The following is a 144,179-nucleotide window of genomic DNA, read 5'->3' as shown; positions in this document are numbered from 1 at the left end:
ACATTTGTTCACCATCATTGGAAGGTGTGTCGCAAGAAAAGAATTACGTCGATATCTTCAAGGTCAAGGTCACACTTTGAGTTCAAAGGTCAAAAATGGCTATAAATGAGCTTGTCCGGGCCATTACTATGTCATTCATTGTGAAAATATAAAATCATTTAGCACATTTGTTCACCATCATTGGACGGTGTGGCGGGCGAAAGAAGTATGTCGATATCTCCAAGGTCAAGGTCACACTTTGAGTTCGAAGGTAAAAAATTTCCATAAATGAGCTTGTCCGGGCCATAAGTTAACTATGTGGTTTATTTTAGATTTCAAAATGACTCTGTACATTAATTTTGTTCACAGTCATTGGACGACGTGTCATGTGAAAGAATTCAAGAGTTCAAAGTCAAAATGGCTTTAAATGATAATTGCATAATAATTCTTTCAAATTGCCATAAGTTAGATTCTCTTGTTTTGTGAAGACAGCATGCAAAATAGTCTGTGTCAATGCGGCACATGAGGGTATACGTCACGTCTGTGACAAAACTCTAGTTTTGTTTGCAGATTTCAGTCTGAAATCCAACTTTTGTTTTACAACATTTATGCTTGAAATTGTTCAATCTATAATATAAAAAACACACTTTTAGTTGGAAATTTTGTTATTGCCTCTTTCAAAAAGCACTTTTGATATTTAAACATTCAGACTGGCGGAGGATCTATGGTACATTGTTCTTAAGTGGTTCAATACAGAGTCAAGAAGGCACACTACAACCACTAGTTAATAACAATCAGTGTTCTCCATAACAAGGAAGATTTTAGGATGGCAAGTCTATTAATAATGACAAATTTTAAACTGAAACTGAAAGACACACTCAATTAACAATGCTTTCATTGTTAGTTCTTACTTGGAAAAGTATTTTTAGTATTACTAAGCATTGGTTAAAGAGGTTTGTATTTAGATGATTCAATCCGCACTCTAATTATGCAATTTCAAACAAGCCCCACAATAAACTTTGCAAACAAATTGTAATTGACGGACATGTATATGTTAACATAAAATATATCAATGTGCTATGTTTTCTCCTAGATCATCTACGACAGTATAGTACTTGCATATAGCTGCATATACAATTGTTATCATTTATGGCAATGGTTTTCATACCTAGATACAATAAATAATGTCCCTATTGCCTTATAATAATGTCTTTAGCAAACGTTTTGTTTCAAATTGAAGTCATAAGTGAATTTTAACGAGTTAAAAATTTCACTGCAATTAACATTATAATTTCACCATTGGTAATAGGGCCTATATAGGAGTCACATTGTCTGTCGGTCTGTCTGTCGGTCTGTCTGTCTGTCCAGAAATTTTGTCCAGACCATAACTATGTCATTTATTGTTAGATTTTAAAATGACTTGGTACATTTGTTCACCATCAAGGGACGGTGTGGTGCACGAAAGAATTACGTCAATATGTCCAAGGCCAAGGTCATACTTGGAGTTCAAAAGTCAAATGCTTGTCCTGGCCATTACTTTGTTGTTCATTGTGCGATTTTAAAATAATTTGCCATAGGTGTTCACCATCAGCGGACGGTGTGTCCGAGAAAGAATTACGTCGATATCTTAAATGTCAAGGTCACACAGTTTGAGCTCAAAGGTAAAAAATGGCCATAAATGAGCTTGTCCGGGCCATAACTATGTTGTTCATTGCGAGATTTTAAAATCATTTTGCACATTTGTTCACCATCATTGGATGGTGTGTTGCGCGAAAGAATTGTGTGGATATCTCCAAGGTCAAGGTCAGTATACTTTAATGCAAAAATGATCTTGTCCGAGCCATAACTATATCAATGTTTTTTTCAAAGTCATTGGACGGCGTGACATGGGAAAGAATTCAAGAATTAAAAGTTCAAAATGGCCATAAATGATAATGGCATAATAATTCTTAAAAATAGACAATTCCAGAATCGATAAATTGACTGCCGCCATATTGTCAGTCACGTGACTGTCCGCCATTACACTACTGCCAACTTCTGCGAGTCAGCGATTCCAAAAGCCAAAGACGTAGCAAATACCCGCTTCGCCGATGTCGGATAAATAAATTACTTAATGAATTATTTTCAGACGATTATCACATTTTTTGTCCTTAAATTGATTGTTTGAAGTTGAGATTGATTGTTAAAAATAAAAAAATTAAAATGCTCTTGTGTGTTTCTTTTGTGTGTGTGTGTGTGCAAACAAGTGATAATCATCGGCGAAAATTTGCCGGTTCAGTCGCTCATATTATTTTGATTAGACATTTCACTTATTACTTGTTACAAACAATTCACGCATGTATTGTTGTGTTGATTTTAATAGCCGCAACATCAAGCAGATTATACTTATTAAAGATTCTCGCGCAATTAATTAACGCTTATTGTTTGAAATGGGTAAAACTCTATACTCTAAAATCATAACATATTGTATTGAGTATGGTATTTTTGATACGCCTTCCATTATTTGTCTTGTTCTGACTGAAATCAGATATAAACAAATTGTTGTTTGGATTTAAATTTAATTTTGTGAGCTGGAATTATGTCTCGTACAAAACCCCGAACTTTTGGGAGAGTGATATTGATCTTGACGATCTTTTAGGAGATCATATGGAAGATGAAGAGAAAGTGAATATACAGTCAAACCTGAATTCAGCGGTCAGTCAAGGAAAATGATCAAAGTGACCGTTGTCCACAGGTGACCGGATCACAATTTTAAGAAGGTTGGTCAGTTGGTAGTATTACTACGTCGTTACCCCACCCAGTCGTTTGCATACAGTGTAAAACAAATGCACATTGCATTAACAAAGTATAATAACAGCATTAACTTACGCGTGTACATTGAATAATAGAGAATAATATCTTTAAGATTGATTTTATTTCATAATGTTAAATTAAACAATGACTTTATCAACGCTGGTATAATTGTTTTCTCATGCATCTCATTCATTCAGTAAATAAAGCTTGTCACGTTCCGTTGACGTAACGTCCGTAAAAGTCTAAAAAGCGGATTCGATGTCATAAACCGATAGTACGGTGTAATTGTACCGTTCTAATTCAAAGAAATAGCGGTCATTTAATTTAGCGATAATTACTTTCAACAAGTCATAAACTCTGATAAATTTTCTTTAGAAGATACACCCACAATTATCCCCGGAAAAAAAACTTCTCAACACCTTATAATTTGTTTACTCGCAGCGGGCCGCTTTTATAATATCATAGACAATTACCGCTTTCAGACGCTTTAAATGTTGCAAATCAGTCCATGTTTTGCCATTACAGCTGATCACTAATCCTCTTATCGCCTTCTTATAAAAACACTCGCCAGCTTAATATTGTTTTTAACACTTAATCAGCGATACAGATCAATAGACTTTCTCACGCGCTAATGCGTTATGCATGCAGACGATAATTGCTATTAATACACATTGTTATTGTTAATGTCACCTGTTTAAAGTGATATTATGGGCATCTAACAGTTTATAGCTGGCTATCGCAACCGTTGTTTATTTTTGGTATTTTCACTTCATTTACAATGTACACTTATATTTGTTAATTCAGCATCAACATACTAAAACACTATCCCGGAGAAAAAAAATGCATTTGAATATCAACCTTCTTTTCGTTAAACAACTGATCATGCATGTACGATGTGAACCTAAATTTAGTTTTAGTGCAGATTCGTTCATACGACACAAAGACACAATTTTGTTTTACGGATCATTTCGGCTTAGAGGAGTGGATTAGTCATGTAAAGTAACGAATATAAAATATATTTTTAATAAACAACTGGTAGCAAAATGAGTTGTAGACAATTGGTCTTTTAATGCAATCAAAATGAAAATTCAATAATAATGGTGAAACAATTTTACATACCGGTCATGGATGCACAAATTGTTTGTTTACTCGCAGCGGGCCGCTTTTATAATATCGAAGACAAGTACCACTATCAGACGCTTTTACCGCAAAATAGACGGACACATGATGTGCTGTGTTTTTAATTTTCGCGGCTCGAGACGACTGACGCGTGACCGTTGATTTCAGGTCAAACATGAATTTCGGAGTGGAATGTAGTGGCCGTTGGCCGTTATGGACAGGTGGCCATTGAATTCAAGTGTAATATAGAGTGTTTTTCGTCGGGGGGATTCCAGACTGACTGTTGTCTGCAGGTGACTGGTAAATTCAGGTGGCCGTTAGGTCAGTTTCGACTGTATCTAGTTGAGAAGATTTTCATCTTGGAATCATTTAACAGCTATAAAGCAAAAAATCTTAAAAAATGTTTTTTATAGGTTTTTGCAGTAACGCAAAACATATGGATAACAACGCTTGTTTAATCAATTAATCGAAACGAAACTCCGAAAAAAAACGCCTAAAAATATTTTCAAAAATATATTATTTAGTGCCAAAAGAATTTATTAATACATTTATTGGCATCTTAAAAAACGCGTTATAAGCATCAAAGTAAAGATTATCTGAAGACTTAAAGGCCGACAATTTGACACAACAAAGAGCTTTATGCATAAGCCGTATTTTTTTTTGCAGAAAAGCTTCAATAAATTACAATAGTAAAACATCTAATTATAAAAATATAATAATGAATGGCATGAGTAAGTTAGTGTGATAAACACGTGAGTGATAGAAAGTATAAGGGGGTGCTTTGAAAATAAACGTACTACAAAGCCCTATTTAAAGCGAAGTGCATGACAATATTTACATGTAATTTTAATTTGATGGGTTTTGTACAAAGAATGACGCTATTGAGGAATATTAATATAGAACTGAAAAACACAACTTTACATGATGCAAATTGAACTGTGTATTCATGTATATTGAAAACTCGTTACTAGTGAGTATGAGTGGCAAATATCTAACATTTTAACACACATATATCTATATACATAATTTTTTTTAAACATTACTCCCGTTGGTGTCAAATGTAGTTTCTGGTTTTTATGATGTCGTTCGTGCATTGCCGTAACATTAAATCTTCATACGAAATGACGTAGTTTTAATTAACCGATACCCGCTAAATACGTTAAATGTTATGTTTTTAGGTAAATTTTATAATTATTAAATACTTTTTTTCATAAATTAAACCAGGGATTAAATGGGCTAGTATCTTTACGGTGTACAATTTCTGATATTATATATTGGACTTTTAATTTGTACAATATGTAACATATCTAATGTACGCAACTGTTAAGTATGTCGGAGGTAAAATATTAAACCAAATGACTGCTTAATACTAGCAGAAAGAGAAGACATGGTGGCATCATCAATTGTGTTTAATGACCAGACTGTCATCTGCCACCTAGTGTGGTTTATGACACCCCGCGATGACACCATGTTGTTAGTCAAGTCTGGATTAGATCTGATCAAAACGAGATAATCGGATAATGCAGAACAAACGGGCACTTCAACACTGGAATGCAAAGGATTACGCGATTTAAAGATTGATGCAAATAATCAAATGATAAATATTGCGTTTAATTTAATTGAATGGTTTTTTTAATGTGTCAACGTGTTTATTTTCCTAGACAAATACCTAAAAAATTCACATTTTTCAAACATTTTTCTGTTATAACACTAGCTTAACATCTCCTCTAGCAGAAACACTTTATTTCATACAATTTGCATGACAAACAAAAAAGTTTTACAAAAAGAAAGAAATTCATCAGTTGAATAATCAGCGCTCTCTTATATATGTTACCGGTTGTATGTATTTATTTTGACCTTGCGGTCAAGGATAACCCATGAAAGTGCAAGCACTTATTTCCAATGGGGTCCTTTGGTTTTGCTGAAGAGACAGCAAGCAGAAGAGACAGTATTGGGATACAAGGAATCCGGGTGCGATACCCTAGCTCTTTGCGAATAGATACCTTGGTTCTTTTACGTGCTCAGTGTATAGCACCGATACACGCGAGAATTACCTGGGTATCATACCAGTACATCTCTAGTTGGGTGGGAAACACTTGAAGCATTTCTGAAATTTCCAGTGCCCCGGCCGGGATTTGAACCGGAGACATCTGGAATGGTAGACCAGAGTGTTACCACTCGACCACCGCACCACCCATTTATTAGGTTGTTAGGCAGTAGTGTAATGGCGGAGGCGGAGAGTATTCAGGGGAGATAATTGGGTAATTACTAAATTCTGGAACGTTCTATTGCCATAAATTAGGTTCTCTTGTTTTGTGAAGACAGCATGCAAATTAGTCTGTGTCAATGCAGCATGTGGAGGTATACGTCAGGTCTGTGACAAAGCTCTTGTTAATTTTGTTCTAATGAGTCCCCTACCGGTTTCACCGGAGGGGACTTATGGTTTTGTATTCATCCGTCCGTCAGTCTGTCACACTTTTCTGGATCCTGCGATAACTCTAAAAGTTCTTAGTATTTTTTCATGAAACTTGGAATATGGATAGATGGCAATATGGACATTATGCACGTCATGTCATTTTGTTCCTACATCAAAAATTGTGGTTGCTATGGCAACAAAGAGACAAGAAATACTGCTGAAAGTGGTGTTTTTTTCTGGATCCTGCGATAACTCTAAAAGTTCTTAATATTTTTTCATAAAACTTGGAATATGGATAGATGGTAAAATGGACATTATGCACGTCATTTCATTTTGTTCCTACGTCAAAAATTCTGGTTGCTATGGCAACAAAACAAAAAAAAATCTGACAATGGTGGAATTTCTGACAATGGTGGAGCCGGTAGGGGACTTTTATTGCTTGGCAATAGTCTTGTTAATTATCCTTCTACAAACACCCGCGACCTATTTTCTGTAGACATAGACTAAAATTCAAGGATGTTTTGCGATAAATCATGTGGTTTTACTGCAATAAATCATGGAGTTATTCTGCAATCAAAACCTATACATATTGATGGGCTTTTTTACTTCTTTGAGTGTGACCTGCATGGGTCAGCCATCTAACAATTTTGATGCAAGCGTTTTACAAATCGAATATATTCACAATATGTCACAAAAAACAGCCTTTCTAAACTGTTTGGCATGTACTTTTAAGCTTTACACTGTCAAAAGCATACATTTGACATTCAAAAGTACAATATGTGTTGCTGTTTTTTGTTTGCATTTCTGATTTTGCAAATTGTGTTTCCCACTCAGATAACGTGTTATGCTTATTTAAATGCAAAAGGCGCAGGGATATAGCTTTGTCATTGTCCGTGCGTCAGTTATCAGTCTGCCCATCAGTCTGTCCATCTGTCTGTCTGTCACTAACGATTAGGGCTATATCTCAGACACTATATAAGTTTCAACATGAAACTTCATAGGTGTATAGATATTAATTAGGATAAGGCGGGGGATATCAATTCAACGAAATTGCTTTTTGTAAAGAATTGAAAATTATAAAACTGGTGAAACCACTGTTGTAACATAAGATCGGCTTATAAACCATAGTTACCACATTATTGCATTTGGCCATAAGTAAATTGTATAGTCAAACTTGAGATCTCTTGTTTAAGTGCTTTTTCACAGATTTGTGAATGTATTGAAGTTTGTCACTAAATGCTTTATATTATTACATGTAAACATTGGATCTAAAAAGCTCCAGGAAAACAGCAAAAATTCAATTATAAACATTAAATAGTAACCCTCAACTCGAACCACTGGCCCCTGGAGTAAAAGTCTACCTCTTATACCACTCGGCCATCTGTGCTAATACATTGATGGATGTACATGTATTTTATACTTTATATAAGCTATCGTTATAGTTTCAAAAAATATAACCACAACAACAGAACACTCCAAATTATTGAACCGTTTTGCATTGCAACACTTTATAATTATCAGATTTTTAAATCCTCAAAAGATGCATATATAGTGGATATTTTAGATAATGATAAATGTTTAGTAGTACTGTTTCCTCACAAATATCATAACTGCAACGAAAATTTACGAATCTGAAACAACTTTGTTAAATTTAGTCAATTTACCAAAACATGAAAAGGCCCCTTTAAAAAAGTCAGTGTAGATTCACTTTTAAGAAATAACATAAGATTAAAGCATGCACTTTTACAACGGAAATAGCTTAAATAATAAAGATCATGTGACGAAAGTGAAACACATGAGTAATGTGGTGATGACCGATAGCCAGACAAGTGGAGCAATCTGGAGTTGATTTGTAGTTTTATCCATTTATAAGTTTAAATATTGTTTGAATCTTTCTTTACAAATTGATTTAATTGCATTTTCGTGAAATGCGTTAAAATTTCAGACATTGTAGGGAATCCTGCCAGCATGTGACATGGAACAATTATTATTGACAAAGGGTTTAAACTTGGAAAAAAATATATGGCTAGCATTTCTCACAAGAGAACAAAAATCAATGTATTACTAATGTGTCAAACCAAGCAATAGACATAACATAGACAACATTTTAGTGTTTGTCAAAAGTATTGACTATGGATCATTGACAATACAGTTAACCTGTCAGAATAATGTTGCTCATATGATATATGATTTTATTTTTTGAACGCACAAGTGCCCAGCCAAAGAAAGTATGATAATATTGTACTATATCTATGCATAGAAACATAATTTTACAATTTACTATTGTTTGTAACATTTTGAAGAGATTGTGACTAAATTTTTCACAATTTTGATATTGTTGGGACTTTGTTCATGATCTTGCATAAATAAATGTGTTTTCATGACAACTCCACACCCAAACTGCAACAAAAATTGTCAGAGATGACAGTAGCCAAATGCAGATTGACGACGAACATGACGAAGCTATTTGTACAAGTCCTATGATACTTGAGACTGTTGATTACAAAGTCTATGAACCGAGGACTAGTGCTCATGAAACACTGGAAACAGTGGGACAAGTTGAAGATGATGTAGGCAAATTCATTAAAATACCATTCTTCAATTGGTACAATTCACAACTTGATTTTTCCCAATTGGAAGATTTCGTGACTCGTTTTTTAGCTCCACTGGCCAGAGGCCAGCAGGGCTTATGTCATGGTCCTGTGTCGGTCGTGTGTGCGTGCGTCCGTGCGTGCGTGCGTTAACTTTTCCTTAAAACATCTTTTTCTCCTAAACTACTTTTCCAATTCTGATGAAATTTCTCAGTAATGTTCCTGGGGTGAACCTCTTTCAAATTTGTTTAAATTATGCCCCTGGGGTCAAATTTGACCCTGCCCCTGGGTCACAAAAATGAACATTTGCTTATATAAGGCCTATTTTGTGAAAATTTTAAAAATCTTCTCGTCCATAACCATTGGGCCTAGGGCTATCAAATTTGGTATGTAGAGACATCTAATAGTCCTCTACCAAATTTCTTCAAATTATGTGCCTGGCGTCAAATTTGACCTTGCCCCGGGGTCACAAAAATGAAAATTTGCTTATATAAGGCCTATTTTGTGCAAAACTTTCAAAACTTCTCGTCCATATCCATTGGGCCTAGGGCTATCAAATTTTATGTGTAGAGACATCTAATAGTCCTCTACCAAATTTCTTCAAATTATGCCCCTGGGGTCAAATTTGACTCTGCCCCGGGGGTCACAAAATTGAACATATGCTTAATATAAGGCCTATTTTGTGAAAACTTTCAAAATCTCCCGTCCATAACCATTGGACCTAGGGCTATCAAATTTGGTATGTAGAGACATCTAATAGTCCTCTACCAAATTTTTTCAAATTATGCCCCTGGGGTCAAATTTAACCCTGCCCCGGGGGTCACAAAATTGATCATATGCTTATAAAGGGTCTATTTTGTGAAAACTTTACAAATTCTTGTCCATAACCTTTGGGCTTAGGGCTACCAAATTTGGTATGTAGTGACATGTCATAGTTCTCTTCTTAGTTTGTTCAAATTATGCCCCTGGGGTCAAGTTTAACCCTGCCCCGAGGGTCACAAAATTGAACATATGCTTATATAAGGCCTATTGTGGGAAAACTTTAAAAATCTTTTTGTCCATAATTGTATGGCATAGGGCTACCAAATTTGGTATAGTGACATGTAATAGTTTTCTTCTTAGTTTGTTCAAATTATGCCCCTGGGGTCAAATTTGAAACTGCCCCGGGGGTCACAAAATTGAATATATGCTTATAAAGGGCTTATTTTGTGAAAACTTTAAAATCTACTTGTCCATAACCATTGGGTCTAGGGCTACCAAATTTGGTATGTAGTGACATCTTATAGTCCTCTACCAAGTTTGTTCAAATAATGCTCCTGGGGTCAAATTTGACATTGCCTTAGGGTCACAAAATTGAACATACATATAAGGCCTATTTTGTGAAGACTTTAACATCTCTTGTCAATAAACATAGGGCCTAGGGCTACCAAATTTGGTATGTAGTGAAATCTTATAGTTCTCTACCAAGTTTGTTCAAATTATGCCCCTGGGGTAAAATTGGACCCTGCCCCGAGGATCACAAAATTGAACATATGCTTATATAAGGCCTATTTTGTGAAAACTTAAACAATATCTTGCCCATAACCATCCAGCCTAGGGCTATCAAATTTGGTATGTAATGACATCTTATAGTCCTCTACCAAATTTGTTCAAATTTTATTCCTGGGGTCAAATTTGAACCTGCCCGGGTGTCACAAAATTGAACTTTTGCTTATATAATGCCTATTTTGTGAAAACTTTCAAGAATTTCTTGTCCATAACCATAAGGCCTAGGGCTACACAATTTGGTATGAAGTGACATTGTATAGTCCACCACTTAGTTTGTTCAAAATGTCAAATTTGACCCTGCCCTGGGGGCCACAAAATCGATTATATGCTTATATAGTGCCTATTTTGTGAAAACTTTAAAAATCTTTCTGTCCTTAACCATAAGGCATAGGGCTACCAAATTTGGTATGTTGTGACATCTAGTAGTTCTCAACCAAGTTTGTTCAAATTATGCCCGTTGGGTCAAATTTGACCCTGCCCGGGGGGGTCACAAAACTGAATGTACGCTTATATGGGGCCTATTTTGTGAAAATTTTCTTGTCCATAACCATTGGGCCTAGGGCTACCAAATTTGGTATGTAGTGACATCTAAGAAACCTCTACCATATTTGTTCTAATAATGCCTCTAGGGTCAACTTTGACCCTGCCCTGGGGGGTCACAAAATTTATTAAACGCTTATAAAGCTCCTTTTTTGTGAAATCTTTAAAAATCTTCTTGTGGAAAACCATTCAGAGAATGGCTACCAAATTTGGTATGCAGTAACGTCTTATAGTCCTCTACCAATTTTGTTCAGATTATGCCCTTTGGGTCAAATTTGACCCTGATCTGCGGGTCACAAAATTGAACATTATATACGCTTATATCTTGCTTATTTTGTGAAAACTTAAAAAATATTCTTGTCCTTAACTCTAGGACATAGGGCTACCATATTTTGTATGTACATGTTGTCAGGGGTTCTGAAATATGCTGTCTGAGTTGTCCGAGTCGTCAATTTCCCCTTCCGGGCAAGCAGCTTTTGAAAGCTGGCTTGTCCAGGGACAAGTAAAATTTCTGTGGTAAATTTTGTTTTGAGAACGAAACTTCAAAATTTTCCGAAAATACAAAACGAACTAGCACACTTTTTTAACTGGAGGTAGGTTATTTTCCGATAATAACTATTTAATGTAGTAAACAAGTCCACGCGTATATAGCAAAAGCCAATCACGCATAAGGTAACATTTATAGTAGAGAAACCAGCGCACGTGTACAGCAACAGCCAATCACGCATTAGATAACATTTTTCGTAAATTGCAAATGGCCGCAAACATGTTTTACCGACCTGCATTCCATTTTTTTTTTTAAAAACACTTTAACGTCAAGCCATGACGCTAATCAGACAAATGATAAAATCAGTTCGGCTTCGAAAGAGAAAAGCCAAGTATGAATATGATTAAGCATACGACGCCAAGCGGAAACGAGAATTTGTTGAGTCTTGGCTAATTGAATTTCCTTGGATTGACAAACGTTACAGGTGTGTGTGAATGTAATCATTGTAAGGAGTTGTCTTTATAAGCGGATAATTATATACTTATATTTAGGGGAGATTATTTTATTTCAAGTGAATTTTCTAGTCATGTTGAGATTATTAAATATCCGAGATGGTATCATGTGTGACTTAAACGTGTTCTTATTGTTTGCACATCTTGCTTGTATTTTCTAGTTAACTATGTATATAATCAAAAATAGAACTTAACAAAAGTGTAGATTTGTATTATTTGCTTAATTAGTAATGATGTTTTCCTTTATTTATCTTAAAAGTACGGACAAGTACTTTTTTGGTACGGACAAGTGAATTTGTGGGTCCAACTTGTCAGTGGACAAGTAGACTCATAAAATATTTCAGAACCCCTGGTTGTGAGATATAGTAGTCCTCTACAAAGTTTGCTCAAATTATGCCCCTGGGGTTAAATTTGACCAAGCCCAGGGGGTCACAAAAGTGTACATGTCCTTAAATAGGGCCTATATTTAAGTATTTGCACATGCAGAGAATATTTGTTTCAGCCTTTTTTCAGCAGTGGAGCGATACAGGGCCATCATGGCCCTCTTGTTTCCCAATTTGATAATTTCACGACGCAAAAAAATCCCAATGGCATGTGTACAGGACCCGTTCTCAAAAAATCACTGAAAGTAGATCACAGTTACAGTACAGATCTAGTAAAGCAAACTCTGACATTCAAATAAGGCCAAATAAAGCATATTCCAAGCGAATTCATGCACATAATTTCACTATAGAAATAAAGATGTTTATTTGAACAATATTTAGGTCATAGTAAAATTTGGGTCATGATATAAAAAGCATGGTTAACAGGTTAAAGGTTACACAAAAAATGCTGAAACTGTAAACTGTAGAAGCTACCTGTATGATTCAATGTAGATGAAATTCGGTCCGAATTTGTATTATCACAATATCACAACGGTCATTTCTAAGTGAAGTGTATTAAAAACTACCTTTTAAATTCTTAGAAAAAGCTTATAAACACTATAAATGCTATATTTTGTTTAACTTAGTCAAATGAAACATGGTCTGAATGGTTAAGGGTCACATGGTTTATGTAGATTCTATAAATATCAACGTACTATGCACCATCAGCGCCCTCAAAATACAAAGCCAATAGGATTATTATTTTCTATGTTGACTAACATCCTGAATGAAGTTATGATCCTGGAGTCTAGATTACATTCAGCACTGCATGGATCACATCCTTTTAAACACTTAGATAGACCAAAAACTACTTATAACTTGTTATATTCTAAACCCGCTTATCACTTATGTTTTGTAAATTTATTTATAATGTTGTAAATGCATAGTGATTCTCTACAACAGTGGTTTAAATTTGAATGCAGTGTATAAGCTGGTCACAAAAAAAAAGGTTGACACAATTTGTATAACAAAATGACTGTTAAATATTCTTTTCTTTAGTACAGGGCTCACGCAACTGGGCTACTCGGGCGATTATATCGCCGCGGCTTCCATGTAATCGCCCTGATCAAAAGCATGGGCGATAACCACTTCGCCCTAAAATCTGGCAATTATCATATCCGCGGCGCTATCAAAGTTGCTTCTGTTTATTACTGAATACACGCCAACGTCAATCAACTGACCGAATCGACAAAACTCCGCCCCCTGGCGTAGTAAATTACCTATTGAAAATTGATAAGCAACCATTCACAGCACTCGTCATACAGGTATTTGGCAGGGTTCTCTCCTGACTAATCTGAGCGTGGGTTACAAACTCCATTTCGGCTAATAGAAAACATGCCGACACCGGGCGAGACACTTTGTTAATTGATGACAATTATCGCATTCAATGTCACCAAAACAATGTGGATTGAAAGAATGTCGGTCTCTATGTATTAATTGGTATCTGTTCTTGGTAGACAGGTATGTATATTTTATGCTCCTCGCCTGTATTGTCCGTTTTTCAAACCGTGAAAACTTGCTTTTCGTGAGTAGTAGATGGCTTAAAATGGTCCAGGAAGGTAAAAGATGAGTTGATGCCGACGAAAAGTGCGAACAATTAACGTATGTCCTCAATTATGACGAATCTTTATACTCATTATCTTGGTCATGATCATTCTGAATCGAGAACTCGGACTGTTACCACAAAATTGAAATCTGAAATGTCTCTAACGAGTTGGTTACAGGGCGATTCGCCCAAACCAAGTACGATGAAACGTAAATTGTTTGAGATTGACTCTGAATCTAATTTGTGTGACACACCTAAAAGGAGTTTTTCTAAATCACTAAATCAGGCATCTTTTGACTGGTATGTTAAAGATAGTGAGGGACTTTGGCACTGTAAGTTGTGTGGAGATGCAAAATTTGACAATCAGTATGCTAAGGGTCATTAGACTCCTGCAAAAACCACATGATGTGAGTATATTTTACTATACTGTTTTGTTTCGCTTAAAGTGATATTATGCGCATATATCAAAAATAATACTTTAAGATACGCTGGCCGAAACGCTTGGAGTGATATTATGCGCATACAACATGTTTATAGGTGTCTATCGCAACCATAAATTTAGTTTTAGTGCAGATTCGTTCATACGACACGCAAACACATATCGAATATAATACTTTAAGATACTGGCCCAAACGAATAAAACCCATTTTCGCATGACACGGCTATGAAAGAGTGATTTAAATGTGTCGAAAAAAATTCTATGTAGATCAATTCCCGCGTCGTTGCGTAAATGTTTGTTAAAGTTGTTATTGTCATGCAAACTCGTTGATTTAATCCAATGTTTAATGTTAGCAAGTGTTTGTTTTATTATTGAATTGTAAACAAAGAGTCGGTTAAAGTCTTCGTAAAATTTGCACTCCGTGTGAATTGACAGTTTGACGTCATCAAAGGATAGCGGCTTCCTGTCTGAAGCAATAATGCAACAAATTTCTCGCTGACAAAATTGGCTTCCTTGTCTAGCAATCAACATGCCGAACTAATCGTGTGTTTGTTCCTCATTGGTAATCGTCCAATTAAATAATAGCACGTGCATAGCTCTGCCTTCAAATCTTTTGCAGAGAACAGAGGTGGAGTTTAACGGTTAATTGAGCAAGTGTTTTACGCAAGTTGAGTTCCGATGTGCCGAAATTATTATGGCAGACGCCCGTGTTTACAAAATTCCTAAACGCATATATCGTAAATAACGGCAGTGTTTTATTAGATTATTTATTCTATTTTATCTACTTTAATATCGGGTTTGTTTAATATAATTAACATGTTAAACAATATTAATGCGTCACAGACTCGGAAATAAATTTGATGGGGTCGCAATTTTACTGACGCTGATTTTCCTATTGTCTGTAATTTTTACACGAAATAAATCTTGAGAAGTCCTTGAAAGTCTGCAAGCTGTACTATAAGTAAAAAAGTGCTTTTTGTACTGAGCTGAAGTGCTCAAATTCAAACATACATGTACATATTGAGTTTTATGCTTTGCTCTTGTGTCATATGTATGAACTGATAAATTAGTGCTTATAAAACTGATTTTTCAACATTATTTTCTTATGTTTTTATGCTTATATTTTTGTCAGTAATAAATTTATTAAAAGGAATGATTTTATTACTTTAGTTCATACACATTAACAGGTCATGGTTCACAATTGTCCATCGGTGATCGCAAAAGATCCACTTCTCCCTAAAACTGCCCCACTTCTCCCACTCCAGAGCTTAGGGAGAAGTGACTTCTCCCAAAAATTGGAGTCTAGCTTGAGCCCTGTAGTATATTCCTTGCATCTTGTATTTTGGTCCTCTAAAAATAGTTGTAGCTAATGTGGTGATTGGCTTGTCAGCTAACCGATTGAAGAGATCGACTTATTTTTTGTAGGAATGTTACAAGTTAGCTATGTCGTGGGAACGGCTTACTTAGTATATGGAAAAAATCGAGATAGAAAACAGATGAGTGCAAAACAAAATAAAAGAGGAGTGCAGTATATTGTTTTATGCAATCCTCCTTTATTTAATGCACAGCTCTTTTTTCATTGCCTCTCTCATGCATTTAGTTTTGCATCCCTCTTTATAACTCGCGTTTTTTCGACTCAGTATGTCATTCCCACGACATAGCTAACTCATTTCATCGAGTTATTATGTCGTGGGAGCGAGATAGAAAAAGAGGATTGCATTTAAAACATAAGAGGAGTAAATGTCACCTCTATGGCAGCGTACATCAGAGATCTTGATAATATATTTTTATGTCCCCCTCCACTATAATGGGGGACATATTGTTTTTGCCCTGTCTGTTGGTTTGTTTTTGACAGTGTTTGTTTGTTTGCTCCAACTTTAACATTTGCAATAACTTTTTAAATATTCAAGATAGCAACTTGATATTTGGCATGCATGTGTATCTCATTGAGCTGCACATTTTGAGTGGTGAAAGGTCAAGGTCATCCTTCAAGGTCAAAGGTCAAATATATAGATTCAAAGCGGTGCAAATCGGGACATGGTGTTTCTGACAAACACATATCTTGTTTAAACCTAAATCAAGTGTCTTAATATCATGCCACTTGAAATAAAAGTGGAAATGGCTTTTGCAACCATCATAAAACCAGAACATCCTGCGAGTAACTCGCATGCTCTTCGGGTTTTATGCTGTTTGCTGCTCATCAGTGGCTCATGGTTGGAAATGAAGCCTTTACACTTAAAACTAGTAAGAAAGGTATTGTATTAAATAAAACTTTCTAAGGGACTTCAAATGAGTCAAAATGTGCATCAAAGTGGTAAAGGTTTACTACATTCGGAAGCAATCATCTGTACACAACATGTAGTACTTTTTAACATAATATATTATTTGATAAAATTCTAAATTGCTGACTGACATGTAAATTACATTTAATATAAATATATTTTAATATATTCATCAATAGTAACTTAGCATAAAACAGGGATACTACATTATGAAGTTAACATTGACTTATCAATGCCAATTTGAAGTTTAAAACACTGAACTTGTCAAATATATAGAAGCTTTTAATTGAATTTGCTATGATAACATTACAATTGTAAGAATTTAATATTCACCCCCTACATACACACTATCTACATACTGCGAAAGGAAGATTTTAATACTTAGTCATGTCAGCACACTTTAACCGCTGCTTGAAAACCATGAGTGTTCTTCTTAACAAGGAAGATTAGTGACAGCTGGTCTGTTGATAGTGAGAGGTATTCAATCAAAACTAAGTGATGTCGGAAGCATACACAGAATAGAACAATACCCCCATTGTGAGTATGCACTAGAAAAAGTATTTTGCTTTTATGGAATGAAAGCCCCAGTTCGGTCAACAACTTTGTTTTCAGAATATTCAATGTGTACATTATTGTATTATTATGCTGAAACACTTTATAGTCAAGTTTATAGTTAATGTAAGCAGAAAAAAATAAATTTGATTAACCAGTTTCAGTCAAACGCCTTGCAACACCAAGGACCCCAGCCTATTTACAAACTCATTGAATAAAAACCCTGTTCACAGTGCTCTGTCAATTCTAATACATATGTACCTAGCTTGTTTTCTTCTTAGCTAACATTAGCACATTGTGCTTACGTAGTGATTTTGTGATGACATTTATTCCCATTGTTAAACATGCATCGTCCGTTATCAAAAATTACACTGTTAAAACACTAGAGATTATGTTTATTTCAAATATTCACGAAACTTTGTCAGAACATTGGTCTAAATAAAAAATGTGTCTATTGCAAAACTAGGTCCAAAAACTAGATTGCTCCGTCAAATGAAACAAATATGAGCATTCTAGAAGTAACATATTTACCCAATTAACAGCTTGATTGTTCTGGCTTGTTGATTTACACATGTATTTCCTTTTTTGTGGAACTCATTCTTAAAATTAACCCATATATTAACTTAGCGCATTATTGTGGAGCATTGACAGAGCTCCAGATTAGGTGTTGTGAAATTCTAAAATTACTACCAGATTTTCAAAAAGAATTCTTAACTCTGAAATTTTATTCTTAACGCTACTACTAAGTTTTGGAAAATAATTCTTATTTTTTCTTAATGACCTAAAAATAAATTATAATGGTTATTTTCATGCAAAAAAATCAAAATAAACATACTAGCAACTTTATATAATGCGAGTTCAACGGTGTCTTTTCAGTATTATACAATTTTATTTTTCAACTACCTTCATATGCCCAAACAGTGCTTAGATCGCATGCCTTAGATGAATTTTTACATATTTCACAATTAAAACGGGTCTTCCCTTCAATCTTTTCAACGATTAGCCACGGGACTTGTGCCTTTCACTCGTTCAATGTTTTTTGTGTTTTTTTTAAGTTTGGACCCGTCGGATCGCGTTTTTGTTTAGCTTTTCCGACTGTCGGCAACTGAACATACAACATTGTATAAGATCTTTTCTATAATGTCTTTATAAACATTTAACTTCGGCTCACTTTGCGTGCAATATGTTAAAAGCGTGTTTTTGGACGCTTTGCAGTTTTTTTAGGACGTTCGATGGGCGCCGCCATTGTTTTTTGACAGATAGACTGTATACGCCGCTTTTATTGGAAAAAATGCTCTTTGTTACACAAACCCGATAACCATTCTATATAAGCACGGCAAAGATCTTAAATACGCGAAAAGAACTCAATAAAAATAGATACGAACCGATGTAAAAATAATATTCGTAACTTGATTTTGTAATTCTTAATTATACGACAAGATTTTAAACTTAATACGCAACGGACTTGAAAATAATTCGTAATTACGAAAATACGTCCCTTATCTGGAGCTCTGATTGATAAGTTTTACTTATATTCTTGTTTTTTTAATATTAAAATGACTCTAAGCAACACTTAATTAAGAGTATTGTAGAATCAATTTAATGAATCTTTTTTGTTAAATAGTATCATTGTTGTGCTTTTACTTTCACTTTCCACTTTTGCATTAATATAAATACAGTGACCCCGCGTTTATCCGGATCTTGATAGTCCGACCATCTCGCGATCTGGACGAAAGTCAAGGGGAACAGATTTATTATGCAAAATTTTGCCCCGTTTAGACCGGCATCTCGCGTTCCGAATCCGGACGTAGATTTCGCAACACAGATCTGTGTATTTAGCTGTGATTATGGCTCGTTAATAGGGATGCTTCCCAACATGGGGGCTTAATCGCCCACTCGCCGTATAAACAAAAGCACAATCACCGAGGCGTGAAGTATTGTTGTTTTAGGCTCAATCGTCATCCCGTGGTTTAAACAAAAGCGCGTTCACCGAGACGTGAAATATTATTGTGATTAGGCGTTAGAGCTAATAGGCGTGACTAAACATGATTCGACTCCGACTTAAAACTATTATTGATGTCGGCATTACACAATGCATCTTAAATGATACAATGATCTTCTTAAATGTCTTTAATGAGCTGAACAAGCGACCAATTAAGATGCTGATTACAATTGGGCCGTCATCGTGCGTGAAAAGTTGTTCTAGGATTATTTAAGCAATCCATTTAAAACGCATCTAATGTTACGTGTCGCTATTTTAATCATTTCAACATTCTGTTGTATGAGACGGGTTATAAATAAGGATATTAAAACAGTATCGCAGTTTTATATTTTATTTGCCTTCAACACTCTTGATTTGTGACGCCACCAACGTACAGCTCGCCCACCCATTGCAACGTCTTTTCACTGCGGCAGTATCACACGAGAAACACGCAGTCCTCATGGGAAGTGTATACAGCAACGAAATATGGATTCGATACTTAGCTATCAACACCTATCAGTGTGATCGTAACATTCACAAAGCTTTACGTCATGTTTGTACATGTACATGTACTAAAATTCGTTTTTGTATTTACATTGTTTAACAACATTTTATTTTAGTAACTAAATAAATGTCTGCGTAACAAGAAAATATCATTCTTGACGCGAAATAATTATGTAAATGTACATAAACATAAGGTTTATGTCATACGGTAAGTATTTAACTCTTGAAAAGGCACTGGTTTCGATAATCCGGAAGATTCGTTAATCTGGAAATTTCTTCCGGAACGTATGTGTCTGGATAAACGCGGGGTCACTGTACTACAATAAGAAATGTGCGATGTTTTCTCAGACTTAATACCACCATTTTACAGTTTAAAGCACAGACAATGTAAATGATATTAAAAGTTTTAATTGAACGATTTGTATGGTCACATTAAATTCTTGTAATTAAATATTCTCCCTCTAAATACTGCAGAAGGAAGTTTTTGACGATGCTTGGAAGCGGCTCGTCAAAGTTATCATACCATGAAAAAATTCTTCACACTAGCGACCTATGTAAAAGACCGAGCCAGTCCGATTGAGATAGCTCGATTTTTCTAATCGGCATCAGATCATATATAGATTGATAAAGGTAAAGGAAGTTCAGCTATAAATAGGACAGCATATTCCGGAAAAAAATTTAATCATTGTTTGAAAATGTTAATTTTAAATTAGTTATATTCATGTTGCATATTTAATAAATTTTTCAAACAGAAATTACAGAGCCACATCAGTACACATGCTATGTTTGATAATTCATTCGTTTGTTGGATATTATTTGCTGTTTTAAACACATAATGTATTAGGTCATATCGCGGAGATTTAGTGAACCTTACCATGTGTTCATGGGCAAACCCACCTCTTCAATTGCTCTTACCACTATGTGCTCATACCTACTTTCGGGAATCATCATGAAATTATTGCCGTACTTAACGAACAAACATGCCTAAGCTTATTGAATTAGAGAAAAAACAATAATCAAAAGAGAAATATTATATGTTCATGCACATGGGCATGTGAACTCACGTCCGTACACATAACATTATAAACTTAGGAAAGAAAACAACGAAATATTAAGTTTGGTATGATATACATGTGAAATTAAAGAGCATGGTGTAATTAAAGAGAATTAAAGAGAGATATATTCAAAACTTGACATGCTCTTTACCTGCTGAAATGTAATGTTATAACCCAAAAAAACGTTTTACTGTAAGAGAACTTTTTTATGGTAAGTGCATGTACAGAAAATACACGTCGAATATCTTTTGACAGATATTTCTTGTTGTATTTGATCGAGAGTGTAACCCGCCACCCAGTTTCGCTGAATGGGCCAAGTTCCAAACGGGAATACTTCCCTGTAACCCCCAAATTTGTTCGTACACACATTTTTTTGTACCCAATTTTATTCGTACCTATTTTTTTTGTTTCGTACCCAATTTTTTTTTTCGTACCTACATTTTTGTTCGTACCCATTTTTTTTCATACCCAATTTTTTGTTCGTAACCAAATTTTTTTTCGTACCCATTTTTTTTGGGGGGGGGGCATAATTTTTGTACCCATTTTTTTTCATACCCAAAATGTTCGTACCCACAAACACAATTGTGGATATGTAGATAAACTTAAATTGATGCTTTTATATCCATCCTCTTCAAAAGCATTGTCAGTACTTTGATTAATACCAAGTCATAACCGCACACTTCAACCACTGCTTGAGATCAGTGAGTGTTCTTCTTAACAAGGAAGATTATAGACAGATGGTTTATTGATAGTGAAAAAAGATTTTTGTTTTGGTATGATAGAACTTTTCAGGGCTATATCTCAAATAGGCTAAAAGATTTAAACATAAAACTTCATGGTTGTGTAGAAATTAATGGGAAGATGAGCAATGCACAAGAACCATAACCCTTCACTTTTTTACGAGTTATTGCCCTTTGTTGTTGTTATGTCCCCGGATCGAATGATTGGGGGAATATTTTTTTGGCATGTCTGTCTGTCATTCTGTCACTCCGTCATTACGTCACTCTGTCATTCTTTCACAAAACTTTAACCTTGGTCACATTTTGAGTGGTGAAAGGTCAAGGTCATCTTTCAAGGCCAAAGGTAAAAACAAACAAAGTGGCGCATTCGGGGGCATTGCGTTTCTGACAAACACATCTCTTGTTATGGCTATTTCCTTATTAAGCAAAATATGTGTTTGTGTTTACAAATAAGAATGACGTAACTTTGATTGTCCATGAACTGTTTATGAATGAAGTCGACGTTATTTGATTTTCACAGTTGTGTTGATGTCACGTTTTCACGAAAAAGTGGAGGAAGTTAGGTCAATTTAATTCTCATTTATAACTTTTAAATGGGGGATAACTTATTAATACAATCGTGTTAGAATCGAAATAATCGATGAGCAAGTGTTGGTTATTGCAGTTATAACCAACAGTTTGTCATTCTGATGCTTGTTATAAAACCACTCAGGCTTCACCCTCTTGGTTTAATAACTACGCATCGGAACTCCAAACCATTGGTTTAATTACCGCAATAACCAACGCTTACACGTCGATTATTTCTTAAACATGTAGCTTTATTTCTGCTGTATCCTTGCCCGGAATGGTGCTTGTATTATGTAAGAGTAATAATTGTGTGTCTTGACAACCTTTGCTGGTTTCCAGAGTTTCCCCTCCCTAACAAGGATTAATTAATCTATAGGCAGTGGCTTTATGCGTTTGTTCCAAGTTGTGGTTTTGTTTCATTGTGTACACACCGGTCTTACTGACATGTGTACTAACGCGCAAGGAATTGTGGGTAGCACTTCTTTTACAAATGAAAAGTAAAAGCGAAAGTAAGTAAAGTAATTGTGCTTCTGAAAATCACTATCAGTCTTAATAGAGATTTAAAATCGCATTTAAACATATTAAATAACATTTCTTTAAACAACATTCCATTTTAAACACATATTTAACACCGTTTTTCTCATTATAAAAAAATATTCATTCCTATGTGGAACTATTTTGGTGGAAGCACAAATCCCCAAATCAGGGGAATGTGATGCGTCCTAGCATAGAGGTGACAATAACGTAGTGACGTCACCATCTATGTATAGAATGGGTTTTGTTTAGCATTCAATGTAAAAATAACAAACCTAGCATGATGTCGGTGAATAGATTTGAAAAGAAGCCTGGTATATTGTTGTAATCAGAACGGACCTGATTCTGAACTTCCCACCATTACAGGTAATACAACTAAAAAAGGACTGTGCACATTAGCGTTTGCTTCTTATTCTGAATTAATAAGACATTGAACATTATTTCAACAATAACTACAGTGGAACCCCTCTAAACTGGACGCCTCCGGGATCGAGAGGAAATTTCCGTTTAGAGAGGATTCCGGTTTAGAAGGGGCATTTACTTTTTTTCTATCAGAAGGTCAATTACATAGCTTAATGTGCAAAAAAACCCACTTTTAGCAAATTTGCATACTTTATTTATATATAACATTTATTCATATTGCATCATATAAGAAAAACACGTCGCTTAATCTGTTGATTCGAAAGCAATATCAGTCACAACATAGATCAAACAGTGCACCCTGAAACAAACAATTTTATACATGCATGCATGTGTTAGGTGAATTTACATTCTTTTCACACTGAAAAACATGTACGTTGACTTTTTTTGCATGATATCCCCAATCGTCGACTTTCCTATCCGATATTTCTCTGACAGCATCTTGAGTGTAGGTTTTGGCAACATCTCTGACTCTTTTATCAGTTTGATCTTGTCTTCTAGAGACATTTCCACGCGTAATCGCTTAAAGGAGGTTCGGACATTTTTAGTCTTAGTTATCTTAATTACCAATTTGAAAATATAAATGAATATCTAAATGCAACTGCTTCAAGAACTCTGCAAAATTAGCAATTGCAATAAACAACACAAAATGAAATAGCAAAAAGATTATTTAAATTTAGCACGGCTTCCTATATCAAAAACAAAACACACTAAAGAACTCTATGTTTGTTTTCAGTAATTATAATCGGTATTAAAACATCTATTGAGCAATATGTACATCACAGGACAAGTGTCTTTAAATTGTTTTGCGATTTTGTTTGGAAATTGTTCGACCACCTTTAATAATTTCACGCGTCTTTAATCCGCTATTCACAACTTTTTGACACTAGGTCTGAGGTGCAATAAACCGGCCCTGAGCAGTTTAGAGAGGTACAATAACGTATTGAATTACCCAATTTTGATCCACATAATGACCGGTATTCGGAATTGAGGGGATTCCGGTCTTGAGGAGATATTTTACGCATGGTTTTATAGGGAAAAAAATGGGACCGGACAATTTGTCCGGTTTAGAGAGGATTCAGGTAAAGAGAGGATCCGGTTTAGAGGGTTTCCACTGTATACTACAGCCGATGATAAGATGGCGTACAACTCTAAACCACTTCTATAATCGCTATAACAAAATATAAAAACAAAAACATATCAAACGCACAGCATTTTGTATACGTAAGTTTGGGTCAGCATCTGGTTTACACCAAAATGAGCTCTTAGGGTTACAATGTCAAAACAAACCTAGCATCTAGTCTGTATGACTAATAAATGAATGAGTCAATCATTGTTTGATATTTAATTGTTTAGATCTATTACTCGATTATCTTATTATGACTTTAGAATGTTTATGTGATATAATTAATACTTAATTGTTTTGTAAAGCAAATTTTCATCAGGATATTGTATGTGTTGCCTAATAAGAATCCAATAGTCTGACAGCATATGCATGTGTTGATGATTGCATACAAGTTTAATTTATTTTAACATGGTTCAAATAAAACAATTTGTCATCATACTTGCTTTACTTTCAACAAGTCTAAAAAGAGGTATTTCGGTGTTATTTTTACTAACTTTTTATCAATAAAACATTCATAGACAGTGCACACACATCTACAATGCTTGGGATCCCCATTTTTTGCAGAAAGCATCCCTGAAAATCGTTGACCCCCGTCTTGGGTACACCAACATTTCATATGAACTCTGCCCCAGGATAAAAGTCAAGGTTATTGTACAAGACAAAAGGAAAACACTCATATGGTCATTGCAATTAAATATATTTTCTTATTATTTGGTAGAAGTTACAAGCATGGTTTGAAAGAGTATAAAGTGCAAGAACCAGGTCCCTAGGTCCAAGGTTCACTGTTCAAGGTCATATGTGAAATATAAGAAACCAATCCATAAAACTTTGTTCTGTAAAGGGACCTTCTCAAAATGTCTGCATGTATCGAAATTTGTCATTAAATGCTTAAATATATTGATAAATGTAAACATTTGATCTAAAAGCTCTATTAACAAAAACTAGAAAAAAATAAAGAAAAAAAGTAACGCTCAACTGGGCTCGAATCACTGACCCCTGAAGTAAACGTTTATTGCTTAGCTCACTCTGCCATTCGTGCTCATTCTACAGGGAATAATCTACATGCGCGTCCCGCGTCTATGACGCACAAATATCGAAATGGACGCATAGTTTTGAAGTATGTGCGTCCACTTGGACGCATTGCTGAAACGAATCCGTTAACACATACGCGAATCACGATAAGTACGAACCATCTTGGGTATGAGTCAAAAGTGTAGCAATGAACGCTGAGTTTAACCGAATGAGGCTTGAAGACTGCAACAAGTCTTTTGATTGGCTCTAGTGGAGCCGCTGCTGTATAATAAGAACCAATTAGAATCAACCATTTAAATAGAGTGTGTTATGATATTTTCTAGAGTCCCTGGATGAAGGCCTACTTCAACTTTTTGTAACTTAGTCATAAATCATACAGAAATAATGCCTCCAAAATAAGGTGTTGAAGCTACATCCAAAACAAACAACTTTAAACTTAAATAACAGTAGGTCAACGGCTCGCAATTCAGACATTAACAATAACATTATCAGGCTCGCAATTCGGATGTTAACAATAATATTATCATTGACTCGAATCAAGTTGAAATTTTGTAACAGGTTACATTTATGTAACAGACACTTCAAGCCTATGTGAAGGCACACAAGATAGTGATAACACTGAATTTGTTTTTTTGGTTTCAAAATTCACTGTTTTAGAGATTATTAAAAGTTTAATGCAAAATATAGTTATTGAGCTAGTGTCACTTAAATGTTCTTCGTTACTTGGTATCTTTCAAAATTTGGGACCCATTCTATTTCAAGTTGGACTCATTAATTTTGGCCTGGGACTCATTGGTGTAAAATCTGCAAGTTCAGGGACCCATAGATAGTAAATTCTAGATTATTCCCTGATACTATGATTGTTATATTTTAAACTTAGCAATCCTGTAGTTTCATAAAATATAACAACAGCAGCAGAACTCTTCAAATTATTCAATCATACCACAGTAGTGGGGTCTGTTGATTGGTTGGTCTGTTGGTTTGCGCCAACTTTAATATTTGCACTAACTTTTGCAATATTGAAGATAGCAACTTGATATTTGGCATGCATATGTATCTCATAGAGCTGCACATTTTGAGTGGTGAAAGGTCAAGGTCAAGGTCATCCTTCAAGGTCAAAGGTCAAATATATGGGTCAAAATTGCTCATTTAATGTACACTTTTGCAATATTTCAATATTCAAGATAGCAACTTGATATTTGGCATGCATGTGTATCTCATGGAGTTGCACATTCTGAGTGGTGAAAGGTCAAGGTCATCCTTCAAGGTCAGATGTCAAATATATGTTGCCAAAATCGCTCATTTGATGAGTAATTTTGCAATATTGATGATAGCAACTTGATATTTGGCATTCATGTGTATCTCATGGAGTTGCACATTTTGAGTGGTGAAAGGTCAAGGTTAAGGTCATCCTTCAAGGTCAAATATATTGGTCAAAATTGCTTATGTAATGTCACTTCTGCAATATTGAAGCTAGCAATTTTATATATGACATGCATGTGTATCTTATGGAGCTGCACATTTTGAGTGGTGAAGGGTCAAGGTCATCCTTCAAGGTCAAACGTCATATACGGGGACATAGTGTTTCACAAACACATCTTGTTAAATCCTCAAAATATACATATAATGGATATTTTAGAGCATGGTAAATGTTCAGAATTACTGTTTCCTCACACATTTCATAACTACAACAAACATTTGCGAATCTGAAACATATTTGTTTAATTTTGTCAATTAACCAAAACGTGAAAAGCTCCCTTTACATAAGTTTGGCTAGCATAGGCAGAATATTACATTCGTTATATGTTGTATTGTTTAACATGTATTCTTTACATTAAGGCCCATGTCAAAGCCAAATTCAAGTTTAAACATCATAACATTGCCCATCTGAAATTATTTTAAATAAAATGTACTATTCTTATTATACTGGGCAGTCATTCCGCTTTTTAATCGAATTTCCTTAGTCAGTTTGTGATGTTAATGTCGTAATTATCTGTGATAATTTTTATGTCCCCCACTATAGTAGTGGGGGACATATTGTTTTTGCCCTGTCTGTTGGTCTGTTGGTCTGTCTGTTGGTCTGTCTGTTTGCGCCAACTTAAACATTTTGCAATAACTTTTGCTATATTGAAGATAGCAACTTCATATTTGGCATGCATGTGTATCTCATGAAGCTGCACATTTTGAGTGGTGAAAGGTCAAGGTCAAGGTCATCCTTCAAGGTCAGAGGTCAAATATATGTGGCCAAAATCGCTCATTTTATGACTACTTTTGCAATATTGAAGATAGCAACTTGATATTTTGCATGCATGTGTATCTCATGGTGCTGCACATTTTGAGTGGTGAAAGGTCAAGGTCATCCTTCAAGGTCAGAGGTCAAATATATGTGGCCCAAATCGCTTATTTTATAAATACTTTTGCAATATTCAAGATAGCATCTTGATATTTTGCATGCATGTGCATCTCATGGAGCTGCACATTTTGAGTGGTGAAAGGTCAAGGTCAAGGTCATCCTTCAAGGTCAGAGGTCAAATATATATGGCCCAAATCGCTTATTTTATGAATACTTTTGCAATATTGAAGATAGCAACTTGATATTTGGCATGCATGTGTTTCTCATGGAGCTGCACATTTTGAGTGGTGAAATGTCAAGGTCAAGGTCATCCTTTACAAGGTCAAGGTCATCCTACAAGGTCAAATATTATATAGGGGGACATTGTGTTTCGCAAACACATCTTGTTTATTTGCTAAAAATATTTTAATTACTTAAGTCATTTATAAACTTCATGTTGTATGTGCTGATTTGTAAATGTTATTTGCCTACAATATTGACCACCAATTCAAATATAACTAATGCTCAGTTTAAATCTGTGATATATTATTAAGCTCAATTTATGTCTCTCCATGTCATGCCACCATCAACAACGACCACAAGGGAAATAAGATATCACTCTCTTTATTGTGCAATCCTTGGTACTGTGTTGCGTGACATGGTTAATACTCATGTTTGTATTTGTATGTATTATTTTATGAATGCAACATGTTTGTTAATTGTGTTTGCACCATGATACGGAAATTAATCTATCTATCTATCTATTTGTACTATATGTTTGAAATAACTTGCTTTGCAGAATTCTGTGCTTTAAGTCAGTTTAAATTAGCATTTTATTCAATGCAGTTCTTCCAATTTCTTTCCAGTAGGTTTAAAGTAAACTGACGCTGTGCTTGTTCTCACGTGACAGTATACATTGTGACGTAGTGAGGCTTGTCACTAGTCCTACAAAACTGTGCCGCAGAGAGCTTTTCGGATTAAACGTTAAACAATGTTTTACAAGTTCACATGCAATTTTCTGAGTCATGTTAAAAGTGTTAAATGTTGATCAAATGTAAATAGTATATATGTATATGTATGTATATTATGTTTCTATACTTATGCAGGTTTGTTTGTAATAATAGTGTCAGAAAGTGACTTTGTTAAAACCAGTTAATTTTTAAAATGGCAACAAGTTCTCAGTCTTCAGTTGAGCTAGGTTCGCATGAAGTGAAGGACTATATTTGTAATGCCTGTGAAGACCAGAATAATGTTGAGACAAGTGCTGATTTCTATTGTAAACAGTGTGAACGGTTTTATTGTGGAAACTGTATTGATCCACATGGTAAAGTCTTTGCTAAACATACTACATTTGGAAGGGTCGAAAGAGATAAATGGCCAGTTTCAAAAAAGGTGGTGGATTTTCTACAAACTTGTGATGTTCATAAAGACCATAAAATTGACCAATTCTGCAACCTGCACAAACAGCTGTGCTGCCCACAGTGTGTATCTGATCAACACAGGTATTTAACTCTTCAGTTGTTCAGTTATTATAACAATATGATTAAAAAAATATTATTATGCCCCCCTTCGAAGAAGAGGGGGTATATTGCTTTGCTCATGTCGGTCGGTCGGTCGGTCTGTCGGTCGGTCTGTCGGTCCGTCCACCAGGTGGTTGTCAGACGATAACTCAAGAACGCTAAGGCCTAGGATCATGAAACTTCATAGGTACATTGATCATGACTCCCAGATGACCCCTATTGATTTTGAGGTCACTAGGTCAAAGGTCAAGGTCACTGTGACCTGAAATAGTAAAATGGTTTCCGGATGATAATTCAAGAACGCTTATGCCTAGGATCATGAAACTTGATTGGTACATTGATCATGACTCGCAGATGACCCCTATTGATTTTGAGGTCACTAGATTAAAGGTCAAGGTCACGGTGACCCGAAATAGTAAAATGGTTTCCGGATGATACCTCAAGGACACTTATGCCTAGGATCCTGAAACTTGATAGGTACATTGATCATGACTGGCAGATGACCCCTATTGATTTTCAGGTCACTAGGTCAAAGGTCAAGGTCACAGTGACCTGAAATAGTAAAATGGTTTCCTGACGATAACTCAAGAACGCTTATGGCTAGGATCATGAAACTTCATAGGTACATTGATTATGACTCGCAGATGACCCCTATTGATTTTCAGGTCACTAGGTCAAAGGTCATGGTCACAGTGACAAAAAACATATTTACAAAATGGCTGTCACTACAACTGAGAGGCCATATGGGGGGGCATGCATGTTTTACAAACAGCCCTTGTTTACATAAAGTTAGGCATTTAAACCCATACTCATCACGATGTAAATGCAATGAAAGAGTCGTTAATTCAAAGTTCATGTTCATTTTCAAACCCACTCACGAGTCTTTTAATTAAGAAATAGTATATATGCTTATATAGGGAGATATATTTTAATGTTGAAACTCATCATTTCAAACAGCGAAAAAAATGCGAGAAGTATTGATGACTGAAACATTTTTCTGTGAAATGATGTTTTTATGCCCCCCTTCGAAAAAGAGGAGGTATATTGCTTTGCACATGTCGGTCTGTCAGTTTTTCGGTCGGTCCGTCCTCCAGGTGGTTTACGGATGATATCTCAAGAACACTTATGCCTAGGATCATGAAACTACATAGGTACATTGATCATGACTCCCAGATGACTCCTATTGATTTTGAGGTCACTAGGTCAAAGGTCAAGGTCACGGTGACCTGAAATAGTAAAATAGTTTTTGGATGATAACTTAAGAACGCATACATGGTCAACAGGGCGAACTCTGAACAATATAACTAAAGCAACTGGTCTGTAATCCTAAATCTATAATTATCAGTCCAATGAAACATCATCATTTGAGTAAAATAAAGTGGATCAGTAAAAATATTATCAGAATATGAGATTTTTTTGTATATTAAATATTTTGTTAATGTTTAATTTTGTTGATTAATATCAATATAAGCAGGACAGGGTAGGTAATACCCTATTATATCTTTCTTATATACAGGGGAAACATGTTTAATAAATAGAGGATATTGGTTCATATCAGTGTGAGATCATTTGTTATTTTTTTAATTGTCCCTTGACATATTGCTTTTACATTCTGCATACTTGTTTTCCAACATCACCCCAACCTTTATAACCCCCCCCCCCCCCCAACCTCACCCCCCCCATTTTTTTTATAAACATCTAATAAATTACCACACCCCACATTATACATCCCTCTCACCACCACCCCCCCCCTTCCCCCCCTGCTCCCCCCCCCCCAATTTTTGTTTTTAAACTTCTAATAAATTACCACACCCCACATTATACCCCCCTCTCACTCCCCCTTACCCTTCCACCCCCCATTTTTTTAAACAACTTATAGATTACCACACCACACATTATACCCCCTTCTCACCCCCCTTACCCCCCACCCCCCCCAATAAGTTGTTTTTATTTTTTTAAACATCTTATAAATAACCACACCCCACATTTTACCTCCCTCTCACCCCCACCCCCCCTACCCCCCACCCCACCCCCATTTTTTTTAAATCTAATAAATTACCACACCCCATATTATACCCCCTCTCACCCCCCAATCCCCCTTCCCCCCACCCCTCCCAATTTTTTTTTAAACATCTTATAAATTACCCCACCCCACATTATACCACCCTCTCACCCCCAACCCCCCTCCCCCCGCCAACTCCCCCCCCCCCCCCAAAAAAAAAAGTGTTGTTTTTTTAACATCTAATAAATTACCACACCCCACATTATACCACCCTCTCACCCCCAACCCCCTCCCCCCACCCCCCCCCCCAAAAAAAAAAATTTTTTTTTTTAAACATCTTATAAATTACCACACCCCACTTTATACCCCCCTCTCACCCCCCACCCCCCAACCCCCACCCCCCATTTTTTTTTTTTTTTTTTTTTTTTTAAACATCTTATTAATTACCACACCTCACATTATACACCCTCTCACCCCCATCCCCCTATCCCCGAACCCCCCCCCTCCCCCAATTTTTTTTTCAAACATCTAATAAATTACCACAACCCACATTATACCCCACTCCCACTCCCACCTACTACCCCCCCCCCCCCCCCGAAAAAAATAAATTTGCTCAAGATGAGCAATTTCTCCTTTTATCACAACTATTTCTACCCTACCTGATCATTTCCTTAATATTCCATTACAATTTAATTGTCGTCTTTGACCTCTTTCAAATTGAGAAAGTCCAAAATGTGTCGTTTGGTAAAGGGTTAAGGCATTTTGATTCCTTTGGGTCTTGGGAATCAGTGTTTCAAATCACCTATGTTATAAGCAAAGGACCTGGGCAACAATTCCCGGGCTTTTTAGTCTGTTTAGTTAACACCGTTGTAACTTTTTCCATAAATTAAAAAGCTCACCCTTCCAACTTTAAAGCGCCCAGTGGGACGAGGGATAGAAAGAGAAAGTCACATGCTTAAGTACATTTCAACCCATGCGCATTTCACGTTTTTTTCGCATAAAAAAAACAGTGGAGCGATACAGGGCCATCATGGCCCTCTTGTCTAAGAAACATGCAAAGCCTCTGTCTATTGAGATTACTTTGTCTTCTTAGATGGCTTGCTGAACCTAATATTTAGTCCATAATTAATCACTTGTTCACGCATGTGAATACAAATAAGCAATAACAATCAAAGTTATAGCATTTATCAGAATAGAAATACAATTACATACAATTTAAATACAGTTTAATTGCAATTTAATTACACACTGATGAAATATGCACAGGAGCAAAATAACAAAAACTGTCTGGGGATAAAATAAAGTAACTACAAAAATCAAGTAAATATTCTTGTGTGTACACAATTTTAGAAAGTAGAATCACAGATTACAAGTTCCATATCATTGCAATGAATCTTAAACCTTTCATGTCAGGGTTAATAGTAGTCTGATTAAACAGTTTGAATTTATATGCAAATACTAATATACACAAAATATTTAATTATATTTTCTATTTAACCATACCTTTTATTTAACCCTTTCCCACTTAAAGAAAAGTGAACATTGCTATTTGTAATCAAAGTACTGACAGTACCGGTGTGACCATGCTTTTGAGAGGATGGATATAAAAGCATCAAGTTAAGTTTATCTACATCACCACAATCACCACAATTGTGTATGTTGGTACGAAAAAAAAATTTGGTACAAAAATTTTGCGAAAAAAATTTGGGTATGAAAACAAATTTGGGTACAAAAAAATATTTGGGAACAAAAAAATTGGGACCGAAAACAATTTGGGTACAAAAAATTTTAGGTACGGAAAAAAAAATTGAGGGAATGGGAAAGTAGTACCTTTGGGGAACTTGACCCACACTCTCACATTTTCGGCCCTTTCCGTCAAACATCAGATAAGTTCCTCGAAGGCAATAGTATGAATACACATTTCGGAAGCGGTAATGCGGTCCTACCTAAGCGCGTCAAAATGTAAGCGAAATATGTACACAAGTCTGTCAGGAATGATTGAATTAACGAAGAAAATCGTGTATTGATGTAAGTTTTTTGAAGAAATGTGAAGAAATGTGCAGAAAATATATTAAACAAGAGCTGTGTTTGTGAAACACAATGCCCCCTGCTGCGCAGCTTTGAAGCCATATATTTGACCTTTGACCTTGAAGGATGACCTTGACCTTTCACCACTCAAAATGTGCAGCTCCATGACATACACATGCATGCCGAATATGGAGTTGCTATCTTCAATATTGCAAAATTTGACCTTTGACCTTGACCTTGAAGGATGACCTTGACCTTTCACCAATTAATATGTGCAGCTCTATGAGATACGCATGCACGCCAATATTGAAAAAGTTATGGCCAATGTTAAAGTTTTTGGACAGACAGACAGACGCTTTATATTTGACATTTGACCTTGAAGGATGACCTTCACCTTTACCTTTCACAAATGAAAATGTGCAGCTCTTTGAGATGCACATGTATGCCAAATATCAAGTTGCTATGTTCAATATTAAAAAAGTTATGGCCATTAAAGTTTTCGGAGGGACGGACAGACTGACACACTGACTGACAGTTCAACTGATATAGGCCACCCTACCGGGGGCATAAAAAGCAATGGCGATATTTTTCTCAGCCACATAATTGTTAATAGTTTGATATCACAAAATGAAAGTGGAAGTAGAACTGTCAAAAATGACAACCTGTCAACGTGTTGTTTTTGCTGGCACGAGAGGGCGATTACACTCAATGTGTTCACATTTTGACCATAGGCTTTGTCAATGACCTTTATAGTAGTAGTGGAGTGTATGTCACCAGTACTACTACATGAATAATACATCAATCAGGTCAATGTGTTGGCTGCATATTACAACAATCAGGTCAATGTGTTGGCTGTATAATACAGCAATCAGATCAATTTGTTGGCTGCATAGTAAAACATTCAGGTCAATGTGTTTGCTGCATAATATAACAATCAGGACAATGTGTTCTTTGCATTATAAAACTATTCACCCCACCTACCCATCACTTCCACCCACTACCACCACCCACCGCCATCACCCACCACCACCACCAGCCAGCACTAACCAGCATCCACCACCCTAACCACCACCCACTATCACCACCACCACAACCCACCACTAACCACCACCCACCACCAACACCACCACTGCCAATCACTGCTACCACCACCACCACCCACCACAACCACCATCACCACCTCCACCACCCACCACTAACCACCACCCACCACCACCACCACCCACCATCACCACCACCATCGCCATCACCAACCACCAACCCCACCACCACCACCAACACCACCACACCACTACCATCCACCCACCACCTCAATCACCAACCATTAAACCAAACCACCCACCAACTAACCATCACCCACCACCAACACACACTCCAACACCACCACCCACCACTAACAACCTACGCCACCAACACCATCCACCATCACCACCACCACCACCCACCATAACCACTTCCATCGCCATCACCAACCATCTACCCCCCACCACCACCAACACCACCAACCCACTACCCACCACCCACCATCAACCAACCATTGAACACACAACACCCACCCACCACTAACCAATCACCCACCACCAACACCACACTCCACCACCCCACCCACCACTAAACCAACCTACGCACCCACAACCACCACCCATCACCACCACACATCCACCCACCATCACCACCACCATCGCCATCACCAACCACCAACCCCACCACCACCACCAACACCAACCCACCACTTACCATCACCCACCACCTCCATCACCAACCATTAACACCAACACCACCCACCACTAACCATCACCCACCACCAACACCACACTCCACCACCACCACCCACCACTAACCACCTACCGCCACCACAACCACCCACCATCACCACCACCACCACCCACCATAACCACTTCCATCGCCATCACCAACCATCTACCCCACCACCACCACCAACACCACCCACCACTAACCACCACCCACCATCACCAACCATTAACACCAACACCACCCACCACTAACCATCACCCAACACCACACTCCACCATCCACCACCACTGCCACTCACCGCTACCACCACCACCCACCATAACCGCCATGCACCCACCACCACCACCACCACCACCCACCACTAACCACCACCCACCAACCATCACCACCACCACAGCCATCACCAACCACTAGTGCTGCAACAATATAATGGTATATCGGTATATATCGCAATACGCAATCCGCATATTGTATTGCGATACGATTTTCATCTTACCGGTACGAAAATTGTACAAAAAATCATTCACATTTCGTCCAGAAAAGCCATCCGAAATAATGATAACAAGGTAAACAAAACAAAGCAGTGTAAATATTTTTTTTCGTAAAAATAGCATTCTGAAAAGTATATTATATGGAGTAACGTTGTTACATCGGAGCATTCGTTAGATGCTTTTGAACAGATTTTCGTTGAATTAATTGCGCACAGCTGTAAATGTTTCGTTCGATTTTGAATTGAGCATTATTAAATTTGTTATCCAAATTTTTGAAATAAGCTTCAAAATTTTAATGCTAATGCAACAATAAAAAATTATAGCGTCAAATAAAAAATTGCTTTATCCTTTGTCTCAATAAAAAGCGCGCACAAATTATACAGGCATGTAGAACGTCGCATGGAAAGTATGGGTGTATTTTGTGTTGTATAAAAATGGGAACATCACGTCAGGTGAATTACGCGTGTTCAGTGGAAAAAAAACGCCCGGGTCGGACGTTATTTCATCACATCTTTAAATAGTAACAAATGCCAAAATGTATATGATACTTAATAAAATTTGCGAATGTTTGTGTTTCTTGTTATTCTTGAGCACATTTACGGGTATATAGTAAATATTTACCAAAATTTGCTTTAAAACTGGAATATACGGGATTATCCGGTAATTGGCAAGTTATAATTTTGGTACAAGTTAGCAATAATATTCTTTACAGGAAACAGAGTGTCTTAATTAAGCTTTGGGCTTTTCAGCAATCAAGCTAAAATATAGAGACACTCAACAGTATAAATATATATGTTGTGTGCTTTACCCAAGAAGTCAAAGAAAAAAACTAGATGGTGTTTTTACTTCTAGAATCATTAAATAATTAGATAAAAGGTGAAAGTTGTAATTGTAAGAAAATGTCAAGTTGTAACTTTAGCCAATCTCTTGGAAAAATGACATTTCTGCTAGCCAAATAATTATGGTCAGTCTTTGTCTGCTTTTAATTGTTATACATTTTCTGAATTATTTTAAGCAGCATATTCAGAAGACCTTTTGAATACTATTCAGGCTTACATGCACCCTGCTTAAAAAAAAGAAAACTAGTGTGTTTTTAATACATTAGCTAGACTGGCTCATTCAATGTATTAAATATTGCATCACACAGATGTGTTGTCATTTAATGTGTCTATAACATTATCTCTAAACATCTTTTATTTATCTTTATATACAATATGAAAACAAAGAAAATCAAATCTTAATACTGTTCAGTTCATATGTGTTTAAACTTGTATGGTGTCCTATATTGGGTACATTTGTTCCAATTGGTTTTCATAGGTAAGATAACACTTTGTAGTTAAATTACTAAGCATAACAGTTAAAAACAGTTCTTTGCTTAAGCAACATTACTTTTAATCTGTGTTAGACATTTAGCCTCCTTCACTTAAACATAAATTTCAGCCCATGTATCAATATACACTAAACTCACTACATTTGGTCTTGCTCATCAATCTGTTTAACATTATCTAAATGTCAACTTTGTATCTTCCTTGCCACAGTTTGACAGATAATACAGTACAAACTCTTTAAAGGACCACCCATCATAACGACCAACTGGCTATTTCGACAACCGTTTTAAATCCCAAAGTGTTCCTTCTATATTTGATTGGTTGATACACTCACTTATTGAACCAACCTGCTTACATCTTTTATGACCACTTTAATCAGTACCAATCAAAATGTTTTATCATAATTGACACCTACCAAGCGACTAGTTACTTTCACTAAATTTGGGGTTTTGGCTCAATAGGAATTGTGTACGACGTCATTGTGACCCAATTAACAAGAACAGTATTGCATTTACTGTGAGGTGTTAGATTTTTCAGCCCTTGTTTTTGTTGTGATTCCTTAATTCTTGATTGAAAAAGAATTAATATGATCGAACAATGTATGTGTCATTTGGTTATTGTTTGGTACACACTTTAAAGATTAAAGACGACCAATAATTTAACAGTTAGGATTATTGTGTAAGAATGTTTTGTTGATGATTGATATAAAAATGGCCTGTATGCCATACTGTTATTCAAATCGGTTAAGCAAACACTGAAAGAGTTGTTTTTAAAAGAAAAGATTGATTAAATCAACACGAGTAATGGGAAATTCCATGGGCAGTGGGCCATTTAATGGGTATTGGAAAGAAGGAGGTGTGTCATTTTTTATTTTGTTCCGTTCCTCCAAAACATTATTTAATCGGCTCTGTTCGCTTTTTTTTATAGTTGAACATTTATCTGTTTTATAAAATGTGTATGCAGCTGATAACCTATTAACAATATTGTGACAACAAAACTTGTTCATAAAAGTTGTTCCCATTTTGTTTCATTATTTTCTACTGTATATTGTTGTGTCAGCTGAATCAGTGACTCTTTGTATCAGCATTAACCATCGAAAAATTTACGCTCACATTAGAAATTGTTCGTTATGAGAAACTTTCCTGTTTAAGCTATGCTAAAGTTCATGCAAACAGACTTACGTTCATTGAATATTGAACCATGTGTAGTATCGGTCCATCATGGAAACTCAGCAATTAAGACTACCTTGCTGTTTAGACCACTTTTAAAAAGTCCCGCATGTGGTTTTAATATCTATAAGGTTTCACTGTGTATTCAATATTCACGTGACCCAATAGTCCAATTACAGTAACCATGTTCACTGCTATCAGACCGTTGAATGTCATTTGAGAATTAAGTTGGTTTATGTTCAGTTCAAACATAATTGAGGTTCATCTTGATTTCTAATCAAGACAGAATTCGTGATTGCTTGACTGTTTTAATACACAAACTATTAAATTTGGTATTTTCTGGACTATTTTTTTCAATTCACAGATATACTTTAAAATTAAGAATTTGCCTTTAAACAAATTGTTACGTTTTGTTTACTAAGTCAATTATTAAAATGGCAGCATTTTATATCGCTCCTCTTGCCATAGGCTCTGATGAAGTTAAGGATTAATTGTATTTGTTCGTCACGCAAAGAGCAAGCAAATGCAGATTTTTACTGCAAAACATGTTTGAAACTTTATTGTGGGAAATGTATTCAGTTGCATGATAAGTGGTTTAAAAAACATTCAGCGTATGGAAGGAATGACATGAAAGAATGGCCAGTTTCGAAACAGGTGGAAGAATTTCTATTGAAGTGTCAAGCGCACAAGGACGACAAAATTGAAATATGTGATGACCACAGTCAGTTGTGCTGCACAAAGTGTGCCTTCAATGATCACAGGTATTGCTGAAATACTTAAAATGGCACATAAATGTGTTTAGAAATCAATTAACTATATAATGTCACAATTTTAATGAGAATTAAGTATTGTCAAGTTTGCAATTTTGATTTATCGTATTTTAACAAACACATTTTTTCCTGATTTTTTTTGTGAAAAGTATCAAATACAATGAAATTAATTACGACTACACTTTCTTTCAAATGTTTGGAAATGACTTATGAAATTAATTTGAAATTGTGTCTTTTCTGGACTTGTTTATTGTATTCACAGAAATACTGTATAATTAAGAAATTTCCTGAACTTCTTATTCATGGGAGTTTAATATTTCCTATGATGGCATTTATAACCTGTGTCCTTAAAGCGGGTATATACCATTTTTTATATGTGTTAAATTGTAATATATTGATAAAATATGTTACAATAACACAAAATAGGCAAGAACAATTATACATTAAAGCCGAATTTCATAAAATGCAGCAAAGACAAATTAGCGCCCCGAGCCGATAGTGACGTACATATTTTCCTACAATAACCGAAGCATTCGTCTTTGTATTATAAACCGTTAAACTACGAGGGGTGTTCCAGAAGTTCGTGGATTTTCGCTATAACTTATTAGTTTGCTGGTAAGTCAATGAAATTTACATATTATACAAACCAATTATTAAAGACTTTATATATAAGCTTAAATTGCATGAATTTCATAAAGCGCGTTTGAAACGCGTTGCCATAGAGATCTCAGTAACGACATGCAGCGCACGCGTGTATTTTATTATAAGTATGAGCATTACGAGAATTTAAATTTGGTTTAAATGTCGTTGATAAACAGAATTTACGGCAAATTTCACGTTACAGCGCCTAAGTCCTCCTTACAGCCCGGATTTGGCCCATATGGACTTCCGCATCTTCCCGGAAGTTAAATCACAGTTGCACTTTGCAAGTAAACAGGAACTTACAGTTGCAGCAAAGAGAATCGTGTCGTCTTTTGACGCTGACTGGTATAGAGACACTTTTGACAAGTGGATTTCCCGACACATAAAGTGCATTCGCGTTGGAGGTGATTATGTGGAAAAGATTTGACAGTTGTTAACTTCATAACGTCATTGACGTTGAACTGAAACGTTACACATGCATTGGTGTGCGCATTGTGCACATGTTTAAATCTCTGATATATATTTATTGTTTTATGTATTTCCATGATATTTGGAGAGTATATTTGGAAAGGACGAAATATTCTTAACATGCTATTTGTTTGTCCATTTATGTCACCAAATGAAAGTTATAGCGAAAATCCATGAACTTCTGGAACACCCCTCGTAAGTTTAGATGCACATCATACATGTATGGTATACATGCTGGCGAATACGGCTGTACAGCCGTTATCAATTTCAGAATGAAATATCTGGCTTATTTCGCATTTTTCGACACATGTTCTTCTTAACTTTTATTTTAATTTATATTGAAATATACTTATAATAAGTTTTTTACACAGTTTATATAAATTCATAAATATTTGACAAAATCGTATATACCCGCTTTAATAACCATGCATCAGAAAAACAAGAAATTTGAAGGTGGGTTTCAATTCAAACAGTACAGAGCTAAATTTTAGTATAAATGCTCAGGTATGGGAGGTATTTTAGCTTGGAGTTATTATAGAATAGATTTACATTATACACTGGGTTCTTTGTCGAAAGTAGATCTCATGTTTGATTTATGATTGTATTGTTTGAACTTGTAAAACAAAGTGCATTCAACACAAATTATGAGCTCTATAATCACTGTCAGACCAGTCACACTGCATGAGCAATTCTCACAAGCCTTTTAGACAACACTACCTTTATGTGTACTAGAATTCTTTTCTAGTGTTTTGTTGCCAATTTTGAAGAAATCTCTATCCAGCTGCAATAAGAAATTAAAGCTGTCAAGAAACTACTTATGATTACCTAGATTACTTCCATTACCTAGAAAAAGTGATTGCCTGGTTTAAGAGCCCTGTATATTTTTATGCCCCCCTTCGTAGAAGAGGGGGTATATTGTTTTGCACGTGTCGGTTCGTATGTCCGTCCTTATGTCCGTCCACCAGATGGTTTCTGGATGATAACTAAAGAACGCTTAGGCCTAGGATCATGAAACTTCATAGGTACGTTGATCATGACTCGCAGATGACCCCTCTTGATTTTCAGGTCACTAGGTCAAATGTCAAGGTCACGGTGACCCGAAATAGTAAAATGGTTTCCGGATGATAACTCAAGAACGCTTATGCCTAGGCTCATGAAACTTCATAGGTACATTGATCATGACTTGCAGATGACCTCTATTGATTTTCAGCTCACTAGGTCAAAGGTCAAGGCCATAACCTTGTCATTAGTGCATATGATTTACTGTACACCCAGTGAGCATATATGTCATAGCCTTGTCATGGTAGTGGGTAATATCAAAACACAAATTCATTCAACATCTTTTAAAAACCCAGCTTTTAACTTAAATGACCTTTACATAACGCCAACAAACCCGAATGAATACACTCCATTCATTCCATTGGCTGATTTGAACAGTATCCCCCAGAACATTAGCAACATAACCACCTCTGTAGTATCGGATGAAACACTAATCAGAGTAGGGAAATGCTGACTTCTTTTTTCATATTCATTTTGGCTCAGTAACAGTTAGGCATTTACAGTAACAGATAAATTTCGCCTCCAATACGTTCAGGGTCCATGCTTGGTCAGTAAATTGTCAGGGGAAGATGGACTGTACTATTAATAAATACCTCATGTTGATAATACAATATTTCTTTTTAAGATATCAAATAACAATCCCATGAATTTTATGGAAATAAATTATTGAAAACCTAAAATATATTGGTAAATGTTGTTTGACTTGCATTTGTCTTGCAATTACCAAAATAATATAGTTTGCATGCTAGATCTGAAATCATTGATTGTCTAGTCACACATACATGACGTACATGTATGCACTCAGTCTGTTTGAAAATCTTTCCTGTAATCCTGAATAGGCAACTGACATTTGCCATTTGGCTATAAATAACTCAGTGTGACTTCAATTTTCTATAAGAAAGTATTGTGGTTTGATGTTCCATTAACAAGATGCAGAGATTTGTAAATAACAGTGTCATGTACAAATGGGTCTTATGCAATATGCTGCTAGCGTAGCTCCAGTCCAGCAGTCTTCAATATGCTGCCAGCGTAGCTCCAGTCCAGCAGTCTTTTCAGGATATGCATTATGTAGAGGATACTCAGGAGATATCACGAAATCTTTAGCTACGCTGGCCAAATATGCTATAAGACCAATTTTTGCATGACGGGGATGTAATAGTTTTATTTGAATGTGTTAGTTTAGTTTAAACTTATTTATTTTAGCTCGATTGCATAGAAAGTAATTCCTACTTATTTGAAATGCTCTCGAGTCCGTTTCCTGGGCCTAGAACCAGTACTTGGTGTCTATATGGGAGATGGAAAGATGGAATGTGTTAAAGGGAAATGTATCTTAATCAAACATTAAATCTTGTCGCTGCAGTCAATTCCTGATCTCCAATTCAAGACGTTTATAATTTAAGCGGGTGCACTCTTCCCATTCGTAGTAAAAACAACTATTATTCTCTAAACGATTATTTGTGTCCTCTTTTCCAATGCCGTTGTTACATGTATGTCAACATGTAAGAGCCGGATCAGCAAAATCAGCGGGGATCTGTACATTTTAAAATAAAAAATGGATTGTTTTGCAGATTTTTAGGAAAATATGGTCTGATAAACAGAAAAACAGGTTACTGTCCCAGCGTTTTGTAATATATTAGGCTCGGCACGAATAAAATAACGGCTCGGCAAGCCTCGCCATTATATTATTCTAAGTCTCGCTTGATATTTCATAAAACGATGGGACAGTAACCTGTTATTCTCTATTTATCATACCACCGCTTTGATATCTGCCTGCATGAAGTTGCCTGATATATTTTTGTATTATGCCACTTTACTGCACATTTATGTTGGAGATGCTGACATGATCTTTTAAAGTGTTATCAGATACCCCATCCGATAACACTTTTAAGCTCTGCCCATTAATTTATTTTTTTTAACTCCGCCCACATTTGGGTTCACCATTATTTTGTGCAGCATTCAATGTTTGCTTAGTCCCGCCCATACTGAGAACTACTTTTTTGGAGGCGTGGAATATCGCTTACGTCGTTAAAATGTAAACAAACTGAACCATTCATATTGTATTCAGAAAATCCACAACTAGTAAGTAATAATTAAAACTTTAAGTTTATAAAAAATGGAAAGCATGAAAGAAATGAGCATTCATCTATGGGAAAAATATAACAAATACAAATTTGGGCCTCACTTGCTTCACTTAAAAAGAACAAAAATTATACAGCATAATAAGAATCATTTAATTTAACAAAAATAAACTTAATAGGTTTTAATAAAAAAAAATAAACATGACAGATTTGATCAAAAGAAGAAGTCAGGAAAACTTATACTTTAAAGATGCAAATGTGTTTCTTTTTTGTGTCACTCTTTAAATAGCAAGGCAAAAAAGTGAATATCATACACAAAAAATTAATGTCAACAAAGAAAAAAATATTTATTTGAAATAAGATCTATAACATTCAAAGATAAAACAATAACATAAAAACACTTTACTCAATAATAAATTTGTTGAAAAAAGTTTCTTTTGGGAGAATGTTCATGAACTATCAAAAGATGTGGTTGCAACTTTCTGCAAATAAAATGTAAAAAAAACTATATTGTATAATTAAATCTAACAAACCCAATATTGAGACAAAATGTCAAAATAGAGATTATTAAAATAACATTTTTATAGCACAACTTGAACAAATTACAATTTAGACAGGCACACAATATCATTATAAAAAAATGATAATATAGGCATATGAACTGGCAGATAAAAAATAATTAAGAATTTCTTTAAACTGAAAACCTTTTTATAATAGACTAGGGGCTTTTTCTTCATTAGCAAATGGCTTTTTTTGCACAAATTTGATGCAAATGTTCAATATTTAAAAAGTAAGCGACTATTTTTTTCCACATTTTTTACAGTTTATAGCAACTTTTTTTTTTTCACAATTTTGAACAGTTCGAGACACATTTTTACAAATTTGAACAATGTGCAACTTATTTTTTTCTCAATTTGAACAGTAACAACTAATTTGTTCACAATTTTGAACAGTGTGCAGCTTATTTTTCCACAACTTTCAAGATTGAGCGGCTAATTTTTCACAATTTTCAACATTGCGCGACTCATTTTTCACAATACTCAACATTGCGCAACTCATTTTTTCACAATTTTCAATAGTTTGCGACTGATATTTTATGACTTTTAAATGTGCGACTCATGTTTTCACAATTTTGAATAGTCACCACCCATTTTTCACAACTGTGAACAGTGCGCGACTCATTTGTTCACAATATGAACAGTGTGCGACAAATTTTTTCACAAACTGAGGGGGCAAAGGTAGCTGCTCAAAGATGAGAAAAGCCAACTGCCAGAAATTTTATTCAAAAAATAGCCCCATTGCTTTTCGGAGCTAAACAACCCATTCTATTTTCAACAAGCACACAGACCAATGACAGTAGGACTACTGGCACTGACCGTTGGTTAATCAGAATAAAAATGGCTGTCAAAAATTGCAAAAATAATGAAACATGTGTAATGTGTATGTATAACGATGAAACTTACCAACCACTCGACCAGGAAACATATGGCTGCACAGACTATGTGGGATTCAGGATGCTCTCCCACTGATATCATGCATATCATTGGTCACAATAATGTACACATCATTAATCTCAGCAATATGTATCTCCAACTCCAAACACACAGCTTGCAAAATCGCTGAATATTGCACAAAAGCAGCTTCCTTAGAAAGTTCAAAATCCACAAGCAGTTGCGTTCCCCACCCACTTTGCCTTCGCAGCGAAACCGTTAACATCTCAATACTAAACGTATACTACGGAGATGGACAAGTTGACAAATAAATCACTCTTATCACTTCCAATTAGCGCAGTGCGTTAAAATCCAGTTCCATTTAGTTATTGTCGTTATTGTTTGAGATTTTCACTCTACACATTCGCTTTGAAAATAGCGATTGGTGTGTACTTGGAAGTACATGTACACGTTGAATGTGTAATTATAAACAATATATTTGTTATTCGTTTTTAGTGCAGAAATTGTAATTTTAAGTATCAATTTCTCGCTTCAATTTTTATGTCCCCCACTATAGTAGTGGGGGACATATTGTTTTTGCCCTGTCTGTTGGTCTGTTGGTTGGTCTGTTGGTTGGTCGGTTGGTTGGTTGGTTTGCGCCAACTTTAACATTTGCAATAACTTTTGAAATATTGAAGATAGGAACTTGATATTTGGCATGCATATGTATCTCATGGAGCTGCCCATTTTGAGTGGTGAAAGGTCAAGGTCATCCTTCAAGGTCAAAGGTCAAATATATGGGTCAAAATCGCTCATTTAATGTTCACTTTTGCAGTATTTCAATATTCAAGATAACAACTTGATATTTGGGATGCATGTGTATCTTATGGAGCTGCACAATTTGAGTGGTGAAAGGTCAAGGTCATCCTTCAAGGTCAGATGTCAAATATATGTGGCCAAAATCGCTCATTTTAGGAGTACTTTTGCAATATTGAAGATAGCAACTTGATATTTGGCATGCATGTGTATCTCATGGAGCTGCACATTTTGATTGGTGAAAGGTCAAGTTCATATTTCAAGGTCAAATATATGGGTCAAAATTGCTCATGTAATGTCACTTCTGCAATATTGAAGCTAACAATTTTATATTTGAAATGCATGTGTATCTCATGGAGCTGCACATTTTGAGTGGTGAAGGGTCAAGGTCAAGGTCATCCTACAAGGTCAAACATCATATAGGGGGACATTGTTTTTCACAAATACATCTTGTTTTATTTAGTTAAATTACAAGCATTTAAATTTTATTTTTTGTTGCTTACTTGTGAACTATTATTTATGTGTAAATATGCATAAATGCTAGTGGATGTAATCAGGGTGCTACTAATTTGCATATTTTACTACAGTACATCAATGAAATTAAGCGGTTGTTTGTTGTTGTTTGTTTTGTTAATATTTTCTTATTTACTTAAATGTGGCATAATAAATAGAATATATGGTTGGTGACTTTTGATATCATGTGATATAAAAAGTCACCAACCATATATTCTCTATTTATATCATGGTCAACAGGAAGTTCTTATATCAGTCATGTGTGGAGAATGGTCATATTACTCAGAAGCAGCTATAAAGTAATCATTTTTAGTACAATGGAATCAGTTTCAACAAAACAAACAATTTGATACCAAGATGTCATATATGTTAAAGATAAAGTGCAACACAAACAGTAAATAAACACATTTTTTGCAAATATTAAGTGTGTGCGTGCTCATGACGTCATTATTAACACGTCAAACGACAAAATTCATCTTCATTCCCACTTAAACTGCAGCTTTTTAGCAATTTTGTCATTATTTCGTTAAAATCGGGGACGTAGAGGTACGATAAACAGAAAAGCAGGTTATTCTTTATATTTACTAACACTATTGTCCGATACGTAAACTGAGTTACTTTCCCTTGAATACTCTTCAAATTGGAAATGCGCAGACGACTGCATTTCACTTCCGGGGTGTTCACAGATAAAGATCGATAAACGAAAACAATGGATGACGCAGTGAAAAAGAAAGCGAGAAAGACTCGAAAATATTGTTGTATTTGTAAAGGAATTTATAGAGGCATGATAATTGATGACAGAAAAGTGTCTATGCATCGATTTCCACAGGATAAATGTTTAAAACGAGTGTGGATTCAGCGATGTAAGACCGTGATGAGAACATTTAAGTGGAATGCCAACAAGTTTCTGTGCAGCGAGCACTTTGTTGGATTAAGAGGGCCAACTGAAAATAATCCGTTGCCATCGATGTTTCCAACAGAAAGCGGAGACACAAAGACATTCCCAACAACAGTAAGTTACTCAACAATGAATCGTTGGACATTTCTTCAAAGTACAATTTATCTTAAAGGGACTTTTTTACCGATTCTCTCCATTTTCAAATATGTAAATAAACGTTTTTCATTTTCACTACACACATTTTCTCTGCATTACGATTAACTGGACACCAGCAGTGCATGTACATTTATTATATTTAATAGAGATATACTTGAGGCTTTATTTTGCTGATTGTTATTTTTACAGTCTCTTGAGAGCACTGACTGTAACAACAACAGTGATGTCAGTGATGATATTAGCCTCAACGATGCTTTCCTCACAATTGAGTCTGACGATGATGAGAACTACCAACCCGGACCGCATTTCAACGTACCAGATATAGAGACCATCATGGAGGTTTCAGCCTACCTACACGATTACTGTGCATTACCTGTGTTGGCGCCTAAAAAAACTGGAACAAGGTAATATTTAAACTGGCCACAGGCGCATATGTACATACGTGTAGTATAATTAAAAAATAAATATCATTATATTTTTCTATAGGTTACATTTATAATTAAAAATAAATAAATTGCTGATTAAGCATAAATACTTTGTTAAGAACACAACTCAATACATTTAAAAATTAACACAGGTTATCAACTTAAATTTTAAACATTAGTTTTCAATGGCTTATCATCAGTTATGAGCTCCTGCAGCGCTAAATATATTTTATAGACTTACTTGACAAATGATTTATAACTTATAATTATAGTAAATAATTTTTTTCAGGGCCACGTATGTTCAGGCAGAACCAGATATGAGGTACGGAAGTACACAAACAGAGACTGATCCTATAAAAAAATACACAACCAGTTCAACACAGACAAAAACACACACATGTGAAGTTGGCATTCAGTGTTCCTTGCCGTTGCTAACGTACTATGATGTTAAAGACAAAGATGAACAGTTGTGCTTCTATACAGGTATACCCAGTAATGAACATTTTCAAGCTGTCTTTGACGAAATAAAGGACAACGCAGAAGAACAGACCTCACGAAGGAAAGTAAGCTACACTACGAATCAAGGAGGTCGACCGCGCAGCTTGTCAGTGATAAACGAGTTCTTCATGGTATTGATGAGACTGCGCTTAGGACTTCTGATTGAAGATTTAGCCTTTCGATTCTGTTTGTCAAAATCACAGTGTAGTGACATTGTTAACCGGTGGATTGACTATTTAAGCGTGCAACTTGCTGTCCTAGTGCAATGGCCAAGTATAGAAGTCATAAAGTCCAACATGCCAAAATTGTTCAAAGACAAATTTCCAGATACCCGTATCATTGTTGACTGTACTGAGATTTACACTGAAGTCCCTAGCTCTTTGCAACTTAAGTCCCTAATGTACAGTGACTATAAATCACACATGACTTACAAGGCGCTAGTAGGCATTAGCCCGAATGGTGTTGTGACTTTTGTATCTGATTTATGGTGTGGAAGCATAAGTGATAAGCAGATTACGAAGGAATGTGGCTTACTATAGCTGTTAACCGCAGGTGATGCTATTATGGTGGATAAAGGTTTTACAATAAGTGACTTGACAACACCAAAAGCAGTCAAACTAATAATACCACCGTTCAAAAGAGCCAATAAGCAATTCTCCAAGAAAGACATGCTTCTCACTAAAGACATTGATACGTGCAGGATACACGTTGAGCGACAAATGGAAAGGATTAAGAATTTCCGGATACTTCAAGGAAACATTCCTATCTCAATGGCCCCTCGTGTCTCTAAACTGTTCAAGATATGCACATACTTGACCAATCTACAACCTCCACTTGTGCAGGATTAATAAACAAACAATAAATGAAATTGTAATGTGAAATGTGCTCACACAATGACTGGCTAACAAACACTGTTTAATCTCATGTTAACAGGAATGACCTTGATATAGTTACTTGAAAAACTGTTAACATATATGTACATATGTTTTGCTTGAAATGCCTGTTTGCATAATTTGTTTATCACTGACTAACACGTACTTGATTTATTACAGTAAAATAAAATAGTATGTTGCCTCAAAGACTTTGTGTTGGCTTTCTAAATAGTAAGATACTGAAGGAAAGTCCATATACTAGTATTACCGTATTTGTTAAAGTATTATTTGGGTGTTAATACAAACTTGTAGGGCATGCTTAAAGGGACTTGTTTATAGATTGTAAAAATAAGTTTTCCAATTGTGTCATAAAAATAAAATCAAAGAACACTTCAGTATAAATTGGGGAGCAAAATGCCCTTATGGTGTAGACTTGTACTGAAAATACAGCTGCATTATCATTTCTGCAATGCCGTGGTTAAAATAAGCACTTTAAGGCATTTACTGACACACTTAAAAAAAATAAAAATCTTTTTACATGTCCCATTACAGCAGCTGCTTTTGAATTGGGTATAAATTCATTTTAATGATGCCAAATCTATATTCCAGAAACACTTCAAGTTACACAATTATCTGACTTTCAACGTTTTCAAACATTTAGTTGGCTCTTTGCATATAAATAAATACTTTCTGTAGTAATAAAATGATTCATTTTCAAATATATCATTTATTTAAATAAATATAAACAATCGGATTAAATTAGATGTCTCTGGAATATGATCACAGAAGTTAAAGAAAGGAATACAAGATTTATAACCAAGCATTGTACACACATTTATTTCATGCATATTAACTTGAACAAGTCATTTAATCTCGTATTATTTATAATTCATAACAAACAATCAAGTCAAATAATAATATCATATGACAATTCAAAAACATTGTAGAGTACAATCCTATGTAATGGTACATCTATTTCCCATCAATGAATTTATATAACATGAACATGTATTTATTTTTTCAAACATACAAGGCGCATACAAGGCGGTAACACACAAGGTCAAAAAGTAACCTTTCACTTTCAAACAGAAACCATGTCTATAGTAGTAGTACTGATCTTATTCATTTTATTGCTTATAGACAGACACATCTTATGTACTACCAGTCCATTGTTCAATTTCTTCAAATTAAAGGTACATTCCTATACACACCTAGGCTGTACAACTCCGGGATGAAGGACTTAATGTAGAAGTCATCAAGTCTGGCTTGCATTTGCATCCACAGTTTATTATTGAACGTGATACGCTCCACTGACAAGCCGGCACATGTCCAAACAACAAAATCGCACCACCTTCGACCACTGACTGCCATTTGTCCTTGTACTTGATAGTAATAGTGGTGATTTTGTTTCAAAACCACCTTTCCATCGACAAGGGAACAGAAAAAGTCTTTGTCATTACAACACTCCTCAGGTGTGATCATCCGCCACTTCATTGATGCGGGGCATTTAATTTCAACAAGTCCATGACTCTCTTCACAATGTGGACAATAAACTAGGCCATCTGGACTGGAACCAAGATGTGGGTACCTTTGGTTTACTAGCAACCCACATTCTGTTACTTTCAATCCCTTATGGACGGTGTTCATTTTCCAGACGTACATTTTCCGTGCGGGTTTTTCATGTTTTTTTCCATATGCAGTAGATTTGTTGGAGAAATCATAATACAGCATCTCCATCAACAGGTTGTCAGGCTTAGTGTCAGTCTTTCGTTTAAAAACTTTCCCAAAGAATGAAGAAGTTATCCTCTCTCTTCGGGCAACCTTCCATGGCTGGCTACTCTGCCCCCGAGTCATTGTTTCCACAGCCTGACAGTCATCGGCACTAATGTTAATATTTCTAAAATGGGCCTCAAAGACTGTGCAACACTCGGGCGACTCTAAGTTCACCGAGTCCCTGTACATGAACTCAACTTTGTGGATAGTTGGTATCAATGGCTCGGGTTCCTTGTGCACGGGAAAGTTTTGCAGCCAACCTACATTCAAGGATTTTTCAGTAAGTCTGTTTCTCAGTCGTTGAATGTTCACTGTACTTTCTGTGAATGTAGCATTCTCTTTTACAAACAAGCCACTTACAGGTTTCCTCAATGAGGATTCAAACTTGTGTTTCTTGAAAATCACACTCTGACTCTTTTTTGGACTTAATTTCCTCTTCCTGGGATTTGACCACTTGCATTTTTGAGATGTTGAGGAATGCTTGCCATCTTGCACTTTGTTAGAAATGTCCTTCACTGCATACAAGAGCGCGCCGATGTGGTTACACGATTCACCTTCTCTGAAAAAAATAATGAATTTGACAGTTGATGGGCAAATAATTAATTATGCAGTAATTGAACTAGGTCACATTTTTCCTTGCAATTTAATTTTTTCAGAATGTTACATAAACAAAATGCATATACAATGGTTTAGGCAGAAAAATAAATCAATAATTAAAGATTGCATACAGAAATGATAAATATAATACTAAGAAACTCCAAAAACATCAACAGGAGAGAAATCCTTATGATCAACCGAAAGTCCTTAATTATTTTATTTAAGGCAAGTGAGTTATTGCCTAACAGCACAATACAACACAAAACATCACGACACAACATAAGACACAACATGCGATCAAATAAAGACAATACAAAAGAGTGCTTATATTACATTTTTATTATAATCAAATATAAATGTAAAATAAAATTGAAATGCTTCAATATGGCCTGTTCCTAACTGAATGTGGATATAAGTAACAAAATTGTCTGTAGCGTATGTAATCTCACAAATGGATAAACACAGCAGGAAATGTATGATATTGGCATTGTTTTACTGAAAAAGGTTTATACAGATAATGCGATATGAATGATAATTACAACATCATGATAACAGAAATTATTGCAAAACAAGCTAAAAATAGTTACCCTGCTGGACAATTACAGGTTGCAGAATGCACACATCCAGTCACTTTGGAAAGGAGAACCCAAGGTCGATAATCTGGAGACTTTTTCTTATCGGCTGTTGGAAATGATGGGATGACAGTTGCTCGGATGTAGAGATGACTTGTGTTTTCATCGATGCTACTTGTCTGAAAACAAATAAATATTTATTTTACATCTTTGTATGCTTCTATTCCTGTTTTACCTGAAAGTCAGACACTGCAAAATCTGTCAGTAAATGCAAAGTATAAATTAAAATGATAAACTGTTTGACCATCGGAATGTCTAACAAGTAATTAACCCATTTAAGCCTAGTGGACTCTCCCGTCCTTCTAAATTGGATCAATTTATTTCCAAAATTAGGGATGTCTAGTATATTTATTTCTATATTTAGAAGATTTCTTACAGAAATTCCTTTAAGCAAACAGCGCAGACCCAGATGAGACGCCGCATCATGTGGCGTCTCATCTGGGTCTAAGCTGTTTGCCAAGGCTTTTTTCTATACGCTAGGCATAAATGGGTTAAAGCACACAGCGCTTTTTATATTTAACAATACTTTCATCAAAATTATTATGCAGATCATATAATATGAAAACACCATTAATAATAATTTTTATAGGCATGTTGAACTGATGCCACAAAGACTTATACTGACCTGGACTTTATGTACATGTCCATCTTCATAGAACACTTTAGACTTGAGATGTCTCTGAGAATTCATTTTTAACACTAGATAATTGTAGATGTCTTTATCTCCAAATTCCGGGAGTTTTGAATAATCATCTGTCCAATTATCTAATGTGTCAGGATGGGGAATTTTCTCACCCGAAGGTGTAACAAATCTGTGCGAGCTAGCATTATGCTGCAACACGCCATCGTCTTCTCCGTTTACGTCCGAAATACCAAGTTTAAATGTCCCTTTTACACGATCAATTAATTGCTGTTTATTGCCTGAAACATTCTGCCTACGGCTAGCCAAGTAGCTTTTCAATTCTCGTACTTTAAATCCTGTCAAACTATCATTTTTCTCACACGCTTCGCTGATTCCTTTGTCTGCGTCCGACATCTTGAACAATGAACACCCCGGAAGTAAATTGCTGAAGAGCTATAAGGGGAGGTAATTAGGTTATCGTACGAGACAATTATGTGATTTAAAATACATTAACTTTTTACAAACATTTCATGCGGTGGATATTATGTGACTTTAAAAAAAAACAAAACACAACAATACTTAAAACTTTGTTTTTATTGAATAATTTAGAAAAGTAAATGTGAGTATATTTGTTGAAAATGTGCAGTCCACTGTGTTCAATATTAAGTACACTTTTAATACTGTAAAAAATGTGTGTAATATAATCATAAACATGTTTTGTATCTTGGATTTCATTAACATTAGGAAATTAACATTTTGAATGTGAAAATAGCTCATGAACAGCGACTGACTCTTGCTTTGCTGCCATTTTACCATTTTTTGCAAATAATGTGAATACAATAAAAGTATATTTTCCACAAATTTTTAAAAAAGTTGTAATTTTTGTTATGTTGTGTAGTATAAAGTAAATTGCAAAATTATTATTCATATATCCCAATGTAAAAAAAACATCATTGCCAGTAGGCTTGCTACTGTATGGTATTTCAATATCACATATAAATAAACAATAGACCAATCTCTCAGATCCTTCTTTAAAACAATTTACAATGGCGTCTTTTCTTTTCCACAAATAGATCATGTGACAACAACTAAAGCAAAGTAATGACAATAGTTAAAATAACAACACAACATATTGGGATATAGTAGACCATGAGGTTGCATGTCATAAGCCACTCATCACAGGCTAGATTGTTCATGCTGAAACTTTAGACCATGAGGTTGCATGTCATAAGCCACTCATCACAGGCTAGATTGTTCATGCTGAAACTTTAGACCATGAGGTTGCATGTCATAAGCCACTCATCACAGGCTAGATTGTTCATGCTGAGACTTTAGACCATGAGGTTGCATGTCATAAGCCACTCATCACAGGCTTGATTGTTCATGCTGAAACTTTAGACCATGAGGTTGCATGTCATAAGCCACTCATCACAGGCTAGATTGTTCATGCTGAAACTTTAGACCATGAGGTTGCATGTCATAAGCCACTCATCACAGGCTAGATTGTTCATGCTGAAACTTTATGAAATAGAGGACCCTCTTTTAAGAAGCCGTGTTATTTTGGTTGGCATCTGTCCTGTGGTCCGTTTGTAGATTGGTCTGTAGACAAATTGTTTTCACATGATGTCTAGGGAATACTTTGACCTACAACCATGCAACATATTTTACGTTTACATGCAGGAAGATTAAGAGGTAAATCCATGTTTCGGTCAATAGGTCAAAAGTCACAGAAGCTTATAACATGAAATTACATGTATAAAGGTGTCGCAGTCAGTTTACGTACCTGTTATACCAATCATAACAATATTTTTAACAGATTTTCATTATCATAAAACACTGTACATGTAGGACAATAGGACATTCTTCATATATATAACAGTACTGCCCTTATTAAATGCTTTCATTCATTGACTTTTAATCCACTTAAGACAGGTGGTTGTGAACAATATATTGACTTTCATCGATGGCTTATTTAAAAATGTGTGGGAATATACATAAACTAAAAGTCATGCCTCTTTTCTTGCATTTGTTATTATTGATAGTGTGGTCAAGGTTTACAATATTAAAATTGAAAACAGTATAAACAACTAGAACATTGTTTTGAGTACATGGAGACCTCTACAATCCAATTTGTCCCACAACTGCACAAATGTCTTAAAATTATGAACAAATATATGGAGTTGCACAAGTTAACCTGATGATTAATATGTTACTGTAGAAGTATCCCTCTATTTGAGTAACGATTCTCACAATTGAAAAAATATCATTTGGTTAAAGGGACTGTCACATAACTCTTCTTATGTAAAAAAAAAACTTAAAAAAAATATCAAGGTGCATAATTTCACATGGTGGGTAATACTTTAAGAATAGTTAATCCCTTTTTCAGCTGTTTTCTTTGAGTTACTCACAACACAATTTTAAATGTGATTTCTTTGCTAAACAGGGGCCATAACTCTGGGTATGTTGAACAAAAAATATCTTTAAAAAAGATATACGGCATTGATTGTGGTTGCAGTTAATGAAAGGTAAAGACTTCAATGAATGAGATCAAAGATAGCGAATGTCTTTTTCTGTGCAGTTCTTAGCTGCAGCAAACGCAGTACGGGATGATACGCGGAGTTTTCGCGGCTTATTTTACATTATTACATATTGCTGGTCATAAACGTATAGATACAAAACAGAAAACCAAAAGAAGAATGGAAGTGAAATTAAAACATATGAGTCAATCGGCCACACGCGAAGTATCCGTACATATTTTAAATATTTATACGCGCGTTCTTCGAACAAACCTGTTTTAGTGGTTTGTCTGGCGTTGCTATTTGATTCGATTATTAACAGTATCGAGAATCATTGCGCTCATGCTTAATTCATTAGTCAATATGATGGCAAAATTCTTGTTAAATTAATTAAAAAATAATATGTATCATGGTACTGTTGTAAAACACATTAAGAATCTATTATTGACATACCATATGATATCGCTGGATATCTTCATTTAACATCTGTCTGGTCTAAAGAAAATTCCAGTTCACCTAGTTCACGCTGTAGCGTCTTTATTATGTAACGATTATTTTCCTGGCCGCGAACTCCGATCAGCACATAGGGTAAAGACGCAGCGATGACCTGTATGTAAACTCTGACATTCACACACAGTGGCCGCAAATTGACCCGATATACCTCGCGAGTTGAAATGCAATGCATTAAAGTGAGTCTTCGCTTCCACTGCTCTCTATACTTTAACATGTTAACATGTTGACAGGAATATGGAAGTTAGTACTAAATATGAGAACATAGCCTTTAAGTGCAAAAGTTCTCGCGCTGAAAATCTTATGAAAATAAAAGGTGGACGCACAAACTGTATTGATGTCGAGATTGAGTGTAAAACTGTTCTATCTATTAAGCCTTTTCATTAGATATAAAATTGTTTCATGCTGAACACGCAGTAAAACAGTGTTACAAAGACGCGGACATGTTTCCAATGTTCTGGTTGTATTCTCAAATCAGCCAATGTAGTCAATGAAGTGTATTCATCTGTACTTGGCCGCGGGAAGTTTTATTTGAATTCTATTGGACGCTAACAAAGGTCAGGCTAAGGTGAAAAGCTGGCGTATACAGCTAACGCCGAAAAAAGACATACCAAACTATGCATGTGGGTTAAATTACACAATGATAAATATTTATGTAAAGTGTTAGTCCTCTAGTAGCAATACTATTATGCCCCCCTTCGAAGAAGAGGGAGTATATTGTTTTGCACATGTCGGTCTGTCCATATGTCCGTCCGTCCGTCCACCAGATGGTTTCCGGATGATAACTCAAGATCGCTTAGGCCTAGGATCATGGAACTTCATAGGTACATTGATCCTGACTCGCAGATGACTTGATTTGAGGTCACAAGGTCAAAGGTCAAGGTCACGGTTACCCAAAATAGTAAAATGGTTTCCAGATGATAAATCAAGAACGCTTATGCCTAGTATCATGAAACTTCATAGGTTCATTGGCCATGACTGGCAGATGACCCCTATTGATTTTCAGGTCACTAGGTCAAAGGTCAAGGTCACGTTGACCCGAAATAGTAAAATGGTTTCTGGATGATAACTCAAGAACACTTATGCCTAGTATCATGAAACTTCATAGGCACATTGATCATGACTTGCAGATGACCCCTATTGATTTTCAGGTCACTAGGTCAAAGGTCAAGGTCACAGTGACTCAACTTAGAAAAATGGTTTCCGGATGTTAACTCAAGAACGCTTACGCCTAGGATCATGAAACTTCATAGGTACATTGATCATGACTCGCAGATGACCCTATTGATTTTTAGGTCACTAGGTCAAAGGTCAAGGTCACAGTGACAGAAAACGTATTCACTCAATGGCTGCCACTACAACTGACAGCCCATATGGGGGGCATGCATGTTTCACAAACAGCCCTTGTTTATTTTACACTCTTCACATATTTTAAAATGTCATTTTTGTCTAAATAGGAGACACTACTACAATTATGATGAAAACAACAGAAACAAAATATAGAGGTGTGTATTAGCTCACATGCCTGGTTACTGTACTTGTTAAGTTGCAGGAATACATGTTGAGTTATATACGACAAAAAAGTCATGCAGATGGATGGAAAAGTGCAAATCTATATACCCCCATATTAAGCCCAAGAAGCGTTTATTTATTGTCCATGTATGTTTTTATTTAACACTTTATTCTTGTTTGAAGCATTACATAATATCACTTACTATTCCTTAGAATGTAAATGTATTAATTGTTTATTTCAGCCAGTGCAGTAAAGTGACCCAGATTTCGGAGCTGACCATCTCGCAGCCCACAGGCTTAGAGGGGCTGTCAGTGGAGCTGGAAACTGTCCTGGGGGAAATTAAAACCCTGCAAATCAGTCAGAAGGCCAGCATTCAGTCATTGCAGAGAACATACAAGGAACATAGTGCAGTTATGATAGAGCAAATGCGTGGCAATTTAAATACTTATATAGATGAATGTGATAATAATTCTGTGGGTACATCAGGCGGAAATGAGCAATATTTAAAAGAAGAGATGTGTAGGAGTGTTCTCTCTATCGTGAATGAATTTGATAATATTACTACGAAGGAACTTAACGAGATGAAACATGAAGTTATAAGCATTAAAGGGTCAGTTACAAGTTCTATTCATAAATGCACCAGTCTTCACAATAACTGGTCACAATTCCATGATATTGTTCAGAAAATTGGAGATCATAAGCAGCTCTGCCTTATAGCCAGCATAAAATGTAAGCATATAATCCAGCAGGCACTGACTCTGCTGGGAAAGGCAGGCAAGGCGTTTAATGTCCAGAGTAATACTAAGCACAATGTGAGAATACCAAGAGATTCAAGTGAATGTTGTATCACAGGCATATGTGTTCTGACTGATGGGCAGGTGCTGGTCGCAGACTGGAGCAATAGGAGAGTCAAGCTGCTGAACCAGCAGTACCAGGTGGTGAGTCCCTGGGATGTGACTGATGTAAGGGACATGTGTCAGATCACACCCAGTGAGATTGCAGTGGCTGTGGATGATAATGCTAGCAACACACATAATGTCCAGTTTATTACAGTCACCCAGAGTCAGCTCACTCTTGGTAGGAAGCTTGAGTTACAACATACATGTATAGGTATTGACCACCACGAGGGTGAACTGTTTATCTGCTCTGGTACTGCTCTGTTCAAGTACACACTGAGTGGCAAACAGGTCTGCAGACTCTATGAAGATGCTTATGACACAGGTAAGAATCATGGTGAATTCATCTTGATAACATACCTATTATGTACAGGGATTTTTCTAGCCATTGTGAGAAAAGAAGTTTAGTCAAATTGTGTTATTTTAACCCATTCCATACTACAGCCTTATCTCTAGGTAACCCCTATCAGTAATAGCCTTATCTGCACCTAGATAGCCAATACCCTGTTTGGCTCTGTATGCCTGAGTGACAGATTATCTGTTTATTGTCAGTGGTGTGAAATAGGAGGGATCACAATAGGGTGCATTTTATTGTTATTTGGTTGACACATTTTGGTACAGATATTTGGCATTTTATTGTTATTTAATTACCAATAAAGAAAATAAACATGTCTAACTGTGAAAGTGCCATAATCTTCCATAACTAAATGAAATGAGAACAAAAACATTCCATTCTTTTCAAAATAGTTTATCCAATTTAATAATTATTTCAAGAATAAATATTTCACAAACAGAAACAGTTTTTGTAACAAATACAAAATTTCTTTTCTTTTACCTTCAATAAAAAGTTTGCAAAATAATGTTTCATTTGTAATTAATTTTATGAAAACCAAATAAACCCAAAGAACTGTTCAAAACTGCTTAGCTCATTCATTAGAACTTTATAAAAATTTCTAAATTTATAACAAACAATAATCTGAATAAATACTAAAAATAAATATTTATCACTTTATCATTCCCCTTTGTTCACAGAACAATCATCTATCATCTATCACCTTCACTCTAGGAAGAGTTAGCCAACTCAACATGCCAGTCCTTGAAACACGGGACACAGATGTGTACATTGCATTCAAGGCATATCACATTGCATTCATGTCTTCTTTTTTGTTTCGTGCACTGTCTGCAACGGCCTCTTTTTTCCGAATGCCCAGGGAAGTGCCCCGCTTTCACCGTCGCCATTTTCGCCGCACCATTCTCGCAGTAATCCCCTATCAGCTGTTTTGAGAGGTTCATGCGGAAGTCCAATACCGTCCTGTCTTTTGCCTTCCCAGTTCGGCTTCTTTGTTGGTGGAATGGCGATTCCCTCATCACGACATATCCATTTGTAATTGCCGTATCCAGTATGAAGAAGAACATGTATGTCCACCACTTTCTTGATGTTCGGAACGTTGGGTACTCCGTCCTAAGCTGGTCTGCATGATCAACTCCATTCATGTTGTTGTTATATTCTGGAATGATGCGTGGGGCCGGTACTTGGTGAACTTCTCCGTTGCGCTTTTTTCTCAAAACAGTGGCGCCTATGTCCTTTGGATTTTCTGCAGTGGACAGTGTGTAGATGGGCTTCTTGTCCATCCAGACACACGCCAGTTGTTCACCTTTGGTTGCGAACACATAGTCCCCCTGCTCTTGCACTTTTTTCTTTCCCAGCAGTGAAGATGGGTAGCCTTTCCTGTTAGTGCGCACAGTCCCACGGGCGTATGTTTCCTGCTTTAGGAGTTCTTCAAACAACACGGGACTTGTAAAGAAATTGTCCACATTCACAATATAAAACATCCCCTTGATATCACGGCTCAAGTCCAACACTACTCTTGTAGCCAAACCTACTTCCGCGGTGTTTGCGTCCTTGCCAGTGTAGACTTGAAAGTCATTTACATAACCATTGACTGGATCAGCCCGTACCCACACTTTCACTCCGTAGCGAGCTGGTTTCAATGGCATGTATTGTCTGAAGCCAAGACGACCTCGGAACTTGACCATAGCCTCGTCAATTGAAACATTTCTGTGGGGGTTGTATAGCGTCAGGCATAGTTTTCTAACCGCATCCAGGAAAGGCCGAATCAAGTACAGTTTGTCATGGTCCTTATGTCCCTTTGGCTTCATTTTGGTCCTGTCATTACAGTGAAGGTACTGTAAGACCTTCATGAAGCGATCCCTGGTCATAATTCGCCGAACACTAAAGTTTCCGTACAGGACATCGGTTGACCAGTACATGGCCATCTGAGGCAGCTGAAAACAGAATGGTTCAATATTAGTTTTGTATAAATAATTTGAAAATGTCTGAAAATATTGCCTAACATGTTTTTATATATATATTTCAGGACACATAAGGTTGAACAAATCACCTTCTCAATGGTCAAGACAAGAACACAGACTATTTGCTATTTTTCAGGAACACCCAATTGAATCAGCTTCAACTCAAGAACACAGACTTTTTCATCAAATTATTTTCGCAACATCTGTATTATATGCAGTGTTAGATATTTATTTTGTAGATATGTATCATGTTCATTTTGTAGCATAAACATTCACAATTATAATGTTGATAAAAAAGAAAGTACTTTTACTATAAACATTCTATATATAAATATATATATATATATATATATATATATATATATATATATATATATATAAATGAAATAATGGGTACTATAAATACATTAAAATATGGTAATAATTGCAAACATGTACAACGTTCATGAACATTTAATGATTTTCAGAGGTTCTACCTACTTGAACTATGCTCATGTATATCCGTATTCCGAGCCATGCCTTTATTTCTGCCACTGTGACAGGTCGCCATGCCTTGTCAAATTTAACTTCCATTTTTTGACTAGCAAACAAGTTTGTTTGTTCAACCAAAAGTTCGATTAAAAACATGGGAAAAAACATATCCATAAAGTCCCATTCATTTTGATCTGGATCGAGATCGAATCTCGGACCAGGCTCTGGTCCACGGAATGCCTGTTTTGGATGATCCGAATGATCATTTTCAGTCCATTTGTCATCGTCACGAACAGGCTCATTTTCCTTATCGCTGTCATTTTGTTCATCATTTAATTCCTCATCCGAATCAACTAAATCAGCTAACGGTAAATCATCCGATTCAAAACCACTAAAATCACTCTCATTGTCAGAATCCGTCTCCATTGTTGTAAAAAAGCTGTGTCAAAATGTCTGTTTTCGTCTGAATTTCGCGAAGTTTTGACAGGAACCAGTTTTGAAAAAGTAGTCATCCGAGTCAGGAAACGATTGTTACAAAAATTTTGATTGGTTGGGAAAATGACTGCTAAGAAAGAATGTTACTTTATGGACCAATTAAATCGGACGTATTTTTACGTCGTTAGGCATTCAGAGCTACATCCGCAGGTGCGCATAATTACGGCACTCGGTATACACGCTATTGATTATTGGACGGATTATTGCGTCAGCCGGGATTCCACTCAAGCTATTTTGAGCGCATTATTACGGCGCTAGTATGGAATGGGTTAAATCCATACAATGACAAATTTGGGAATTTTTATCGACTAAATAACCGAGTTGGGATTTATTTTTTTAATCAACAAATATTGACCCATTAGGCCTTTATCTTGTTATTTTGAAAAAAATAACCATATAAATTATAGTTATATACTTTGTGAGATAATAATAAAATGAAATTCAGATGTAATAGCAGAAAACCCGCTGATGTATTATAAAATATTTGTTATATAACTCCAATGTGCCCTTTGAATGATACAGTACATTGTAGCCAAAACAAGATTCAGAAATATTAATTTATAAACATGAGTAATGAAGTATTTTGACTGTCACTATATGGCATGTCTATAAATAGAAACTGTGTTCCTGGGAAAGAGACACTTTCTGACCCTGTCTTAATTTTGTGGTTGTAAAATGATTGTACATGTACAATATGTTTACCTGTTGATAGAACTGTTCAATTGTTTCAGTATGTGTAATTGTTTCCATCTGTGTAATTGTTTTGCTTCAATTCATATCTTACTCACCAGTCGCACTTCAACATGTCAAAACGTTAACACAATACTAATGCTACTGAAGTTTAATGTCACACTTAACTATTGAATCATTGAAATGTATGCATATATTTTAGATGTGTAAAGGCCTCTTTATAGCAACATATGCGTAATACAATATCACTGCAGTATGTTTAATAAGATTATTTAACATTGACAGTAATTCAATATCTTGATGTTACTCTGTTTTGCAGTAGACAAGTGTGCTGTGAGTCCCACAGGAGACAGGCTGTACATCATCAGCAGGTACCAGGACAAGCTTCTCACCCTGGCCAGGGATGGCACACTCCTGGCCACATACACAGACCCAGCACTAGAGCGCCTATCTGGTCTACATGTGACCCCTGCAGGCCAGGTGCTGGTCTGTGGATACTGGTCCCACACTGTACTACAGGTGGGCTGGGAGGGGCAGAGTAAGCTGGCTACGCTGCCTACTAAGAGGCATGGAGTGTGGAGGCCATGGTCAGTCTGCTACTGCAGCACCACATCATCCATCATTGTGGGACAGTGGGAGAACGACAACATCCTGGTGTTCAGAGTGGAATAGTGTGTACATGTATGTATTAGTTGTTGTAATTAGTGATTAGTATTTCAATGAAAATGTGTTGTTTAGCATACGAACATAGTAGTGTGTGATGTTACAATACAACATTTAGTGTGTAGTAAAAGATATAAATAATTTATGTACACATATTGTTATATGCTTATACACTGTAAGGGTTTTTGGTTGAACATCACATCTAAAACATATTATGTTATGTATTCATAATATTTGTGTCATTATTGTCCTAAAATTTAGTTAATGTAAACTATGCATGAAAAAACAAAGCATTTCGACTGAAAATTTAATATTTGTACATAGATGGATATGTACATAGCAACTGAGGCTATTTTTAGACTTTTATTTCTATAAGCACCATGCCATGTAAGAAATGTATATTGATGAATAGTTTTTTTAAAATATGAATTAGTTTAAGTAATCTTTGGAGGAATATATTTTGATGTTTTGTGTAATGTTTACAGAATATTAACACAGGATGTGAGATTTATTTATTTAAATTGTTTTATGCTGTTTAACATGTGTTATTGATTGTTATAACATGTATATAAACGTGTGTGAATCCTAAGCATACATACAAGCAATACATCAATCTATCCTGCTGCTTCAGTGGCTGCTGAGTCAGGACAAGGTTGCTGAGGATGTGGTGGACAAGGATGACCGGAATACACAGAAGGTAACATAGACCCTTTGTCAGACCTTTTCCTTGCCATTTTTGGGGAAAATGCAAATAGTGTGGAATTTGGATTTTTTGCGCACGAAAAATCCATTGATTTGGAAAAAATATTTCATATAACTCTTTCTTATACTTCAAATTATAATAATTAAATGATATAATGATAGTACAATATTGTTTACATCTAATTTAAATATAATTGAGATATAGTAATCATGAGGAACTTATCATAAAAAAAAACACGCTTGTGTATGGTTCTATTTAACAGACCCATAAATATGCCAGAAAAAGGCCTGCTTGTGTATTTCCTATGTATTAAGAATGCAAAAAAGATGAGGTGGAAAAGAACAGTATGAATTTACATAACATACAATTTTCTCTATAATTGTTTTTTTTATATTTTAAAAACATTTATATTCGTGGATTTCTCAGTTTCATACATGCCATAATTTTTCAGACCAATTCCGGGACATTGAGTTAAATTGTCCGGGACTTTTGCCGATTTTCCGGGACATGTATAGAATGTAGCGATATTTATAGACATATGCATTTTTGGTACGTTTTTTTTTTGTTTCGCATCGTTAATTGCAAATGTTCGAAAGCCTATCCGAAATACACTTGATCTATTAACGTCAAATTAAACATTACTACTTCAGTTACTAGATACAAGCTACGTGTTTTCAGTGTAAGCGTTCTAAACATAGATGGTGACGTCACTGCGGTATTGTTATTAAGACCGGTGTGTAACGCGTAGTTGTTGATACACCTTTATTCATTTATAACATTTATATAATAAAAAATACAACAATACAGTATGGTTAGATCCTCAACTCAAATCAATTCACAATACATACAACCAATCACAATAAAACAAATACAACTTCTTTGTCGGTTAAACGTACGAACATAAACTGCTTTTAATTTTTTACTCAGCGATGTTGGACTTCAGATGTGTGAACAACTATCCTTTGCCCTTACGCAGCGGGAAATAATGACGTAGTAGATTAAAGTCAATTAACAACCACATTAAACAATGCCGCCTTATCGGTTTGACCGCGAATGTGAGACAATCGATATGATAACAGGACCCCTGTTAATTGATCAATTTTGACACGTAGCGTTGTCTTCCTATTCGGGTAGGCATTGTCATGGAGACGCTGCAGAAATACACTGATTCAGGGTGCAGTTAAGCCTAAGATAAGGCAGGGGTCTCGCTAGTGGGCGAAGTGGGCGATTTGCTCGCCAAGGGAATATTTGTGTCGCTAATTAATTTCATGAAGGCGACATAACTTCTCCACCTTTTAATTATTTGTTTGTGCCACACATTGACCATTAAAATCAATTTGATGTGGAGAATTGGACACAGGAGAATTCTCAGCCAGAAGTTGCCCCATTTACAGGTCATGCAAAGTTGAACATTCAAATGCACAGTCCGGAGCTATTAGAGTTCTTAAAATTGTTCATAGGTGAAGCCTTGATTACTTGCCTTGTGCTGGCTACCAATAACTATACTTCAGCAAAGTTAAATGGCCCATTAAAACAATACAAAGGAATGATCAAATGGGAAGAGTTAACCTAGCACACTGGCAATAAATATAGGGCATTACGGGTAAGATTTGGAATCTGTGCTGTAAAATGAGACTTTAAATGAATTTTTATTTTAAAAAATTGTAGCACAATATAAATTCGATTAAATCTTGATTTTCTTAAAATTTACAAGGAAGTAAGAAGATTATGAATATTACTGGTTTTGTTAAAATTGAAGTTTTATTTGATACACCTGTACAGGAAAAAAATAATAAAATGTACCAGAATAATTTACAATCAATTACAAATAACAAAAATGCACCCATTTTAGCCTCTATTATTGAAATAGCTTATCAGTCATCACATAAATAGCATGTTAAGTGTTAAATATATTACTTAAACTCAGTTAAATACATCAATAACAAAAATGAACACTTAAGTGAGTGTGTGTTTGTATTTGTAAATGTTGTCCCCCAAAGTGTGAAATAAGAGTTGTTTCTGATTAATGATAATTGGCACGGTTTAATAAGGGGTATAAGACAAGTAAAGAGTTGATTGAAAGCTGAACGGAAATACTTCTCCTTTAATTTGCCGCAAAATACATGTAAAATGAAGACCTATGACGCAACTGTACAGAAGTGACATCTCCCGAAATTTTTAGCTAAGCTTGACCCCTGGATGCAAAAGTACCATTTCTCCCCGAAAAGTTGCCACTTTTTTCTATTTTGGCCTTTGGGAGAAGTGACTTCTCCCTAAATTTTGAACCTAGCTAGACCCCTGTAAGGTACATGTATTTATGGATTTTGTAAATTCCGGGACATTTGACAGATTTCCGGGACAGCGGGACAAATTCTTCATTTCCGGGACTGTCCCGGACAATCCGAGACGTATGGCATGTATGCTCAGTTTGGAAAAATAAATGAGGAATTTGTGTCAGTTAAATGCCCATGTGTTTGTGTTAAATTTGTGGATCGGTCAACCCTTAAAATCAACAAAGCATAATGTCCCACAAATATTACTGATTTGACAGTGTACCTGTGTATTAAGAATACCAAAAATGAAGTGGATAAGAATTGCATGATATCATAGAAGGTAAAATGGCGTCTATTCTTGTGTATATCACTGTTAATAGCACTAATTTACTTCTTAGTACTTGTTTTACTTGAGTATCAATAACTCAAACCCATCTTCAGCCTAAAGCTTTCCAAACCTCTGACAGTAACACAAAACCTGAAGAGTTTCCGTCATCCCCATGCAGGCCTTTGGATGTTTCGCGCAAAAAATCTCAATCCTGAAAAAGCATTTTTTCCCAAAATGGTCTGGGAAAGGCCTGCCATGTTGCCTTGAGGTTTTACACAGTTGTGCGATGGTTAATATGATTTGAATCTATTACTTTGAATGCCTTGGTTTTATAGAGCCTGTTTGCCAGGGGGTGTTAAATTTTGGTGTATATACAGTATTGTTTTTTGTCAAATTTGGGGTCCAAACTCCACCCCATTCGCAATCCTAAAACTATATTTTTTCCTCAAACGACTGTCTAAAATTTTCAATTGAATGTAAAAGTGAAAATATGGTCATTTTTCACTGTTGAATTGAGCTGAAAAGAATTAACAGTTCAAAAGAGTAAGTTAAAATTGTGGTAACTGACCAATTATCTGCAACTTATCTTGCTACTAGATGTTTATAAAAAATATATATTATATTCGATATTTTACATGACTGTCCCAGTCATCTAAGGTGAGCGGAACTGTATTTTTATAAGGATCGGAGTTAGTGTTCGTGAGTCATATAAATAGATATATCGTTGCAGGAAAACGAATCATTTCTGTCGTCAGTTGTCAAACAAAAATACGGTTGTTAATAAAATGCATTATTTTTATCTTTCTGGGATATTGTTTTAGTATTTTGATGCTGCATTAACAAATCTAAGTGTATATGAAGTGAAACACCAAAAATAAACAACGGTTGCGATAGACACCTATAAACATAGCATATACTGTTAGATGTGTATAATGCCACTCAAAGAAAAAGAAATTTATCACAATATCAAGTTTGTCTCCCTATCCAGCTCTCTAACTTGAGCCTTAGTTAATATAATATTGAACACCCTTATTCTCAAGTGTATAGTATTTCTAAGCAAAAAACCAGCAACACCAATGTCCCAATTTTTGGGAAAAAAAATCAATTATTCCCAATTGGAAGGGCCCCGCCCTTTTTCCTAAAACAGTAAAAAAGAGCTTTACAGTCAGTTTTTTGTATGCATGCAACTGCAACAATGTAAGGTCAAATGATTTCCTACCTAGAAAATTAAGGTCATAAACTAAATAAGAGATTTATCTCTTGTCACTAATTGCTACCAAGTTTCACTCTGCAACAATTTTTAATCCAATTTTTACCAAAATTTGCTTTTGAGTTAGAGTGAACAATCACTGTTTTAACAACAACTCAAGTGTTTTTTACATTTCGTAAGCCTTTGAGCCTTATCACTGTCCCTTGTACTCGTCAGGTGCTTGACCAAATACAAGAGGCCGTCCCATCAATCAGTCGTCAAAGTCAGTTGAGATGGACCAGAACAAGGCAGAAACTCAGCAACATTTTACGCACTGTAAGAAACCCAGCAGTATTCTACTCACCTTCAGTCTTCTTCCAGTCTGTTATTGAGTTGTTTCAAAAAACATATGTGCCTTGCTTTGAAAAACAGGATGGAATGTATTTGTATCAAGTGTTTTCCCACATAAGCCTGTGCAAAAGAAGTCTCTTCTAAAATAAAATTCAGTCTAGGCGGAAAGTGTTGTCCCTGATTAGCCTGTGTTGCTGTACAGGCTTATCTAGGACGACACTAAATGCAACATTTATACAGACCTGTTATATAAGAATGAGGTTCAAAGTAAGTCCGCCTGCAGTCTGTAACATAGTTTTACAAGGTGAGCATCGATCTGGGAAAATGGGGCTTAATGCATTTAAAGTGCCATCCTCATGAGCCTAACACAGACTAATCAGGGACGATACTTTCCACTTTTGAGGAATGTATGTTTTAAAGGAAATTCATTATGCCCCCCTTAGAAGAAGAGGGGGTATATTGCTTTGCTCATGTCGGTCTGTCGGTAGGTCGGTCTGTCCGTCCACCAGGTGGTTGTCAGACGATAACTCAAGAACGCTTGGACCTAGGATCATGAAACTTCATAGGTACATTGATCATGACTTCAGATGACCCCTATTGATTTTGAGGTCACTAGGTCAAAGGTCAAGGTCACGGTGACCAGAAATAGTAAAATGATTTTCGGATGATAACTCAAGAACGCATATGCCTTGGATCATGCAACTTCATAGGTAGATTGATCATGACTCGCAGATTACCCCTATTGATTTTGAGGTCACAAGGTCAAAGGTCAAGGTCACGGTGACCTGAAATAGTAAAATGATTTTCGGATGATAACTCAAGAACGCTTTTGCCTAGGATCATGACACTTCATAGGTACATTGATCGTGACTTGCAGATGACCCCTATTGATTTTCAGGTCACTAGGTCAAAGGTCAAGGTCACAGTTACAAAAGTCGTATTCACACAATGGCTGCCAGTACAATGGACAGCCCATATGGGGGGCATGCATGTTTTACAAACAGCCCTTGTTTATCCAGAATCAGACATCCACAAATGTACATGTCCATGAAAAAGTAATTATAAAAAAAATTATGCCAACGAATATAAATGATTTTACAGTGTCTGGGGTGCAGAATTCCATTGAATTGGCGATTAAAGCCTTTCTCTTAGCAGATATTTGATTGCCATTGGGCGACCCAATTTGTTGTATCAGTCAGCGCCTTTTTTGAAATAGTTTCTTGTCTGGAATGGACATGATTCAGAGCTATGTTTCATTCTACGGAATGGCAGTTTTTCACAAAAGTACATTTAAAATGCATTTCCGTATATGCCAGTTTACGTTAAACATTTAATCAAAAACGCATGTAAAATAATATTTTGATGGGTTTGTGAAAGTAAGTTCCGTGCTATTAAAAAGATCCATTATAATTTCCATTTGAAAGATTTCACACTGCAAATTTGTTTAATGTCCGGTATTATCACACTAATTAGTCCTAATGGACGCGGTACAGGTACTTTCCCTTATTGGGAAAAAATCGATGGTTTATTTCGTACATACTAGTTCAAAAGACTGACTGGGACAAAATGTTTCAGATTGGTTTTCTCAACTTTACAGCAACTGCTCAGCACAGAAGACTACTGTCTGGTGAAAGGATCGGCTGTATCAAAGTCCTGTGATATGGGGGGACTTGGTCGTTCCATGTGTGGGGATTGCATCATGAAGGACATTTTAGATGACACTCACAAGGTAGAGAACTCTAGATCTGCACCAGCAGTGAGTTGTTGCCCTTTTGTTGTTGTGTATTTAATTTAGCTAACAAGGGAGAGAACTGTATACCTAAACCATGCTCAGTGAGTTGTGACCATTTAGTTGCTGTTTATTTAATTTTCCTGACACTAACAATGAAGAGAACTGCAGATCTTCGCCAGCAGTGAGCTGTTGCCCTTTAGTTGTTTTTTAATTAATTTAGCTTACACTTACAAAGGAGAGAATTTAAAATCTGCTCCTGTAGTGAGTTGTTGCCATTTAGTTTCTGTTAAATTTATTGCGCAATTTATTGCGCATACAATATCAAGGGAGAGAACTTAAGATCAGCAGTAAGTTAATTGTTGCACTGTATTTGCTGTCCAATTATGTATACACCTTTTGTTTTATGTTGATTTACTTTTGAATTTGTGTCTATTTTAAATTTTTAAGCAGATTTTAACAGTCAAAGATCTGTAAAGGTGTGTTAAAAAAGTTGTGTGTGTTGTTGAAACTTCAGGAAGACATTAATGTTAAAGGGATCTTTTCACGCTTTGGTAAATTGACAGAATTGAAAAAAGTTGTTTCAGATTCGCAAATTTTCGTTTTAGTTATGATATTTGTGAGAAAACAGTAATACTGAACATTTACCATGGTCTAATATAGCCTTTATATGCATCTTTTGACGATTTTAAAACCTAAAGATTATAAAGCGTTGCAACGCGAAACGATTGAATAATTTGGAGAGTTCTGTTTTTGTCGTTAAATTTTGTGAAACTACGAAGATTGCTTATATAAGGTATAAAATACTTCAAGTATATGTACTTGGCGGAATAGCTCAGTAGGCTAAAGCGTTTTTAATTTAGGACTCTGGCAGGACTTCAGGGGTCACTGGTTCGAAACCTGGTCCGGGCAATGTTCTTTTTCTTTTTTTAATTTTATTCTTGATTTTTTACTGGAGCTTTTACGATCCAATGTTTACATTTATCGATATAAAGCATTTAATGAATAAGTTAAAAAATGCCAAAATCTGTGAAAAGGCCCCTTTAAATTGTTGCCTGCCATTTACTGAATCATATGTTGACAGTAAAACATCTGTGAAGACATTTCAAAAGTAAAGTGATTGATAGAATGAGTACCATTAAAAATTATTAAATTGTTAACAAATTGATTTTTTTATTTATTGTTATGTAGGAAAGAAATGGCTTAAAAGGTACATGAGCTGCACTTTTGGAAAATGGGTATTAATTCATGTGCTGAAATTGTTATCCCAGATTAGCACGTGCAGTACGCACAAACTAATCAGTGACAACACTTTCTTCTTTATTTTGTTATTGAAAGGAAGTCTCTTTTTTATAAAAATTCAGTAAAGTCAGTGTCCTACCTGATAAGCTTATGTGGACTTGACATGCTTATCTGAGATGACAATTATGAATATTAATGAGTTGCGTATTGGTTTATGAAATTACATCTCTGCAAGTTGAGAAAAAAAAAATCGTTATTATGAATTTACATGTTAATATAACATTGACCAAAACTTCTAATGATTTAATACGAAATGGTCTGATTGAATTAAATTTCATGTTTTTTTTTACAAGGAAACAATGAAATGCCTGATTAAAAATTAATGAGAATGAAATGTTTCTGTTGAAAACCTTCACATCCAATCAAGAGGCTTAGTTTCTTATAGATTGTTGTATAAACACTTTCGTAACTGTTTCACATCACCCATGGTGTTGTTGTTTTCAGGTGAGCAGGAGCATTGTTATTGAGTTGACATGGCAACGGCACCAGTCGGACCCCCAGGAGCCTCAGTCCAGGACAACCCTTCCCCTCCACTGATCCCTAGCTCCTCCCCTTTGACCTCCTGCTTCAAAGCTTCATTGAACAATACCGGTCTGCTGCAATATCTGAGCATGTTGAGTTTTTACAAGCTGTTCTCAACAACTGCAATGTCCCTGTTGATCGATCCACACTCCTGCCTAAGTAGTTTGTTAAGCTCCAGTGCCGGAGGTGGGTCAAGTATTTCAGACACGCTGAGTTATAGCAGTAGTTATGGTAACACCAACAGTCACTGATTGTGGACTTCACAACGAATAGTACGAAGAATAAAAAGTTGGATAACTTTTTCCATGCTTTGTTGGACTAACAGAGCAACACATGGAATAATGGTAGAAAATCTAGAAACAGTTAAACAGTTATAGATCGAAGCATAAGCTATCCACGGGGTCTACTTCTGCTTTCAATAGTAGTAGCATTATGGACCATCCTGGTTTGTCCTCTTATGCATCCAAAACATGCTTTTACGCAGTTGCTGACAAAAAAAACTTTGTATGAACACTCGTAGCACGATGAATACATCGGTGTGGTTCAGACGCAAATTCTTCCCAACAACATAAACACGGTGCTTAAGGTGTACCCATCATGGTTTGTTACGAGCACTTCACACTCCAAGACAAAACAGCCTCGCATTGAGCTGACACTAGATAAAGCGTTGAAAAATGACAGCAGTTTTGTCGTGTGGTCCAGTATGCCTTTTGACTCCAACCCAACATTAGGTAGAACTCAAACTCAGCCCTTAGCAATCACAGCGAGGCCAGCATGTCATCTCACCTTCTTGAGCCTCAGGTGAGACCTTACAGTTTTATTTATTTTGAAAATAGGGGCTAATAATCAAGTCCCATTCATAATCTCTTAACGTCTATATTTTAACATAATTACTGGTTGAAATTCCCAATTGACGGTTTGCCATAAAAAGGACACTTTTCACAGAGCTAGCCCCTAGTTCTAGCACATGTTTTAAGTCGTTATGAGAATTACTGGCTTAATATACTTATTTTACTAAGTTTTATTACTATTTTGAAGTTATAGATGTTATAAAAATTGTTTATGTTGTTTATTTCACAAAAACTGTGAAACCATTTATTTTCGTCAGCTCGAAATTGTTTGTTAAAGAAAAATGACTATTGCATCAGCACTTTAATTTATTACATGTAATTTATGATTAAAACAAAAAAAAATTGTGTAAGTCAATGCCCGATTTGTTTGTAGTACATATCCGCGATAAATTGCTGTGGGCAAAATGGGAAAACCCGTGAGATTAACTTGCAGGAGGTAAACCATGTTTAGCACATGTAAATTAACTAGTCTTTTATTATCAGGTGAATGATTTTTTTATTTATTTAAGGTCCCTGTAATAACTGGCCCTTATTACTGTATGCCATTAACAAGTTGATTGTTATGAATTAAGCTGATTGGTGGGACTGAATAACTGTTTACATATTATTTTTCTACAATAAATATATATCCTATAATCAAATATAATTACATCATTTTTATACCTCCATTACCACTAATAAGTAATGGGGGCTATATATAGGAATCACTTTGTCGGTCTGTCGGTCGGTCTGTTGGTCTGTCCCGAAATTCCATCCGATCTGCACCAAACTTGGTGTCACAAGTTGTATCTAGATGATGTACATGTCAAGTTTGAATATGGGTCATGCCGGGTCAAAAACTAGGTCACGGGGTCACTTGGTGTGTTTTAAACCAAAAGTTTGTCCGGACCATAACTATGTCATTAATCGTTAGATTTTAAACTAACTTGGTACATTTGTTCACCCTCATGGGACGGTGTGTTGCGTAAAAAAAGTATGTCGATATCTCCAAGGTCAAGGTCACACTTGGAGTTCAAGGGTCAAATGCTTGTCCGGGCCATAACTTTATCATTTATTGTGAGATTTTAAAATCATTTGGCAAATTTGTTCACCATCTTTAGACGGTTTGTCGCGCGAAAGAATTACTTCGATATCTCCAAGGTCAAGGTCGCACTTTGAGTTCAAAGATCAAAAATGGCCATAAATGATCATGTCTGGGCAATAACTTGTGTCGTTTATTGTGATATTTTAAAATCACTTGGCACATTTGTTCACCATCATTGGACGGTGTGTCACGTGAAATAATTTTACGTTGATATCTCCAAGGTCAATGTCAAACTTTAAGTTCAAAGGTCAAAAATGGCCATAAATTAGCTTGTCCAGGCCATAACTATGTTTTTCATTGTGAGATTTTAAAGTCATTTGACACATTTGTCCACCATCATTGGCCAGTGTGTCGTGCGAAAGAATTACGTAGATATCTCCAAGGTCAAGGTCACACTTTGAGTTCAAAGGTCAAAAATGGCCATAAATCAGCTTGTCCGGGCCATAACTCTGTAATTCATTGTGAGATTTTAAAATCATTTGGCACCTTTGTTCACCATCATTGGACGGTGTGTCAGGCAAAAGAATTACATTGATATCTCCAAGGTCAAGGTCACACTGTGAGTTCAAAGGTCAAAAATGGTCATAAATGTTTTTGTTCTGGCCATACTATGTCATTCATTGTGAGATTTTAAAATTGCTTGGTACTTTTGTTCACAATCATTGGATAATGTGTCATGCAAAAGAATTACTTCAATATCTCCAAGGTTAAGGTCACACTTGATGTTCTAAAGTGAAACATGGCCATAAATGAGCTTGTCTGGGCCATAACTATGTCTTTCATTGTGAGATTTTAAATGACTCATTACATTATTTCTGTTCACAGTCATTGGACGGCCTGTCATGCGAACGAATTCAAGAGTTCAAAGGTAAAAATGGCCATAAATAATAATGGCATAATAATTCTTAAAAATCGACATAAATTAGATTATCTTGTTTTGTGAAGACAGCATGCAACATAGTCTGTGGCAATGCGGCATGTGGTGGTATAGTCTGTGACAAAGCTCTAGTTTTAATTCTAGCAATTTATGACAGACAGTTTAACTACATGTATATCAGACGATAATGTCAATTAATTAAACACATTTGAATTGATACACAAACATTAGATTATAGTAAATGTAGGTAAACGCAAACAATCAAACACACATTCATACGTTTTTTATTTCTTTGTAATTAAAATTCAGAATGTATATCAGTCAGTTGTTGATCATAAAGCGTTATTGTATTTGATCCAGATCCGCCGTTTGCCTGCAACACTTGAAAACACACAACGGATAATACAGTTGTAAACAATTAGCGCTAATCATTACTATTGTACCTTAGTGAAGTCAATGCTTTTGATACAGCTTTTGGGTTGTAATTGGATTTGATTATTGTTTAAATCAAAGCCCATATGTTTGCAAGAAACAATGGGGCTTATTGCTTTGATATGCTAATGCACACAATTTTAACACTTGAAGTGGAACTTTAAATATAAGGTGTGTCCTACAAAAAGATGCCATATTATGTAGATACACTGTATAACTACATGTTGTATCTATTGAATATCACTTACATTGCATAGTTTTAGCCAGAATAGGCAATAATAACTATTAAAATTATAAAAGTCCCCTGTAGAAAGATGTGGCAGGGCTATGGATAATTTTATTGGGTAATTGGGTTTTTCACCCCCTGTTTTGACAACAATAGGGTTTTTGTAAATTCAATAGAGTTTCAGCAAAATGTTTTACCCCCTACTTTTGAGCTTAATTGGGTTTTTCACCCCCGGTTTTTTAACTCAATTGGGTGATTTAGGGAATGACATATATAATATAATACATATCTACTAAGATTACTATGTAATTATGTGCAGGTGAAAAATAAATCAACATTTGTAGCAACATTAGTTAGTTTTAAGTTACTTTTCATGTTTGTGCATAATGTACATTTCATAGCTCCATTTTCCATATCCATCACCAGCAACGGGTGTTTGTTTCGCCACTCTATTAAAGTTTTTTCACTTACACTCCCCAATGCCATAAACGTGTTTTTTGGGTTTAACAACTTCGTTCAAAATCTCCGATAATAACGGGCGAACTAAATTCTCTGGAGAAATGATCACATCTTGCAACAGATCATTCAGCAAAGCTGCACAAAAGTTTTCGGTTTCCCCAATATTCTGGCTAAATACCTGTCGAAAGTGTTTGTTTGTGTGAGGATTCTCTTTCTACGGCCACGAGTGGCCATTTTGATATTTTTAAGAAAATGAAAATAGAAATCGGATGGGTGTACGAATAATTACAGTAAAGATTGATAACCGCTGGAAAGACTGCCTTCTTTTCTTCATAGGACGGCATACATGTATAAACTATTCGGTACATTTTTGTACGGGAAATAACCAGTCTAAAAAAAGACGTCCCGTGTTTGTAAGGATTGCATTTTGTGACGCAAGGTTTTCTTATGGGAAATACGTAATTAACTTTATATTTGCGTTTTTGTACGCTTGATATTGAATTTAATTACGTTTTTGGTTATTTTAATTAAGTAATAACGCACATACGCTTGTAATCTATAGCCCTGATGTGGTACACTGAATTCACCACAGACGTCAATCTGTATTTCTTTATCTGTGTCTAATCCATAGCCAAACGTGTGTGATCAAGTACTCATAAACTTACAGTATTCAACTCAAATCTATTTGTTTCTTAAGATATGCTATACAATTGTAAAATCTCACATTTAAAGTTGAAAAAAGTCTCACATTTAACGTTGTATACATGTAGTCTCACATTTAAAGTTGTATAGTTTCACCTTTAAAGGTGTACATTGTAACATTTTAATTTGTATAGTCACACATTTAAAGTTGTATAGTCTCAAATGTAAAGTTGTATATGTTCACTTTTAAAGCTGCACATTCTCATGTTTTAAGTTTTGTAGTGCCACATTTAAAGTTGTATTGCTCAGTCTCTTATTAAAGGGGCCATCCAACAGATTTTGGCATTATTGAATGAAGCATGTCATTAAATGCTTTATGTTGATAAATTTAAACATTTGACCTAAAAATCTCCTGTAAAAAAACACAAGAATACAACTTTAAAAAAAGAAAAAAATAACCCTCAACAGGGCTCGAACCACTGACCCCTGGAGTCCTGGAGTTAAAAGTCTCCCGCCTAGACCACTTGACCATCCATGCGCATGCTTAGAGCGATGTATTTTTACCTATATAAGCAATCCTCGTAGTTTCCCAAAATATAACTACAACAACAGAACTTTCCAAATTATTCAATCGTTTTGCATCAAACGACGCTTTTTAATTCGTCTTTTCAAATCGTCAAAAGATGCATACAATGGATATTTAAAAGCATTGTAAATTGTCAGTATTCCTATTTCCTCAAAAATATCATAAAAAAACGAAAATTTGCGAATCTGAAACAACTTTTTTGTCAATGTACCAATTTAATCTGTTGGACGGCCCCTTTAAAAGTTATGCAGTCTATCGTTTGAAGTTGTTTAATCTCACATGTTATGTTTTCCTTTTCAGCAAATATTATTAGCCAACAATACAAACATCGTTAAAGTAAATGTCGATGGAAATCGGCGGCACCCCTTTCTTTAACAAATACTACAACTCGCTCAAGAAATTTAAGTACGAAGACGTATTGCAGCAGCCTAGCACACCACATCTTCTCCAATGTTGGCTACATCAACACTTCGAACAGCAGAGCCTTGGTGAGTCCATGTTTACTGTTTTGACTTTTTGTTACCTCACCTGATTGCTCAGGTGAGCTTTTGTGACCGGTCTTTGTCCATCGTATGTCCGTCCGTCCGTCTGTTAACATTTGCTCCTAAACACTCTAGAGGCCACATTTCTTGTCTCATCTTCATGAAACTTGGTCAGAAGCTTTGTCCCAATGAAATCTCGACCGAGTTTGAAACTGGGTTGTGCCGGATCAAAAATTAGGTCACTAGATCAAAAACAAGAAAAACCTTGTGAACACTGTAGAAGTCACATTTCATGCCCAATCTAAATGTAACTTTGTCAAAATATTTGTCTTAATGATATATTGGATGAGTTCAAAAGTGGTTCCGATCCGTTGAAAAACATGGCCGCCAGTGGGCGGGGCAGTTTTCCTTCTTTGGCTATAGAGAAACCTTGTTAACACTCTAGAAGTCACAATTTTTGCCCAATCATCATGAAAGTTGGTCAAAACATTGGTTCAATTGATGTCGCGGCTTACTATGGCATGCAGTGAAGCGTGAACAACAGTCGATAAGTGATAGTGTTGTTTACACACGGCTGGGGTTGTTTTTAACACTTAAGAAATAACCAATTCAAGTGTCATTGCAAAGGTAATATTGGCAGTTTACTGGTATATAAATCGTTAATTTTCGGTACTAGTCATGCATTTCTTTGTCGTGATAAAAAGCTCGCGAAAATTGGCGTGAGTGTATTTATTTGTAAATAATAATTTCGTAGCGGGTACAACATTGAGACAATTTAATTTCCATTGAAAGTTTCGTTGTAAATTTCAACTACAGTACAGCGGTATCTCGCGAATTTTGTGACGTTGACATTTCCTCTTAATAAACTAAAATTCAAACAGACTGTATCGTTACCGTTACGCTGTTTCAGTTTCTTAATTAGGACTACTTATAAGGGTACATTCGAATCTATGCACAATTGTTTTTTATATGTTTTTTTATGGCATGAATTCTTATTTTTAGCTGATTCGCGAGCAATATTTTACGTGAAAATAAAAAATATAATTTACATTTTGGTTTTCATGATAATTACAGATACCGGTACGTATGTAGTTATGAAAATGTTGATTGTAGAATTGGTTTGCAATAACATGTATTACTATACAAATATGTAGCAGCGCCGTATATAAAATTAAAACATTGGGAAATTTGACAAATTAACTGCAATAAAAAAAGTTAGACATTTCTAGAGTTATATCGCGCGCCGGATATATCGCACTCGTGATCTTTGGACCCCACCAACCGCGATATATCGGCGTTGCAGTGTAGTCTCGTTAGATATGTATCTATTCAATCCAAGTCCTTGGTTGTATAGAGCCTGTTTGCGAGGAGGTGTTTAGTTCTTGGTGGGTTTACAGTGTTGTTGTTTTTTGTCAAATTTTGGGTCCAAAATTGACCCCAAGCCACCCAAAACTATGTATTTTTCTCAAAACGATATCCTTAAATTTCCAATTGAAGATAAAGAAAAAGAAATAAATCACAATTTCAAGTTCATCATCCTATACAGCTCTATAACTTGAACCTTAGTAAATATAATATTTAAAACACGTGTTCTCCATTGTATAATATTGGTTAGCAAAGAAGTCCACTAAGGCAAATCAGGGACAACACTTTCTGCTTTTATTGAATATATTGTATAAGAAATATATCTTGTAAACGAAAATTCTGTCTAGGCGAAAAGTGTTGTTCCTGATTAGCCTGTGCTGCTGTACATGCTAATCTAGGAATACTCATAAGGCAACATGTATTAAGCCCTATTATCTCATAATGAGGCTCAAAGTAAGTCCCCCAACAATTTGTTACAGTAAGCCCTGTTATCTCATAATGAGCCTCAAAGTAAGTCTGCCTACAATCTGTTACAGTTAGCCCTGTTATCTCATAATGAGGCTCAAAGTAAGTCTGCCTACAATCTGTTACAGTAAGCCCTGTTATCTCATTATGAGCCTCAAAGTAAGTCTGCCTACAATCTGTTACAGTTAGCCCTGTTATCTCATAATGAGCCTCAAAGTAAGTCTGCCTACAATCTGTTACAGTAAGCCCTGTTATCTCATAATGAGGCTCAAAGTAAGTCTGCCTACAATCTGTTACAGTTAGCCCTGTTATCTCATAATGAGCCTCAAAGTAAGTCTGCCTACAATCGGTTACAGTTAGCCCTGTTATCTCATAATGAGGCTCAAAGTAAGTCTGCCTACAATCTGTTACAGTAAGCCCTGTTATCTCATAATGAGGCTCAAAGTAAGTCTGCCTAAAATCTGTTACAGTAAGCCCTGTTATCTCATAGTGAGGCTCAAAGTAAGTCTGCCTACAAGCTGTTACAGGGTTACAAGGTGAGCCTTGTTCTGGGAAAACAGGGCTTAATTCATGTTATGTGCCATCCAAAGATTAGCGTTTGCATTGCATACATAGGCTTATCAGGGACAGCTCATTCCGCTGTTGAGGGACTTTTTGTTAAAAGGAAATTTCTTCTCAACCAAAATCAAGTCTTGGCAAAAAGTGTTGTGTTTGGTTAGCCTGTCAGAACTGCACAGGCTAATGTTGGACCACACTATGCACATTAGTAAAGCCCATTTCTCCAAGAACGAGGCTAAAATTAATTCTGCTTCCAGTTTGTTTAAGAGTCTTATACAAAATTCTGATGAGAACAAATATGGTATAACAAACAGTGGTTATTAAGACAATGACGTGCGTGTATATGCCAATTAAAAATAGTTGTTAAGCAATCTTATTTTATAATTTACAGAGCTACAATAGTTGTTAAGCCATTTAATTTTATAATTTACAGAGCTACAATATTTGTTAAACAATCTTATTTTATAATTTACAGAGCTACAATAGTTGTTAAGCAATCTTATTTTATAATTTACAGAGCTACAATAGTTGTTAAGCCATTTAATTTGATAATTTACAGAGCTACAATAGTTGTTAAACAATCTTATTTTATAATTTACAGAGCTACAATAGTTGTTAAGCAATCTTATTTTATAATTTACAGAGCTACAATAGTTGTTAAGCAATCTTATTTTATAATTTACAGAGCTACAATAGTTGTTAAGCCATTTAATTTTATAATTTACAGAGCTACAATAGTTGTTAAGCAATCTTATTTTATAATTTACAGAGCTAACATTGCATGGTTCTCATGCTTTGTTAACCTTTTATCAAAGCCATGAAAGTAAATCGGTATTCAAACTAGGACACTTATTCTTATTAGAGTGTGGACTCAAAATTTATTTTAATAAAGAGAAAAATTTATTTAAATAAAGACAGACAGAACAAATGCAATAATACAATAAAACATGTATGGAGAGAACCTATTTGGACTTGTTCAAAAATAAGCATAATATCAAATTTCTAAAACTTATAACATATTCAGCAGTTCATATTTACATTGTATTACAAATAAGGATAGTTGTCGTTTTCGTGAATCAATTAAATCTGATAAGATTTTGTTGGGGGGGGGGGGGGGGGGGGGGCATGTGTCCAGCAATGCCGACACACAAAATAAACAAAATACGATCGATTCCAGACGTATCTAATCTATTTTCAATTTTTAGTGTTCATAATTAAACATTTATAGTAATTCTTTAAGTTAAGAGTGTATGCTTAATAAACAAAATTAATAGATTAAATGACTGAATAAAGTTATTGTACATGTACAAACATAAACATTGTTTGTTTTCCATTGCATGCATGTGAAGTAAGCTGCAAGAATTACTGTCAACATATGTTGGTCTTATACTTGAGGATAGCTTCCTATTTGCAAATCATTTTGCTATCCTTTAGGAGCTTCCGGGGGCCTTCGGCCCTGCGGCCCCCAGCTAAAATATTTCCTTATTTTCCTTTTTTTTAAATTTCACCCATGTATACAGCTTGTTACATGTAACATGTTTATTTACTTTTGATTTTTTGTCTTTTGTGAATTTTAATAGATTTTAACATTCAAAGATCTGTAAAGACATGGTAAAAATGTATGAATGTTTTTGCAACTTTAGGAAGACATTTATGTCAAATGTTTGCCTCCCATTTATTGAAACATATATTTACAGTAAAACATCAGTGAAAGCATTGTAAAAGTAAAGTGATTAATAGAATGAGAACCAATAAAATACATTTTATTTTAACCTCTCCGGTGGTTTATAGAGAAATATCAGTGAAATAAAACTGGTATTTCACTGTTTTAAACAGTGAAAAATAGCAGTGAAAAATATCGATATTTTTCACTGTTTTACTGTGAAATGACGTCATTTTTTTCGACGAAATGATGTAATAAATCCTACGAAATTATCCAGTTTAATTCTTTTACAATATAAATAAGCGGTGAAAAAAGCATAAAATAAAAAGAAAATGTGTTGTATTCGATGGAATATCGATTTTAATTCACTCGTGATCATAAAAAATACATATTTTCACTCGTGGCAGCGCCACTTATTAAAATATTATTTTATATGATCACTTGTGAAATAAAATTGATATCCCATAGAATCCAACAAATATCCTCCATATATTTTGTTCAAGTTGATTTTCCCTTTTTTGTTATGCAGGTAAGGAGCTGCTAAAAGATTAATAAGCTGTGTTGTGGGAAAATATGGCTAAATGCATGTGCTTAAATTGTTATCCCAGATTAGCCGGTGCAGTCTTTAAGGCTAATCAGGGATAACACTGACTCTTTCAAAGTATTTTTTGTTGAAAGGAAGTCTCCTCTTTATGAAAATTAAGTCTAGTCGGAAAGTGTCCCCCCTGATAAGCTTATGGAAAATTTGTGTTAGTTTTGAATATTTATGAGCCACATATTGGCTTATGAAATTAAATCTCTGCAAGTTTAGAATTTTTTTTATGAATTTACAGGTTTATATAGCACTTGCCAACACTTTAAATGTTTAAATATATAATGGTCTGATTTGATTCATGTGTATGCTGTTTTGGACATGTAACCAAGGATATGCCAGATTAAAAAGTCATAAGAATGAAGATTTTCTGTTTAAACAATTCACATCCAATCAAAATGCTTGATTTTTTTATAAATTGAAATACAAACCTTTGTTTCAAGTTCATATCACCCATTGTGTTGTTTTCAGAAGAGCACCATCATCGATATTGATTTGGCGCAGCAACAGCACCAGTCCAGCCCGCATGAGCCTCAGTCAAGGACGAACCTTCCCCTCCACCTGACCCTAGCAGCCTCAGTCCACGACGACCCTTCCACTCGACCTGACCCTAGCGCCTCCACCTTGACCCACGGCCTCAAAAGGTCAGCTTTGTTGAACGATTCCATTCGTCTGCAGGAAATTCTGAGCACGTTGAGTACTCGTGAACTGTTCTCAACAACTGCAATGTCCTTGTTGAGTGAACCACACTCGAGCCTGAGTTAGTTCAGGTTGAGTGCCGGGATAGGAACAAGTGTTCCAGACACGAGGAGTTATAGCAAAAGTTATGTTAAAGCTAACAATCAGTTCTCGCTGTTGGACACCAGAAAGAATATCAAAACAATAAAAAGTTGGATAACCTGTACAAGGGCAGTAACGACTTCGTTTTGAACACTCATGGTACATCCCTGGGCATGCCTCAGGCGTGAATTCGGACATCTGAAACGAGGTGCTAAAGGTTAACCCATCAGGGTTTGTTACTTTGCACTCCAAGCCCAATTGACCACACATTGAATTGGCAATAGACAAGGCGTAAAAAAATAACAGCAGTTTGGATGTGTCAACCAGTATGCCCTTCGACTCTTAACTCGGCCATAAGCAATATCAATTAGGCTTGCATGTCATCTCAGCTTCTTGAGTATCTGGTATGACCTTAAAGAGTTATTTATACTGTCAAAGTTGGGGCAACAATTCAGCCCAATTCCTAATCTTAAAAAGTCTATTCCAAATTTTTCCATAATTACTGTCTAAAGTTCACAATTGACGGTTGGCTAAAAAAATTATTTGATTTTAATAGGTTGTTACATCTATAAGTAGAACGTTAATATTAAATTTACAATAGTAATACACTTTATATTGATAGCACTTATTCTTAATTTTTAGCTCGGCGTTTTCGGAGAAAACTATAGGTATTGTCATAGCCAGCTCGTCGTCCGCCGGCGTCGTGCTAAAACCTTCACATTTTGCTCTAAAATCAAAGTGCTTCCACCTACAACTTTGAAACCTCATATGTAGATGCACCTTGATGAGGTCTACATGTCACACCCATTTTTGGGTCACTAGGTCAAAGGTTAAGGTCACTGTGACCTCTATAAAATAATAATAATTTCTGACAAGCTTTCATTTATTAAAAACTGCACCCTAGCCGAGCTTTTGCACTCGTTATGCGTAGCTCTTGTTAAGTAATTTATTAGCAAAAAGTTGTATTGTGTAACATTTAAAGTTGTATAGTCTCACATTTTTGAAGTTATGTCTGTTTAAAAAAAAGATAATTATGGCAACTTGCTACAACATTTCAAGTGGGTTCACGTTATTCATTTAAACAATGCTATTATGAGTGCTACTTTGCACAAAAATCATTTCGCTATCCTAAATATCAATTATAGAAACAATGTTTTGCATTAAAGAAACAGGTGTGTTAAGTAAGGTGTTACAGCATATATACATGTATTCAAGACGTATTCGTTTGTTACTAAAAACACTCTATTTTTCTATTTTTAGTTTACTTGCCATTTCCTTTTCAGATTACATTATTATCCAAGAAGAAGAACATTGTTGAAGTAAATGTTGAAAACAGTCCAAACCCCCTTCTCACACAAATACTACAAGTCGCTCGAGACATTCAGCACGCCACCTATGAACATCTCGCACAAAAACAACAAGTCGTTCAAGAAATTCAGCACGCCACCTATGAACATCTCCCACAAATACTACAAGTCGCTCAAGATTCAGCACGCCACCTATGAACATCTCCTACAAATACTACAAGTCGCTCAAGAAATTCAGCACGCCACCTATGAACATCTCCCACAAATAATACAAGTCGTTCAAGAAATTCAGCACGCCACCTATGAACATCTCCAACAAATACTACAAGTCGCTCAAGAAATTCAGCACGCCACCTATGAACATCTCCCACAAATACTACAAGTTGTTCAAGAATTTCAGCACGCCACCTATGAAAATCTCCCACAAATACAACAAGTCGTTCAAGAAATTCAGCACGCCACGTATGAACATCTCCCACAAATACTACAAGTCGTTCAAGAAATTCAGCACGCCACCTATGAACATCTCACAAATACTACAAGTCACTCAAGAAATTCAGCACGCCACCTATGAACATCTCCCACAAATAATACAAGTTGTTCAAGACATTCAGCACGCCACGTATGATCATCCCCTTGAAATACTACAAGTCTTCAACAAATTCAGCACGTCACCTATGAACATCTCACAAATACTATAAGTCGCTCAAGAAAATCAGCACTCCAGGTATTAACATCTTGCACAAATACTACAAGTCGCTCAAGCAATTCAGCGTGTCACCTATGAACATCTTGCATGGTGGCTTGGTGAGTCTGACTTCTGTCTTGACAAGTCACTCAAGATAAAATAATCGGATCTAACAGACAGAGCAGGTGCTGAGTGACTCGTCTGTTAACTTGACTGACCTCGATACGTTGCTCTCGAATAATGAGAACCTGACGCACGAGGAACAGTGCTGTCCAACATTCCCAGTTTTTGGTTGGCGACTTCACTGTCGGGACTCACACAATCTCTGCCTATAAGCAACAAAAACAGGTAGTATATTAGCTGCGCTCTGGAAAAACAGTGCTAAAGTGTTGTCCCAGATAAGCGTGTTAAGTCTGCCCAGGCTTATTAGTGACCACGTGTTCTGAATATGCCTTTAAAACAAAAAATGCCATTAAAGTGGAAAGTGTCGTGGCTGTTTGTGCAGACAGCACAGTCTAATCTGGAACGACTCTCTTTATTAACTGGTCAAACTGAGTAAATAAATACTTATAAGTGTTGATTTGATATCAGTGTTAATCTTAAAAGGTCTGGGCATATTTTCATACATTTTTGTGCCAAAATTCAGCCTCTAAACCAAAAGTTGTTTCTTTGTTTTCACTTGTATATTACAAATAATCCCCTTTCATAAATTAAACATGATACTTATTAAATGTTGTTTAATATAAGTTAAACAATTATTGAAATGCAGTAAACATTCTATGAAATTATTATCTGCATTTATTTTAAATAAGAATATCTATAAACTACACTTTACCACCTGTCCAGGTTTTCAGTATACAGATATGCAACTGGAGTGATGATATGCCCTGAAGATATTTATTAATTATACCCCCTGTTAATTGGGGTATAAAGGAATCCCCTTGGACGGACGTCTATCTGTCTGTCTTTCCATCTGTCTGTGGGCGTTCACTTAACAATACAACGTTCAGCTTTCAAACTTTCAGGTATTGTTCCTTCTCATATGAGGTTGTGAATGTACATTGTATCATTCTACACTAAAAATTACAAAACTGAGACATTCTATAACATCATGCTACATATTCTGACTTGCGGCATTGGGGGATATTCTACGTCACAATTGTTACAAATTCGTGTTTGACTAGACAGCAATTACACTTTTTTATAGATGATTAAGCATTTTCAGTTATATGTGAATTACAATTTATTTTAATAGGATTAGAAGATGTTGTTTTCTTTTAAGAATTTTGAAAAAGCCATATTTTGGGATTGTGTCATCCACATAACTTGTTAATTGAATGGTCATGAAAAAAATTATATGACCATTCTCTCTCTTATTGTGGTACGGCAGTTATCATTTGCCGGCATCAGTATATGCGCTTAAATAAGCCAGGAACAGAATAGCTAACTGACCCCATTACTGTGACTGAAATGTATTTTTATGTGTAGGGGTCTATAAAAAAACTGAAAACATTACTGGAATCTAATTTTTCTAGTTCTTACAGGACCCCATACAATCACAGTTTGGTACTCAGCTGAATTACATGCTCTCTGGTGAGCTGGAGCTGGACGCCCAAGGACAATTCCCGAGTATAGATGTCGAGCTCTTGGGCCAGGAATTCGGGGCAAAGCTCAATGAGTCCTTCCCCCAGGGTACAGCCACTCTAACCTTGGGGCTCCACACTTCCCTGCTCAGGGGCAGAGATTATCTAATCTACAAGGTAGGTTGTAATGCATAACGTTTCACAGTCATTCAAATAATTTTTGGTAGACTACGGATATATTGATGTTTCCACTATATGAGGTAAGGAGGGTATAACGATTTACCCTTATTCGTGATTGTGTCCATCCTTTCATCCGTTCTTTGATCCCATACTTTTGTGTGGCCGCCCTAACTAAAAACGTATTGTGCTAAAGGGATTCAATCTTTGCATTTATTTAACAATGCATGTGAACTTGTGAACGTTCATATTTTTATTAGATTTTTCTGACATAGTTGGAGAGTTAACCCCTTTTTTTAAATCGTGTAGCGGTTAACTTAAACTTTATGCTACCAGAGGCCTGAAACTTTCGATGAATTTTGGAAACTTTGGAATCCACAGTCCATCCGTTGGCGCTGTGTTTGTGTTCGTCTGTCAACGTTTTCGTTAAAGGACATTTCCTCCTGAACCACAGAACATAATTTAATGAAACCTCACAGGAATGTTCCTTGGGTGTTCGAATTATTCATCTTTTTATGCCCCCTTTCGAAGAAAAGGGGGTATATAGTTTTAGCACTGTCCGTCTGTCAGTCTGTCTGTCACACTTTTCCTGTCCGCTCTCTAATTTAAATAGTTTTCATCCGATCTTTACCAAACTTGGTCAGAAGTTGTATCTAGACAATATCTAGGCCAAGTTTGAATATGGGTCATGCAGGCTCAAAAACTATGTCACGGGGTCAAAAAAACAAATTCAAGAAAGTAATAAGCTTTAAATGGACATAATTATCTGACCTGCCAATTTATATATTTTTGTTAAATAAATCAAAGCGGCGCAAACACATCGTGGTAAAAGGTCAAGTTCATCCTTCAAGGTCTAAGGTCAAACAAACAAATCCAAGGGAAGTAATAAGGTTTAAAGGGAGATAATTATTCAATATTGAACATAGCAACTTGATATTTGGCATACATGTGTATCTCATGGAGCTGCACATTTTGAGTGGTGAATCTACAGTCATGGTAGTGGCTTTTAATTATATGCTACTAAAATAGAGATTTGTTAGAGACAATTATTTTAATGGGAAGTAATTTATATAATTATACATGTCAGATTATATATTTCCTTACCAACAATTTAAGTTCTTTTCACAGCCATTAACAGATGAGCCAGAGCCATAAAACTTGCCATGTTGTTCTCAATCATCTGGGGTTGCTTCACATTCAACACCCATAATCTTAGGTGTTATTAGGTCAAGGTCATACATTGAGATCAAAGGTCACAAATTTGATGAATTATTCATTATTTAGTCATTCCTTTACTATGCATTAAACGAATTCTGTAATAACTTTCCATAGTAAATTGATTCATGAAAAATATGCTATCTGCATTAAATTGTCTGCAAACCCATCACAGGTACAAATGAGTTAAAAACAATAATTGACAAAAGGCACAACAATTCATTTATACCTTTTCTTTTTGTTCTATACCCATCCATAAACAAAATTTATTTGATGGGGGATATCAATTCAACAAATTTGCTTGTTTTAAGTAAAATTGAGAAATAGGTGTTGTGGTTGTTTTTGCTAACAAATACTTTAATATTGAGGATAAAAGTTTGTTCAATATTACATTTACTATGGTTCAACTTGAACTGAAAATGGCATATATTTTTCTTTGTTTTGGAAATCTTCACTTGTTAATTTCAATCTGTCATTTTGGAAAAATGGATATTTTGTTACATTTGAAATGGGACCGAACAACAGCGCAAAATATTAAAATAAAAAAATAAAACTGAAGTAAGTTCCCTTATCATTGGAAAAGGGATAACTGTGGCACAGTTGTGAGCACCTAACACAATGTCCTGTCTTAAAATGCCAAGGTAGTCTCTTCTGAATGAAAATCCTGTCTAGGTCGAAAAATTTTCCCTGATTAGCCTGTGCCTGTGCACATGCATTAAGCCAAATTTTCCCTAAATGCGGCTTTTATAAGCCTGAGACTTTTGATGCAATCAAGCTTTAACAAATTGGTTAAACCAAAATGCACACAAAACTGGGTTTCCTGCTCTTCAATAAATTGACACGAATATCTTATTAATTTAAGGGTTAAAAGTGAAACTAGTGCATCTTCGATACAAATGTTAATAAGATAGACAGCTTCACGCTCAACCCTAAAATTATGGGTTATATTGAACATCCAGAGCTTTATTTCAAAAACGTCAATAGCATGCAAATTATCTGTAGGTACCAACCAAACTGACTTTTTAACTCTTTACCAAAATCACGTTCTATATCAAATGTAATGATCGTAATGAAACTGCCATTTCTATATAAAAGGGGTCAATGTTGTTTGTGCCTTTGTGTTAGATGGGTGTTATATTTGCGGAGATCTGGATAGCAATTTTAATCACCAATACTGTGATTGTAATTGTAATTATATGCAAATGATAGTAGTATAATAAGAAGCGTTGTATTGACTACATCAGGAATGTGCCTTATGGCTATAGCCCCCAGAAGAATTGTTAGTGGTATGTGGTACATATTTACACATTTAAAGATCTTTTTCAAGCTTACTTGAGCAGAAAATGCTCTGGTAAGAAATTGTGATAACCCTATGTCAATCAATGTGCTGTGTGCGTGTGGTCAACTTTTGGCTCGTTAACACTCTAGATGCCTTATTTGTTGATTCGATCTTCATGAAACTTGGCCAAAAACTAAGAAACCAGATCAAATCTTTCAAAACCCCATGCCACTATAGGGGCAACATGTATGACTCAATCTCGATAAAAACTTAGTAAGCATGCTTATCTTGACAATGTCTAAGCCAATTTGGAATTTAGGTCAACAGTTAGAAAAGCCTTCTTACCACTCCAGAGGACACATTTATGACTCAATTTGATGAAACTTGGTCAAAAAGCTTAGCTAGAAAAGCCTTCTTATCACTCCAGAGGACACATTTATGACTCAATTTAATGAAACTTGGTCAAAATGCTTATCTTTCAATTTTCAAGTCTGAGTTTGAATCTATGTCACATGTACCCAAAAACTAGGTCATGAGGTGCAAAATTTCTTCCCACTCAAAATCGATCAAACTTGGTCAGAATGTTGATCTTGAATGCTGCATATTGAAATCACATCATGTGCGTTCAAAAACTGGGTAACTAGGTAAAATGTTCTAAATATCATGTTACCGCTCTAGAGGTTGCATTGACGACTCAATCTTGATAAAACTTCATCTTTTTTATTTTGTCTAGACCAATTTTGAAATTCGGTCACATCTTTCCATAAACTAAGTCTTTAAATTAAATCTCAGACCACTCTAGAAGCCACATTTATGACTCAGTCATGTTTAAACTGGGGCATAATGTTTATCTTGACAATATCATCTAATAATCAATGCCATTTTCGAAACTTGCTTAATTGAGGTCAAAAACTATGTCAAAAGGACAAGCCTTCTACCAAAGTTTTAAGTCGAACTTAGGTAAGTCTTCAGGGCCATCCTGACCCTTTTGTTACAATAAGCAGGATGCAGATATTTTTCAAAGAACGATATTTTGCATTGTTTTCAATTAAAGAACTTATAGATTGTATTTAAAGAAAATCGTTACATTTAAGGAATATTGTTTTTTTTGTTCAGTGTACTTAAAATACTTACATGTGTATCGCATTTAAATTCAGACTAAAATGCATGTTATGTTTTCATTCTATGTTCAAAGATATCTGTCAGTTGGAGGGAGAAAGAAAGAGATGTTTAAATAGCAAAATATGCACACATTGCTGCTTCAGCCTCAATATGAAATGCAGCGGCAGCAGCAGAAGCAACACACTCACAATTCAATAATAAACAGTTCCATTGATGAGCGCTTTTAAATGTATGAGACTTGAGCATACTCATTATCGAGACTCACCTGTGCTGAATGTTTTTTTAATTCTTTTACTGGGTAATTACAGTTGAGCCTAGCTGTGAGATAAGGCATGTGCCTTAAGTGTTGTCCTTGCAGGCTTATCTGGGAAGACACTTTCTGCTAAAATGGTGTTTTATTCCTCCGGATCGAACATAACTTTGTTTCTAAAATAGCTGCTGTGCGGCTTCAAAGCACAGTAAGGGGCGTTGTGTTTCACAATCACAGCTCTTATGTTTGTATAAAGAACGTCTCTTCTTGAAAAAAATCTAGTTTAGGCGGAGTGTCGTCAGCGATTAGCCTTCAAGGACTTCACAGGCCTATTTGAGACGATACTTTAAACACATACATTTAACCATTTTCACAGAGTGAGGCGCAATTTTGTGAATTGTTATAAATATGACATTGATATGCTGTCCATGTGACCTTTTCATAACTTGATGAGCCCACTATATCTACAAATTAACTGATCAATGTTTATGCCTTGTTATTGTTCCATTCCCTTGTTGCAATAGCACATTATTGTTTTACGCCAAACTTAAGACTATGGCAGCTGTAAGTGCGCTGTCGAGAGGTTTGCACACACTATTGGGTCTGCTCTCTATTTCAAAACATCTGATCGTCATGAAATATGTTTTTGATCATAATATCTAGACCAAATTTAGTAACCAACCAGATCTCATGTAGCACCTCCAACATATGTTTTTGTTTAATGAAGAAAAAATGACCAAATTAAACGTGTCCGCCATTTCACTCACGATCAATATAACCCAGTCTTGTTAGCGGGTGTATTGTTGGCATTCTTGTTTATTCGGTGAATGAACTGTCTGAAAACTGTGTAGATGTGACAAATAGAATGATCTCCTGCTGATGCAACTGAAGTTACATTTGTTGATATTTTATTTCACAGGACAACATGTCAATGAACAAGGCACCTTTCTATGAAAACCTCGCCGAGCTAATGAACAGTGCAACTGTGCCATATGCGTCCCTTCAGAGAATGGAATTCCTAGCCAAATATCTAATCGGTGCCAATTTGGGCTCCAGCAGCAGCCTCAGCCGTGGGGGACAGTCTGGGCTCCAGCAGCAGCCTCAGCCGTGGGGGACAGCTCTAGCAGCAACCTCAGCCGTGGGGGACAGGTTTATGAAGCAATCTGGGCTCTAGCAGCAGCCTAAGCCATGGGGGACAGGTTTATGAAGCACCCTGAACTTCTCAATCTCACAGCAACAGTAGATCAACATGACCTCTAGCAGCAGCCTCAGCCGTGGGGGACAGGTTTATGAAGCAATCTGGGCTCTAGCAGCAGCCTCAGCCGTGGGGGACAGGTTTATGAAGCACCCTGCACTTCTCAATCTCACAGCAACAGTAGATCAACATGACCTCTAGCAGCAGCCTCAGCCATGGGGGACAGGGGCTCTAGCAGCAGCCTCAGCCATGGGGGACAGGTTTATGAAGCACCATGAACTTCTCAATCTCACAGCAACAGTAGATCAACATAACCTGAAAGGTGGGGATAACAACTAATGATAATTAAACCCCACACACCAAGTTTTGGAGATACATGTAGTTTATTGGAGTCAATGTCTGTAAGTTGGTCAGTCAGAGGGGCTTTTTGTCTGCATAAAATGTAAACATATTTGTATCAAACCAAATGTACATTTCTCAAGGGATTTTATTATATCTTCAATTGTGTGAACCCCATGAAGTGCGGGTTGGGGTATGGTAATCATTTTGTGACAAAGCTCTAACTTATCATTTGCCAAGTCACTCTCTTGCACAATATTAATGTACTGACACTGTATTTCTCACCAAACATGGGAATTTTGACCACAGAACTGTGTAAATAGCTTTGTTTAAAACAAAGGAAGCATAGTCACTAGAATCACTTGAGATAAAAAATTGTCAATGCAGGAACCATTGTGAATTAGTATGTTTTATTATGACACATTTACCAGAATATATTTTTCTTTCAGCGGTTCCTGTTCAGTGTCTAACAGTATTCTAATGACCAAGCCACGCCAGCAAAGCAGTAATAATAGCAGTCAAGTAAGTTGTCTTCAACATTTAAGAGTACTAAGGGCCGCAGTCTTTTGCTCAATGCGGATTGTTTTAAATAAAACCTAATGTAGTTATTGAAAATATTTTTTGATTTCTGTTTAACATAGAAATGTTTTATAGCACAATACATCAACACCACAAATGCATATGCATGATAACTAATAGAATTATTAATGCCAAAAATCAAAACATAAATTTCTTTATATTTTTCTTCAAAAAATGTATGAAGAACTTATTAAGTTTGTTTCAAAATATATCTGAACAATATGTGTTTCAAAATATATCTAAACATATTGATGTTTTAGACTTCGCTTTGATTTATTTTCCCTATGATTTCTCTTCTCCTAAACAGGTCGAGGATCACCCAAAACCACTTGGTGCCTAGCGATGATTTTTCTGCTACCAACTTGACCTGATTATTGTACTCACGTGGGAGTCAGGTTCAAGGTCACATAAGGTTTAAAGGCTTAAATCAGCATATATGGTCATGGTAGTTAGAAAATTTAAGGTCATAAAGGGACTTGTTGACCAACTCGATGACCAAGTTATTTAATATTGTTCCAAATGTATCTTTAAACGAAATGACTGCAATACAGGGCATCATACGAAAATCTACATACTTTCCCCTTTAAATGTGTAAAATTAACAATAAACAAAATGACTACAAAACGGGCATTTACAAGAACATCGTTGAACATTTTCCTTTAAATATTGCTCAATATTTCTCAGTGAACAAAATGTATGCAGAAAGAAAAACTTTGTCTCTATAAAGATTGCTCAATATGTTTTTACTGCAAACGGATTTATTACAGAACAGGAATGTATCTTTTAATCTTATCGTTGAAATTTCTCAACCATTTGCAGTTAACAACATGACTGCACAATATGGCATCAATGGCAAAGAAGAAGTGATCAGAGGGGGTTATAACGTGCAAGTCAAGAAGGCGACGTCCATGACGAGACTGGTATGGTTCGCTGTTTTATACTAATTATTACTTTTATTAATTTTGAAATGCCGTAAGAAAGTGATGATCGTTTGTTTCGTATTGATATACACATATATCTCGACTTTACTCTCTACAAATTTGTTTAGCAGGATCTGTAATATTGTGTCCCCTCTAAAACATTTTGTAGCGAGTAGAGATATAGAGCGAGTATTAATACAAAATTAACGCTTATTACTCAGCCCGGACGCAACCATCTTGATTATCAAGTAATTATCCCCTCTGTTTGATTGTCCCAAAGTTATGTCAATCAATTTTCCCACATTGTGTTGCATTTCGTGAATCATCAACTATGTATACCAGTTTTCTCAGAAAAAAAGTATATTCAACCTGTGCCTGTGCCACTTGTTAATTGTTTTATATAAATACTTTGCAAAGACAATTTAGTCATAACCTATCAATAAAAAACTAATTTTTTTAAATTTAGTCTTGATTGCATTGACTGTATGTTAAGTTTTAAGAGGCTTCCAACTCTAGAACATCGTGGACAAAAGGCTTTAGATAAGCCTGATTATTTTACGTTTATGACTTATTAAGGGACTCACAAGTGTGACCGGTTGAAAAAGTTGAACCATTCCTGGGAGTCTTGAAGAATGTCAAAATCAAGCCAGAATTGTCTTCAAAAATGTGTCTCGTTTGACACATGACTGACTTTATTTCCAGAAAACCCTGATTGCAATATGCAGAGTCTGCTCCAGAAGCATTTGCTGACACAGCACATGAACCCGCTGCAGTCATCGTCTTCAGATTATATCATCTCTATGGTGCAGGACCCTCAGTCTGTGTACACAGGGAACCTTCGGTGAGTTAACAAGTCATGCGCATGCTTTTTGCATGGCCCCAATTTAAGCGTTAGGTGGGTAAATATAAATTTACCCTTGTCCGTCCATATGTCGTTCGCTGGAACTCTCGTATTTTTTGTCTACTGTAACCTTGAAAATTATTTCTTCTTGTGTGATGAAACCAAACATATGTAACATCATATGAACTTGCCTTGCTGTGTATTTTGGTTCATTTTTGTTTGACGTCAGTCGAGTTTTGTGACACAAGAAAAATGTGGGTGCATCCGTGACCATGGTCACCAACATTTTCCTACTTCACCAAAGAGATATGAGTTTTCTCAGAAAAACTCTTGCCCAATGAATGTTTTAGGGGCCATCAGCTAGTCGACCCTTGCCTATTTTCATTAATCATTAGGTACTACTTTGCCAATGCCAAAAACGAATCTTTATTAAATCCAATCCAAACGTATTAGTAGATAAAGAGGTTATATTTCACCTTTAATATGTATTATCGATGCTTATTTGATCAATAGTTTCAGGACCATTATTTCCTCTGTGGATTCAAATCAGAGAAGTTGTAACTCTATGACAGTGCGGTTCATGTTCTTTTTGTCATTGGTATCAAAAAAATATGAAAAACCAAAATTTACTCGTATGCATTTTTCTTGTTTTTCAGACGCCAATGACGAAACCAAACCATCCAATCAGAAACACATCCTGTTGCAGCAGTTATTTCCATTGACCCCAGTCAAAAAAAAGAAGCTCAGAGATAAATACTGTTTATGGTGTTCTAGTCTCTACATACCTTGTGGTATGTTGAGCACGTACTCTGACAGGTTTAATAATTGTTTGACTGGTGGAAAATAAATGACCTTGTTCAAGTCGAAATGTCAGAATAACAATTCATACTTCAAATGCCAAAAAGTCATATCAACAGCCACATTTGTTATGTGACCAGCAAAGTTGTATTCAAAGAGACACAATAGTTTACTTTATATTTTCTTGTGACCAACCAAGTTGTATTTAATGAAAAACAATAGTTTATGTTTTATGGGAATTATGATGCTGTCAGTCATGTTATGTTGGACGTTTTAGTTAAATATAGTATGTTACAAAATGTATTATTTGAAGCACACATATTGCAGGTATATCCAACGTCTGTGTCTGTATTATGAACCTTTCACTTCAGATTTTGATCCGGATATGGTAAATTTAAGGGAAATACATGTACAATCATAACAAAGTTATTTTAAGATTGTCAAAGCTGTTTAATTGTTTATGGTAACTTGGACACAATTGAAAATATATTGGCGTATTGTCCATGTTTCAGTTTTCTGTTTTACCAGTAATATAGATGTGCTCATTAAAATAATTCTTCAAAGAGGTTGAGAGTTATGACACTTCAGCTTTTCTGTATATCAATCTTTCTGAACACAATATTTGTCGATTTGCTCATTCGGGTCGGTATTTGATCCAAAATCTTGTTAAGTAGCATACTATTTTAAGGGAATATAAATTAATTCTGGGCAAAAGTGTTTAATCTACTTAAATTAATTGATTCTTTGTTTACCACCAGTACTTTGTTGATTTCAATTGCAATGGTTTGCTAAATAATTAAAGCATGACTGTTGTTTTAATTGGAAAGCTTTTAATAAAACTCAGAATTAAAAACAATATTTAAAAAAAAAGATGAGTTTTATGAAAAATGGCACATTTTATGTTTGTTAATTTGTGTAGTAAGATCATAGACTTACATGCTCATAAGTGTTAACATTCGATTTTGGATGTTAAAGTTTATAATGCTTTATATATGCATATGTAGATTTACTCAACCAGATTGTACCTTCTTAAATCAGTGAGTAATTTAACCCAGATTTCTTGATAACTGTTTATAGGTATATTTTGCCATTTATACATAGAGCAACTGCAAAGCGATTGTATTTTCGATGTAAATCATTCATTTAGTATTGCCATTGTTTAAGATAAACTCACTGTTTACATTTATTTGTACACACCATTGTTATATAACAACATTGCTTGTGTAAATGCACATATATGTATAAAAACTGTTTAATAATGCAGCATTAAATATTCTGAAGAGAAAATGATATTTATGGCAATAGAAACACCTTGTTATATGCTATGCTTTTCATCGAATGAAATTGAGCAACTATTTAAATGAATTTATTTCTTCTTTAATTTTAACTAAATACAACGATAGTACCTTGAGATTAGAAATGAGTCAATTACAAAATAAGGGAGAGTGATGTCATATGTTTACAATTGTCAGGCATAGCAATTGCCTCTATTGGTAATATAACAGAGCAATATTATTTGCTTAAACAATAAAAGTTAAGATGTCTTTTTTTGTTAGATAATAATTGTGTTTACAACTCGATATAACGAGTAAATACATACAGAATTTCAAATTATTTCGCAATATATACTCGGCAATAAGTGAAAGTCTAAAAGGATTTTGTGGAATAAACAATTTGCAAATTATTTGCTTGTTTCATGAATTTATAGTTAAGGTAAAAGGTGGTACTTATTGTTACACAAACACAATGTGTAATAACAAAATGCATCAGTTATGACATTTATTAAAATTCCTTAAATTTACATGACTACTCAGTGCTTTGAGTTTTGTAATTGTGACGATTATAAGTGAATATTCTGCAAAAAATACCTCTATACGAAATGTGTATATTTCAATAATAATGGTATACTTGTATGCAAAGTACTTGAATAGTTTTGATGTATTGCTGATAAAGAATTGTGTAATTGTACTAGTCTTATTCCAGTTTGTGTAACGTTGACCGTTCAACATAAGCTGTCAGTGGAGTGAATTCACTGGGGCCAGTTTGTGTAAATCTTCCGATTTTAAACTGCAGCATACACGTATGTGTTAAATCCAGATTTACATAACAGTGTGGTTGTTTATCTTGAATTTGTATTGAATGCATAAAACATGTTTGTTCTGTTGTTGAACAACTGAAGATAGCTTTAAATGTGTACATTGTGTTTCATTTTTAGATATATCAAATTGATACATAGAAAACAAAATACAAAATGTGCAATAATTGGTATGCATGTTTAGCCCAAAAAATGTTATCATACAAGCATATAAGTATTGGACTATATGATACTGTAAGATGAAATGTTTGAATCACGTCTTGATTTGTTCATCTACTTTAAGTAAACATTTTACATTAGTAGATATTGGTTGTATAAACTCTTTTGAAACTGCCCCCAATGGATTTTAATTGCTTTTGTAAATATATTCAATATGTAACATTATTGTTAATGGTATGTTTATAGTTAAAGTGTAAATGTTTCTCTAAACTGTAACTGGGTGTCTGTTTAATTTATTGAGATGTGTTTATATTGTCCGGCTTATTAAATTAAATATTGTGCAAATTTTCGCATTGTGGTTGTTGTGATAAAAACAAAGCACTTTCCACTACTCATGTTTGTTTTGGTTCACTATTTTTATAACCAGTGTTTTGTCCGTAGAAGTTACAGTATACTAAATATTTTAGTTTTGCAATTTCTTTTCTCTTATTTATTTCATTTATTGGATGACGTAGTTGTATGCATAGGAATTTAAGCTTAATAAACGTCTATAACAAAACTTAAAAGTACATTTAGACTATATCGATAAACAAGACATATCATTTAAAAAGAAATTCGGCGTATATCCTGACTTTGAAATACAGGTAGAAAATTGACGTGCGTGTGTTACTTAATTAAAAACAAAGGTTTATGTATTTTTGTGTTTTCTATTCTCTTTAAAGTCGCATATCCACCGCATGAAATGTTTGAATGCAGGTATATTACATCAGAAAACAGTGTTCGTAGATAGAGATTTTACTACAGGAGATCACATCATATGTGTCCTCACATGGTTAATTATAAATATATTCCTTTGTAATCAAAACATGTTTATGTTTGATTAAGACACCGTTGTATTTCCATACATTCAAATAACACTGTTACATCAGCGTCATGCGTATATTGGTCGTATGGCACGAGCAGCCAACGTAGCTCAAGTCAAGCATGTGTACTTGTGCATTCTGGTCATTGGCTACGCTTTCCACTATAAAACACACAGACGGTTTCGTGGTATATCTGGAGAAGCCTATCCTGACAAGACTGTGCTTATGCACAGGCTGAACTGGAGCAACGCATGCAGCATAGTGCATAAGACCCATGTTTGCAAAACGCAGGTCTTTAAAAATCTAATTGCGTCTTGTAAATTGTAAATCAAACAACGATACTTCTAGGTAGAAAATTGAGGTCATACGGTGTTATTTTTAGCAAACTGGCAAATGTCGTTAGGCCTCATCGACAACATCGTTAATGAATATAAATCAATAAGTATTGATAAGATTATAAAGCCTTACAAACTTGAAACCATAGTTACGAGTAATAAGTGTGACTGATTATGTTCTCGTTCCCGCCACGGTCAATCTTATTCTTTCTTTTTGTTCTTGAATTATATTCGTGTCGTTTAAACGTAGCTCTACAGTCCTGTGTTTAAAAGTCAGCAATTGAGCGAATTGACTAACACGTAAAACACTCACTGCTCTGTGAGTCAGTTTCTGTAAAGAATTGAGTTTTACATAAGCCGTGATTTCAGCAATACCATCATGATCTCTCTTTAAATGCATTGCATTGCATCACGCACGAAATCACTATCAATGCGCGGGGCAGCCTGTTAGGAAATCGTCATTTGAACGCTTTCGTGTTAAGGCGAAACTTTAAATATTTCTTGACCATATATCTATTGAAAAAAGATATTTGTCGTATCCAATAACATGGCGAGTACATAATACAGTCTTAATGTGTTTACAATGAACAGGGACCTATACAAACAAAGTCCCTGCAATGAACGATAACGTTTGGTATTGATTAAATTACAATTATTCCATCAACTTCACCATTTTATTTAGGACTCTTCGATATGGGTTTTATGCAGTTAAAAACTGCGCAGGGAAAACAATCATCCGTGATATTTGATCTAATTGATATAGCTGATTCTATTTCACAGACATTCACAAATTGTATGACCGCATATCGGTGTTTAAAGATGTGTGTGTTTAACAGTTAGCAAATAAAGATACATGCTGTTCTTGTTGATGTATCTGTTATTTAACCCCAAATGCATGAATGAAGCTGACTAAAAAAAACAACCTTGATCCGTCTCCTATCGACATTTTTGTCCGTTTTGAGATTTTTGGTCGCCACTATGACCGTTCTAATGGATCTCGTGCAGACTGTATCTCGCTTCGCCGGCGTACGTCTTTAAAATCGATTGCTTCGGAAACGAGGCCAATTGCTACTAGATACCGGTAAATTTGGAACACACTTTTTTCGTTATTGAAGTGCCACATAAATTGTTTCAAGGTTTTATATCTCTGCTTACTTCCAAAGTATGACGTCCGTTCTAGCGTCTCCAGTATTAACCGTAAGTTTAAGAGTAAACGTACTGACTACCAATAGATTGAGCCAAAAGAAAGAGGTTTCTTTTCTGTGTGAAACAATAACTAAGTGTTGACAAAGACCCTTCAAGCGCTTAATTTCGTATGGATCGAACTCACGACCTCAATATCGTATGGATGACACCATATCACCACTGCGACATCTCAGAATCCTGATAAATGAAAATTAAATAAATAATTATTAGTTACGCATATATTAGCTAAGGCTCGAAAATATGTTGTGGATAAAATACGTTCTGTATTAATTGGACAATAGAATTATGTTTTATACAATTAGAGCTTTTTCTACTCTTATCACACATCGGGAAAAGGGAGTGTTTATAACTGGTAATTCTCAAGCCTAGGCCATGCAGAATAAAGTATAAATATACTTATTAAAGATTGACTGCGTCAAAAGAGCGCGTGTATTGAGACGCATTCAAGTTCAAGAATAACCAGAACTAGTCGTCTTTTTGAGAAATTTTATCTCACCGCAAAACATGTAAATTGGTAGGGGTTGAACTCAAAACATATTGACCCCTAGGCAGACACCATATCAACTAAACCACTTGATGTCGCAAAAGTTTTTAACACATTTTCAAAACGTCGTGGCATATAATTATTAATAATTATAAAACAATGACACCTTAGCTTGCTCTTCAAAAGAGGAAACATGTCAAGAGCAATATCCATTATTTGTTAGTTAATAATATTAGCGTAAAGATACTTTAAAGATATAAAATAATTTTATAAATAGTTTTATTAATATATTGAACCAGTGCGGTAGTTTAAGGTTATGATCAAGACGAAAGAGAAAAAAAACCGGATGAAATACAACATATACAGATTAAACGATAGCACATTATAATAGACGACAGATGATGATTATTTTTTACTTGAACCAGTTTAGTAAACTGTGAAGAAATCCCCACGTTATTGGAACACTTCTGTGTAGAGACGTATTGTTAGGAACGTAATAAGAACGATCTCCGATCCACTACACCACTGAAATTTTAAGTTGTTCGCTAGCATTGTACATGTATATACAATATAGGCAAAATAACATTGTGTTCGTCACATGTTTTTAGTGTGAGCTGTTTGTTCCGTTGTTTGGCATTTCGTACAGACGAAAGGGCGCTGACGCATATGCAGGGGAAATTTTATGAATTTCACTGATCGAACCAACATTGACGAAATGTTATACAAGCAATGTGGCAGACACGGTTATTTTTCTGTTGATTGGAGTGAATGCATGACAAAGCAAACGACACACTACTTGCGGCTTTGAAAACCACCGACTTTGCCAATCGCAAAACCAGTTTGTATATATGGAATCAAAAATACAAGTAAAGAAAAAGTTTAAGTAATAGGAAAGTTAAGATGTTTTAATGTGAAAGTTGGAACGCATTCGTTATTTCACAATTTATCCTCAACGAACTAAACTAGCCGTGAAATGTCATGTATTGCACCTCCTATGTTTCATAACGTAGTTTACATGCTTTACACTTACATATGTATCATGTTAATATTGATATGTTTCTATCCTGATTTACTTGAAGACCCCAATATCAACGAATAAAAAAACACCATGACATCTGTACTTTAGGTTTCATCTGCAGAAATTTTCTTTATAGACCACAACCAATCTTTTCATCATGAGCAAGTCAGATGACCGAATGAAGACATCAATATGAGCTCTACACCGACTAGCTCTACTCGGTACCGACACAAACGGATTATTATAATCTCGGGAACATGATGATGATATACAAGATGATGTACATGTATGATGATAATAAGGACAAAAACGACGATGAGGGCTATGATGTTGACATCAATTATGTTTATGCTGATGCTGGTGGTGATCGCGTGCGGATGATGATGTTGGTGATACGTGGGGATGCTGATGTTGGCGATACGTAGGAGGATGGTATTTGTGCTATCTAAGCACTTTTTTCAGATATGGCATGGCACAACAATAAGACTATTTCAGACTTCGCCAACAACACATGGTCGAAGTGTCATAGAAAATCGAACAATTATGCATGGTCATTAGACATTCTGTATTGTGAAGATATTTGTATCGATGTGTTTAAAACGTAACGTGTCATTTCACATTATTTAATGTATATTATTAGTAATATTGACACGTTTTTGCAGACTTCTTGTTGTTCTTCATGACTTTAGTATTGTTGCATTGCTAAGGCGATAACATTTAGTTTTGATTAATAAATGACCAAACAAGCAGCGATGAAAAATTGCATGTTTTCATCTTGAAGATTGCAAATGTACGAAAGTATATGTAATATAGCAAGGGTTGTAATCACAGTGCATTTTTACCAAAAGTATGATTGGGTTGCCTTTCTTGTTGATATTAGCACAGGTCATTGTGAAACGTGAAAGAAGCAGTGTAACAAAATCTCTCATTTCGAATTCGCATGAGATCCTGGTAAGTACGATGTTCACTGAAAAGCAAATACATGCAAAATATTGAAGTTTTACATGGATGCAAAGTGTATTATTTGATGTTTATGTTTTCAGTAGAGCTCGCAATAACAATTTTATGATCGGTGCTGATATACAAATCATATAACACTACTCCGTCATATAAAATTACTTCAATTTTTTTTTTTAATTTAAATTTTTATTTTTAAATTCTTATTTAACAACATTTTTCCGGTCCGTTGAAATGTAGACGCCAAAAAGAGGAATTAACGAATGCAAATACCAGTCTAAAATGTTTACAAATTTCTTGAAACATTTATGCTGATGCAAGTATGTACATGTATTTTGAAGAGCGAAAACTATGTTTAAGCGGATGTTGCTAGAAAAATCATCAACATTCTAGGAATTGGAAGATGCATGAATCATATGAGCTAGAATAATATAATACATTCAATGATTATTAATATTAAATAGGATTAACTAGATCAATATTAAGAGCGATTTCGTCAATTAGTTTAATTTACATAATATTTCACACTGCTGTTAATCTGCTTTCTTAAGAACAAACTGTGTCCATTATTGACGGAAGAACATTTTCATAAATTATGGTATTCCGAACCATATAGTTCGATGTGATTTAACGCAATGACGACATACATATTAATTACGTTCAAATGAAACGAAGGCATCAGTTAAATGATGTATTTCAAGCGGCATTAAACAATGAGCAAATTGTTAGTAAATAAATTATATTATCGCTTAAACTGCTATTTAACATACCACAAAACTGCATAATATGTCCAATCATACAATCTAGATCATTAAATGAAAATATTACTACAATCCATACCGAGTACTGTGAACAGTTTTTTTAATAAGCAAAATATAATAGTTAAATACCACAAAGGAATTCTTGAATTCTATGATTACACTATCGTCACTGCAAATGAATAAACTGCTCTGAATGGACAAAGCTTGGGACCGTTTTAAATAGTGTCGTTTGTAAAACCGATGTCTGAGAAGTAGTATCTATATGTAAGAAAGAAATATTATAATCATCTATATCAAAATCATAAAATAACAATTATATTTCAAGTGTATTTAGATTATATATTTATTTGAAAAAATATAATGGTAATCAATGTTGTTTGTAAAAATATTCACGGAAATAAACGAAACCAAACAAATACCATGTGTGTACAATATGCTGGCTCCTCAACTAAAACAACAACAAGATACAACACATTGCAACCAACACATGCGTCAGAAGCGGGGATTGACTAAGGGTCGCTCATGTGAGATGCTGTTGTGCACACCACTGCGCTAACCGAACAGCCGTTTTAGTAGAGCACCAAGAGCGCTCCATGTCGCGGGATATACTTTGTACTAAAACCCAAGGTTCTCTTACTGGTGACGTCTTGGTAACTACAATGCAATAGAGTGCAACACTACACCGACGGGAAGCATACCCTCGAGAGTTTCCGTGGAGCCGCACAGAAATGGTTCGTTGATCGCTTGAGACTAAACGTAAACCGTAACGCACTCCGTCGATTGGGTAAACTGACGTGCCTTTAGCTGACTTATGCGGTTGCAGCCTTTTTGTAGACGTCTGTCTAAGTTTTCTGACTATAAAGCATAACCACTACTCCGTTCAACGTTCATTGCGTTGATCTTAGACATCGGTGTTTCTTCATATTGCGCAGTAAGACCGATTAATCAAATAAAATCAGTTAAGTGAAAGTTCCACTAATATCCCCCCCAAATATCGTGTTAGCAGGTTTTCCTAGCTTTATTTCGTAAACTGGTTTTATTATACGCGAGTCTATACGCATGACTGATTCCTTATTGTGGTGTGGTGATTTGAGTGCCTCTAGAGCTATACCAGCGGGAGTCTAAACTTCTAAGTGGGCTTCCCAAGTTGGAGAGTAGTGGTCAGACTTGTATCACCCACCTTTGCTCGAGGCCAATAGGTCAATCAAATCGGAAAACCAAGGACGGGAGACGCGCTAAAGCATTGGCTGGTTTGTCTCATACGACAAGAACAATACGAAAAATAAACCACAGCTCACGACGGATGCACGGGGCCAAAGTCCACATAACGATGGTGCAACGCTTTCTACTCCAATTATGGCAACAATAGATTGTTGTATGATGGTGTCCTGCGTATGCCAGATCTTTGAGTAATCGACAATAAGGATAGTATACGCAAGGTATTTCCTGATTAAATAAAATATGTAAAAAAACAGAAATCGTAAAAATATGTTTTCCATATTTCTCTCTATATTTGTGAACGCTTAGTAAATATGATCGAAAGTCGCCCTCTTGTTCGAAAACTTAAACTGAAATAGCACACACAATTTTAGAGTAGGCATAACAAAGGGTCAGGTGGGATCGTGGTATAAATTGTTTTCTTCTAATTTATTTTAACAAGCCATATATCGACGTAAAGCGCACAGAACGTGGTTATGGAGCATTAATGTTAAGAATGTAGTTTTTTACTCTGAGTGTATGCTTCTATAGTGATATTATGTATAGACAAAAGTAACACGTCGAGCTAAATTTTCCACAATGATTTGAAGAACATTTCACAAGTTATAGTTCCACTTTTAATACCTACGTTTGAAAGTACGATAGTGATAGAAGTCCTAGACATTAGAAGATTATTTATATGCCTATGGTAGCAGTAAAAAAATAGGGTTGTAAAAGGAGAAGACGTGGCAATTATTGTGTACATTTCAGTACTTATACGGCAAATTATATTGTTTTTTGAAAATGTTTTCTAAGCATTTCACTATTATTTGCAAGGGCGTTGCAATTACGCTGATATTGAGCAACTTATATAAAAAGAAAATTACCTCAATGATATTGGAACGAAATGTGGGGGGCACGAATTGATAAAAACTGCTACTTTCACGACAACATAAAAATATTGATACTTAAGTCTTTAGGTTACAATATAGTAAATCTTTTTGGAGTGCAATGCTATACTCTTTAAAAACCTGAACATCATTTATAAGAAGACACAATTCTCTGTGTGGGCACTTGCCATGACTTTATTTTAGAATGTTTCTTTGTGCATGTGGTAGGGAAAACATTGATGTTTAACAGAAATTCACTCATTTGCTTGAAGGTTAAAGACTACATGAGACTTTGACAGATGGCGGGAAACCCTCATCCACTGGTACGAACCCGGTAAATTGATGGCTGTAAAACAGTGACCGCTGATTCGCATCGAGTTCTTTCTTGCAAAACGCATGACCCCCCTTTTTTATTGTCTAAATCATTGCGGCTTGGAATGCTCTTTAAGAAAAGGTATGGTTATGGGGGTCTCTATGCGCAAAAGTTTGACTTTATTTTTTGTTGAAGTTATTGCTTTTACATTGAATTTGTGTAGGAAATCTTTTGGTATATTGTAACCTAAACTAGCTTTAGGTAAAAATGAAATATCATCTGCAAGTGCAAAATATGACTGGGAAAGCTGATTTTTGGTCATTTCTTAACAAAAGAGAAGAAAATAAGTGCCTTAAATGCATGAATTTAGATAATTTGACCTGGAATAGTTGTTTTTCAAGTTGACCCCCACCCTGATATAGCCAAATAAGGGCTAAATTGCTTTCCGACTTGAATTCAAAGGCATATTGGTTGACCGTGTAGCGTTAGTGTGCTACATGAAGTCAGAATTCAACGCCAGGAACTCCGTGATCCAGTAACGCAACAATAGCTAGTGCATAAAGCATGAACATTCAAACAGAGCCCCATTTCACCGACATGGAATGGCGGACATTTTTACAGTTTGGACAGTGCAGCAGACACTTAATTGAGGCAGCCTTCATATTTAGTACAATCATGAACATAACAAGGTTTATTACTTCATATTATTCATAAAAATACACTAAAAATACTTAAATGCATGTTTTTTGCCATTTTATATCTATTTTTTATTGGGAATTTTGACTTTTTCAGGTAGAGGAATGTCTGCGACTAAGCCGAGGGCCACTGGATAAGGGTTGTTGACGGTAAAACAGGTAATAATACTAAATTATTATCATGTACGCAAGCAAATAAGCATATTTATGATGCTTAAGGTGTGAAATACTGTCATAATCAGGTTTGTGGTCACTCAAACCCTTGCCGCCATGCAATTCCCCGTGCAGTTTGTATGGATAGTTCCGCGTCCTGACACGTAAAGCTCGCGCTTTGTTGGCAGCAGAAGTTGGCACTTAACAGGTTTATCCTTGTTCCTAAGCATGTATGCAGTGCATCTGAGTTGATATGCTACTTGTAACCCTACAATTAGCTTGTGTTTGGTATTGTTTTCTCACAATATGCTTACAGTCATGGTCCCGGCTTGAAAGGATGTGGTGTCCGACTTAAACATAGGATTGTTGTAGCAAGTGTCCCCTTCATCATTTACCTTAGAGGGATCTTTTTTCCAAAATGTGGCACTTTCAGCAACCAGTTTAGTTTTTCATTTGGTACATGCTTCTCTCATTCAGTGATTTATGGGAAGTATTGACCTTATTTGCTTGTCTTTGCATACAAAGGTGACATGGATCAATGATATGTGTTGTGTTGAGAATTCTGCGGGAAGCTGTGTCCCCAGAAGATGTACTAGAAACCTCTTTCAGGAAGCCTGCATTGATCTGAGCTGCCTTTCTGCCCCTGTTACTTCATAGAACTTCATTGCTAAGCTTATAATGCTCTCCAACATATATGTATCTTGTTCATTTTAACCTTTCCTTCTAGTTTAAACCCCCAAAATGAGCATTTTTGTCTTTCGCTCAGTTATTAGCGCCCATTTTGACCAGATTGCCACCATAAAAATAGTCAAAAGTACTTATTTTGCGCCCAAAATATGAAATTTTGTATTCTCTTGAACCTCTGAATGACAGCTGGCAGAGCATATTGACCATCTGCTGCAGTTTAAAGGCACCCATGGCATTATATGCTAGAATATACCATTTGCGACTGGTAAATAAATGGGCTCCGAGCAACAAGGCGCTTTCAAGATTTCACACTTTTATAAGTGTGAAACAACAAGTTATAGGAAGCTTATTGATTTCTACACTTCAAAGTATCTTTGATCTCTCATTTTTGCTTATTTGTTGTTTGTCTTGGATGAAATTGGATTTTTTTGCTGTGAAATTGACATTTTTGGGGGTATTTAAAAAAAAACACACACAAAAAAGACATTATCAAAATTGCTTGGAGTGAAAATATCTAACAAGGTCATTCTTTCCCCACCCCGCATAAGCCCCACGTGCCTGTCCATATGGTTTGTTTTGGTATTTTGTTGCAGATATTGAACACAAAAGCTTTAAATCTTAAAGGGACATTTAAGCTTTAACAGCCCTTAAATCGCCTTCTTCGGACCGAAAACACCCGCATGTGAAAATGTGATCTAAAATGGCCAAATGGACAGATAATCCAGCCAAACTTAATATATTGGTGCAATATGAATAGGAAGATAATAATATGCAAGAAAAACACATTTCATTCAGAACATATTTTTCCTTTAGGTTACAATATAGTAAATCTTTTTGGAGTGCAATGCTATACTCTTTAAAAACCTGAACATCATTTATAAGAAGACACAATTCTCTGTGTGGGCACTTGCCATGACTTTATTTTAGAATGTTTCTTTGTGCATGTGGTAGGGAAAACATTGATGTTTAACAGAAATTCACTCATTTGCTTGAAGGTTAAAGACTACATGAGACTTTGACAGATGGCGGGAAACCCTCATCCACTGGTACGAACCCGGTAAATTGATGGCTGTAAAACAGTGACCGCTGATTCGCATCGAGTTCTTTCTTGCAAAACGCATGACCCCCCTTTTTTATTGTCTAAATCATTGCGGCTTGGAATGCTCTTTAAGAAAAGGTATGGTTATGGGGGTCTCTATGCGCAAAAGTTTGACTTTATTTTTTGTTGAAGTTATTGCTTTTACATTGAATTTGTGTAGGAAATCTTTTGGTATATTGTAACCTTAAGAGCGTGACATCACAACGAGGGAAAATTGCGTCTAACTTACAAAAATGTCCTTTCTGTAACCAACACGATATAAACTGAGGTAGGCCCTTCTTTACATAAACTTATATTATTTGTTGTCCGTGTATTTATTTATAAAGCATTAAATTTTACTACAGTATGACAATGTGGTGATTCGCCCCATGGTTATTTCGATCCCGTTGGCAGAGCCTTATCTACAAAACTTCAGTTTACAGGTTGTATATTTTATTGACCCCCTGCTGAGATTTATTTACTCAACTTATGGTTTCTGTAATAACGTTTTAGTTCAATTACTCTTTCTCCAGAAACTTCATTAGACCTGTTAGCGGAAAACAATAAGTGTTAGCTCATGAGCCCGGGGCGATTATATTGGGTCCATACAATCACCAAAAAAGACCAAAAAACATTCAATTTCTCTATATATACATGAAAGTAAGCTATTAGGGCCGTTTTTAATGGATTGCAAAGATGTATATATTTTGTCAATAATGACTTCATTAAATATTGATTTACGTTTAAATATAAAGCACAAGAGTATTTTATGGCCACCGAAAAGCACTCCCTAGTCAGCACAGAATCACCTAAAAGCACTCAATTTCTTTCTCTATATATGAGGTAGTTTTCCAACATAATGAAATGTCGCCCAGCTCTAGCTGAAATAATTCGCGTTCAGAATAAATCTGAACGCTGAAACTCCGGTCTGCATTAACCATAACGAAAATTAAATACAATACTATTATATCAATATGCTTAAAATTGCAAAAGAACATAACCAACTCATAAAGTTTTAGTTAATTAGTCCATTTTTACCTCAAATAGCGTCGAATTGAAGTTAAAAGGCATAATTTGTTTCAGTTAAACTTCTGCTTAAATCGCAATACAATCACTGACCTCTCGCCATGTTATGAAATATTTAAATATCAACCAATCAGAAGAAGGCATACGGTGTAATAGGCTGCGTTATCGATTAAAATCTACCTGCCGTATACAGCGGGCACAGCGATTGGAATTGAAAATGTGAGTAGTGTGTTGATTTAAATTGGTCAGGCGTGCAAAATTGAAAGAGTCATTACATAATTCTTACGGAACATTATTGAGAAATGAATTATCTACACAGGTATGTAAATATTATTGCAATCCGTTGATATTAACTGTCTGATATCGGGGCTTGAATGTTGCGCACCAAATTCCTTGCGCATCAATATAGACAAAGAAGGAAAACTCTCGCTATTAAAAAGATAGAGTGGACTATTGACGCCAAGAGTCTGCCAAAGAAAAAATCATCAAAAGACTCTTAAGGCGGCAATTTATATTGACTAGCCCAGCTCTTGCCACGTGGAGGCCACCTCTTGTAACATAAACATACGCAAAGAAGGTAGTAAAGTTACATAATTCAAGATTATGATTATAATAATAAATGTGAACAATGATAAAATAAACCACTAAAACCAGGTATGATTACTATTAAAATGTATAAAGAAATATACAAGACGGGGCATTTAACTAGTGTTTCATTTATTTCATGATAGAAATATCAACAGAATGCACAGATAAACTATCAGCGGAGTTTTACTTACACCACAACTGATTGAAGGTGTTAATGCTGTTATCTTATCAGCGGGTAAAATTGCATCCGCAGGGTTTTTTGGGGGCCCGATTTTACAGCCGAAATTCGGCTATATTCCCAATCGCAAAAAGTATACTTTTTTCCCAAAATTTGCCAAACAATTCCCAACTGGAAAAAAACCTGCTTATGACATCAACAATTTCGCTTTTAACTAAGCGTAGTCCGATCCGGTATCGTACGGGTTTTATACTATACCTCAATTTGGAGAACGTCGGCATTATTCGTGTGCACGCTATTCTCCGTGTTGCTAAGGCGCTTATTATATTTGCGATGAAATTCAAGCGTTTTGTGATTCAGCTGAATGGAAAACAAAGATGTTGCACAATTCGAAATATTACGTGAAAAAGATTCCTAATAAAAAACCTGGCGGCTTAACAAAAACTGTTGATTTTTTTAAGCAAGCGTCATTAAATAAACAAACATCATCAAAAAGTTAAAGTCCTCCCATGAGACTCCTTCCATTGTTAATGATAGTAATTTAATAACAAGTGACTCGTTTGCATCGTCATCATTGATTTCCTAAAGCAAAGTGCTGACTGATGTTCAACATTTTGAAAGCATTCATTCTTCAGAAGAAGATGATGCGCCTCCTAATAAAATGGTGCCTGATGTGACTGAAGACTTTGTGTGAACTTATTATGTGGAAAACTGTTGATCATGATGTTTTTGTGGTGTTTGTGATTAAAGATGTTGAACTCATTCATGTGGTTTTAAATCCCATTTTATTTTCCCAATTTCTTGAAAATGCAGATAAAATTCCCAATTTCAAAGCCATGGGCTATCTTCCCAATACGCTGAAAAAAAACACTGCTCTGATTGAAGGTGATAATCTGATTACCCGCTGCGCACATGCATTAATATGATAAAAATCCTTTTGCTACATGTACATGTGTACTGGTACACATCCGAGCATAGAATGTATCATAACAAGTTGTTAAAAATGTACAGCAACTTTTTCTTTAAATAAATAATGCAGATATAACAATTTAACAATTGCAGTGTGTGTTCAGGAAGTTATTAGCCAGGGCTCTTAATTGAAACTTGCACAATTCAATTAACAAAATCAGTTTTGCAAAAACTGTATGATGCTTCTTACAAACCATTGCAAGTAAAAAATTGACTTAACACTAAACAACTCCGTTATACATCGCAACCTGTCATTTAATAAATATTTTGTAACCTTTCATTTTTAAAATTCAGCCATCTATTTCAAAGAGAGATAAACATGAATGTGAACAAGTTTAAGCAGCCCCAAGTCAATCTGATCCTATTGGAAACATTTCATATTTAATAGACTAGTGAATGTCAATATGTGTACAAACTGTATTCCATAGCTGTTTTCTTTTACACAAACTTCAACAATCACATGCATTTATTAGCAAAAAAACACAAAATATATTATTGCCTTATAGTTCACACAGTAAGGCCCACAACTGCCAAATTTAACTGAACATTTATAAATGCAGTCTTTAAAGGACCAGCATTAAAACAGTTAAGCTATTATTTCTTTAAAATGTATGCGTGGTTTAAACTAGCATGCCCACTTGGTCGATGCTATTTAAGGACGTATGGTGCAGTTTTAATGAAAATGTTGTGAAGAAAAGTAAAATACAAATCATGGGTAACCGGTGTTGTTAATTTTTATTCGCACTTTAACTACACGCCTATTTTAGCATAATCATTTTAACAAATACTGTAAACACTGTATTATGTGAATTGGGAATAAGACATCTAACTGGAAATGGACATCATTTTGGTGATTTTCTTAAAACTAAACTATTCATTTCATAATCTTGGCTTTAATATACCATAAAAAAGTAGTAAATTAAAGAGAACACTGTTAAAAAACAACCTCTATTTCTCTCAAAATATATCATACTGGTTCAATTTGATTGCACATATCTTTTCTTAAAACAAAATCAATTGAATGACAAATGTTTTTTTATTAGTTTTTAACATCTACGAAAACATCAACAAAATACATATGAAAATTAACAAAATGCACACAAGTCATTTTTATTTTTACATGCCTTATCTAGATTTTGTCAAAATTTTAAAAGTAGGTTAATAGAGCATCCAACTGAAAACAAGATTTATACTGTACATTTTAAGGGGCATAGCAGCGATGTTAATTGTAATTATTAGCATGGCTTGCCCAATATATTGCGATATACCAATGCAAAAGTAGATTTAAATGTAAATGAAAACACACATTATGTGTAGCAAGATCAGTAAAATTAAAACTTTACAACCCACCCCACACCCCCCAAAAAGATGTATAGAATACATTTAAAGAGGCATATCAACGTTATTTAATTGTAATTCTTTACATGACTTGATCAATGTATTGCTGTATGCCAATGCAAATGTAGTTTTAAATTTAAATGGAAACACAAATAATTAGTAATACCCTTCTCGAAAAAGTGCACTAAATGCGCATTTAATGCGCATTAAATGCACATTAAATGCGCATTTAATGCGCATGTTATTGGCACCGTATTTTTTGCTTAACAAGTGCATTTTATTCTGTTAAAAAAAACACTTTTTACTAGTGTGTTTATACATTTAAGTGTATTTTTTCCACGAAATAATACACTTAAGTGCGTTTATTATGATAATAAGTGCGCTTAAGTTTATTTTTAAGTGCATTTATACACTTGAGTGTATTTTAAGACATACAAATAATACACTTCATGGTAAAAGTAATTTTTTTAAAGCGCATTAATACACTTGAGTGCATTTCCAGTCATTTAAATAATACACATTACAGAATTTAAAGCAAATTATTTAAGGGCATTAATACACTTTAGTGCATTTCCAGTCATACAAATAATACACTTATCAGTAACTAAAGTAATCTTTCAAGTGCATCAATACACTTGAGTGTATTTTAACTCATACAAATAATACACTTCATGGAGTATTCAAAGTGAATTTTTGTAAGCGCATTAATACACTTGAGTGCATTTCCAGACATACAAATAAAACATTTCATTGAGTATTCAAAGTGAATTTTTGTAAGCGCATTAATACACTTGAGTGCATTTCCACTGATACAAATAATACACCTTACAAAATTAAAAGTGAATTTTTTTAAGCGCATTAATACACTTGAGTGCATTCCCGGTCATACAAATAATACACCTTACAGTATTAAAAGTGAATTTTTAAGCGCATTAATACACTTGAGTGCATTTTCAGTCATACAAATGATACACTTTTTAAAGTGTTGGAAGTGAATTTTTTAAGCGCATTATACGCTCAAGTGTACTTTTCATCACTTCAAATTAATATGCTTAAAAATTAACCAAATTTAAAAAAAATCCCAGCATTTTGAAGTCAGCATTCATTCTTTAAAGGGGCTTGTTCACACTTAAATTGCATTTTTTGAAGTTTTTCATTTAATGCTTTAAATTCATAAATTTAAACATCCCAAATAACGTGCTCCAGTATAAAACAAAAATAAAGTTAAAATAAGAAAGAAAAAAGTAAGCCGCACCAAGGCTCGAACCACTGACCCTTGGATCGGTTTTTTCCCCGACTAAATATAGATTTTAAATGTAAATTTAAATATAAACACGCATTGTGACAACAACAACAACAACAAATATGGCGGAATCTGTATTGTCAAACACAGAAGAAGAAGGTAAAATATGTTTTTTATTGTAAAACTCAATAGTGCGTATGATTTTCTTTTTATAAAAGTAGATTAAAATAGTATAACTGATCAAATGATTCGTTTTCGTTCCATAAGTATATGCATATACATCACAGAACGAGTAAATACTGATTCTCTCATTTACACTTGAGTTACAGACAGAGACTAAAATTATAAGCCAAGTTGAATACAGAATTAACTTTAGTATTCGCGCAAATAAATTAAATTTATCATTATTTTCCGTAAAGCCTACGGCTTTCACATGTATACTGAGCATATCGGGATGACGATATCAAGTGATCCGCATTTTAAACGAACGCTTTAAACACCACGTGACTCACCCGGATGTTCAACCCGTTTCTTACCATTAATCGTTTTGGCGTGTTATCGAGTGGTTCGGTCGATTTTGCTGTGTAGCAAGGTAATTACCCGTTGAAATATTTTGATTTATTTGTTTAAATAGTTTACTATTGCCTTACTAAGGACGTAGTCCTAGTATTTTATTTGTTTTTGGTAACAATTAAGAGATAAAATGGAGGACGAGCTTTCGCTCGAAGAAGACACTGAATTTTCGGGATTCGGGTCTGATGAATGTGTTTCGCCTGTGGCTCCACAAAAGACATTAAAGTCTGTAGTTACGAATGTTACTAATAAAACGAAAGGCAAGGCAGTTGGTACGAAGAGTGCCAACAATAAATGTACAATTAAAAGTAAAGTAAAAAAGACTGACAGAAATAAGTCGTCAGCTTCTACAAGTACATGTACAAATTCAAAATCAAGTTCAAATGTGTTGGATTTTTCTAAATTGTCCAAGCAAGAAATTGACAATCTGAAAGTGGCTCTTGGACTTGGTTCTGTTGACGTGGTCACGGAAAATGATGACATTGCTCAGTATGGCCAAAATTTAGATCATTTGCCAAACATCCATGTGCAATTTGACCATGATCAAAGTGACAATGATGTAGAATTAGATTACAATAACAATAATAGCAGGAATATTGGAGCTGATTTTTCAGCAGCTTTGTTTGACGGTAAGGATGATAATCCTACCTCAGAGGATTTTTGGGATTTGCCAAAGTTAAGGGCACCTGAAAAGGGAGCTGCCATTTCCCAATCTTTGGCTAAGTTGATAAACACTGCTTGTTCTGCTCAGTGTGACACTGATTCAATTGTGGCTAAGTATAAACTGCCAGAAAATTGTGTCAATCTTGGAGCACCTTTGGTTAATAATGAACTTTGGAAAGTCTTAGACAAAAGAGCAAGGTCACAAGATCGGGGAATGGTAGAGATCCAGAATTTGGCAGCAACAGGAATTGTGCCTATGATTAAGTTGGCGGAGATGTTTAAAACTCAGATTTCAAGTAGTCCTGAAGCTAGGACATTAGTTTCTGACATCATGACAATAATGGGCCAAGTACGGTATAACCTGTCTCTTAGACGCAGGTATATGATTAGACCAAACATAAACAAAAAGTATTCCAACCTTTGTAATATTAACACACCGGTTTCCTCAATGTTGTTTGGTGACGACATTAGCAAAGAGATTAAGAATTGTGACAATGGTGTTTCTTTGGGAAAGGATATGAGAATGCGAGGGCGAGGGTACTCTGCAAGACCCTTTAGAGGCTCTCGGGGTAGAGGTTTTTATCCTGCTACCTTCACTGGAGGTTTTGAACCCTCTCATGCCATGAGGTTCACACCATACCCTCAAAGGGGTTCATACAGAGGGGCATCTCGATCATTTGGTGCCAATAGAAGAGGGAGATCCACTTTCCCCACTGCTACTGTTACTATGGCAGACCAGTCAAAAAACTAGTGGTGAGTACTGTGGGAAAATTGAAGTTTCATGTGCAAGCATGGGAGCAATTTACACAAGATTCTTGGATTTTACAAGCTATTTCTGGCTATAAAATTGAATTTCATACTCAACCGGTTCAATATGTCATTCCAAATGAAATTCCATTTAGTCTTGACCAATTACAAATTGTTAATGAGGAAGTCAATGTTTTACTTAAAAAAGGAGCGATTGTACGTTCAAGTGATGAAGACAATCAGTTTATTTCTACTATTTTTATAGTGCCTAAGCCTAATGGAAAGTATAGACCAATAATTAATTTGAAATATTTAAATGAATTTATTGTTTATGAGCACTTTAAACAAGAGACGTTTAAAATGGTTTTGGATCTCATTCAGAAGGATGATTATTTTACGAGTATAGATCTGCAGGATGCATATTTTTCAGTACCCATACATGAACATGATCAAAAGTTTTTGAAGTTCAGATTGAATGGAGCTCTCTACAAGTTTGTATGTCTGCCGTTTGGGTTATCCCCAGCACCAAAATTATTTACAAAAATTTTACGGCCAATTTATGCTTGGTTTAGATTTATGGGAATCAGATGTTCTTATTATATTGATGATTCAATTAATATGCATCAAATTAAAGAGATCTGTTTACAGAATTCAAACAGGATTCTAGACACGTTGAGATTGTTGGGATTCACTATAAATGTTGATAAGTCAGTGTTACATCCTTCTCAGAAAATAGTATTTTTTGGTTTTGTTATCGATTCTGTCCAGTTTATGGTGTTTTTAACAGTTGAGAAAATACAGAGGATTGTGACTGATGCTGAAACTTTATTGCATACTAGGCATGTGAGAGTACATGTACGTGAAATTGCTTCTTTCATAGGCAGACTAGTTAATGCATTTTTTGCAATTCTTGAGGCGCCTTTGCATTATCGATGTCTTGAGCGCGATAAGTTGAAAGGGCTTGGAGATACCAATGACTTTGATAATGTTATCGAGTTAAGTAATGAAAGTAAGGATGAGTTAAAATGGTGGGTCAAGTATGCTGTCTCTAGAAACGGAAAGATTATAAGGCAAAAGGATATTTTGTATCGCTTAGCAACTGATGCATCTTTGGAAGGCTGGGGTTGTTCTCTGGCAGAGGGTGAACAACATGTTAATGGTAGATGGAGTGAAGAAGAATGCATACATTCGATTAATTATTTGGAGTTATTATCCATCTTTTATTCTTTGCAATCCTTATTTTCTCGTTACCATGATATTCACATTCAGATTCAAAGTGATAATGTTTCTGCTGTGTCTTATGTTACAGATATGGGAGGAATGAATTCACTCCCTATGGATTGTCTAGCTAAACGCATTTGGGAATGGTGTTTAGAGAGAAATATTTTTATTTCAGCAATATATATTCCGGGAAAGACTAATATTAAAGCAGATTTCTATTCTAGAAATTTTTCAAATTCTACGGAATGGATGTTAAAACCTGATATTTTCTTTAGAATTTGTAAACACTTTTTTCAGCCAGACATAGACCTTTTTGCATCCAGGCTGAATAAACAATTGGATAAATTCGTTTCATGGTTCCCAGAACCAGGGGCTTATGGTGTTGATGCTTTTTCTATGTCTTGGAGAGAAATGAAGCCATATATTTTTCCACCATTTAATTTGATCAGCAAAATAGTTAATAAGATTATTTCTGATGAAGTAGATCAGGCAATTTTAGTTTGTCCCGAGTGGAAAAGCCAATCATGGTATCCCTTGGTATTGTCTAATCTAATCTCTTTGCCAGTCAGGTTACCAAGGCATCTGGACCTGTTGTTTCTTCCCCACAACAGCATGGTGCACCCTCTAAGTCGATCGCTGAAGATGGTCGTGGTTATTTTATCTGGCAGTCGTTGGCGAGTGGGGAAGTTTCACGAGGAGCTGCGAATATTATCCTGTCAGCCTGGAAGCCAGGGACCAGAAAGCAATACGGTTTGGCCTGGGAAAAGTGGTACTTACGGTGTTATTCAAGGGCTTTCAGTCCCTTTCAAACAACTGAAGGTGTAGTAGTATCTTATTTGTATGACCTTCATAAGGATAAAAAATCTTATTCAGTGTTAAATACTCATAAGGCCATGTTATTGCAGACATTACCATTTTTTGGTAACACTTGGTGTTCTAATGTGTTTTTGATTACTAAATTTATGAAAGGGATATTTAATATTTGTCCAGCTCTTCCTAGATATAGGTTCACATGGGATGTGAGTACTGTTCTCAAGTTTTTACGGACTTTGTATCCATTAAATAAATTGTCTATGAAAATGTTGACCCTTAAGGTGTCTGCTTTAATAGCATTATCGTGTGCCCCAAGGGCTCAGACTTTAGTGTCACTTAATCTTGAGTATATGAAGACAAGTAATAATAAGGTTTATTTTGTATTTCCTAATCATCTTAAAACCACAAATAAGCATAATAATTATCAGTTAGTTTTAGAACATTTTCATGATGAGAAATTGTGTGTTATGCATACAGTGTTGTTTTATGTACAGTGTACTGAAGCCTTAAGAAAGGCAAATAATTTATTAGTGTCTTATGTAACCTATAAATCTGTCACCACCAGTACTGTGGCAAGATGGCTTAGGGAAGTTTTACAACTTTCTGGCATAGACATTGGTATTTTTAAGGCTCATTCGTTTAGATCTGCAGCTACCTCTGCAGCTTATAATAAAGGGTGTTCTGTAGTAGATATTTTGAAAACTGCAGACTGGAAATCCGATAAGAACTTTTATAAATTCTATTATAGAACTGTGGAAGAGAAAGCAGTGTCATTTAATGACGCTGTATTTGGTAGTAAGTAATTACTATAAACGACTATTTAAAGTTTTTTTATGCAGATTTTGTGTCTAAACAGTTGTGTCAATTTGTTTTAAGTGGGTTGAAACTGCAATGAAAATGTATGTAGTGTTTTGTCCATTAATGGTTTATAAGTATGTTTATTATGACATACATGTTTGTTATTTTTGGGCTCGAAGACTTTTGTTTATTTAGTATGTATTTCTTTAGTAAAAGATACATGTACCTAACTGTTACTATTGTGTGTGTCTTTGGTTTTGTTGCTTGATTTAAAGATGCTCAGTATACATGTGAAAGCCGTAGGCTTTACGGAAAATAATGATCCCTCATCCAAGCTTTAGTGAAGGATGAGGGACATTATTTATAGTAAAGCCGGAGGCTTGAGCATGTATACTCCCTCCCTTTTTTATGAAATTATATTAATTGGTCTGAGATAGTTATTAAAAAGATTGTCTATGGTTGATTGGAGTTTATCAACTCTTTTTTCCCTACCCTTTGTGCTCTTGTGCTTTTTTGAAGCAACAAAACTTTGTTTTAAAGAATGGTAAGAAACGGGTTGAACATCCGGGTGAGTCACGTGGTGTTTAAAGCGTTCGTTTAAAATGCGGATCACTTGATATCGTCATCCCGATATGCTCAGTATACATGCTCAAGCCTCCGGCTTTACTATAAATAATGTCCCTCATCCTTCACTAAAGCTTGGATGAGGGATCATTAGCCTTGGAGTACTGAGATCATTTAAACAGTACAGTATCTTTTTCTTTCCTCATAACTGACAGTGACAACATTATTTGTTGGCAGGCAATTCAAGATGCTGTGCATTTATTGACATATTCATTATTGTGTGTTATATGACAATGACATTTATTATTAACTAAAATGCATTTGAATGGTACTAGTAGTTTATTAATTTAAACCCAAAACTCATAGTTAACCCTTTAAGCGCTGGAACCAAATTTTGAAGGCCTTTGCAAACAGTGGCGTCTCATCAGGATCCAAACTGTTTGCTATTCTGATAGTATTCTTTGAAAAAAAATCGAAGAAATGGCTAATTTTAGAAATTCAGCGGATGACATATAGTAGAGCATGCAAAGGGTTAATGTATTTATATCAGTTTCTTCTGCACAGCTATTTTATAAATAAACTGAATAACCAAAATATTTTTGAAAATAGTAACACAGTTTAATAATTCATGGCATCAAATACATGTATCTGGCGCCAGACAACTTGCCCCAATACCAACTTGCCCCAAAACAAACTCGCATCAAAGATATGGTCACTCGCTCCAACCAAGAGACAACTCGCCCCAATTTATTTTCGTGCATCTTATTGTTTCTTTATTTAAAGTATTTTATCTTTATATTCTTTGTTTATTTAGCAAAGCACGTATATATTTTGATAAATGTGTATTTCAACAGTACATTGTATTTTGAATAAATCAAATACAGGTCATCTGAAATGCATGTATCATTATATTTGTAAAAGCCAAGAATATTCTGGATATTCCTCTTTTTTAAATTGTTTTGAATATCCTCAAGATTTGATTTCCTGACTGTTGAAGAATACTTATAAGATAATAATACCACATATTTACAACTCATTTTTTTAATAGAGACCATAAATAGTTTTAAAAAGTGGTTTAAATTGTGTATTTACTTTTTCAATAGGATACAACCATAATTAAACCAAGAAGTTTATGAAGAAGGGATCACTGGATTTTGTCACTTTGGTACAAGAAACAGAAAAGGTATACTTATTTAGCTGCATTTTTTTTCTGTTGATTTCATTTGAGAATATTGAAATAATTTGTAGATAATGTTTTCAGATATTCAGGCAAGTTGAGATTTCATTAATTTTTTTTATGTCATTTCACAATATTCTTGAATGGAAACAGAAAAAAACACAGTTCAACGCACTAATTGTTGATATATAAAACATAGTCTTTGTATGTAAAACTGTGTTGCCACATGAGCAAAGAATTTAAAAAATGATCCTACACTACACTAGGTGAATATTGAAATTTTACAAAAAAATCTGACAGGAATGTTAAAAAATGGTGTCATGAAAAATAAAAAATTCTATATGTACATGTAGCTACATCTTGTGTCAAATTCTTAGCTTTATGTTCAAAACATTTATTGTTAAATGCAGAAATGTCTTTTCAAGGATATCATAGACCACCTTACTTATACAGAAGCATAGGAGCTGTTGAAGGAAAAAGGTATACTTATTTAGCTGCATTTTTTTTTCTGTTGATTTCATTAACTGCCAGACAGTCAACAGTTATCACTGACAGCCTGTCCTGGCCCAGCTGGGACCATCCTCAAGCTAACCATGATGATGTGTTTGCAAGAATTGTCCTTTTGGTAGAACATGATGAAGACGAGCTTTGTTGTGGCATGGCCTGACAATACTGTACAAGCCAGAGACCAGTATGTTTACTGTTGTTGAATATCACCCATTTTTCATGTTTATTTTTCTGTGGGCCTGTTTAACAGAATTAAAAATGCACTTTATCTATTTCAAATATGTTATTTTTCTGTGGACTGTTAAACGGAATTATTAATGCATTTTATCTATATCAAATATTTTATTTGTCTGTGGGCCTGTTTAACCGAATTAGTAATGCATTTTATCTTTATCAATTATTGTTGCTTGTAATATGAATATAGAACACGTAAAACTACTCATGTAATTGTCTCAGCTTAAAATTAAAAGTGTATATATATATATATAGATAGATAGATAGATTTAGCAAGGGGTTTTGAGTTTTTTATGTGTTCATATTTACAGAAAAAGGGTTAAGTGGTGACTGATCCTCTCACCCTCCTTATCCAGGAAACGTTTCGGAACAACGTGTTGGAACTGAAGATGTGGAGGACACAGATTGATCACAGTACATCCTTTGGATACATGAACACCTTCAACGGGACGACAACAAAACTGTACCTGCCTTTTTTTGAAAGGAAGTAGTTAATAAAATTATTGTTAACAGCTTTTTTAGTCTTGTTGTTTGAGAATGCTTGCAACATTTAAGTGGATTAACGGTTGTTTTAAATTTGAAGCTTCAGTTATGCATTCTTTATTAAATGATGTAATCTTATTTCTTTCAATATAGTGTAAATAATAATTATCCTTTGTATACAAAATGAAAACCAAGTTTACTGTTCTATTAATCATTATTTATTTATCTTGTTCTTTTGTCAGAAATATTACAGGGGCATACATACAGTATTCCTTAAATAAAAGGGGCAGTTCTTAGAAAATTAACATGTATTTTAGCAATGCATATTCAAACTTTTTCCACATTTATAACCAGCAACAATATTTAAGTATTATAATGTAACACAAATTAATACTATGAATTTACTACTGATTTTGCCGTGCCTGTCATCAAATAAACATGTTTTACTGAAAGTTTCTTAAAAGATGTTATGTGGAAGACTTAATCAATCATTTAATAAATATTTGAGCCTCGCTCTTGGAAAAGGGGGTTTAATGCATGTACTTAAGGTTGTCCAAGATTAGGCTGTGCAGACTGCACAGGCTAATCAGGGGCAACACTATCCGCCTTATCTGGATTTTTTCTCTCCCTTTCAACAAAAAATACAATAAAGCAGCAATTGTCTGCCTGATTGGTATGATCAGCACATGTTAATCTCGTACGACAATTTACGCACTTGCATTAAGCCCCATTTTCCCAGGGCAAGGCTCACCTATTTAGGTTTTAGCTGTCTATATGCTCTTTAACTTTTGAATCATGATGCAGTTTCATATAATAATGTATTATGAGTCGTTTTTAATTGATGCATATTCTTTTGTTTAGTGTTGAACTCAACATGTATTATAATAAGGTGTTCACTTAACATTCTTGCAGTAATGTTTTGCTGTGTAATATACATGTAATAATAAATCAAAATTGAACAAACAAACAAAACATAATACTCTATATTCATGAAACAAAACTATAATTGATAACATTTTGAATAACTGTTTCCAACTTTCAACATTTGACAGATTAAATTATTTCTGAATTCCACCAATTTTTTATTTATGGATAAACAACACTTTATCATCTTTATGACGGTTTATGTAAGGCTATTACAATAAATGGTTGTTTATAGACTGATAAACAATGGAAAACAATACATAATCTATATATAGCATTGGGCTTTGATGTCATTGTTAATGGAACATAAACAAATGTGGTGTGCAGCACGCACTCAACATTGACTATGGTAGCTTATACCTAAAAGAGTCAATAATTCCTTTTCATAGTCTTTACTTGTGACAAAAAATCAGGAAAATGCTGAGCCCAGTGTTAATTTAGCTATTTGCCAGACAAGGTTTTCACAAATTCTTCTGTTTCAGAGTGACCTATGATCAAATACTTTGGATCCTCTATTGTAATAACAAAACAATTAATTCACCATGTTTGATCATGGGTCTCCCATAAAAAACTTAACACAAATCATGATACATAACACCTATAAGAGTCAACAATTTCTGTTAATGGTCTTGACTTGTGACAAAAAAATCTGGAACTTGGCCCATTGTTTATGTAGTTATTTGCCAGACAAGTTTTTTAATTATTCTTCTTTTTCAGAGTAATCTATGATTGAATACTTTGGATCCTATAGTTTTATAACAAAACAATTAACAAAATTCACAATTCCGTACACACTTAAAACTCAAATACATATTCTCATGGCAATTTAGGGCACTTGTATGCTATGTTCGTCAGTATTTTATCAATGGTATTTCTGCCCTATGTTTATAAGCAGTTCACTTATCAAAATCACATTTTATCACCATGATGATGACAGCAGTCGACCATAATGTCACACATTTTGTCACGCCTTCATATTACACAATAAATTCAAGCATCATTTCAAATACTAAAGTCATCTTCTGACTGAAAAAACAGCAAGGGTCACACATGCACTTTTATACTCAATGGTATACATCCTATAAAACCATGCTGCCAAATTCACACAACATTTTCCTACCCACAAACAGTTATCATTGATTTCAGCTTTGTCAATTTTTTAATTCATAATAATGGTATGTTGAAGTTAGTTAAAACAACATAGTTACATACACCATGTACCAATTTGTATGAGTAAATCTTCATATTGTTTCCAGGTTGCTTGCCCTTGACCTATTGGATATTGCAGCTCCTCATTAGCCGCAGGTGGATATATAAGGGGCAATTGTAGAGGCAATCAGCTTTGGATAAGCTGAATCAAAAAGGAACTTTGATCGAAGGGTTTTTTCCTTGATGATCTCTGTGTACTCAGTGCATGTACGTGTATCCCTTCTTTTCATTGATTGGCACCACCGTCCAATTGTTGGCTGCCTTCAATTTACTCTGAAATAACATACATTTGTATAAGCATATTTGTAATTTTGAAATGTACACTAAAACTTATCATGAAATTTGTTTGCTATTTTAAACATTATTTTATTCATATCATGCCAATCAGGTAACATACCAATACTTTTTTGGGCTACTTGATTCACCAGAATTAACTTATGAACCTACCAATACTTTTCTGGGCTACTTGATTCACCAGTATTACCTTATGAACCTACCAATACTTTTCTGGGCTACTTGATTCACCAGTATTAACTTATGAACCTACCAATACTTTTCTTGGCTACTTGATTCACCAGAATTAACTTATGAACCTATCAATACTTTTCTGGGCTACTTGATTCACCAGTATTAACTTATGAACCTACCAATACTTTTCTGGGCTACTTGATTCACCAGTATTAACTTATGAACCTACCAATACTTTTCTGGGCTACTTGATTCACCAGTGTTAACTTATGAACCTACCAATACTTTTCTGGGCTACTTGATTCACCAGTATTAACTTACAGTACAGCCAAAGCGGAACAAACGTATTTCGCGATCCGCGGCGGCAAGGCGAAACGAGTCGATGCTGCGTCAGTCATTGAAGCCGCGTCAGTATGCGGCGGCAAGTCGCATTACGCTGCGAAACTTCGCATCTGTCCGCCGAGGCATGCCGCTATCCGCGACATGATGCCGAGTCGATGCGCATCATGAAATAAAAATCTTTTTTAAAATTATTAGTTACATGTAGTTAACAAATTTTGAAAGAACAATTATAATAATAATTAAAATCATAATAAATTTATTGTGCGCGGATTGTATTAGCATATACATGTAAGCATAGTTAATGTGTCTGGCCAATTAAGTTTGTATGTATTTCACACATAAACAAGGTCACGTAATGATGTTTTCGCACATACAAGTGGTCAAGGCTCCAGCATATGGTGGATTTATAAATTAATTGCATGTTGATTTTGCTATTAAATTTAAGCTGAGAAAATTAGCAGTTTGAAGCCACATCAATAATCAAGACGGTGACGACGTATTTGTTGTTTTGTTAATTATCAGCTTATTAAAACTATTGTTTGAATATGCGTATATAAACACGTTTTATTTTGTTCATATTATACAGTTAATATCGCTACTAATTACCCGATAATCCCGTATATTCCAGTTTTAAAGCAAATGCTGGTAAATATTTACGATACACAAACATTCTCGATATTTCCTTAAGTATCAAATACATTTTGGCATTGGTTACTATTTATAGAGATGATGAAATAACGTCTAATCGGGGCGTTTTTTTTCCACTGAACACGCGATTTACGCCTGACGTGATGTTCATGTATTTATACAACACAAAATACACCCAAACTTTCCAAACGACGTTCTACACGTCTGCATAATTTTCGCACGCTTTTTATGAAACAAAGGATATTTTAGCACTGTTTATTTGACGCTAGAATTTATCAAAGGTCGCGTTAGCATTAAAATTCGGAAGTGTGTTTCGGATTACAAATTTAATAATGATAATGATAATCGAACGAAACATTAACAGTTGCGCGTAATTAATTCTGCGCTACACATACATGTATGTACATGTAGGTGGATATCTTTTCACTCGATCCGCCGCGTACGTATGCGGCGGATTTACTCCGCGAAAGTATGCGAGGTTAACATAGACTCGGCGTCGTTGCGCGGATCGATGCCGAGTGCCACAGCGATACGCCGCGTGAACACACGATTTGGCCGCCGCGTACTAATAATCTGGCCGTGGCGTAGCCGCGGATTATGTTTGTGCCGCGTTAGCTGTACTGTATGAACCTATCAATACTTTTCTGGGCTACTTGATTCACCAGTATTAACTTATGAACCTACCAATACTTTTCTGGGCTACTTGATTCACCAGTATTAACTTATGAACCTACCAATACTTTTCTGGGCTACTTGATTCACCAGTATTAACATATGAACCTACCAATACTTTTCTGGGCTACTTGATTCACCAGTATAAACTTATGAACCTACCAATACTTTTCTGGGCTACTTGATTCACCAGTATAAACTTATGAACCTACCAATACTTTTCTGGGCTACTTGATTCACCAGTATTAACTTATGACCCTACCAATACTTTTCTGGGCTACTTGATTCACCAGAATTAAATTATGAACCTACCAATACTTTTCTGGGCTACTTGATTCACCAGTATTAACTTATGAACCTACCAATACTTTTCTGGGCTACTTGATTCACCAGTATTAACATATGAACCTACCAATACTTTTCTGGGCTACTTGATTCACCAGTATAAACTTATGAACCTACCAATACTTTTCTGGGCTACTTGATTCACCAGTATTAACTTATGAACCTACCAATACTTTTCTGGGCTACTTGATTCACCAGTATTAACTTATGAACCTATCAATACTTTTCTGGGCTACTTGATTCACCAGTATTAACTTATGAACCTACCAATACTTTTCTGGGCTACTTGATTCACCAGTATTAACTTATGAACCTACCAATACTTTTCTGGGCTACTTGATTCACCAGTATTAACATATGAACCTACCAATACTTTTCTGGGCTACTTGATTCACCAGTATTAACTTATGAACCTACCAATAATTTTCTTGGCTTCTTGATTCACCAGTATGAGCTTATTATATGATGAAGTTATCATACTTGAGTCACTAACTGACAATTACTGTACAACTAGAGATTGGATGAGAATGGCATTGAAATAATTTCATGACCAATCACCATGCACGTTATCTGAACGGTTCAGAAAACAAACCAGCTATCAGATATCCTCTGGTTTTCATAACATAAAAAGTTTCTGGTAAAAAAATGATAAAGCAATTATATTACCAATGAACTTTAGGAAGCACATAGATTCTTATTGAATATAAATATATTATTTTATCAATTAAAATATGCTAAGACAGGGTTGTTTGCATACTCTAAGTAAGCTGTTATCTCTCCAATTCCTGACACATGACCAGGTGTGGTACTTCCTTGTGACACAAATGACAGGCCAGGACCTGGCGGGGGCTGATGACCGTGCATAGGTGAAGAGTTTGTTGTTCTAACATTATGCTGAACAGTCAAACTTGCAATAGTTTGGCCGGCACGTCTTCCTAAATACCTTAAAAAGAAGGTTTGTATTAGATTATAAAATTGATCACATATCAATTTAAAGAAAAAACAAAATTGATGTTAAAATCAGGGAATAAACTGTATAATCATATAATCATATCATGATAATTGATTACATAATATAACATATACATTTGCATACCAGTATATTTTATAATATATATACCGAATAAATAAATCATTCATAATTCATCATTTATCATTAATTTCATGCTTCATTTGACTCGTGTTGGAGTGTTCCTTATAAGTTATAACGAATTCATTAAATTGATACGAACATCTTGGCATAGGGGCATAAAGGCTTATTTTAAAACGCGCAATGAACAAATTATGTTATCAGTGCGTATTTGGTTTCGTTGCAGAGTAAAATATCCATACAATAAAACTAAATACCTATCCCAACTTTTGCTAAAATTCCTTTGTAAACAGGCAACACTTGCCAAAAACTAAACGTAGCTTCTAAAATATGACTTACAATTCGTGTGTTTAAGCCATTACCCTGTCTTCGTCTCTTCCAACGATCCTCCTATGGTTCTGCAAACACTCAGTCTTGTCGCCAAGATTGAATAAATTCGAGCGAGGTCGCTGGCTCCGGCTTTTGTTTCTCTTTTTTTATATTTTCAATCACAGAAATGAGATGCATTGTTTGTAAACCAAAAGCGGATAAGCGCAGCGCGCATGCGCAGGCTGCATTCTGGTATACTAGTTGGGATCCCATTCACAATTTCTGACTAAAAATAACTCATTTCGCGTTTGAGACGCTTTATAATTTTCAGGTTTTCAAATCGTCAAAAGTTGCATTTTATGGAAATTTTAGAGCATGGAAACAATTTGGTTTTTTTTTTTTTAAAAGCAAATATCATAACTACAGTAAAAATTTGCAAATCCGAAACAATTTTTTTCAATTTTGTCAATTTATCAAAGTGTGAACAAGCCCCTTTAATATGGGTTCAACAGTTTATATTTACTTTTAACATGCGTTCAGCATTTAAAATTTTTTTTAAATATGTTTTAACTAAACAAGACTAGTACCATGTATTGCGTGTATTATTATTTAACGTCAGATACAAAATTAATGTTCGACCTAGAAATTAATAGCTTTTTAATCATTTATCATTTTATATCATAAACACCTTGATCCCAGCAATAAAACAAAGTTATTTTACTATTATATTCTGCAGCCAGTAGGTCCTGTAAAAAAAAGGAGGTCCTGTATTTTTTCCCATTTTACATTACCTACTTTCCTGATAAAATTTGCCTAGTTTGGATTTGACTGTAAGTTTATAGTAGCAAAGATCCAAATGCCAGAGTTGCAAGTTTTTAAGTAGTTGTTTATACCAACTTGCCGCCTAGAGTACAGGTAGCACTTTGAACAGTTGTAATTGTTTCCAAACTTAATATTTTTGTTTAAGAATATATGATAAAGCTATGATCATTATGCCATTTTACTTGGTATTTGCTGCTAACAGAATACAAATATTAATCCTCGGCTTGTGTCAAACAATTATAAATCCTCCCAAACTGTATATCCTTTTCAAGTGATAACGCTGAGAAACACCAAATCAAAACCATCAATTAATTGAACCCATGTAAGAAATTTAAACAAAGCATGAACAATGAAAGGGGCAAGTCAAGTTTAGATCAAGGTCACAGTAACTTAATATTTCAAAATAGTTTTCGCCCAATAACTTAACTTATGTTTGGATGGAGGTATGCACTGACATTGTATGTGTAGGTTGTTGTCTTTTAGAAAGAATATATCGTGATGAAGTACACTGTAAAGACCGATAAGTGTGATTAATATAACAAGGCCAAGAAGCTGCCAAACAAACACTAAATAAACATTTGTTAATGACATGACGGGGATCATTTACGCATCATTGATTCACAACCCTTTGCGCTTTTAATGCATTGTGTCGATAAAATATATGCTTTGTTTAATTATTATGCTCCCCCTTCGAAGAAGAGGGGGTATATTGCTTTGCTCATGTCGGTCGGTAGGTCGGTCGGTCAGTCCGTCCGTCCACCAGGTGGTTTCCAGATGATAACTCAAGAACGCTTGGGGCTAGGATCATGAAACTTCATAGGTATATTGATCATGACTTGCAGATGACCCCTATTGATTTTGAGGTCACTAGGTCAAGGTCACAGGTGAAGGTCACAGTTACTGGAAATAGGCATTTTAAGGATTTAGCATGGTTCAAACAAGGGAAACATCTACAGTTTATGCATGTTCTTTTTATTACAGCATTTGCCTCCCTTTAGTTCATTTAAAATCTCATTTTACAGCAGAGATTCCAAATCTGACCTGGAGCCGTATTCACCATATCCGTAAGTCTATTTTTTTAGACTTACGCTAAGTTTCAGACTCAGACTCAGACTCAGTTTAAAAAAAGTTAATTCACGAAACTGAAATCATCCCAGTTTTAGACTCAGACTCATAAGCTGAGTCTAAAATTCTGAGTCTACTATTTGTAGACTTACGTACGTGTAGTCGCGACGTAACGTTCTAAGCACGTAGCTAAACCAACATGGCCGCTGCCCATAGGAATCTACGTCGGTGTAGAAATAATCGGCGCTTGCGAGTAGAGAGAGTGTTTTTAGATCGTACAAATCCGCTGGAAATATACAGAGATGTCGAACTTTACAAGCGTTTTCGATTTACGAGAGACACTCTCCAATTCATATGCGAAATTTGCTTTGACGTAGAGAGACACACAAATAGAAGTTTGCCGATCCCCGTGGCACTATCGGTGTGCACCTACCTGCGGTATGTTGCTAGCGGGGACCTGCAGCTCACCATGGCTGACAGCACTGGTCTGTCACAGGCTACAGTTTGTAGGGTCTGTGCACAGGTCAGTGCTATATTGGCCGCAAAAGTGTCGGACTTCGTCAAGTTCCCGACTGGAATAGACGCCGCCCGTGTGAAGCAAGGGCTTGGAGCCATAGCCGGTATGTGAAGGAAAAAAACATTTTAGTGGTCATCCATTCAGTTAGCTAGCGTCCTGTTTTTGTTTACAAACATTTATATTTATAGCCTCCAACGCTATTGATATTTTAAAGTTTCAATTCTTTCAAATGAACTAGATTTATGCATGTTTTAATCCCATTTTACTGTATCCTTAAATTTTTCAATTAATTGACATAACACAACATGCGAATTTTGTTATAATATGAAATATTACACAATTTATAGTTTGATTTAAAGACTACTTACAATCTATTTTAAGATTGTGTGTATTCAATTCACTTAACTTTCAAATACTAAACGTTAATAATTTCCAATAATTATTGGAAATGTTATAGCGCAGTTGGTACAGCGTCAGATCTACATTGTTCACAAGGTCCTCTTTTGGTAGTTCGCTCCCCGCGGCGGTTTATATTTTTTTATATGATTGTTCGTATATATTTATAATATGAAATGATTTAGCAATGGTTTTTAATGCAAACGCTAATTATGGTTAGAGGTTCTTGGAAATTAAGTAAAAATCGTGTATTCAACGATTGATTGCATTTTTTCAAAACTCATGTTGTTTGTCAGTGTTAAAATGCCCACACATTTAAGTATGATATAACCAAATATAACTGGGAGATTGTGGCAAGCAAGGATAGCGTTTTGTTGAACAATGTCCAAATTTAATCTTAAACCCCCCCCCCCCCCCCACATGTTGTAAGTTTTGTTTTTTATTGTTGTTAAACTTAATTATGAGTATAATTTATATTATTTTGGACCATTTTGTCGCGAGTCAGTCGGTTCGTAAATAAGTCAGTCGTAAGTGGTTTCAGTTAGACTGTATTTTCTGCGAAAGTTTTGACTGTGCTTTAATGGATCGAAATGACAATAATTTCATTAAATAAATAAATAGTAATTTTATAAATTAATTTTTATTTTCTGTTTAAGCATTTTACCTCGAAATTTCTGAATAAATAAATATTGAAACCGGAACTTTAGTTACTGATGCTCGCTTGGTCATTGTCGGCTCGGGTACTACTTACATGTACCCCGAGTATACTTACATTACCGTACCAGGGAAATTTAACGCTAAATCGGTCGTTGTCGGCTATTTTTTAAATTGATTTCATTTACATTTATGTCAAAGTTCATTTTTTAACATTAATTTTAATAAAAACAAATTTCAGGTTTCCCTAATGCGCTTGGATGCATAGACTGCACGCACATAAACATAAAGAAACCAAATGAAAATGTAGAAGATTTCATTGGACGGAAAGGGATCCCGACCATTAACGTACAGGTGCAGTACACATCAAGATAATGCATTAAAGTCGTTAAACTTCGATCATTTTCAATCACAAAGGAGGGAGGAGTGGAGTGAAGAGGGGTGTATAGTGTGGGGTTGTGGACATTTATTACATTATCTTCCAAAAAAGCGAAAAAAAAAAAGCGCGGGGGGGGGGGGGGTTTGGGGGGCGATGGGGGGGGGGGGGGGGGGGGGTTTGGGTGCGATAGTTGGACGGTATTTCAAACATAACCGTTTTAAAAAAAAATGGGGGGGGGGGGGGGTATAGTGTGAGGGTGTGGTGGTAATTTGTGAGATGATCTTAAAAAAATTAAAAAAAAAAAAAAAAAAAAAAAAAAAAAATGTGGGTGGTGGGGTGGGGGGGTATAAAAGTATTCTAAGTATAAAAAGGGCACATAATTCTGTCAAAATGCCAGTCAGAGTTACATTACTTTGCCTGCACAGTCCCCTTATGATAGTTAGTAAGTGCTGCAAGTATGAAAGCAATAGCTTTGATGCTTTAGGAATGAAATCAACCTAAACACAAAACTTAACCAAAATTGTCAATTTTCTAAGTATAAAAAGGGCACATAATTCTGTCAAAATGCACGCCAGAGTTATCTAACTTTGCCTGCCCAGTCCACTCATGATAGTAAGTAATTGTACCAAGTTTGAATGCAATAGCATTGATACTTTCTGATAAAAGTGGACCTAAACGCAAAACTTAGATGAGCTAATAAAGTTATGATTATTCATTTTTTTGAAATAAATGTATTTAAATTCTGGTGTAATTTAGTAATGAAATAATGCAATGCATTAAAAAGAAAATGTTATAACTTACAATCGTTTTTGTTCTCCAGTTGTGTGTCCACGGTCATTTGTTCTGAAATTATACATAATACAAATGATTAATCCTAGTTCATGACTACATTCATTAAAAATTACAATACAGAAATAGTAGATGGCTGTTTCTATAATTATCGTTTTTTACTAAACTAAGAAAGTATGCAATTGCAAGTTTTATCAAGCAAATTTGTTGAATTGATATTCCCCGCCAATATGCTTCTGGACACAAAAGTGTTACATTTGACACTCAGCTAAAAAAGCATACACTTATTCTCATTAATAATATTTGTACAGTTACAACTATGCATAGATTTGATGCATCTGTGACAACAGTAAATGCAAAGATTATTTAATATGGACAAAATAATGATGTTATTATTTGTTGATAAAGAAAACAGTTATTGCAGCATTGTGTGTTATTTGTTGTTAATAATAAGGAACAAGATGAATTTTTTTGTATTTTATCGCTGCTGTTGTTTTTTAAATTTGATTTAAAGTAATAACAGTTTATAATACAAACAATGATAAATTATTGAATGCACGGATTTAAATAGAAGCGTAATCTGCAATTAATGTTATGTACATGTATGGTTTGGTATATGGTGATTTTTTAATGTACCTTTCTGTTCCGGATTGCTCCCGGTTGCCAGTGCCCAAATCCTTGTCTGTGATGCAACAACTAAAAAAACATATATATGTTCAATAAAAAGATATAATAAGTTGATTATTATGTTTATTTGTGTTGTTACTTTAGGTGTGGCATTAAATGACAATGCATTTTGTTACAAAAAAGTGGATTTATTATTTCAAAGAGTCGCTTTAACAGTCAGCTCAGTGAACATGTTACAAAATACTGGCTACCGTTATATATCACCAACTCAGAATATATAAAATGCTACAAAATATTAATAAATTATTAATAATGATAGCCAAAGATACATCATTTCAATACAGTCATACACAGTTATTGCAATACTATGTAGTATATAAATTATGAAAAATCTACTTGTTTAAGGCTTTGAAAATAAAATAAAAATATTAAATAATATTAATCATATATAAACAGAGTCAGACACATAGACTCAGAACTCTTCCCAAACATATCTCAGATATCAAACAAACTCAGCCCTTGCAGCCTAAAATGGTTGACACTTTGACGTATAAGAGATAAACAAACAGACGGAAGGACGGACAGAAGGACGGACGTACCACGCAAAAACAATATCCCTCCGCCTTTGGCAGGATAATAATTACTGTCCATTACTTAACTTCATTTTTAAATAATAACTTCATTTTTAAATAATAAATGGTTACCGTCTGAGTCTACACCCCCTGTTAGGCCCTGAACAACAGGGTGGCCTTGCATCGTGGAGGCAAGCACCTCCTCCGACGATGTTAATTGAACTGCATCGCCACCGCCTGTTGTTGGGTGCCTCATTTCTCCGACCTTTTTTATGTCTACATTGGAAGAAGTTAGTAACGGATAGGTTAACAGTTAATTGCAAAATACTTTTATTTACGTTTATTTATGTTAAAAGCCTATCATTGTTCAGTCGATTCATGTTGTTGTTGACCTGTGTCAATATTAACAACTGTTTCTTTTTTGGAAAGCAAAACAAGGTCATGTTATGTATGCACCAAATTGATGTGTACCATATACAATAAGCATGAAAGCTGCAACTTGTGATTTAGTGAATAATGTACATGTGGTGAACTTGTGACACATATTCAGGAATATGGGGATTGTCTCAAAATACATAAAAACTCAATTGAAGATGTCCAATACACAGGTGGTTAGCGTGTGGCTATGATATTTATTAGTAAAAACATCATTTCAAATGTAAAATAATCAAATTATTTTGAAAAGTTGAGTTCTCTGAATACATATTTTTCACTATGAAATTTATTTATAACAAGGTAATCAACACAAAATAACCCGAATATAGGGTGCATCCCTTTTAACAACCATTACTTCATCAAATATGCAGCGATTTTTATGAACTTAGTCTAATTGAACGCAGAAATAATTTACCTTTCTGGAAATGTGCATATCTTTCAATATTTTTCACAAATGCTGGGTAAAATTTTAAGAAATAACACCATACACATGTAATCCGATAAAGACCTAAGCGATCCAGTAATGACTGAATCAGTGTACCATGAAATTCGCACTGTAAACTAATATACTTTATGGAGAAGTTTAATTAATAATCATATGAATAATTAAGTGTCAGATCTTTTTACCACATTTTTTCAATTACAAAAAGAATATTAATATTTATGTTACATTTAACAATAAAAGTCGATTTTTAAAAATATTCATTATGATTTTATCACATAGAAAATGCATATTAGGTTCAACATGTAGTAATATTGAAACAAACTGCAAGTTTCATGTATTAATACTTTTTCAACAAATTAAATACACAAACATGAGATGAAAGCATAAAAAAAAGAAATTTATGACAACTTACACCGAGCTTTTGAATTTTGGAATTTCTTCCGGCACTGTTCGCCAGTTCTTGCGACTCCGAATTCTCTAAAAATTTCAATAAATACAATGGTATGTGTGTAGATATTATAGTAAATACATTAGTAGTGCACACTACACTTCATGTTTACCATCATGGCTGTTGATTAGTTAAATATACACGAGATACAGGGTTTTAGAAATCGATGTAAACTTGTAGTAAATGAAAAGTTCATTAAGAAATGTGAAGATTGTTTACGGGTACGAATAAAACACACATGGGTACGGATCTAACAGGGTACGAGATGAAAAGTAAAACAATAGCCCTTCTTAAATGGTACATTTATCCGTGATTGCACAAATATTCATTATTAATACTAAAATAATAATTCACGTGTGCAAATTTAGGAAACAAAGAACGTGCAACTGCACCATACTCATAACATGTGTTTGAAACTAAAACACATTTCACAATCACATCCGAAATCCGTAAGTACAATTTGTTGAGTGGTTATGCCCCTTATTTACATAGTGTATTATGCGGCGCTATCAAAAACGATATCGGTAGCAAATCCAATCATATGCTATTAAATATAATATAAAAATATAAGGCAGATAACAAAAATAACATTTAACTTACAATGACAACCTGCTCCCAATCTCGTCCCATTTCTTTCTTCTGAGTACCGAAATTTTTTCCGCTCCTATCCCCTTATAATCGCCGAATAGAAGGTTCCAGTGGTCCCGAACCAGCGCATTCAACACAATTTCTGCTGGCTCGGTCCAATCTGGAGCCTTCTGACGCTTCATAACATTTTCCTCAGACAAACACTCCATCTTATAATATAATTTGTATCAGAAATGTCTTCTGCAATTTATGACACTATTTGGCGCGTTTTCTCTACTAGAGTGCTCGCTTAGACGTGACGTCAGAAAAAAAAAACAATCTTATTGAAGTCTATTTCCAAACGCGTTCGTGAATACGAATCCTGAGTCTGTCTTTAGTAAGTCTAAGTCTGAGTCAAAGTCTGAGTTTGAGTCCAAGTTTGAGTTTATTATTGATGAATACGGCTCCTGTAAATGAGCCCCATATTTACTGCCAGTGCTAGGTTACCTTTTCCCATTTGATCATTCTTAAGTATTGGTATTGTAATGCTACTGCTACTGCTACTCCTCCTTCTCCTCCTCCTCCTCCTCCTCCTCCTCCTCCTCCTCCTCCTCCTCCTCCTCCTCCTCCTCCTCCTCCTCCTCCTCCTCCTCCTCTCCTCCTCCTACTCCTCCTCCTCCTCCACAACCACCACCACCACCACCACCACCACCACCACCACCACCACCACCTTATAGCCCATATAGGGGGGCATCTGCTATTACAACTTATAAACTTATAGCCCATATAGGGGGCAGGGTTTTTTTTTACCAAGAAAGTGACGCCGATATTCGGCGTCTTCCCCTACCAGAATTTTTCCCCTAAAAATACCATTTCCCCTCCAAAAATATAATTTTTCACCAAAATTTAATATTTTACCCTCAAAGAAATGTTTTTTTTCTTTTGGGAAGTCGACACTTATCCAATTTGTACCATGTACAACGATCTCGCTCTCTCTTTCTCTCTCCTGACGAACACTCAAATCTGGGAATCCAAGTGATTCTATATATAGCTCTTAAATTACGTCATGGAAACCGGGCAACTAATCGTATTAATCATGTGACTATTTAAATGGATTCCGGTCTTGCGCGAGAAGGTTGTTTTGTCAATTGATTACCGGAAACCAGTCGAATTTTCATCCGGGTTATGTGAAAGCAAAGATATAAACGTTAAAACAGAAAAAGTCTCACAAATGGCGAATATATACACGAACAAAATGAAACGTTCGGACTCGGAAAATATTAATTGCGTTGACGCATTTTTTAAGAATGAATCATCAAAAACCGTTGAAACCCAGCAGGATTCGGAGGTACATTTAATCAACATCGATTAATGCTGTCGGATTATTGTGAAAGTGAAAGTAGACAATCGGCAGCTGCCGCACCTTTCCCTTCCAATACTGTAGCAGATCTAGATCGTCAACCCATTCATCATGAAAGTGAAATCACAATATTGACATCGTTCCCCGGCCCCAGTTGAAAACATTTCCCATTATAAGATCTACCCCTGCAACTTTATTGAGGACTCTGACTTTAATATCATAATTGTTCATGTGTTTAAGAACAAAAAGGTCAGAGACATGCCACTTTTTCTAAAAAAACAACCTGAAGTCTGTAGGTGAGTTATAGACATTGAAATGAACAGTTTTTATTTTTTCCCCAAATATGTCTCTTTCGGCTCGATTTTCCCCTTTTACCCAGCGTCCAGCGTCTTCCCCTTTTTCTAAAAAAAACCCAAAACCCTCGGGGGGGGGGGGGGGGGGGGGGGGGGGGGGGGGGGGGGGGGGGGGGGGGGAGCATGTTTTACAAACAACCCTTGTTCTTACATAAATTCTTTTAAGCAAACATCGCAGACCCAGATGAGACCCCGCATCATGTGGCGTCTCATCTGGGTCTACACTGTTTACCAAGGCCATTTTTCTAGAGGCTAGGCATAAATGGGTTAACAATTACACTTGTATGTCTATGCGTTTGTATGTTTGAATGTTCATACTGGAGCATGTGTTTTTTTACTACTCTTTAACAACGTGGTAGATATCTCTAAAACTTTCAGGGGTATAGATGATGGTATAGAAATGAATTTGCCTGCAATTAGTTTTGGCAAAATTATGGCCCTACCTCTGTTTTCCACGTTTGAATATATATATATATATATACCCTAGAAGTTTGTGTTTTCACTTCAATTTAAAAATTGGGTCCACATTGCATCAATTTTCATAGAAAATGACCTTAATGTGAAGAAGATCTTTCAGAAAGAAATTTACGGGCAGCAGAGAGTTTTTTCAGAATTATGGCATTTTGTCTGTTTTCCCACAATAGAATATATAGTCCCGACATTGTGTGCTTTCGACCTCTAATAGTGTGGCAGATTTTGCTGAATGTGTAGATGATCATTGTGGAAGGAATTTTAATTGAAACTTAAGTTTTGCCCGTTTGTCATTTTGTCCACTGTAGAATAAATCGTGGATTGGTGTGACAATTACATTGTTATGGGCATCTGTGTCTGTGAACACTGTTCTAGTTCTTTGAGCCTTAAAATACAATCAACATTGCATTTGGGGTGGGGGCATCCGTCAGATTCACCGATATTCATGTTACATGTGAACTTTTCAACAATCAATGGATGCATTTTGGGGGGTGGGGGGCATCCGTCAGATTCACCGATATTCTTGTTACATGTGAACTTTTTAACTTTTCAACAATCAATGAACGTATCTCACTAATTTTTACCATACATTTTATTCATTAAAAAAGGTACAAAAAATCAATTTCACATTTTAATTCATTTCGTTATTATGTAAAATGCACTTTACCAATTACAAATATTGATGTGATACATTATTAATTGTAATGGTGTGACATTTGTTTACTCAGTGTCTCATAATACTCAGTGGCTCATAATATAGTTGATGTCTAACCGCATGAGGCTGGCATTAGATGGCAGGGCACTGTCCTGCTTGTTGGACATTTCAGATGGAATTGTGGCATTCAACACAAGGTTTTTGGGGTAGTACCATGTCAATTTATTTGTCTGCTTTTACTGCCATTCAAAGAGTTGGTTCTGAAAAAATTTGATACATGTAATTTAATTTGTTTTTATAAATATACTGGGCATTATTTCACTGGTATATCTTTATTATTATTTCACTTGTATATCTTTAATATTATTTCAGCATTGATAATTATGTCAACATATTGCAGTTTTCTAAGAAAATAAAAATCTGGAGCCAGCAATATGATGTATAATTTGTTTCTTGGGAGCCGGCTGGTTTTCCTTTTATTTTAGTAGTGCCTGTCAGTGTTTAAATGCTGGCTAAAGCAATTTTCCCATCATTCTGTTTGACAAGTAATGAATGGGTCACATGCAACCAAAAGTGTACAGGGTACCAGTAAATAATCTCCTTATGCATTGTCAATGGAGATGACTTTAGATCAGTTGTTACTGTGAATGCAGTCATCTCCCATATCACTAGATAATCATAAAGTTATAAATACTCAGTTCTCTGGCTAGTTATGATAAATGATGAATTATTATTTACATGAAATCGGATAAACAGAGACCCGCTATAGTTACCTACTATTGACCTTCAGCCTTCCCTTCATCACATGACCTTGGGTGTTGTATTTTCACATTAGATAAATCTCTTTAGATGAAGGACAATGCTCTTATAGAAAAAACACAGAAAAAAAAGATAAATTATGTACAAGTGCTTGTTGTCAGGATTTTTTATGTCTACAAGCTTTTTATGACCTTAAATCTCTCTCTTAATAATCACCCTGAGTCTGGCTCTGGGAAAATGGGGCGCCATTCATTTTTGTTTGTTTTGTTGCTTTTTGTTTGTTTAGAGGAAGTCTCTACTTGACAAAACCCAGTCTAGGCAGAAAATGTCGTCCCTGATTAGCCTTATGGGGACTGCACAGACCAATCTGGGACGACACTTTATGCCCGGGCATTAAACCTTTGCATGCTGGGAAATTTGTAGTCTGCTAAAATGTTGTCTGCTAAATTTCAAAAATTAGCATTTTCTTCGATTTTTTTTTCAAAGAATACTATCAGAATAGCAAACAGTTTGGATCCTAATGAGACGCCCCGTTTTGTGGCGTCTCATCTGGATCCAAACTGTTTGCAAAGGCCTTTAAAATTCGGTTACAGGGCTGAAAGGGTTAAACCTAGTTTTCTCAGAGTGCGACGCAAATAAAATGTTTCACCCATTATATGAAACTATTTATGAACCATATGATATATTAATTTTCCTTTAGTATATATTATATTTTAGAAAAGAGATCAATTGTTGATTAATATATAAATGATTTAAAACAGCTGACCAAAATATTTCCGGAGTTTTAAAGTAAACTTTGTTCACATAAATTAATTTTTATGCCCCCCTTCGAAGAAGAGGGGGTATATTGCTTTGCTCATGTCGGTCTGTCTGTCGGTCGGTCCGTCCACCAGGTGGTTTTCAGACGATAACTCAAGAACGCTTGGGCCTAGGATCATGAATTTTCATAGGTACATTGATTATGACTCGCAGATGACCCCTATTGATTTTGAGGTCACTAGGTCAAGGTCACAGGTGAAGGTCACTAGGTCAAAGGTCAAGGTCACAGTGACCCGAAATAGTAAAATGGTTTCCGGATGATAACTCAAGAACGCTTAGGCCTAGGATCATGAAACTTGATAGGTAGATTGATCATGGCTCGCAGATGACCCCTATTGATTTTCAGGTCACTAGGTCAAAGGTCAAGGTCACAGTGACCCGAAATAGTAAAATGGTTTCCGGATGATAACTCAAAAACGCTTAGGCCTAGGATCATGAAACTTGATAGGTAGATTGATCAGGACTCGCAGATGACCCTTATTGATTTTGAGGTCACTAGGTCAAGGTCAGGGTCACAGTGACCCGAAATAGTAAAATGGTTTCCGGATGATAACTAAAGAACGCTTAGGCCTAGGATCATGAAACTTGATAGGTAGATTGATCATGACTGGCAGATGACCCCTATTGATTTTCAGGTCACTAGGTCAAAGGTCAAGGTCACAGTGACAAAAAACATATTCACACAATGGCTCTCACTACAACGGAAAACCCATATGGGGGGCATGCATGTTTTACAAACAGCCCTTGTTTATATATTTATCTAACAAAAATTAGCAAAAATGTACAAGAAGAAACTTTGAATCCAGACCTTAGTTAATTATTTATAGATAGTTATTTAGCTTTTAACAGTTAGGTGCTATACAAATTAGTAATTTAGATTTTAACAGTTAGGTGCTGTACAAATTAGATAATTAAAAATAGTCGATAAAAAGGTTGATCAAAGGGATGCATGTCATCAAATAGTAGTCTGTTATGCAAAATCCATTAGCTTTTATGTAGGATATAAAATGAAAATTATTAAATGAAATGAATATAATGCAGCTTGAGACAGTAATAAAACATGCATTTTGAATAGACAATGTCTCCACAACATAAACCAAACATGACACTGATTAATAACAACTTGTATAATCTATAATTAATGGCTGGCTTAAATGTTAATTCTTATTTAAAAATCAAATAGCAATTTTTGAGTTGATAATTTATTATATTGATTCGTGAATTGAGAGAAAGAATATTCCTGTCTACACTGAAAATTAGATTGAAACTTTGCTAAGCTTTATTAAATATAATTTTAAAGTTGTAAAGATTGTGCGTTATGTTTAGACTAACATCACAAAAGATTATTTGTTTACTCCTAATAAATTGTATGTGTATCTCATGGAGCTGCACATTTTGAGTGGTGAAAGGTCAAGGTCATCCTTCAAGGTCAGATGTCAGTTTATGTGGCCAAAATCGCTCATTTTATGAGTACTTTTGCAATATTGAAGATATCAACTTGATATTTGGCATGCATGTGTATCTCATGGAGCTGCACATTTTGAGTGGTGGAAGGTCAAGGTCATCCTTCAAGGTCAAATATATGGGTCAAAATTGCTCATGTAATGTCACTTCTGCAATGATGAAGCTAGCAATTTTATATTTGAAATGCATGTTTATCTCATGAAGCTGCACATTTTGAGTGGTAAAGGGTCAAGGTCATTTCATCCTACAAGGTCAAATGTCATATAGGGGGACATTGTGTTTCACAAACACATCTTGTTTACATTTAAGTTTAAATAACAAAAACACACATTTTTCTTTTCTTCAAGAGTTTCTGCTGTTTTCAACATGCATGTCATATAACGTATTCAGTATTTTGGGTATGAATGTCTCATCCACTGCTCCCAGGACTTGTAGCAGAATCCAACCTTTACGCTTGTTTATTGTTGTACACGGACTGGGACTGGAAACCTATGTAAAGAATGACTATTGTGCGTTTAAAATTACCAGTACTTGATTATAAAGCATTTATATACGTTTGATTAACTGTGTTTAAATTTTCATTTATTAACTGTGTTCAAGTTTTCATTATCTATTGATTTTTATTTGACATATTAATTATGCTATCAAAGAAAAAAACGAAACAAATGTGGGAATAAAAAAAGGTGAAAAGTAAATAAATTATAATTATACGATCCCTGTAAAATGAAAAATAATTGTAACTTTAATTATATGACCCAATATCTATAAAAGATTGTAAGACATGATTTATTTAAACAAATAACATTTTTTCTACAACAGTTTAAATCATGATTGAGTAATTGGTTATAGAAAGAAAGACATTTACCAATCATATGTTTGTTGATTGAACGCATGAAGGCATGTCAAATACGTAAAACAGATGATCTGCCAGCTTGGAATAGACGTTTCCTTTGGCCAAGAGTCTTTAACTGATGTCAGTGATGAGTACCTGTAGGTGTAGGACAATATGAAAAAGTAAATGATACCGGTATTAAAAAGACATCTAAGGTTTGAAAACAAAACAAGAGATGTGTTTGTCAAAAACACAATGCCTGCACTGCACCGCTTTGATTTTTTTTTACCTTTGACCTTGAAGGATAACCTTGACCTTTACCTTTCACCACTCAAAATGTGTAGGTCCATGAGATACACATGCATGCCAAATATGAAGTTCTATGATCAATATTGCAAAAGTTATGACCAATTTTCGAAACCTATACGCAAGTGTGACGGAATTTCAGAAGGACAGACAGACGGACGGACAGACTGGCAGTGCAATCACTACAGTACAGCCAAAGCGGCACAAACATAATCCGCGGCTACGCCACGGCCAGATTATTAGTCCGCGGCGGCCGAATCGTGTGTTCACGCGGCGTATTGCCGTGGCACTCGGCATCGATCCGGGCAATGACGCCGAGTCTGTATTAACCTCGCGTACTTTCGCGGAGTAAATCCGCCGCATAAGTACCCGGCGGATCGAGTGAAAAGATATCCACCTACATGTACATGTATGTGTAGCGTAGAATTAATTACGCGCAGCTGTTTATATTTCGTTCGATTATCATTATTAAATTTGTAATCCGAAACACACTTCCAAATTTTAATGCTAACGCGTCCTTTGGCAAATTCTAGCGTCAAATAAACAGTGCTAAAATATCCTTTGTTTCATAAAATGCGCGCGAAAATTATGCAGACATGTAGAACGTCGTTTGGAAAGTTTGGGTGTATTTTGTGTCGTATAAATACATGAACATCACGTCAGGCGTAAATCGCGTATTCAGTGGAAAAAACCCGCCCCGATTAGACGTGCTTTCATCATCTCTATAAATAGTAACAAATGCCAAAATGTATTTGATACTTAAGGAAATATCGAGAATGTGTGTGTATCGTCAATATTTACTAGCATTTGCTTTAAAACTGGAATATACGGGATTATCCGGTAATAAGTAGCGATATTAACTATATAATATGAACAAAATAAAACGTATTTATATACGCATATTCAAACAATAGTTATAATAAGCTGATAATTAACAAAACAACAAATACATCGTCACCGTCTTGATTATTGATGTGGCTTCAAACTGCTAATTTTCTCAGCTAAAATATAATAGCAGAATCAACATGCAATTAATTTATAAATCCACCATATGCTGGAGCTTTGACCACTTGTATGTGCGAAAACATAATTACGTGACCTTGTTTATGTGTGAAATACATACACTACGGGCGGGAAACAAACTTAATTGGCCAGACACATTAACTATGCTTACATGTATATGCTAATACAATCCGCGCACAATAAATATATTATGATTTTTATTATTATTATAATTGTTCTTTCAAAATTTGTTAACTACATGTAACTAATATTTTTAAAAAGATTTTTTGTTTCATGATGCGCATCGACTCGGCATCATGTCGCGGAATGCCTCGGCGGACAGATGCGAAGTTTCGCGGCGAAATGCGACTTGCCGCCGCATACTGACGCAGCTTCAACGACTGACGCGGCATCAACTCATTTCGCCTTGCCGCCGCGGATCGCGAAATACGTTTGTTCCACTTTGGCTGTACTGTATATGCCACCCTACCGAGGGCATAAAAATACAATAATATTTTACGGTAGAATATGTGTGTTAAAGAACAAGATATTCTGATAACTCAGTTGTTATATCATGATTATCATCACTTTAAGTGTTTTGTGGTTGTAGGTTTGATACATATAACAGTTGCCTAACCGGGCACATTTTACATCATTTAGCAATACATGTATCATTATAACAGAATATTAAAAAAAAAAAATAAGACAAAGAAAAGGAATAGATTGTTACGAGTTGAATAGCATTGATAACAAACCTTAACCAATAAAAAAACAAAGCACCATAGGGTATTTATCCGAACAAAAAAATATCCGAAATCACATGCAATGGAGATAAAAGCTTACAGCCAAATTAATAATTTATTGCAGAAGTGATAAGAGCGGCGGAAAGCGCATATAATTAATCTGCTGTTGAACAATATAATTGAATCACACACATACTTAACACATAGGGTTTGACGTAAATTGCAATTTATTTTAAATCCTATTCGAAATATAAACAAAGGGCAGTAACTGACTTATTGATCCCAACGTCAAATATTTTCCAGAAAGTTATCAAGGAATAAAAAACAACAATTTTACTTCCTCTGTTATGTGGTCGATAAAAAACATGGAGACAAAAGCTTCTCACTCGGCGTCTACACACAGCATACGCAGCGTACATTTTTGTTTCGACGTCACTACGACTGCTACTTACGTCTCGTCAACTTGCGAGTGAATTCTACGATATCGATAATTACGAAAGTTTATTGAAACGCAAAATGGTAAGTTGCGATAATCGCAACTGGTTTACAGTCGTAACATACTTACGAGAGCTTATTGAAACGGTCCCCAGGTTAATTATGCCCCCTTTCGAAGAAGAGGGGGTATATTGCTTTGCTCATGTCGGTCGGTCGGTCGGTCCGTCCGTCCGTCCACCAGGTGGTTGTAAGACGATAACTCAAGACCGCTTGGGCCTAGGATCATGAAACTTCATAGGTACATTGATCATGACTTGCAGATGACCCTATTGATTTTGAGGTCACTAGGTCAAAGGTCAAGGTCACAGTGACCCGAAATAGTAAAATGGTTTCCGGATGATAACTCAAGAACGCATACGCCTAGGATCATGAAACTTCATGGGTAGATTGATCATGACTCGCAGATGACCCCTATTGATTTTGAGGTCACTAGGTCAAAGGTCAAGGTCACGGTGACCCGAAATAGTAAAATGGTTTCTGGATGATAACTCAAGAACGCATACGCCTAGGATCATGAAACTTCATGGGTAGATTGATCATGACTCGCAGATGACCCCTATTGATTTTGAGGTCACTAGGTCAAAAGTCAAGGTCACGGTGACCCGAAATAGTAAAATGATTTTCGGATGATAATTCAAGAACGCATGTGCTTAGGATCATGAAACTTTATAGGTAGATTGATCATGACTCGCAGATGACCCCTATTGATTTTGAGGTCACTAGGTCAAAGGTCAAGGTCACGGTGACCCGAAATAGTAAAATGATTTTCGGATGATAACTCAAGAACGCATATGCCTAGGATCATGAAACTTCATAGGTAGATTTATTATGACTCGCAGATGACCCCTACTGATTTTGAGGTCACAAAGTCAAAGGTCAAGGTCACAGTGACCCGAAATAGTAAAATGATTTTCGGATGATAACTCAAGAACGCTTTTGCCTAGGATCATGACACTTCATAGGTACATTGATCGTGACTTGCAGATGACCCCTATTGATTTTCAGGTCACTAGGTCAAAGGTCAAGGTCACAGTGACAAAAGTCGTATTCACACAATGGCTGCCATTACAACGGACAGCCCATATGGGGGGCATGCATGTTTTACAAACAGCCCTTGTTTAATTTTAGTCATGCACGTTTTGGCAGGTTGTTAGATGGATTCTTTTGGTAAGCTTTTTAAAAATGCATTTAGAGCCAAACAAAACCTTTTACTTCCACTACTATTAATACTATTTGACAGCACTTGTTTTTAAATGCATCATTTGAAAAACATATTTTTGCCATTTTTATAATAGGTGATACATGT

The 144,179-nt window shown here is 35.3% G+C and overlaps 6 protein-coding genes and 3 long non-coding RNA genes across 26 annotated transcripts; 4 read left to right on the top strand and 5 right to left on the bottom strand.

The window, feature by feature from the left end:
• Window positions 1-28,526: 28,526 nt before the first annotated feature.
• LOC127876370 (uncharacterized) lies at window positions 28,527-95,239 on the top strand. Of its 15 annotated transcripts, none has more exons than XM_052421660.1 (20): window positions 28,528-29,019; window positions 56,840-57,819; window positions 61,783-62,144; window positions 62,758-62,823; window positions 66,857-66,955; window positions 68,568-68,699; window positions 70,446-71,324; window positions 73,284-73,326; window positions 75,981-76,168; window positions 81,277-81,449; window positions 82,869-83,928; window positions 84,427-84,605; window positions 85,125-85,340; window positions 90,126-90,405; window positions 90,542-90,723; window positions 91,190-91,262; window positions 91,627-91,731; window positions 92,139-92,239; window positions 92,942-93,080; window positions 93,737-95,239. In XM_052421660.1, exons 1-3 carry the CDS (start codon window positions 28,682-28,684, stop codon window positions 62,133-62,135), a joined length of 1,671 nt encoding a protein of 556 aa, XP_052277620.1. In that variant the 5' UTR covers window positions 28,528-28,681; the 3' UTR covers window positions 62,136-62,144; window positions 62,758-62,823; window positions 66,857-66,955; window positions 68,568-68,699; window positions 70,446-71,324; window positions 73,284-73,326; window positions 75,981-76,168; window positions 81,277-81,449; window positions 82,869-83,928; window positions 84,427-84,605; window positions 85,125-85,340; window positions 90,126-90,405; window positions 90,542-90,723; window positions 91,190-91,262; window positions 91,627-91,731; window positions 92,139-92,239; window positions 92,942-93,080; window positions 93,737-95,239. The 15 variants fall into 15 exon arrangements, with proteins under 15 accessions (XP_052277589.1, XP_052277620.1, XP_052277639.1 ...); XM_052421679.1 differs by having other exon boundaries at window positions 90,126-90,491; window positions 90,662-90,723; XM_052421566.1 differs by having other exon boundaries at window positions 90,126-90,491.
• On the top strand, window positions 46,222-47,366 carry LOC127876461 (uncharacterized). Its single transcript, XM_052421767.1, has 2 exons — window positions 46,222-46,598; window positions 46,830-47,366. Exons 1-2 carry the CDS (start codon window positions 46,296-46,298, stop codon window positions 47,046-47,048), a joined length of 522 nt encoding a protein of 173 aa, XP_052277727.1. The 5' UTR covers window positions 46,222-46,295; the 3' UTR covers window positions 47,049-47,366.
• LOC127876361 (uncharacterized) lies at window positions 49,255-52,508 on the bottom strand. Its single transcript, XM_052421540.1, has 3 exons — window positions 52,063-52,508; window positions 51,393-51,556; window positions 49,255-50,767 (listed from the first exon to the last, which is right to left on the bottom strand). The coding sequence occupies exons 1-3, from the start codon at window positions 52,471-52,473 to the stop codon at window positions 49,618-49,620; spliced, it is 1,725 nt and encodes a 574-aa protein (XP_052277500.1). The 5' UTR covers window positions 52,474-52,508; the 3' UTR covers window positions 49,255-49,617.
• On the bottom strand, window positions 58,227-61,044 carry LOC127876420 (piggyBac transposable element-derived protein 4-like). Its single transcript, XM_052421694.1, has 2 exons — window positions 60,288-61,044; window positions 58,227-59,780 (listed from the first exon to the last, which is right to left on the bottom strand). The coding sequence occupies exons 1-2, from the start codon at window positions 60,702-60,704 to the stop codon at window positions 58,557-58,559; spliced, it is 1,641 nt and encodes a 546-aa protein (XP_052277654.1). The 5' UTR covers window positions 60,705-61,044; the 3' UTR covers window positions 58,227-58,556.
• Window positions 95,240-104,113: 8,874 nt separating the features above from the next.
• On the top strand, window positions 104,114-106,971 carry LOC127876539 (uncharacterized). The gene is made up of 3 exons (XR_008047920.1): window positions 104,114-104,166; window positions 104,949-105,010; window positions 106,687-106,971. It is a non-coding gene; the product is annotated as an uncharacterized LOC127876539 (long non-coding RNA).
• A 14,969-nt stretch (window positions 106,972-121,940) lies between these two features.
• LOC127876500 (uncharacterized) lies at window positions 121,941-126,077 on the bottom strand. Its single transcript, XR_008047902.1, has 3 exons — window positions 125,929-126,077; window positions 125,257-125,442; window positions 121,941-122,297 (listed from the first exon to the last, which is right to left on the bottom strand). It is a non-coding gene; the product is annotated as an uncharacterized LOC127876500 (long non-coding RNA).
• LOC127876547 (uncharacterized) lies at window positions 122,343-125,172 on the bottom strand. Of its 4 annotated transcripts, none has more exons than XR_008047924.1 (4): window positions 124,763-125,172; window positions 124,613-124,712; window positions 124,163-124,212; window positions 122,343-122,467 (listed from the first exon to the last, which is right to left on the bottom strand). It is a non-coding gene; the product is annotated as an uncharacterized LOC127876547 (long non-coding RNA). The 4 variants fall into 4 exon arrangements; XR_008047922.1 differs by lacking the exon at window positions 124,163-124,212 and adding an exon at window positions 122,668-122,717; XR_008047925.1 differs by lacking the exon at window positions 124,163-124,212.
• Window positions 126,078-127,823: 1,746 nt separating the features above from the next.
• Window positions 127,824-129,727, top strand: LOC127866517 (putative nuclease HARBI1). The gene is made up of 2 exons (XM_052407120.1): window positions 127,824-128,405; window positions 129,594-129,727. The coding sequence occupies exons 1-2, from the start codon at window positions 127,985-127,987 to the stop codon at window positions 129,725-129,727; spliced, it is 555 nt and encodes a 184-aa protein (XP_052263080.1). The 5' UTR covers window positions 127,824-127,984.
• A 779-nt stretch (window positions 129,728-130,506) lies between these two features.
• Window positions 130,507-133,910, bottom strand: LOC127876469 (myb-related transcription factor, partner of profilin-like). The gene is made up of 5 exons (XM_052421780.1): window positions 133,648-133,910; window positions 133,012-133,076; window positions 131,852-131,995; window positions 131,157-131,216; window positions 130,507-130,574 (listed from the first exon to the last, which is right to left on the bottom strand). The coding sequence occupies exons 1-5, from the start codon at window positions 133,842-133,844 to the stop codon at window positions 130,522-130,524; spliced, it is 519 nt and encodes a 172-aa protein (XP_052277740.1). The 5' UTR covers window positions 133,845-133,910; the 3' UTR covers window positions 130,507-130,521.
• Between the last annotated feature and the right edge of the window lie 10,269 nt (window positions 133,911-144,179).

Source organism: Dreissena polymorpha, chromosome 1, assembly GCF_020536995.1.
Source record: "Dreissena polymorpha isolate Duluth1 chromosome 1, UMN_Dpol_1.0, whole genome shotgun sequence".
Taxonomy (NCBI): Eukaryota; Metazoa; Mollusca; class Bivalvia; order Myida; family Dreissenidae; genus Dreissena; species Dreissena polymorpha.
Note: the sequence above shows the minus strand (reverse complement) of the source record. Positions and strands in the feature narration are given on the sequence as shown.

Coding starts and splice junctions, on each gene's coding strand:
- LOC127876469 (XM_052421780.1), bottom strand. CDS start 133,844: ATGGAGTGTTTGTCTGAGGAAAATGTTATGAAGCGTCAGAAGGCTCCA. Junction 133,077..133,647: donor ATTGGGAGCAGGTTGTCATT/GTAAGTTAAATG, acceptor TGAAATTTTTAG/AGAATTCGGAGTCGCAAGAA. Junction 131,217..131,851: donor AGGGGGTGTAGACTCAGACG/GTAACCATTTAT, acceptor ATGTTTTTTTAG/TTGTTGCATCACAGACAAGG.
- LOC127866517 (XM_052407120.1), top strand. CDS start 127,985: ATGGCCGCTGCCCATAGGAATCTACGTCGGTGTAGAAATAATCGGCGC. Junction 128,406..129,593: donor AGGGCTTGGAGCCATAGCCG/GTATGTGAAGGA, acceptor AACAAATTTCAG/GTTTCCCTAATGCGCTTGGA.
- LOC127876420 (XM_052421694.1), bottom strand. CDS start 60,704: ATGGAGACGGATTCTGACAATGAGAGTGATTTTAGTGGTTTTGAATCG. Junction 59,781..60,287: donor TATACATGAGCATAGTTCAA/GTAGGTAGAACC, acceptor TTCTGTTTTCAG/CTGCCTCAGATGGCCATGTA.
- LOC127876461 (XM_052421767.1), top strand. CDS start 46,296: ATGGATGACGCAGTGAAAAAGAAAGCGAGAAAGACTCGAAAATATTGT. Junction 46,599..46,829: donor CAAAGACATTCCCAACAACA/GTAAGTTACTCA, acceptor TTATTTTTACAG/TCTCTTGAGAGCACTGACTG.
- LOC127876361 (XM_052421540.1), bottom strand. CDS start 52,473: ATGTCGGACGCAGACAAAGGAATCAGCGAAGCGTGTGAGAAAAATGAT. Junction 51,557..52,062: donor GACATGTACATAAAGTCCAG/GTCAGTATAAGT, acceptor ATTTGTTTTCAG/ACAAGTAGCATCGATGAAAA. Junction 50,768..51,392: donor ACCTGTAATTGTCCAGCAGG/GTAACTATTTTT, acceptor TATTTTTTTCAG/AGAAGGTGAATCGTGTAACC.
- LOC127876370 (XM_052421629.1), top strand. CDS start 28,682: ATGGCAACAAGTTCTCAGTCTTCAGTTGAGCTAGGTTCGCATGAAGTG. Junction 29,020..56,839: donor TGTGTATCTGATCAACACAG/GTATTTAACTCT, acceptor TGTTTATTTCAG/CCAGTGCAGTAAAGTGACCC. Junction 57,820..61,782: donor TGAAGATGCTTATGACACAG/GTAAGAATCATG, acceptor TCTGTTTTGCAG/TAGACAAGTGTGCTGTGAGT.